A 140,866-nucleotide genomic window follows, 5' to 3' on the forward strand; every position below is an offset into this window, starting at 1 on the left:
AACTGTAATGTAAGTATCTGTGTATTGTTGAGTGTCAAGAGAATTTTGAATTTTTACTTATAGATAAATAGTGCCATGGTAAATATATTTATATATAAACCCTGTGCGCACCTTTGCATCAACATAACAAGTTTAAAAAATATAACTCATTCACTCATTTATTTTCTCAACACATTTGTTGAATAGCTACTCTGCAGCAGGTATTTTATTTTTATTTTTTAAAGATTTTATTTATTTGACAGACAAAGATCACAAGTAGGCAGAGAAGCAGGCAGAGAGAGTGAGTGAAGCAGGCTTCCCGCTGAGCAGAGAGCTCAATGCGGGACTCGATCCTAAGACTCTGGGATTATGACCTGAGCCAAACACAGAGGCTTAACCCACTGAGCCACCCAGGCGCCCCTGCAGCAGGTATATTATTTTTTTTTATTTTTTATTTTTTTAAAAGATTTTATTTATTAATTTGTCAGAGGGAGAGTGAGCGAGAGTGAGCACAGGCAGACAGAGTGGAAGGCAGAGTCAGAGGGAGAAGCAAGCTCCCTGCGGAGCAAGGAGCCCGATGTGGGACTCGATCCCAGGACGCTGGGATTATGACCTGAGCCAAACACAGAGGCTTAACCCACTGAGCCACCCAGGCGTCCCTGCAGCAGGTATTTTAAAGAAGAAGTTGTAATAAAGCCATTTCTCTCCAGGAGTTGTCTTTGGGGGAGGGGAAGCTCTATTCCACCTTAGGTTCTTTAGAATTAAGGAGCTGGTGGGTTAGTTCTAATGTAAGCATTCTCAGTTTGGTTGCTAAGATATGATTATTTCTCAACAGTTGGGTCGTATTCCCAGGAGACGTTACCTCTGTGTCATCTCAACCTCTTCCTTGTAGTGCTGCTGTTTGTCTGGTGTGTGTGGGAAGGACAGAAACAGGGACTGGAGCAGGGTCAGGCCTAAAAAGGAGGTGAGTCTGAACATGAGAAATGAAGTCGAACAGTGGCTGTATAAGGGTAGCAAAGGGTTGGGTTCAAGGGACCTTGAATAAGTAAAATCCTCTGTCTTGGCAGGGCTGTGGGTGGTGTGAGAGAGAAGTCAAAGATGACCAAGACTCAAGAACTGCACAGATTTAGGGATTAATTTAGGGAAGGAGAGAAGATAGTATATTCAATGTTGGATGTATTGAATTTAAATAGTATAAGAAATGAAGAAGTCTAAAATATTGAAATAAGGTTCTGCAACTCAACACCTGGAGAGATTTTTTTACTCGAAAAATAATAAGCATTTATCCTCTTTATTTTTCTAAAAAATAAAGTTTAAAGTGCACTGATTCTCTATATTCCTTCTAAGGAAAATAATGATATCAAACTCCATCCCTGCCCTTCAACCTCAGCCTGCTCATCTTTTGTGCTGTGCTAACGGTCTCATTCCATCAGGGCTTTAACTCCCTCGATTTAGTGGTGATTATTATATTTCACCGACAATACTCCCTTAAATTTACCACCTTCCCAGGCACCTACCAGAAAACAAACTACACATTCAAATTAGGAATATTTGAGGAGAGTTTAACAGATTTAAAGCAACTATTTCGGATGAGTATTTGTGAGTAAAGATTAAGAAACCCACAAGAGATAGTAAATATGCTGGAGCCAGTAACAGCCAGAGTTGAGGCACCCCTAGGTCTGAAGGGCTGTGGGGAGGGAGAAGTCATGAAAAGCTGAAAGGAGCGTTGTGCATACAGAGCTATCTTGAGAGAGGCAGTGACCTCAAGGTATGCACCCAGCCAAGAATCACACGGCCAGGAGGAACCAGAATATATACTGTGACCTGACCATCCTTTCTTTCTGCAGCTTCCTATCGGGGCTCCCCATTGGCAAAACCTAACTGCGAGCCATAGGACAAGGGGGTTTATTGGACCTCCAAAACATTTAACAGAATGAAGAAGAAGGTAGGGAGCATCTGGAGAGCCAACAGAAGATACTCAGGATACCAAGTGTTTTACTAATTCTGAGTACATGATTAATACATTTCTTGCATTCTTCTCCTCCTTTCCGGGTTTATTTCATTCCTTGCTGAAAGAAGGAAGATTATTAGTATTTATTTCAGTGGGGGCTTATGAATAATAAATTTCTTAGCTTATCTGGAATGTCTTCATTTTGCTCTCTTTTTTTAAAAAAAGGATTTTATTTATTTGACACTTAGAGAGAGATCACAAGTAGGCAGAGAGGCAAGCAGAGAGACGGGGGAAGCAGGCTCCCTGCGGAGCAGAGAACCCGATGCGGGACTCAATCCCAGGATCCTGAGATCATGACCTGAGCCAAAGACAGAGGCTTAACCCACTGAGCCACCCAGGGGCCCAAACTCTTACTCTTGAATGATGGAGCTGGGTATAAAGTTCTAGACGGATAGTTACTTTCTTTCAAAACTTGGAAGCTATTATTGCATTGTCTTCTCTACTCTTGCTGATGGCAAGTCTGCTGTTGGTCTGGTGGTCTTTTTCTTGCAGGTAATCTTTTTTTCTCTGAGTGATTTAAAGTTCTCTTGTTTTCTTTGGTCTTTTATTTTATTCCAGTGTATCTAGAAATGGATTGATTTTCTTTATCCTGTGAAAGACTTGGTGTGCTTTTCCAATCTGAGCATTCATGTTCGCTTGAATTCTGAAAGATCTGCAGCCCCTATCCCTTCATCTATGACCTTTTGCCCATTCACTGCATTCCTTTGGCATTCCCATTAAGCATATGTTGGAGGTTTTCATCCATGTCTCTAAATGTCTCTCTTTTATTTTCTTCTCCATGTGTCTGTGCTAGATTCTGGGTCACTTTTGCCAGTGTGTCCTCCAATTCACTGATTCATTCTTAGCAGCATCTAGTCTACTCTGAAACCTATTTATTGAGTTGTTCAATTTCTAATTTTTTTTTCTGTATTATCTTTTAAAAATATAGCTTCTTCTATTTTCAAGATTTTTTATTTGTATATTTGACAGAGAAAGACACCGTGAGAGAGGGAACACAAGCAGGGGGAGTGGGAGAGGGAGAAGCAGGCTTCCCACTGAGCAAGAGCCTGAAGTAGGGCTTGATCCCAGGACCCTGGAATCATGACCTGAGCTGAAGGAAGACGCTTAACAACTGAGCCACCCAGGTGCCCTAAAAATAGTATTTCTACATAAAATCCTATAGTATTTTTACATAAAATCCTATATTTTTCTTATAGTTCCTATTTTTTCTATTTTTAACTTAAAAAACATCTGTTTTGTTAAAGACACACAGTGAAGTGCATCAACAAGTATGTAGACCTCAATGATGTACCACAAAGCAAATATTTGTGTCACCACCATCCAGCTCTCCCTGTTGTGATCCTTCCTAGTCATTACTTCCTCTCAAGATAACCACTGATTTAAAAAATATTTACTTTTGATTTATAGTTGACATACAATGTTATATTAGTTTCAGGTGCAGAACAGAGTGATTTGACAATTTTATACATTATACAATGCTCACTCCAGTAAGTGTAGTTACCATCTGTCACCATACAGCATTATTACAATATTATTGACTATATTCTTTATGCTGTCTTTTCATTTCTGTGACTTGTTTATTTTAAAACTGGAAGTTTGTACCTCTCAATCCCCTTCACTATCCGTCCCCTACACCCTCTCCTCTAGCAACCACTGGTTTGCTCTCTGTATTTATGAGTATGTTTCTATTTGTTCATTTATTTTGTTTTTTAGATTCCACATATAAGTAAAAAACCATTTTTCATTTCTATTTTTAATTTTTTTTATAGATTTATTTATTTATTTGACAGACAGAGATCACAAGTAGGCAGAGAGGCAGGCAGAGGCAGTGGGGGGGCGGGGCAGGAAGCAGACTCCCCACTGAGCAGAGAGCCCGATGTGGGGGCTCGATCCCAGGACTCTGAGATCATGACCTGAGCTGAAGGCAGAGGCTTTAACCCACTGAGCCTCCCAGGCATCCCCCAAAAAACATTTTTTAAATAAAAATCATATTCTTGCTTTTCTTGAAACTTTTACTACTTAAGTTTGAATCCCCGAACACAGTAGTTCATATTTGCTTATTTTTGAGGGTTTTTAAAAAATAAATATAATCATGAAATATCTATTATTTCTGGCATCTTTCACTTATTTCATATTTGTTAGATTTATCCCTATTGTTGCAGGACATTATAGTTTGTTCATTTTCATTGCTATATAGTATTCCACAATATGACTATTGTATGAATAATAACAATTTCTCCATTATGGTGATATTGGACATAGGAGTTGCAGTTTAGGGCTGTTATGAATAATGACACTGTGAACATTCATGCACATGTCTATTATCATAAGTAAGCATGCATTCCATTAGGTGTTTACCTGGAAAAGGATCAAAGAGTAAGCGTATCTTAAGCATTCTGGTAGATAATACCAAGTTGTCTCCCAAAGCGGCTGTATTCTTTTATATCCCATTAGTATATGAAAATCCCCACTGTTCCACATCATTTCCACACTAGTTATTGTAAACCTTTTAAGTTTAAGCCTTTCTGGTGGGTGTGTTGCAATATACTTCTGTGGTTTTAATTTTTACTTCCCTAATTCCTAGTTAGATTGAGGCAAACCTTTAAATGTGTTTATGAGCCATTTGGATATACTCTTTTATAAATTCCTTTAAGTCTCTTACCCATTTTTCTTTGATTTGCAGGGGATTATTATATATTTTAGATATGGATACTTTGTTGATTTTATGGGTGATATATATCTTTTTGTACTCTGAGCTTTGCCATTTTTTACTCAAATAATGGTGTCTTTTGATAACTGGTGAATCTTGATTTCTCTCCTAACATTTTATTTTGAAAAAATACCAGACCTATAGAAAAGTTAAAAGAATAGTGCAGTGAGCGCCCATTATTCTTCAACCTACATTCTCCAATTTGCTAAACCTTTTGCCATGTTTGTGCTCATCTCATACTCTGTCTCTCTCAATCCATATACAGACGCATGCACATAGATCTGAAACATTCCAGAGTAAGTTCACACTTACATTATGGGCTTTAAGTGTTCCAGGAGAATTCTTATAACCTTATTATACTCAAGGAACATAATATTGATACAATATTATCATTATCACATAGCCTGTGGTCAAATTTCCCCAAGTGTCCTTGAAATTTTCTTTCTAGCTAAAATTTCCTTTCTAGCTATTCTTCAGCCCACCTAAGATCTGATCAAAGATGATCCATTGCGTTCTCCTTTCATCTAAGATAGCCCACCCACCATTTTCGTCTTTAGTGGTCATGTCGACTGTCCTATAATCTGGATTTGACTGATCACTTCCTCATTTTAGATTTAAATTAAACGTAGTGGGCGTAAATACTGCATGGGGAAGCATGTCTTCCATTGCATCATCAGGAAACATAAAATATCGGTCAGTTCTGTTATTGGTGATTTTACGCTTGATAGCTTGGTGAAGGGGGTATTCATCACATCTCTCTGTTGTAAAAGAGCTTTTCTCCTATTGTAACTTAATGCATAATATGTGTGGTGATGCTTCAGGCCATGTCAATATCATTGGTGCTTCTTGCCTGCAACAGTTATTTCATCTATAGTTGCAATTCTGTCATTCCTTCTCTTTTATTAGCTGGCATCTTTTAAAGTGGAATCCCTCCTCCCCCACTATAACTACCAAGCATTTATTAATTTATCTTATTATTTTTAAAAAAGATGTTATTTATTTATTTGAGAGAGAGTGATATAAGCCAGGGAGAGAGGCAGTGGGAGAGGGAGCAGCAGGCTTCCTGCCAAGCAGGAGCCTGACATGGGGCTCCATCCCAGGACCCTGGGATCATGACCTGAGCTGAAGGCAGACACTCAACTGAATGAGCAGCCCAGGTGTACCACTACCATTTTTAAGTTCCACTTTGGGGCCAGGGGTTCCTTTCTTTTTCTTCTTTATTTTTTATTCAGTGGATTTTAAATTATTATTGTCATTCTTTTTGATATTCAAAATGTTGCTCATTTGACCAATGGGAGACCCCTTTCATCTGGGTCTTCTGCCTTATTAGGGTATACCCATTGGGTTTTTGAGCACGTGTCTGTTTTTGGCACAAAAGTATAGGGACCTATCTTGTACTCTTTCTTTTTTTTTTTTTTTTAAGAATTTATTTATTTGACAGACAGAGATCACAAGTAGGCAGACAGGCAGGCAGAGAGACAGGAGGAAGCAGGCTCCCTGCTGAGCAGCGAGCCTGATGTGGGCTCCATCCCAGAACCCTGAGATCATGACCTGAGCCGAAGGCAGAGGCTTAACCCACTGAGCCACCCAGGCGCCCCTCTTGTACTCTTTCTATTTCATTTATGACCAGAAATCTGCCATTTCTTCAAGAAGACCTTTTTTTTTTTTTCCTTTTTTAAAAGAGTGGGTTATAGGGATGCCTGTGTGGCTCAGTCAGATGATCATCCAACTCTTTGTCCTGGCGCTCAGGTCATGATCCAGCCCCATATTACATCCGGCAATGATGAAACTCACCAGGACACTTAACTGGAGAATGGCTAATCTCAGTTTCGAATCAAGGCAATCTTGACGCCACCATCCCCCCACCCCAGAGCCCTCCAGCTTAAAAGTAACTTTTTTAAACTTAAATTGCAATGGTAGAATTAAACGTTTTAGCAATAAAATGTATCTGTAGGGAATTAAAGAATCATCTAATTAACTTTGTGATGGTAACAGAAATGTGGAGAAGAGTCAGAGAACTTGCATGGCTTGAAGCCTTATGTTTTTCTTGATTCTTAACTGAATGTTTTTAGATCCACCACCACTTCCCAAGCATCTGCAAAGAAGTGGCATGGATATTACATAGCCTGAGAAGAGTTTCAGAGATAATCACATTAGCAGGACAGACAAGACATTCTTAAGGAAGCAAAAGCTTCCATTTCATGGACACATAAGGCCTGGAGAGCCAAAGACATGGATGTAATGAGGGAAAGTAGTGTAAAATAATATAAGTATGATTTCAACATTAAAAAACAATGCCCATCTCCGCATTTGTGCTTGCACACACTCTCTCTCTCAAATAAATACATAAAATCTTTTTTTTAAAAAAAGAGCAGAGTGTAGGGGCGCCTGGTTGGCTCAGTGGGTTAAGCCGCTGTCTTCGGCTGGGGCATGATCTCGGGGTCCTGGGATCGAGTCCCGCATCGGGCTCTCTGCTCAGCTGGGAGCCTGCTTCCCTCTCTCTCTCTCTGCCTGCCTCTCCATCTACTTGTGATTTCTCTGTCAAATAAATAAATAAAATCTTAAAAAAAAAAAAGAGCAGAGTGTAAATGGTATGTTTCAGGTGTGCTCATTGGTTTTTGGGCATCTTCAATGGACAGAAATACTTTAAATCGCGAAGTCTTAATTTATTTAAAATTAATTAAAATTTAAACATCATGGGCTCCCATTCCATATTTGCATCTCCCTTCTTTCATGGTAACAATCCTGTTTGCTGAAAAACAGTATATTTACTACAACATACGCAATGGTTTCATAACTACCTCCCCAATAACACTACCAATAATAAACTCATTAGATAAATTTCAGGACTTCTTTGCAGGTCTTTTTATCCTTAGGAGATATCCCATTAAAGGCATACACTTAGAATATTATGTTTAAAAGTTACTTGAATAACTCTTCTTTATAGTTCCATAATCAGTTTCAAAGGTTTATTTATTTATTTGAGGGGGTCAGCCGAAGTGACAGAGGGAAAGGGGCAGAGAATCTCCAACAGACTCCATTGAGCATGGAGCCTGATATATATAAATATCATATCATATATAATATCATATATATGATATTATATTATTATAATATAATATTATATATATGATATTATATATGATATGATATATCACATATATCATATATATGATATTATATTATTATAATATATATAATATTATATATGATATATGTGATATATATGTGATTATATTATTATAATATATATATATAATATATATATTATAATATAATAATATAATATCATATATATGATATATGTGATATATCATATCATATATATTATATGATAATATAATATATATAATATATATCATATAATATATCATATATATTATATGATACATATAATAAAATATTATATATTTTATAATATTATATTATTATATTATATTATAAATATAATATGAATTTATATTATATATATTATAATATATAATATATATATTATAATATATATAATATAAATTTATATTATAAATATAATATAAATATATAATATAATATAATATAAATATAAATATATATATTATATTTATATATAATATAAATATAATATATTATATTAATATATTATATTATATTATTATTAAACATATTATAAATATATTATTATAATATAAATTAAATATATTTAAATATTAAATATAATATTATTAAATATATTATAAATATATTATTATTAAATATATATTATATCGATAGATATATATTATATATATCATATCTATCGATATGATATATCTATATCTATAGATATATATCATATCTATCGATATAATATATTTGATATATTATATATCATATATAATATATATATAATATGATATAATATATCATATTATATAATATATAATAAAATATATATTTTATAATATTATAATATATATTATAATATTTTATGTTGTGTAATATATAATATATTATATAACAATATTAATAATATTAATTTAATATTTGATTAATATTAATATGAATAATATTGATTTATAATATAACATTTTATGATATTAGTATTATATAATATAATATTAATATACTATTTTAAATATTATAATATTATGTAATATATAATATATAATAAAAATATATAAAATATAATATTATAATAAAACTATAACTTTTATAGTTTTTTAAATGTTTTTAAATATTTTTTATTTTTTAAGATTTTATTTATTCATTTGACAGAAACATCAAGTAGGCAGAGAGGCAGGCAGAGAGAGAGGGGGAAGCAGGCTCCCTGCTGAGCAGAGAGACCAATGTGGGGCTCCATCCCAGGTCCCTGAGATCATGACCTGAGCTGAAGGCAGAGGCTTAACCCACTGAGCCACCCAGTGCCCCTTGTATGTTTTTGTTTGTAGCATGGTATCCCCCTCTGATGAAATACCCGCCTGCAGCACGAGAGAAACAACTCCTCCAGTTCATGCTCTTTACTTCTTACAGAGATATTTATAGCTATGATACAGTCCTCAGAGATCACTGAGAGGAACCAGGAATGGGATACTTCAGGAAAGAACATTGAGGACATTATGGAGGTACTCCAAGCTGCTGATCAGGTGAGGACATCTCAGACATTTTACTGGCTCCAACGAGCACAGGACCATCTCCATCCAGGGAGCTGGTTGGGTACATACCTGTTGTGCCAGGAGAGTAGGAGAAATCTCCAGTTAGCAGAGCACTACTTGGTCCAGGCCATCATAGCTCCAGGTCTGAAACCCGTGTCCCTAGTCTGACCCATATTCCCTCCATCCCCTCAATCCCTGATCCAACTTTAACCCTCTTCCTGGATTCACTCCTCCTCTTCCTTTCTCTACCACGGCCCTTTATTCTCTTTATAATCTTTACCCTTCAACCTTCCTTTCTTCCTGAGTCCCCTCTCTCCTGTAGTTGTCAACAGACAATGTCTTTAAAACTCTCAAGTTGCTGAAAGTTAAAATCCTAAACAACAAGATGGTACCTCCACTATGCTAGAAGGTGACCGATATCTTCGTTGACTACCTGAGGACCATGGTGAGGAGCCTTTGCCTCTGGGCTGGGGACTTTGGGGGAAGAAAACAGCAGGTCTGAGCCCAGTAGTTCTTTCTGGTGGATGATGACACTTGGAAACCAACTGGGATCTGGGATGTGAGTGTCTCATTTCTAAACAGTTTGCTGGAGTCCGTACCCATACTCTGAGCATATCTCAGGGACCATGACCTAGACAGAATTGCAAGCTACAGCAGTGAAGCAAAGTGGTGAGGCAGGAGAAGGGAGACGGAAAGGGGGGAAGGATTTGGACTGTTGGGCTCCAAGTCTGACCTGGTTTTCAGACTGTGTCCTTAGTCAGCTTTGTTACTGCAGTTCAACTAATCATCTCACTGTCTTTCAAATCCACTTACCTGTGTGCCAGCCCACCTCTAGACTGAACGTTCATAATGTCTACCGGTCCATCTAACCACGTACTTTACATGCACATTTGTGACACTGTTTAATCTCGTTTCTTATTTTCTTGGTTACCTATGAATTATCTTTCTTCTGGTTTACCTGCCTTCCTTGGCATGCCTGTCTTCTGATCAAGATTCTTGACCTGCCAGAGATTTCCAAAGTTGCTTCCATAATCTACCCACCTTCCTGATGATTCCCTAGGTGCTGTAGGGGAATTTCTGCTCTAAAATCTTCAATCCCCACAACCTCCCTGCCCCCAACACAGAGACTTTGCAGATTTTTTGTCTATCTGTTCTTTACATGCTCTAGGAAGGTCTTGCCCTCCATCACTGGGATGGCATTTGTTGGATGGGGTGATAGTGGGGTTCTTGCCTTCTAGAAGGAAGAGAATCACTTATTGACCAAAGCCGATTCTTAGAAGTTACAGGAGGGGCACCTGGGTGGCTCAGTGGGTTAAAGCCTCTGCCTTCAGCTCAGGTCATGATCTCAGGGTCCTGGGATCGAGCCCCACATCGGGCTCTCTGCTCAGCAGGGAGCCTGCTTCCCCTGCCTCTCTCTGCCTGCTTGTGATCTCCGTCAAATAAATAAATAAAAATCTTCCAAAAAAAAAAAAAAGAAGAAGTTACGGGACTCATCTTGGGGATTAGCCTTTGAATAGTTAATCTTTCTTTTCCAGAAGCCGGAGGGAGAACTGGAGGAGCTGTGTACTACGGTCCTAATGGCTCTGGGGTTCCAGTCTCCAGGAATAGTCATCTTCAAGCTGTGGGACTGATGGCACAACACCTTGCCCCCAAACTGCCTCCTGACTGCAGTGGGGAGACTGATCCACCGCCAGGGTATAGCCTGAGTTAGTCTGAGAAGAGAACAGGGGCAGCAGGGGGTGGAGACATTGTATAGGCTCTAGATCAGCTTTATACTCCTGATTTCTCTCATTGGACATCTCCACTTATTTCAGTCATGGGTGTGTATGTGTAGGTGGGAGAAGAAACTAGGATCCCTACTGGGCTCCTGGGACCTCAGGAGGGAGTTTCTGGAGACCAAGAATGGCATGATAGGATGTATTAGGGCATGGGAGACCCACAGAGCTGGAAAGAAGACTCCAGGTGAAGAGAGAAGGCAGAATAGAAACCCCCATTCAGCAGTGGTGGGTAGGGGCAAGGAGAAAGCAAGGAGGGCTTTACTTAAGGGAACCTGCAGTGTTGAATTTGGTTAGAGTCTTGGAAGTTAATAGAGTAGGCAGGAGGAGGCAGAGACTCACCATTCAGTCTCTGCCCTAGTGGCTCGTGGTGATGGTGGTGGCTCGCTTACCCATTCTGCTCCCCTCTCTCTATCGCAAAGTGTGAAAAGGCAGTCAAGTCACAGGACTAGTGACCTTTTCTCCACCACTTGGAACTGGGGGAAAGAGAGTCTGGGGGGAGTAAGTTTGCCTTCTGAGCATTAGGCTCAAAATGACAAGGCATGACCCAGCCAGCACAGAGGACACAGCAACAGAAGCTGGAAACATGTCGCTTGATCTAATCAGGGCAAATGTCTTCACATCCATCTCAGACAGCATAGCTCTCTATTTCCTAAGGGTTTTTGTAAAGGAGTGTTCATGTGTAGCTTGTCCTAATAATTTGCATTTCTGTGCTATGCTAATATCCATGATCGAGCTTGATCCTCCCAGCATCCCTGCGCAGTGGTCACATCAGGAACTGGACTCCTATTTAACAGTTAAAGAAGCTGAAACTCGGGGCGCCTGCGTGGCTCAGTGGGTTGAGCCACTGCCTTCGGCTCAGGTCGTGATCTCAGGGTCCGGGATCGAGCCCCGCATTGGGCTCTCTGCTCAGCAGGGAGCCTGCTTCCTCCTCTCTCTCTCTCTCTCTGCCTGCCTCTCTGCCTGTGTGTGCTCTCTCTATGTCAAATAAATAAATAAAATCTTAAAAAAAAAAAAAAAAAAGAAGCTGAAACTCAGATAAATTAAGTAACTAGTTCAGGGTTCCCCAGACTCTGGAGGTAGAACTAGGATCAGAACCCGGGTATCCTGGCCTCCAGTCTATAAAGTTGGCCTTAGTGAAGGATGTTCCCCTCCCTGGGATAGGGATGTCTTTCTTGTACTTTCCCTCTTAGATGCAGCTTCATACATTGGGGTCACATGGGAATACATCCTGCGCCTTCTGAGGATGGCCCAAACAGAGGATGACATGTTGGCATTATGTCATGGTAAGGGTCAGGAGGGTCTGGGAAAGACACTGTTGGAATCAGGGAGGGAGGAAAGAAGGGCAAATAAAGAGGCTGGTCCCTCTAAGTAGGGATCCAAGAAGGCTGGGGAGGGCCAGGAAATGACTGAGAGCAGACCAGGTGTGAACAGCTGCTCTTCTGCATCAAACTTCTTGGCCTGGATGGGGCAAGGACCAAGCTTGATAGGGATGCTATGGACGTTGATACCCTCAACCACTTTTCCTTTCCGTGCTGGGTGTTCCAGGTGTGGTCACAAAGGAAAAATAGTTGGGGTCATGGTGAATGGGTTGGTGTTTCCCAGTATAGGACCCCAGAAACACTTTTAGGGTTGGAGATAAGAAGACTATGCCCAAATGTGTGTCTATTTCCCATTATGGGAAGGGAAAGGTGATGGGCAACTCATACTCCCTGCATTCCTCTCAGTGCTCAAAGGACTGGTCATCAGTGCCCGGAAACATGTGGGTTTGTCCACTACAGATGATGGACATCACAAAAGAGGCCGTGTCCTTCAAGGCTTATCTCACCCTCTGGCTTCTCTTCAATCATTGGTCCCTAAAGACCAGCAACAAGGTGGGATTTGGAGGTAGTGGGATTGAATGGATGGCTGCAGGAGTAAGTCTTGAGCCAAAGATGGGGCAGGGCCATGTCTGACTATTTAATGGTGGAAGGATAACTTAAATGGCTCTTCCAGAAGAGCAGGGTGACTTTCCTTGGGCTCTGCTTCCCATTCTCCAGAAAAGGGTATGTCAGAAAATGCCACTGTCCAGCTCCATATTTGTTAAATACACAATTAAGCAACTTAAATTTACTGATTACTGTTATTAGCCAGGCACTGTGCTAGGCCCAGGGGATACAAAGATGAAAAAGGAAAAGCCCCTAAGGGATTGTCTTGTCTTCATCCCTGAGCTGAGGCAAGTTTGTTGTGTCTCCTTGGGCACAGGTGACAGAGCAAGCTATGGTGATAATTGGTCACCTCTTCTTCCTCATGCCATCCTCCAAACTCAAGAACCAAGTGAACCGGTTAACCCGATGGTTTATGACTTTGGTATCTGCAAAAGTGACACCTTTCTACATTTCCCAGGTGATTGGAATGGGGTGAAAAGATAATTTAATTAGTTTTTGCTTTCCACATTTTTTTTCAAGATTTTATTTATTTACTTGACAGAGAGAAATCCCAAGTAGGCAGAGAGGCAGGCAGAGAGAGAGGGAGAAGCAGGCTCCCCACTGAGCAGAGATCCCAGGACCCTGGGATCATGACCCGAGCTGAAGGCAGAAGCTTAACTCACTGAGCCACCCAGGCGCCCCTGCTTTCCACATTTATTGAATAATTAATGCTAGGGTTGGCAAAGCATGGCCCACAGGCCAAATCCAGCCTGAAGCTTGTTTTTGTAAAATAAGGTTTTGTTGGAATTCCACTCTGCACATTTGTTGAATAGCCCTTTGAATCTCTCTGACTTTCCCATCTCTGACCTCTAGATTCAGACTTAAATGGCTCATGAGAGAGACCAAGCCCACCTGGATAATCTGTTTTAAGGTCAACTAATGTGGGACCTTAGTTACATCTGTGAAAATCCCTTCATATCAACATCTAGATTGCTGCTTGATTCAATAACTGGGAAAGAGGGCCTGAATTCTGGGAGCCATCACAGAATTCTGCCTACCTTAGAATTATTATACTAATGTTAAGTATTTTTAGGAGCAGAGGACAGAGTACTGGAACCAAAAATTTCTGATTGTTGTTTTAGTCCTTCCATTTCAGTGGCATTCCTCCAACCAAGTTCCATCCGACTTTTAATGGGTATTTCACAAAAATAGGCTGTGTTAATTGGCAAAATGGGTGGGAAATACTGAGTTAAAATTAGTATCTTAAATGTAGAATTTCCTTAGAGCCTTCAATACATAGGCTAGTCTTGTCCTCCAAAAAGTAAACACCAACATGGTGTTAGAGTTGCAGGAGATTTATTGGAGGAACATCTGTGAGGGGAAAATAGGGAGGGAGCCAGAGGAGGCTGGGAGCACTCAGATGATGATGTATGTCTGAACCTTGGCAAGGAGAAGGGAAAGGAGGAAGGAAAGGGAAGGAGGGAAAAAGTAAGGAAGGCCTTAGATGACAGTGAGGTTCTAAAAAAGTTTCAGTAAGGCCAACAGGGAGTCCCTGAACCAAAGCCACCCATCAGAAAAGTCCCATATCTTGAAGGAGTAGGTCTGCCTTAGTGGACTTGCCATATTCAGTCATTGGCTAGAAGAAACCTAAGGGACTCTGGCTTCAGTTTTAACACAGTGAGGATTTTAGAGCATGAAAGCTGGAGATATTGGTTAATTATGCACCTCAGAATAGGCATCTGAGAGGCCCATTTTTCAGGGTTGCTAAATATGCTAATGTACATTTGTGAATTTCCAAGATGAGAATTTTTTTTTTTTTTTAAGTGCAACACTCGTTAGCATCGAGTTTCCAGGGACTACGGTTTGCAGTCTACCATTACACCACCATCTCAAATGCACTTCCCTTGTCATAGAAAGTGATGAACTTTCTCACATAGCTACTCTAGTTTTGCCGATTAGTGGACCACCCACACAATCTCTTGTTTGATCTCCCTCCTGGCATGTGTCTGCATGTTGCCTAGGGTAGGGTCTGTGAATTTGGAACAAAGGTTTGCTCTATGTAATCAATTAGTCAGTTGGAGGACGAGATTTTTTCCCCAACTACTAGTCCGCAGATTGTTCATGTGTCGATTCCACCCCATTCCATCTTGACCGACAGTGGAAATGTTTTGACTACTCCCTTTTCCCCTCTCCTTCTTCCTCCTCTCTCACTCCAGGGCATAGTGATTGAGAATCAAGATATTTATCAGCCTATAATATAATTTTGGTTGGACATCAGCCAGCACTAACCAGCCCTAGTTAAGCAAACTGTCCCTAATGGGAATCCATCAGGTAGGGGAAGGAAAGGAGGAAATGTTGAATATTCAAAATCCGGTGGAGGGATTTCTGCTTCTGGTGAAGATGGAATAACTGGGGCAGATTTACTCTCTTGCCTGAAACAACTAAAAGCTAGACAAAGTATATGGAATAATTGTTTTTAAGACATTGGATAGGAGGCAACAAAGAACAGTGATTCCTGACAGTCAGGAAAAAAATGAGGTGAGCCCTCTTATTCTCCCAGCTAATTTTCTTAAGAGAGTTTCCAGGTTGTGGCATAGGGAAAGAAAACCCAGGAAGAGTCTAGTGGACTTCCTGAGGTGACAAGATGGCGGTGAAAATCCAGGGAGACCAATGCAGCTAGAGTTTACGGAGCAGAATATTAAACAGTCCATGAATATGAGGAAACTGTTTCAGGTGAGGAAAAGAACAAAGAATTGAGAGAACAGTAGCCAGAATTCACAGGGTGCCAGGAATAGACCTGTTCACACCAATCAGCTTGAAAACTTCATAACTCACAGGCATTGGGTAGAGAGCACTGAGAAGGTGTGGCAAAATTAAGAGCAGGCTGAATGCTGTTTTGGTCTAACATTTTATTTTATTATTATTTTTAAAAAATATGTCCTTGATTTTTAAAAAAAAGATTTTATTTATTTATTTGACAGAGAGAGATCACAAGCAGGCAGAGAGGCAGGCAGAGAGAGAGGAGGAAGCAGGCTCCCTGCTGAGCAGAGAGCCCGATGCGGGGCTCCATCCCAGGACCCTGAGATCATGACCTGAGCCGAAGGCAGTGGCTTAACTCACTGAGCCACGCAGGCACGCGGTCTAACACATTTTAAAAGCAAGACCCTCCCCCCACAATCAAACTATTTTCAAGTAACTGAATCCCAGAAGAAATTCAAGAATATAAGAATACAAAAATACCCAGCACTTAATAAGGTTAATTCACAATGAGTGGCGTTAAATAAAAAAATCACCAGACACACAAAGATGCAAGAAATTATGATGTATAATAGGGAGAAAAATCAATCAAAACTGACCCAGAACTCACAGAAATAGTAGACAAGGACACTAAAGCACGTATTATAACTGTATTCTGTAGGTTTGAAAGCTAGATTGGAAAAGATTGATTAACTTGAAGACATAGCAATAAAAACTATACAGAATGAAACAAAGATAAAAAGAAGTAGAAGGAGGAGGAGGAGGGAGAAAAGGAGGAGAAGAAGGAGAAAGAGGAAGCTTCAGTGAAATATGGACAAATTCAAGCAGCCTCATTTATGTTCAGTTGGAGTTCCACCAAAAAGGGGAAAGACAGAAAAATATTTGAAGAAATCGTGGTTGAGAATTTTCTAAATCTGAAGAAATTGATAAATTCACAGTTCCAAGGCACTAAGTGAACCCCAAACACAAGAAACATAAAACTACACCAAACCATATTATATTCAAATTTCTCAAAACCAGTGGAAAAGAGAAAATCTTAAATGCAGAAAGTAAAAAAAAAAATGAAACAATAAAAGCAACATGTTTCAAAGAGAGGAATAAAGATTCTAATTGGAAACAATGCAAGTGAAAACATAGTAAAATTCAAGGCACTAAAAGAAAAACACTATATCCTAGAATTCTGTGCTTAGTGGTAATTTCTTTCAGACTAAGAGAAAAAAACATTTTCACACATTAAAAAAGCTGAAAGAATTCATCACCAGTAGACCCATATTATAAGAAACGTTAAGAAATTACCATTAGAAATGGTAATTATCTGAACGAATATATATTTTTTTATTTAAAAATCTCTTTATAAGGTAACTTTTAACAAACATAACAACGTAGTGTGGAATTTGTTGTATGTAGAAGTAAAATAACAATAGCACGAAGTGTAGTATTAGTATACCTATACTTAGTGTACATAAAGTAGTATAATATCACTTGAAGATTGACTGGGATAAATTAAAAATGTGTGCTATAGGGACACCTGGGTGGCTCAGTCCTTTGAGTGCCAGCCTTTAGCTCAGGTCATGATCCCAGAGTCCTGGGATTGAGTCATGCATCAGGCTCCTTGCTCAGTGGGGAGACTGCTTTTCTCTCTTCCTGCTGCTCCCTTTGCTTGTACACACTGTCTCTCTCTCTGACGAATAAATAAATAAAATCTTTTTTAAAAATATGTGCTACAAACCCTGTATAGCAATCACTAAAATAACAAAGAGTTATGGCTAATAGGCCAACAAAGGATATCAAATGGAATTATAAAAAATATTCAATTGATTTGAAGGCAGAGAGAGGGACAGGAGAACAGATAATTAGGACTAGTAGGAAACAAATAGCAAGATGATAGATTTTAGCCTAACCATAATTAATAAATAAGTAAGTAAATAAATAGATAATCATATTATATATAAGTGGTCTAAATACCCCAATTAAAGGCAGAAATTGTCAGAGGGATTAAAAAAATAATACCCACCTATATCCTATATTTTTTATAGGAAATGCACTTCAGACATAAAGATACAAATAGATTAAGAGTAAAAGGATAAATAAAAATATTTAGGCATATCTTGGAGATATTACAGGTTTGGTTCTAGACTACTACAATAAAATGAATATTGCAGTAAAGCAAGTAAAATGAAATTTTTGGTTTCCCAGTGCATATAAAACTTACATTTACACTACACTGTAGTATAGCGTGCAATAACATTTATCTAAAATACAATATAAGTGCTTTAAAAAATACTTTATTTCTAAACGATAGCATCATTGGAGACCTTAGTGAGTTATAATCAGTTACAGCATATCACCATTGCAAAAGTAGTAACAGTGAAAAAATTTCAAATATTTTAAGAACTACCAAAATGTGACACAGAAACATAAAGTCAACAAATGCGGTTGGGAAAATGGTGTGGACAGACTTGCTCGATATAGGGTTGCAACAAACCCTAAATTTATTAAAAAAACAACAACAACAAAAAAAACAACTTTCCAAAGCATAATAAAGTAAAGCAATAAAACAAAGTATGGCTGTACCATGTTAACATTTATGGAAAAAAGCTGTTTCTGCAGTATTAATATCAGATAAAGTAGATTGCAGAGCAAAGAATATCATCAAGTATTAAAAAATGTCATTTCATAATGATGAAAGGGTCAATTATCAACAGTACCTAACAATTCTAAATGTTTATGTACCTGCTATTATGTGTCTGTTGTTATAACAGAGCTTTAAAACTATATAAAGCAAAAACTAATAGAACTGCAAGGAGAAACAGAAAAACCCATAATTACAATCAGATTTCAACATCCCTCTTTCAACAATTAATAGAACAAGTAGATGATCAGAAAGTACACAAGATCTGAGGACTATCAAACAACTCAACCCTATTAGCGCACAGATTAGAAAGGAAGTACAGTTGTCTTTATTCACAGGCAACATGATCATTTGCATAAAAATATGAAATACTTATGAATAAATCTGAATAAAAGGTAATACATGTACACTGGAAACTACTAATCATAGCTAGAGGAAATTAAAGAAGACTTAAGTAAGCAGAAACATGTGCAGTATTCAGGGGCCTCAAGATTCAATATTAATAAGTTATCAGTTCTTCCCAAGTTGATCTAGATTCATTGCAATCCTCTTTTTAAAAAATCTCATTTTTAAAAACATTTTTAAGAACATTTTCTCCTGTTTTCATCTAGAACTTTGATAATTTTTGGGTTTACATTTAAGTATGAGCCTTTTTTTTTTAAAGATATTATTTATTTGACAGACAGAGATCACAAGCAGGCAGAGAGGCAGGTGGAGAGAGAGGGGGAAGCAGGATCCCTGCTGAGCAGAGAGTCCGATGTGGGGCTCCATCCCAGGACCCTGAGATCATGAGGTGATCTCAGGTCTCTATTTTTTTTCTAGGACCCTGAGATCAGGTCACCATTTCAGGGTCCTAGGGTCGAACCTTATGTTGGACTCTCTGCTCAGCAGGGAGCCTGCTTCCTCCTCTCTCTCTGCCTGCCTCTCTGCCTACTTGTGATCTCTCTCTCTGTCAAATAAAATCTTAAAAAAAAAATCTCTACACCCAACATGATGCTTGCTTGTACTTACAACCCTGGGATCAAGAGTCTCACCTGTTCCACTGATTGATCCAGGTGGGTGCCCCAGATTCATTGCAAGTCTAACCAAAATCCTAGCAGCCTTGTGGTGCCTGGGTTGGTCAGTCAGTTCAGAGTCCCCATATTATGCTCCACACTGGGTGTGGAGCCTACTTTAAAAAAAAAAAAAAAAAAAAAAAAAAAAAAAAAAAAGAACCTAGCAGTCTTGCTTGTTTTCTTTCTGGTTTTATTTTTTTATTTATTTGAGAGAGAAAGAATGAGAGAGGGAGAGAGTCAGAGGGAGAAGCAGACTTCCCCACTGAGCTGGGAGCCTGATGTGGAGCCTGTGACTCCCGGATCATGACCTGAGCTGAAGGCAGTCACCCAACCAAGTGAGCTACCCAGGCCCCCCACGCAGGCTTTATTTAATAGGAATTGACAACCTGATTCTAAAACTCACATGGAAATGAAAAAGACCCAATACAGCCAAAACAGTTTAGAGAAAGAATGACAACTTATAAAACTACAACAGTGGAGACTGTAGTATTGGTATTAAGACAGATGAATGGATACATGGAACTGAATAGAGATTCCCGAAATAGACCTACATATTTACTGCCAAGTGATTTTTTTGGCAAAGGTGAAAAGGCAATTCTTTGGAGAAAAGATAGTCTTTTCAAATAAATGGCACTAGAACATTTGTATATCTATACACAAAAAGATAAACTTCAATCCATACCTCATACCATGTATAAAAATTAACTCAAAATGGCTCACACTTGGGGCACCTGGGTGGCTCAGTGGGTTAAACCTCTGCCTTTGGCTCAGGTCATGATCTCAGGGTTCTGGGATCGAGCCCCACATCGGGCTCTCTGCTCAGCAGGGAGCCTGCTTCTTCCTCCCTCTCTGCCTGCTTGTGATCTCTGTCAAATAAATAAATAAAATCTTTTTTAAAAAATGGCTCATACTTAAATGTAAGCCCTAAAATTATCAAAGTTCTAGATAGAACAGGAGAAATTAGTGTGCAGTTGGGGTAGGCAAAGATGTCTTAGCTACAAACCAGAAACATGATCCATTAAAGAACAAAACGAATAAAGTGGACTTCATCAAAGTGAGTAACTTCTGTTAGAATGAAAAGACAGGTCTCAGACTGGAAGAAAATATTTGCAAATCATACACACACCCAGAATATATGAAAAACACAAAACCCATTAAAAAAAATTTAAAAAGCAGACCAAAAAATTGAACAGCTGCTTCACCAAAGAAGATATGAGGATGACAAGACAGCCACCACGGGAATAGTTGCTCAACATTGCATAGATGTGAGGGACTTTAAAATCACCACGAGATGCCACTACACATCTGTCAGAATGTAAACTGGCAAACCACCTTGGAAAACAGTTTGGCAGTTTCTTAAAAAGGAAGTGAAGGTCTGTAATGACAGAAAGCAGACCAATGTTTGCCTGGGGAAAGGAAATGTGCTAGAAGGGGAAGGAAGGAGAAATTACAAAGACCTAAGAGGAAACCTCAGGTGTAGTGGGTATGTTCCTTACGTTAATTGTGGTGGTTTCCTGAGTGTATACATTTATCAAAACTTAATAAATTGAACACTTTATTTTTTAAAAATATTTAATTTATTTATTTGACACAGAGAGAGAGAGAGAGATCACAAGTAGGCAGAGAGGCAGGCAGAGTGGGAGGGGGAAGTATGCTCCCTGCTGAGCCGATAGGCTGATGAGGGGCTCTATCCCAGGACCCTGAGACCATGACCTGAGCTGAAGGCAGAGGCTTAACCCACTGAGCCTCCCAGGCACCCCTGGACACTTTAGATATATATCGTTTTTGGTATCAGATGTTAATAAACCTCTTTTCAGAAAATCAAATGGCATGTTTACACATGTGAAAACTAAGGTTATCTGTAGAACTCTTGTATATCAGTGATAAGAAGAATTCACAAAATAATAAGAAACCACAGGTAGGGGCACCTGGGTGGCTCAGTGGGTTAAGCCTCTGCCTTCGGCTCAGGTCATGATCTCAGGGTCCTAGGATCGAACCCCACGTCCGAGACTCTGCTCAGCAGGGAACCTGCTTCCCCCTCCCTCTCTGCCTGCCTCTCTGCCTACTTGTGATCTCTCTTTCTCTGTCAAATAAAATAAAAATAAAATCTTAAAAAAAAAAAAAAAAAGAAACCACCAGGCAGAGAGTAGAAATGTAGTCTTTTAGACTCAGTTTTCAGAACTTTGAAAGTCGTAGAACCATGGAATTAGTTCTTGCTTTGGCTCTGATTAATTTATCCTGCTCCCTTGAAGTCAGCCAATACTCGAAATGTTGACTTTTCTAAAGTTTTCTGTGGAGTAATGAGATTATTTGGAAGTAAGTGTAGTTTACTGGGTCAGGGGGAAGGGCAGGTCATGGCTGTATTTGGCTATGAAAGAATTAGACCCTGAACCTTTTTTGGAAGAATCCAAGAGGGCAGTGTGAAATCATGATGACTTGGCCCATCCTTGAAGAGAAGTTGTGAGGACAGAGGATTTCTGCAGAGGCTGTGGCAAGTCTGGGCTAACTTATGCTTACTCTGTCTTTATGCACACAGTGTATTTACCAACTTATTGATGCTCTGGCTCTTAGTGGCTGTGGAGGTATAAACCTGGAATCCCAGCTGGAAAATATTACAGAAATGCTGTTCAATCAGGTGAATGCTGTCAGGCTAGAAGCATCCTGGGCTTGCTTTTTCTCTCTTCTTTGGAGGTGATGGCTCCCACAGCCCATAAAGGCAGGTGTCTTTCACATGGGAACCTTAACCATACACATCTCAGGTTTCCCTGGAATAGATAAATTGTCTGGATTCTGGGCATAGACTCGAATATTCTCCATGAGATAAATTGGGTACGTTCTGTGTGTTCCTTGAAGGTCACAGAACTTTATTGCTCCCCCTAATCTCTTGCTAAAGGGCAAGAGGTTCAAAGCACCCCATCATGTCTGTGGGAAATGTCAGGGCTTCTGTGTTGCAGCCTAGAGTAAGAAGAAGGTAATTGAACATTTTGCAAATGGGTGTTACCTTCTGTATGTTTAATTTGCTTGCCACTGTCTTCTCTCTGGGGCTGGTAATGTGGATTCCTGGGTCTGTTTTCCTGTTCCCCTTTATGGCTAAGCTCCACACTTTTCCATGGTACCTTGGTTCCTCCATCCATACTCATGGCCCCTAATTTCAGTCCTCCTGGGTCTGATGGCCTTTGTCTCCCCACAGCTGAGTGAAACAGTCAAGGAGTCAGATCCTCACTCTGCATGGAACCATATCCTTACCCTGAAGGCTTTCTACATCCTCTGTAAGTTAACACATTTCCCTAACCCTAGGTATTTGTGTGGGTGGGCACTTAGAGTAATCTTCGTGTCTCCCTGGACCAGAGCAGGGACCTAGGTTCCCATTAGGGGCTTCCATCCTTCTAGAACAGATGCAAAATAATCCATGTGAGCTTTGCTTGAAATTCAAGGAATCTTGAGGGGCAAAGACGTTGCTCCACTCCCTTCACCTGAAGCTGGCTTCCCTTTCCCCTTCAATGAATCCCAGCTTAGAAGGGTGATCTTGTCATTACAACACTAGTGATCATGTGAGGCAAGCTGACCTATGGGAGGGCACATGGTGGGGCAGGGGAGGGACAGAGCCTAGCTCAAGGAAAGCATCTAGCTAGATGCCAATCCTCTTCCTTTTCTCCAGCCTAAAGGACCCTAATTTATCTGGTTCATGACATCATGGTTTGCTGTAAGCATGATTTACTTCTACTTACCACTCGCTAGGTAAACATACTCTTGATTCCCTTGTATTTGCCCCCTTCTGATAGCCAAGTTATACAATGATCAGGTGGTATTCTTAATACAAAAGACCATGAAAACCAGTGATCCAGCCAAGATAGTATCAGCCCTTCAAGTTTTCATGGATGTGTTCCCAGAAGGTGAGTGACCATTGGCCTAATCTTGGGGATCTTCTTTCCTATGAGAGTTCTTTTGTCTGGGAAACAGTCCCACGTATAGTTCAAGTCACAGTTTTAAACTTAATGTAAACTCAAAGTAAATTCAGTAGGTTTAAATCTTGGCTTCACTTCTTATTAGCTGTGTAAACGGGCAGATTGCTTTTAGTCTGTGCCTCTATTTCCTCACCTGAAAATGAAGGTAATGCTTCCTTTAGGATTTTTTCGTGAAGGTTAGATGAGAAAATGGATGTGAGGTACTTAGACTATTCCCCAATATGCAGTGAGTTTTGTAGTACTTTAGTCTGTGATTATGATCTTGGGGAACAAGCATCAACTCCAATCCAGCGTTTGCTAGACCTTTGCTCTGTGTCTAGCAGAATGCAAGGCACTGAAAACAGACACTCAAATAAGACATAGTCCCTGCTCTCAAAGAGTGTGGAGTGTGAAACAATGAAAGATAATACGTGAAAAGTTGTTCAAATGTGACCGTGGTTATTTGCAATAGGAATATAGAGAAGGGGTCAGTCGGGAGATGGGATGGGCTCTGGAGCAGGGAAGGAGATTGTAATGGTGAGTTAGGAGAGGGAATTTACATAAAGAAGAACAGTTGTCATAGTTTTAAAGGTGGTGGTGTATGGGGCAGTGGGGGTTGCGGGAACAGCTTGACTGGGGTCGTGGGCATTCGTAGGAGACTGAAAAGAGCTGGGGCTCCAAAGCCAGCTTGATGAAAATCCCTTTTTTTGTCATTCTTCAGTCTGGTTTGAAGCAGTGGGATGGTGGAGATAATCTTTGGGCACTCTATCTGGTCCTCGAAGACCAGGACAGTACCTGGAATTCCTCTCACCTGTTTTGTGCCTCCCAGTACGACAGAGGAGGCGGAAGGAGACTGATCCCCAGCTGCGTGTGTGTCTTTTCTCTAGTGCCCCAGACAGAGCAACTGAAGAATGAAGTGATGCATTCCATCATCATCATGATTCAGGACGATCTCAAACCAGTGAGCAGAAAGGCAGGACATTTGAGCTGGGAGTTGCTTTCTTGAGACCTTGAAGTTGTGTAAAATGGAGAGGGGAAGCTGTTCATGGATGAGAGAGGTAAGGCATCCCCTTACCAAGCCCGCCCTGGCCTCAGACTCTGCCCATGGGTTACATGTGAGCTCTTCGGAGCCTGAGAAGGATTTGAGAAGTGGACAGGTGGTTCCTACCTATTTTCTGAGCCTTGTCAATGGGGACACAGAGCTCTAAAGAATACTAATTCTTTTTTTTTTTAAAGATTTTATTTATTTATTTGACAGACAGAGATCACAAGTAGGCAGAGAGGTGGGCAGAGGGAGAGAGAGGAGGAAGCAGGCTCCCCGCGGAGCAGAGTCTGATGCGGGGCTCGATCCCAGGACCCTGGGATCATGACCCGAGCTAAAGGCAGAGGCTTTAACCCACTGAGCCACCCAGGCACGCTGCATACTAATTCTTCCCCCTAAATATTCAGTTTTCTTGGGGAAAGAAGACCTCAAACATCATATCTAGCATGGGGTCCATGGCACCATATTTTTAGCAACCTCTGCCAGGATTGGAGGCAGCAAATACTGCTCCCAGCTCTGAATTGGGACCAGGTGGACAACTATGGCACCATCCCTAAAAACCAAGTCCTAAATCTTCAGAAGGTTGATGGAGAGACTTGGATCTTGAGGGCTGGGCCCTCAGACTTGTGGGATTCATTTCTGGCTTTCCCTATGAAGGCCAGAACATGGGACTTCTCCTGGACTCTGATTTCTCCCTACCCAACTCTTCTGTCCATTACTTATGTAAGGCGTGGGCAAGCTCAGTGCTTACAGTTCTTCAGGAGAATGGTAAGAACTGAAATAGGCTAGAACTTCAGGGTCGAGTAGGGTTGTCTGTCATCACCTAGAGACCAGTGAAGAGTCACATTGGGCTTGAAGTTGGGAGATCTGAGTCCCTTGAAGTCTCCTGTCACAGGCTCTTGTCCTCTGTGTTCTTACCTGGAACATGAAGGGTCATACTGGTGTGCCTTCCTATCTTGTCACATGATAGGTGACGCTCCCCCCTCAAAACTACCCCCCGCAGGTACGGAAGGCCCTCCTGCACTTCATCGAGATGCTGGGCCGGCATGACTACTTGGCCATGCCTCAGGGGAATATCATCATCAACTATGTCATCAAGCTCAGCGAGTCTGCCTGCTCTGTGAGCAGGGGCCAGGCAGGGAGGGGACAGAGGGTGGCAGCAAGAGAAGGGCAGGTTCGGGAGCACGAGGGAAAGAAGAAGAGGGTATCGTTGGCACAGTGGGAAGGGGCTTGGGTGTCTAAAACTCTGAGCAGTGAGCCAGGGGAGGCCTTGAATCAGAAGACTCAGCTAGCATTGGTTTCAGATTTAAATCTTTTCCTATTCCAGAATGAAGAGGACATCCAACGAATGTGTTCCGAAATCCTACAGATGGTACAAGCAGCTAGGGTCAAAGAGGCTCCTTCATCTCCTCCTCTCCTGGTGCCCAGATACCCTGACCCCCAGATTGCATTCTCTCTGTCTCCCCCCTCCCCCGACTCCACCTAACCCCCTGTACTGTCCCTTCTACCCTCCCCCCTCTGTCTGTTCCCACTCGAGTGTCTGGGGCTCCTCTGAGGAGTGGCTCAGTGGAGCAGAGGGTCACTGGGTGGTAAACCTGGAGGCCTGAGCCTGGGTCTTGCTCAGCCAGTTTCTGGCTATAAAATCTCGAGTAAATTGCTCTCCAGGCTATAGTTTCTCCCATAAAAAAAGACGGGCAATTATCCACCCTGCCCGCTCTTAGCAGCCTCTAAGGATTCTTGGAGACTCTACGAGTTGTTGTGTGGGTCAGAGCTGAGTCAAGGGCCATGAGAAGCAAAGGACAGCTGTGATTTACTCTTCTTCCCAGACACCCCCCTCTCCCTCCCAGCAAGCTGTCTCCCCACGGCTAGCATGTCTTTTGCTCCCGGAATGCCCCCCTGTGAAGGCGATGACAAGTCACACAATTCCACATTTCAAGAAGCCCCTCTATTTAATCAAGTCCATCCTGTTGTAATTTTCATCAGGACCTTGGTTGTGTTTTACCAACATGTGGGGGGAAGGAGGAGAGGGAAGGGGGATTATCAGTGAGATGGAGGGGGCTGGGTATACAGGTCTCAAATGCCCCTCCTAGAAAGGAGGACAAAGCCATAGGGTTAGAGAACTTATGATTGGGACTGATTTGGAGCTTGACATCGAACCCCCTTGCCACCTCTTCTGCCAGGTGTCCTTGCCCAAACTGATCACCTTGGCATGCCAGCCCAGCAACACCTTGGCCTTCGTGCTGCTGAGTAAGATAGCCACAAACATGGCTCTGAAGGCCCGGTCCCTGGGCCAGGTTCCCTATCTAAGCAGCTTCCACCTCAGCCGTAAGTACACAGGTCGAGGAGACCGTGCAGAGGGGGCAGTTGTGAAACAGGCTGCCACAGGCAGGAGGGGAGGGTGGGAGAGAGACTGGGACTCTGGAGGGGTCCTGGGTGTGGGGAAAGGGCGCAGATCTGCTGGGAGGGCCACGAGAGCACAGCTGTGAGCCTGGGCCTGGACGGAGGGGAAGGCAAAGGGTTAAGGCAGCAGCTTGATTCCATTTGGCTCTTCACATGGATGAAAAGGGGATTCTTCTGGAAGAGAGGCAAGATCCACGCCCCCCACCCCCACCCCAACAGATCCTTTTTCCTCGTCTTGAAACACTGGAGTAGAGATGCACAAACTTTGTTGTTAATTACAAAGTAATGCATGCACAGACATTCCTGACCCTTAGTTCTTTGCCCCGACTCTGAGCCTCACTCTTTGCTCACCCGATCCCTGACCGCTACTTCCAGGGAGAGTCAGAGTCAGGGTGAGGCTATCTGTTTGGCACATTACTTGGGGTGTGCAGGAGTTTGTGTGTTTGGAAAATAAGCATTCTCTGTTAGGGTTTAAAAGGTGGAGAGGTAGCAAATGACTTTCCCAGTGTTGAGAGTCCTGATTATAATCAGTGTAAACAATAGACATTTAAAAGGTCGACCTAGGATTTTCAAATATGAAAGGCATGAAAATGTGTGCCTGGATAAGAACTTCTCAGGATAGTGGGAGATCCTTTCAAGGTATAAACTAATAGGACACACTCACGAGTGGTGACTGTTTACCATGCTTCCGCTGGACAATGCCTTTCTTCCCTAGTCTGTCTCTCTATTTGAATCATTTTATTGTGGTATAAGTGACATACAGTGTTCTGTATGGGGGCTCCTGGGTGGCTCACTCAGTTAAGTGTCTGCCTTTGTCACAGGTCATGATCTCAGGGTCCTGGGATCAAGCCCCGTGTCAGGTTCTTGGCTCAACAAGGAGGTAGCCTCTCCCTTTTCTTCTCTCTCTCTACTCTCCCCACTCAAATAAATAAATAAATAAAATCTTTTAAAAAAAACCTTTAAAAATATTAGTGATCTGACGATCTATACATTACTGTATGCTCACCATGGTAAGTGTTGTCACCCTCTGTCACCACAAGTGTCATCACAAGATTACTCATTACATTCCCTATTCTGTACTTCTCATCCCCATGACATTTATTTTATAATTGGAAGTTTGTATCTCTTACTCCCCTCTACCTGTCTTGCCCATCCCTCCCCTCTGACCACCATCTGTCTGTTCTCCATATTTATGGGGTTTTTTTGTTTCTATTTTTGTTTGTTCATGTGTTTAGTTTTGTAGATTCCACACATAAGTGAAATCATACGGTATTTGTCTGTCTTTGTCAAACTTCTACCTAGCATAACATTTTCGAGTTCCATCCAAGTTGTCATAAATGGCAAGATATTCTTTTTATAGCCAAGTAATATTCCTTGTATGTGTTTGTCTGTGTGTACAGACCACCTCTTCTGGAGCCATTCATCTATTGACGGACACTTGGGCTGCTTCCATGTCTTAGCTCTTGCAGTAAATAGACTGCAGTAAACAGAAGGGCACCTGTACCTTTCCAAATTAGTGTTTTTGCTTTCTTTCGGTAAATGCCCAGTGTGGAATTACTAGATTGTATGAGATTTCTATTTTTAGTTTTTTGAGGAAACTCCGTACTGCTTTCCACAGTGGCTGCATCAGTTTGTTTTCCCTGCAACAGTGCACAAGGGTTCCTTTTTCTCCATATTCTTGCCAATACTTTTTATTTTTGTCTTTGATGATAGCCATTCTGACAGGTAGAAGGTGTGTGTGTGTGTGTGTGTGTGTGTGTGTGTTTAATACTGAAAATGGTCTGTTTTTAGGGTAAGTCAGAATGTCACAACCCCCGGAGCAATATCACCAATAATCACTCTCCACTTTGCTTTTTCTCCTGCCCTGAAGAATGGGTGGTGGGCTGTTGGGTGGGAGAAGGGGCTGAAGGTTGGGCATCCTGGAGCTGATACTGACTCTGTCCTCTTTCTCTCTTTAATTTAGCTACCCAGTTCATCTCCCCACAGAAACTTCTGACCCATCTTGTGGTAAGTAATAAATGTAAGGATGAATACTGTCCATCCATCCCTCCATCTCTTCATTCCACAAATAGTTGAGTACTAGGTTATTCCAGGCATTGAGCTGGGCATGTAATAAGGGGTAGGGTCAAAGAGCATAGGGGCTTTGGAGAGAGATGATCAAACAGCTTGGAGCAGGGAATTGGGACCATAGTGCTGAGACCTGAAGTGAGGAAGTGGTGAGGCTGGGGAAGGCCTGACCTGTGTCCTACATGGCCTTATAGTGAGCTGTTCTCTGCTGATCTTGGGCAAGTCTGCATGCCTTTCCAGATCTCATTTTCTCAGCAAGAATGCTGTGAGAATGTTCTAGACATTATGAACACTTGGAAAGACAAGGTATAGAACTTCCCTTGAAGTGTTCACAGAATTAGTGGGAAAGACAAGCCCGGGAATAACCACCCAGAATGCAGTGTGATAGATGCTAGTAGAGGAACACGTAAGTTACGATGGGATCTTAGTAGAGCAAGGGGCAGACTTGGTCTCCAGGATTCAGAGAGGAGGCAACGTTTTGAGAGCACCATGCAGAACATGTAGGAGTTCACAGGTGGAAAAGAATAGGAAGGGTCCAAGCCTCAGCTCTACCATTCTATGAGTTAGTTCTGATTTTCTTCCTTCTCTTCCCTTCAATCCTTTCTCTGCCTCCTGCTTGCTTCTTTCGCTTCCCAGGTGTTTGCCCTGAAGTCCTATAGTGAACGGGAGCTTGGGATAAGCTCTCTAAGGCTACTACATGCCCCGCATCCTATCACCTCCTTGCACCCTGTTATCAACTCAAATTTGGGCCAGCTGTGCATGAAGGAGATCCCCCAGATGTTGCAGATTCTGGATGGTGAGCGGTTGGCTGCGAGGTGGGAGGAATGGAGCTGGGGCATTGGGGCAGAATCCAGAAGAGATGAAGTCCTGAGGTGCAGGATAGATCTTCCCTGGGGTGAGGAGAACCAGGACCAGTCTCTCTGTCTTTCTGAGATGCCGTTTGGGTAGGTCTGTTTGTTTGGACCATGTTCTGCACTGAGCAGATATGCAGCCCAGAGTTCTGTGCCTCCAGATTTCCCAGAACACTCTTTCTTGTGCTCAGAGGATCGGCAAAGAGTGTGGGCTTTGGAACCAGAGACCCAGGTTCGTATCCTTGCTCTAACATTTGCCAGCGGGGTATGCTTGACCTTTGAAAAGTCAAACATTTCCTGGAGCCTCTGTAAAGAAGGGGGAACAATTATCTTGTAGGATCACGATCCAAATTAAATGAGATGATGGGCAAAAACCCCTTGGAATGGTGTTCCAATGTTGGTTCTTTTTCCCTGGCTGGGGCCTTCTGGTCGGCAGGTTCCTATAACTCTCTTCTTTCCTAGATCACACTGAGAAGAATCTGGATCAGGAGGGGTGGGAGGACAGGCTGCTCCAGGTACGCACTCTAAGAGACATACCGTTCTCCACACTTGCCTTCCTTCCCCTCTTTAGGATCCTTAAGGAGAGGAGGCCCCAGACCCCCTGAGCTAGAGACATGATCAAGGGACCTCCCTGCTCAAGAGAACCTCTTTTGGAGGTTCTGAGAGGACTCCCGGCCTCTACATTGGAATCTTTGACTATATCCTAGACTTTATCTTACCTTCCACACCCTCAAAATTGTACTGTCAAGAGAGAGTATGGGAATGGGGCCCTAGCTTTGTGTCCTTGGGCAAGTAATTTAGCCTTTGCCAGCCTCAGCTCCTTCATCTGCAAAATGGAAATAACTTCCATCTCCCAGAATTAAATAGGATAATACAGGAAAAGGAGAGCCTTGCAAACTGTAAAGGGTTTCACACATAGAGTTGGCATTACCATCATTGTCCCTATATTGTTATTCTCCAGCCCTGACTAACCCCCCTATGTATTTCAGCTCTTCCCCATTTCTTGAGCTCTTTTTTCATATTCACAGACCATGCCCCCTTGTCTCTTGCTTCTTTCTGACCCACTTCCATGAGGCAGAAAAGCCCAGCCACTGCTCTGTGTGGTCCTCTTCTCCCTTTCTCTTAGTTTTCAAGTCAGTCGTTAGTGGCCATCAATGATGACAGCTGGCTGGAGCAACTCATCAAGGTTGTCTTGGAGAGGATAAATTATTTCAGCGATGGTGAGGAGAAGGTGTGTGTATGTGGGTGCGCATGCGCGCGCGCAGGCGGGCATATCAGGCAGCTGGTGGTAGTTGCAAGGAGGGAAGTGGGGGTGGGGGCTGGTGTGGAGGAGTTTGGTGGGGAAGGAATACAGAAATGTACATGAAGGACAGGACTTGTGGGAAAAGCCAGCCCATGTTTCTGGGCCCCGGGGAATGGAAGGATGGAGTGTACCAGGAGCTGGCGGTCACACAGAAACCGCAAAAATATCAATATCTTAACATTTGCTTAGTGTTTAAGATGTCTTGTTTTGTTTTCGTTTTTGTTTTTTAAGATTTTATTTATTTGTCAGAGAGAGAGAGAGAGCACAGGCAGGCAGAATGGCAGGCAGAGGCAGAGGGAGAAGCAGGCTCCCGGCTGAGCAAGGAGCCCGATGTGGGACTCGATCCCAGGGCGCCGGGATCATGACCTGAGCCAAAGGCAGCTGCCCATCCAACTGAGCCACCCAGGCATCCCCTGTTTAAGGTTTTATCAAGAACTTTGCCATCTGTTGTCTTAACTGAACCTCCCAGTCATTCAGAGGTCGAAGAATAGAGCTGGTAATTTGGTGCAGTGGAAAGATCATTGACCTACGGGTCAGATTGAAGCAAGTTAGTTCAAGTAATATTTGAGGTCATACTATGGATTCAGGAGTATATGTGATGTTGGGGTTGCAGAGTTGACTAGGGAAGGAGCTCCTTTGCTCACAGACCTCAAGGTCTGTTCTGGTGAAGGCCTCATTCCCATCCTGGCTTTTCCTGCACTCCTGGTGCAGTCTGGGTCAACTGTCTTAGCCTTTGTGAGATTTTAGTCACCTCACTTGGACAGTGGCAGAAATGACTTCTGATCACAGGAGAGTGGGTGAGGATAGACAAAGACACCTGTGCAGTTGCTTTGTAAAAGTCAAAAGACCAAGTAACAGACAACTCATTATCCTGACTCCCAGATGGAGAAACATAATCTAGAGGGATTTAGAGCCTTAAGCAATTTATTGGTAAAATTGGCAACTGAATCCAGGTTTCTTCATTTTTAATCTTGTTTTCCTGTCGCCAAGCAACATTTTATTTGGGCTTTGAGGGATCTCCAGGGAAGAGGCCTTATTTCCAAGACTGAATATTAGCTCTCTAATTATTAACAAATATTTATGAAGCACTTGCTATGTGCAAGGCTTTGTGGATAGAAGAATGAAGCAAGCAGGGATCCTGATCTTATTAATTAAGTTATTAAAAATATGTACAAATGCTTATGGCATAGCAGGCATGGACTATGCACAGGGTACTCACATAAAAGGCACAGACTCTGCCTTCAGGAAATCACTGCTTGAGTGAACAGAGGAGAGAGTGGATTATTATAAGTGCGGTAATTGTCGAGATTGGAATGTGCACTGTATGCTTGGGAGCAGAGGGGAGAGCTATTTTCTTGGCCCGATCGGGCTGGCCAGAAAAACTTTCTCAAAGGTGGTCTACCATCTTAGTTCACTTAGGACTGTCCTGGTTTTAGCTTTAAAAGTCCAGCATACTGGGGCGCCTGGGTGGCTCAGTGGGTTAAAGCGTCTGCCTTCGACTCAGATCATGATCTCAGGGTCCTGGGATCGAGCCTTCCATTGGGCTGTCTGCTCATCAGGGAACCTGCTTCCACCGTGCCCCCCATCTGCCTCTCTGTCTACTTGTGATCTCTGTCTGTCAAACAAATAAAATCTTAAAAAAAAAAAAAAAAAGAAGAAGAAGAAGCAGATGCAGAAGTCCAGCATACTAGGAAATGCCTCAGTACTGGGCAAACTGGGAAGATTTGTCACTCTACAGACAAATGATTAAGTCTGGGAAGATGAGTAATGTGCCAGCTAAGCAGAGAGCCAGGTGCCTCAGGTCAGGTTTCATAGAAGCAGAGCCCAAGGTGAGGGTCCTTGTCAAGTGATTTGGCAAGAAAGAAGCTGTGGTCAGGTAAAGAACGCAGGATAGAAGAGGAGAGGCCAAGAAAGGACGTGGGGAGATCTGGATGGAAACTACACTGTAGAGTCTATCCTGCTTAGAGACAAGTGAGAGGGGATGGCTTTTGTACCTCCCCACCCCTCCACCTCTCTGTCACCAGTGCCAGGCTTCTATGGTTGTTAAGGGGCAGGGATGGGAGAGAGAAGATTACAACTCTCAGGCGTCTCCAGACAAAGGGACCCAAAAAGACTGCAGGTGGGAACTGCTCACAATGGTGCCCACAGCCAGGGAAGGGAAGGAAACTTCGGCTCTGGATAAGGCTTGAAGAGCATCTGCTAGAGGAAGAAAAAGTGCCCGTCGAGACGAGAGGGGGTTCTAGGGCGAGAGCGGAAACGTTCCTTGAACATGTGGTATACCCTTTTTGTCTACTGCGTCAGGCACTCTGTAGGTACTGGAGTAGAGCAAACAACAAGACGTACACTGCTCCTGAGCTTTATTTATCACTGGAGATGAGAGGTTGGGGCGAGTTAAGAATTAACCAAACAAATGCATAAACAAGATGACTAGTGATTGTGATGAAGCCTTGAATGAAAGTATCAGGATGGTGAGCTTAGAGAGGATTTAGGAGGTCAAGGAAGGTTCACTGAGCCAGGATCAGAAAGATGAGAGTGAGACAGCATTTTGAAGAACCCAGGGAAGATTCCAGACAGGGGAAATGGGAAATATGGAAATCGTGAGGCAGGAAAGTGTTTGAGTGCATAAATATGGATATTACAAGGTAGACAGGGCAATGCACAGTAAGCAAGAGTCAAGGCTGCTAAAATTCAGAAGAGGGAGACAGAAAGACTACATAAAAATACTTTTTTTGATTATGCTATTTTGATTTTTAAATTATGCGAATTTAAGGAACTTTTTTAAAAAAAGATTTTATTTATTTATTTGACAGAGATCACAAGTAGGCAGAGAGGCAGGCAGAAAGAGAGAGGAAGAAGTAGGCTCCCCGCCAATCAGAGAGGCTGATGAGGGACTTGATCCCAGGACCTTGAGATCATGACCTGAGCCAAAGGCAGAGGCTTAGCCCATTGAGTCACCCAGGCGCCCGGAACTTTTTATTTTTAATTTTTTCAAGTGAAATCTTTGCTATTAAAATTTATTTATTTATTTGTTTGTTTTTAATTTATTTTTTCATTCAAGTATAACCAACAATGTTATATTAGTTTCAGATGTACAATATGGTAACTCAACAATTTTATACATTTCTTGGTACTCATCAAAGTAAGTGTACTCTTAAGTCCCCGTACCCACCTTCCCTCTGGCAACCACCAATTTATTCTCTGTTTAAGATTTTTTGTTGTTGTTGGCCTCTTTTTTTCTCTGTTTGTTTCATATCTGAAATTCCACATCTGAGTGAAATCGTGTCGTATTTGTCTTTTTCTATTTCACTTAGCATTGTACCCTCTAGATTGACCCATGTGGTTGCAAACAGCAAGACTTCATTCTTTTCATGACTGATAATATTCCATTCCACTTCTTTATCCATTCCTCTGTCAATGGACTGGGTTGGTTCCATTTCTTGGCTATTGTAAATAAATAATTCTGCAATAAACATCAGGGGCATATATCTTTTTGAATTAGTGTGTTCATTTTTTTTGAGTGAATACCCAGTAGTGAAATTGCTGGACTATGTGGTTAGTCTATCTTTAGTTTTTCGAGGAACATCTGTACTATTTTTCATAGTGGCTGTACCAGCTTACATTCCCACCAACAGGACACAGGTTTCCTTTTTCTCTCCATCTCCACAAACTCTTGTTATTTCTTGCATTTTTTATCTTTAGCCATTTTGACAGGTGTAAAATGATATGTCATTGTGGTTTTGATTTGCATTTTCCTGATAATTAATGATGTTGGGGATCTTTTCATGTGTCTACTAGCCATCTATACGTCCCCTTTGGAAAGATGTCTATTCAGGTCCTTTGACCATTTTTTAATTGGATTATTTGCTTTTTTTGGTGTCAAGTTGTACAAGTTTTTTTTTTAAATATATTTTGGATATTAGCTCCATATAAAATATAACATTAGCAAATATCTTCTCCCATTCAATAGGTTATATTTTTGTTTTGTTGGAGGTTTCCTTCACTGTGCAGAAGCTTTTTATTTTGGTGTAGTCCCAACAGTTTAATTTTGCTTTTGTTTCCCTTGCCTGAGGAGACTTAGCTAAAAAAAAAAAATGTTCCTATGGCTGAAGTCAAAGAAATTACTGCCTATGTTTTCTTTTAAGAATTTATGGTTCCAGGGTCACCTGGGTGGCTCAGTGGGTTAAGACCTCTGCCTTCGTCTCTGGTCATGGTCTCAGGGTCCTGGGATGGAGCCCTGCATCGAGCTCTCTGCTCAGCATGGAGCCTGATTCCTCCTCTCTCTGCCTGCGTCTTTGCCTACTTGTGATCTGTCTGTCAAATAAATAAAAATCTTGAAAAAAAAAAAGAATTTATGCATCAAATGGAGACATTTATGTCTTCAATCCACTTTGAGTTTAGTTTCGTGTATGGTGTAAGAAAGTGGTTTAGTTTCTTTTCTTTTCTTTTTTTTTTTTTTGCATGTGGCTATCCAGATTTTACAACAGAATTTGTTGAAAAGACTGTCTTTTTCCCATTATATATTCTTGCCTCCTTTGTCATAGATTAATTGACCCACCATAAAAAGCATGGGTTTGCTTATGGACTTTCTATTCTGTTACATTGATTTATGTGTCTGTTTTTGGCCAGTACCATACTGTTTTGATTACTACAGCTTTGTAATAAAGTTTGAAATCTGGGACTGTGATACCTCTAGCCTTGTTCTTCTTATTCAAGACTGCTTTGGCTATTTGGATTTTTTGTTTGTTTACTTTTTTGGTTTTTTTATTTGTCTGTTTTTTGTATTCCAGACAAATTTTAGGATTATTCTAGCTCTGTGAAAAATGTTGTTGGTATTTTGATGGGAGTTGCCTTAGTTTGTAGATTACTTTGGGTAATATGGACATTTTAACAATATTGATTGTTCCAATCCATGAGCATGGACTATCTTTCCATTTTTTAGTGTCATTTTTTAGTGTCATTTTAGTGTCATTTTTAGTACCTGACCCTGATCAAAGTCAGATGAAGGCATTATAAAAAAAGAAAACCACAGGCCAAGATCTCTGATGAACATAGATGCAAAGATGCTCGGCAAAATATTAACAACAGAATCCAAAATCATTCACCATAAACAAGTGGCATTTAATTCAGAGGGTGGTTCAGTATTCACAAATTCATCAACATGATAGATCACATTAACAAGAGAAAGGATAAAAACCATATGATCATCTCAATAGATGCAGACAAAGCATTTGACAAAGTACAATATCCATTCATGATAAAAACTCTCAGCTGAGTAAGTTTAGAGAGAACATACTTCAAAATAAGAAAATCCATACATGGGGGCGCCTGGGTGGCTCAGTTGGTTAAGCAACTGCTTTCAGCTCAGGTCACGGTCCTGGAGTCCCAGGATCGAGTCCTGCATCAGGCTCCCAGCTCCATGGGGAGTCTGCTTCTCCCTCTGACCTTCTCGCCTCTCATGCTCTCTCTCACTGTCTCTCTCTCAAATAAATAAATAAAATCTAAAAAAAAAAAAAAAAAAAGAAAATCCATACATGAAAAACCCAGAGCTAACACCATACTCAATAGTGAAAAACTTAGAGCTTTCCCCCTAAGATCAAAAAACAACGTAAGGGGGTCCTTTCTCACCACTTTTATTCAACATAGTAGTGGCAATCCTAGCCATAGCACTCAGACAAGAAAAAGAAAGAAAAGTCATTCAAGTTGGCAAGGAAGACATAAAACTTCCACTATTTGCAGATGACATGATGTTATATACAGAATATCCTAAAAACTCCATGAAACTGATAAATGAATTCAGTGAAGGATACAACAGTAATACACAGAAATCTGTTGCATTTCTTTACACTTAATGAAGCATCAGAAAGAGAAATTAAGAAGATAATCTCATTTACAATTGCACCAAAAATTGTAAAATACGTATAAATAAGCTTCACCAAGAAGGTGAAAGATCTGTACTCTGAAAATGGTAAAACATTGATGTAAGGAACGTTTTATTTCCTACCTGGAAATAGGAATTATATGGATCAGAGAAAGTTCCTAAAGGGATGATCTGTACCCTAAGGTGCTGAGAAATTAGAAATATAGCTTTTTCTTATCTCTAGCTTTAGCCCCTGCTGTTAGGGTTACTGTCTTATCCAGATGACCCCCAGAGAACAGGAGGGCCAGTGTGGAGGATAGGGCACTGGGGAAGATGCTGGTTGACCATTTCAAAACCAGTTTGGGTAATGGCTATTCCCCAAGCTACCCTAACTTCATTCCAAGCTATGCATGACCCTGCCCTTTCACCCCTCCTAGGATTTTCTGTATAAATTCTTTGGATTTACCTTGCGGACCTCAAGGAATATGAAACTGGTGAAGATGATGCTTTCCTCTATCCTACAAAGTGTCCATGAAGACCTGCAGGAGAGGGAGGTGAGGTGGAGGAACTGACAAAGGGGAAAGAAACATTTATCCTTTAAAAGGCAGGATGACAAAGTAGTTAAAAGCTGAGATCTGGCAAGCTAGAAAACCTGTTGGAATCCTAGGTCTGCCACTTTCTCACTGTGTGCCCTTGGGCAAGCTATTTACTATTATTATTTTATTTTCTGAATCATTTCAGGAAGTTGCAGTTATGCGCATTTACCCATTTTCAGGGTGTACTATGTAAAAATAATGTAATGATATTCTCTTACATAATCAAAGCACAGTGATCAAAATTAAGAAGTTAACATTGCTACAGTACTATTATCTACTGATCTGAAAATGGCCAATTGTCCTGCCCATGTTTTTTTTAGAGCAAAAGAAAGACATTTTTTTTCCTCTGGTCTGGGATCCAATTTAGAATCAATTTATCATTTAGCTTTAATATTTTTCAATTAGCAATAATCGCGCCTCGGATAAACCTCATTGGCTAGCTTTAATATTTTAAATCTGGAACCACTCCTCAACATTTACTTTTCATGATCTTGACATTTAAAAATGTATGGACCATTTGTTTTGAAGAATGTAGCTCATTTTTTGTTTGTCTCCTATTGCTTCATGATTAGGTTTAGATTATCTATTTCGTGTGGGAATACTATGGAATCTGTGTGTCATGGGGTGTTTTTCAGTATTAAAAATGTACAAGCTCCAAGAACAATGCCTGGGACACAAGCCCTCTCTAAGTGTTGCTTACTGGTAGAATTGGTGGCCATCCTCTCAAGCATCCCCTCTCCAAAGCCCCTTCCCCGCCAGATTCTCACAGAATTCTCACAGAAGCACCCATCACCATCATGACTATCATCAGTTATATTCCAAGCCCAAGGTTGGAACAGTGTCACTGAGGAGACAGACTTATATAGGAAGAAGAGAGCTGGCTACGCAGAATAGCCTTACTAAAGGCAACATGAGTGGTAACAGAGACATATAGTGGCTGATGTATGGGAGGGTGAGGACTTGGGCTAGTTGGGTCTAGATTAGGAGAAGGGAAGTGGGTATTTCTACTTGACATAATATTCCAAGACAAGAACTTTTGGGAGCATGTCTACAGAATAGTCAGTGATATAATGGGACTATACCAGGGAAGTACAAACGACATCTCTGCCAACACCTGGGGACAGATTGGATACAGAGGGTAATGATTAGGAGGGCAGAGGATGTTCAGGATAGTTCCCTGGTTTCTGGCATGCTCAGCTGGGAGGTGGTGTCCTTCACCGAGATCAGGAAAGGAAGACATAATGGGGAGGAAGATGACGCATTCAGATTTTGATGGGGAGACGTCAGGGTGCCCCTGGTAGGGAGCCAGGTGGAGATGCTCAGTATCCACCTACAGTATTTTTCACTTAGTTGTCCTTCCACTATATCCCACAAGACACATGCAGGAACTCCCTCCTTCCTCTCTCCCCAGCCTCTCTCACCTGCCCCTTTTGGTCAGTTACTGCTATTTCTTGTTCTCCTGAGTTAGAAATATTGGCATTATCTGTATGTCTTCTCTCTTTTCCATTTCCTCTGATTATCCATCCATCCTGTCGGTAACGTGCCTTGGTTTTGTTCTTCCCTCCTCAAAACCCTTCTCTGAATTGCTAGTGCATATAAATCTCTATTCTGCAGTGTTTGATTTGATACTCCTAAGGTTTTGCAAATCTGTGACTCTAATTTTTCACAGTCTGGGATAATTTGCTTCTTCCCGCCCCCAGGCATTAAGTACCAAACAAATCTCTACTGAATTCACAGATGAATTCATATACACAAGGACCCACTGTTCACAAACGTTATGCAGGGCATGGTTCTCCTCTGGTCCATGATACTCAGGAAAGGCTTTTCTGGATGTTGTCAGTTAGTATGAAAAATAAAAAAAATCAGACTCTTTAATTTTGACATACCCTGTGCCTCTTTATCTGTCTGTCTATCTATCTATCTAATCATCTATTTTCTGGAGGTTTTTTAAAAATATTATAAGTCTGATCTTTAATCCCCATCTCCTATTTCCCCCATTGCCTCACCAACCTCCGCTCTGGTCGTCATCAGTTTGTTCTCTGCATTTAAGAGTCTGTTTCTTGTAATTTGCTTCTTGAATTATTTCTTGAAAGGATGTTTGGTTCTCCATCTGGATTTTAAGTAGTTCAAGTCAGGGGAACCAATTTTCCTTCCATTTCTTTTCTTTCCCCTCTCTCTCCCTTCCTCTCTCTAAATCCCTTGGGAGAGCATAAAGGGTGCCTGGCTAACTCTTAGCTGTGGCACGAGGTTGAGGCTATCCCCATTCCAGGGCATTGCTACGGCACTGAGTATCGTGTCCATGAAGTATCTGAAGATAGTCCTGGACCAACTTCAAGAGTACAGTGCTATCCTCACGGACAAGGGCTCATCATTCATCCTCAAACTAATGAAGGTGATGGCATTCCTGGGAACTCTGCCAGCCTCCCACACAGAGCCTTCTGAAGCATCCCCATCACTCCAGACTTCCCACTTGAGGACTTGTGACTCACCTATAAATGCTTGTATTTCCCTCTGATCAACCGTGGGGAAGTTTCATCTTCTTCTCCCTTTCCTGTGCTCCCTTATGCTCATGCTTCAGGCCCTGGTATCACCAGAGGCACCACATTCCTCCCAGCTGTTCACCATTCCACAACCCCAGCTTCCCTTCTGGACCATCTAGCCAATCCATTCCTCTCTGAACCTCCATTTCCCCATCAGGCAAGGAGGTTAAGAGGAAGAGAAGGCAAGTTTCCCCGTTCCTCCTACATTGGCATGGGGAGGAAGATGACGCATTCAGATTTTGATGGGGAGACGTCAGGGTGCCCCTGGTAGGGAACCAGGTGGAGATGCTTAGTATCCACCTACAGTATTTTTCACTTAGTTGTCCTTCCACTTAGTTGTCTGATGTTACAGACCAACCCCCATTCCCTTTGCTGATGTTCTATCAGCAAAGGGAATGGGGGTTGGTCTGTAACATCATCTACTTAAGCTGTAGCAAGATTATTTTCGAGAGCAAGGGAGGCATCGTCACGCATTTGGACAACATCCTGGCTTTGGCGCTCCAACACTACTGCAACTGCATTGTTGAAAAGGTACTTCCTGTTTACTCTACTTCTCCAGTGTCCCCTCCCTGCCTTCTTTACCCTTCCCCTCCGAGAAAATGCCTGGCCTTGGATGGAACAAGGGGGGTGGGACTATTGCAGTTCCTTTAGGGGAGGTAAGAAGGAGTCCCTAAAGAATTTTCCTACCTCTTTCATTTGTCCAGAGAATGTGCCCCTAGGGTAGGAGAAGAAGCCTTTCCCAACTCCTGTTCATTTACCATCCAACTAGACATCCTTCAGGAGAACTTACTTGGTAAAAAGACAATAACTTGAGTGACAAGAAATCTAGCTAGGTTGGTCCTAACTTAAGAGTAAGTATGAAGTTCCAGAAAGAGGTTGGTAAGAGGGGTGGCCTCTTCCCCATAAAGAGGCCACAGGCTTTGCTTTCCTAAGCGGTCCTCAGAGGGAAGAGTCAAGATCTCAACCTAGAGAAAGCTATGGAAGCCTCAGCTTCTTGTCTCCCAGATTTTGTGTAGGTAGTTTTCCCTTAACCCAAGATCATTCCTACCTTGGAAACCCCTGAGCATACCGATTGATTCAGGATAAGAACTTGAAGCTGGAGTACCTGGGCCCCTTGAGCAAGCTAACAAACATCATTAGCAGCCAGTCTATGGCCTTTCAGTTCAAGTTCGTTCAGAAACTAGAAATTGTAACCTTCATGGTGGTAAGTATAACTCAGGAGGATGATGGTGGAAATGCACGGAGGAGGGAGAGTGGGTCCTCAGGGAAACCATGGGCAGCGCTCCTGGGCTTGGCCTGGAGGAGAAAAGTCCAGATTTTCTAGTGTCCTTTTCCTACTTTATTGTTCCTTTTCCTATCCTCAGGGTGGGTGTGAGTACTGTGGGGAAGGTATGCTTGGGAGTAGGAGAGAAGGCCTATCCTTCTGAGTTTTTGGAAGTCCCTGAAAATTCTAGGTTCTAGTTTCTTGTGAATACAGTGTGGGGTGAGAAGAGGCGGAAGGAGGCAAGAAAAATATGTTCATATCCTTTTGGTCTCTCTTCTTTGGGTGGGTGTATTACAGGAGTTAATCAGGGAGGAGCCATTGAATTCCATCTCCAGCTCCCTTAGGCTGAAGGCGATGAATATCATCACTGACTTCAGGTAATGGGTGTTCGAGCCACTCTGTCTTCATGCTTTGAGTAGATTTCAGTCCTTTATTCCCTAGTCTGTCCCCAGCTCATTTTCTGCTTCTGCTTCTAGTCACAGGGGGCCCCAGGCAGTAGTATACATCCACCGTACAATATCTGCCACCTCCTTTCACCAAGATTTTTTTGGATGGGATTTTGGAGCTCCTGGCAGAGACCACCTCTCTCATCTTCACAGGCATTTGCTGTTGCTTCTGGTTCAGGCTTTCTTCTGCTTTCAAGGCTGTTCCTGGCATTGATAAACTTTATTTAGTTTCCTTTTTCTTCTTTTGTTTCTTTTTCTTCTGGTAACTTCTTACTGCCACCTGTCCCTCTCTGAACCTTCCTCAGCTGTTATTCCTGGGCATTACTGTTTCATTACATTTTTACTACTTCCTCCTGGATCGTAGGAACCTCAGTCCCCTCACAGAGGTGGAAGAAAGAACAGATCTTCTCCGAACATGCTGTAAGAGTGTGCTCTGCCTGCCACCCACAGAAGTTTTGCTGAAGGAGGCATCCAGTTCCCAGGAGGCCAAAGACACTGTGGTGTCTCTTTGATGTTTGTCTCTTTGTAAGTTGTGTGGTTTGTTGTTGTTGTTGTTGTTTTATTGAGAGGATGAGAAATATAGATTTGGCAGTTACACATAAGGCTCTTCTACCTTCTTTGATAAAAATGTGATCATCTGAAGAGGTTACCAGGTCATATAGTCTGAATGTTCCTCATGATATGTACTTCTTTCTTGAGAGCACTCATTGATTACTGCTGTCATACTTTAAAATTCTGGCCCAGAAGAGGACACTCAAATCTAATTTTTAACTGTTATACAATTGAAACCAGTTTGAAAGGTTCAGACATGATTTTACTAAAGGCGCATGGATAAATACGTTTAGAGAATCCCAGGTGCAAGAGAGCTGAATCCATCTCCCACAGAGCCTCTAGGATTTCCTTGAGGGAAGGAAGAGCAATTCACTTTACTAATTTGCATTTGTATGTTTAATTCTTAGGAATTCTTTCATGTTCTCTGATTACTCCTTTATCTTGATTGGTTGTGCTTGTTTTATTGATGCCACAAACTCTTGATTTTTTTGAGGGTATTAGTAAGAATCTTTAAAAATAAAAGTTTCTATTTTCTGAATTAGGTTAGCTTTTTTGAGGGTCAGTTGGTCTGTTTGGGCCTCTTCTTCAGCTGTCTGGTGATCCTTCTTTGTCAGTTCATATTTATTTATATTATGAAGTTCGTATTTATTTATATTGTATTATTTATATTATGTACCATTCTCTGTATGGTACATATAGAGAAGGCTGAGGTGGGTTTCCTCTGGTTGTATTCCCATGAGGTCTTCCTCAGTGTAGGTATAGTTAGAGAGGGAAGGTATTTTGACAGGATTTGCCCATGTTTGGGGTAAGCTGGGAACTCCCAGTCCACTAGGACAAACTGAACATCAGGCAGACATTTGTGCTCTGCTGAAAACAACAGAAGAATTGGTTCAAGTTAATAGGAGGCAAATGGCACTTTAAATTTTAGGGGAAACTGTGGAGCAGAATTTCTCAAGGAAAAGCTTCCTGGGAGAGCTAGAGCACTGAGCTAAAGTTTAGAAGGAGGGATGGGGCTGACATCTCCGCAATTCTTTGAGTTCTCTCTTCTCCCCTCAAGATTTGTACAGGGAGACCCTGCAATCCCCTCTAAAGCTATTAGAGACACTTAATTTTGAGATGACTTCTTGGATGCAGTACTTCTTGGAGGTCAGTGAGAAGAAGCCCTTGAAATCAGTATATTGGTTTCCTAGGGCTGCCGTAACAAAGTATCACAACTGAGTGGCTTCAAACAACAGAAATCTATTCTCTAACAGCTGTAAAGGATGGAAGTCCAAAATCAAGGTAACAGCAGGGTTGCTTCCTACTGGAAGCTGTGAAGGAGCTTCTCTCCTAGACTCTGGTGATTCCTGGCAGCCCCTGGTGTCCCTTGGTTTATAGACATACCATTCTACATGTGAGTGAAATCGTGTGGTATTTGTCTTTGGCTGACTTATTTTCCTTAGTGTTATATGCCCTAGATCCTTCCATGTTGTTACAAATAGCAAATAGCCAATAGCAAAATTTCATTCTTTTTTATAGCTGAATAATATTTCACTGTGCATGTGTGCATGTGTTTGTGTGTGTGTGTATCTAACATTTTCTTTATCCATTCATCTATCAGTGGACACTTGGGCTGCTTCCATAATTTGGCTAGTATAAATAATGCTGCAATAAATATAGGGTGCATATAACCTTTCCAACTTGTGTTTTTGTATTTGGGGGGTATATACCCAGTATATATACCGGATCATAAGGTAGTTCTATTTTTCATTCTTTTGAGGAACCTTCATACTGTTTTCCAAGTGACTGCACCAGTCTGCATTCCCACCAACTGTCCTTGAGGGTTCCTTTTGCTCTACATCCTCACCAACACTTTGTTGTGTCTTATCTTTTTATTTTAGTTATTCTGACAGGTGTGAGGTGATATCTTATTATTGTTTTAATTTACATTTCCCTGATGATGAGTGATTTTAGCATCTTTTCATATTTCTTTTGGTCATATGCATGTTTTCTTTGGAGAAATGTCTGTTCATGTCTTTTCCTTTTTTTTTTTTTTTTTAAGATTTTATTTATTTATTTGACAGAGAGAGACAGCCAGAAAGGGAACACAGCAAGGGGAGCAACAGGCAGAGGGAGAAGCAGGCTCCCCACCAAACAGAGACTCTGATGTGGGGTTCAATCCCAGGACCCTGGGATCATGACCTGAGCATCATGACCTAAGGCAGATGCTTAATGACTGAGCCACCCAGGCACCCCTCTTTTAATTGAATTATTTGTTTTGTGTATGTCAAGTTGTATAGGTTCTTTATAAAATTTGGATACTAATCCTTTATGGAATATGTCATTTACATGTATCTTCTCCCATTCCACAGGTTGCCTTTTCCTTTTGTTGTCTCCTTTGCTGTGTGGAAGCTTGTTTTTTTGTTCTGTTTTGTTGATGTCACTCCAATATTTTAATTCTGCTTTTGATTCCCTTGCCTCAGGAGATATATAGAAAAATATTGTTATGGGTAATGTAAGAGACATTACTGCATGTGTTCTCTTCTAGGATTTTTATGGTTTCAGGTCTCACATTAGGTCCTTAATCCATTTTGAGTGTATTTTTCTATGTGGTGTAAGAAAGTGGTCCAGTTTCATTCTTTCACATGTAGCTGTCCAGTTTTCCCAATATCATTTGTTGAAGAGGCGATCTTTCCCCATTCGTATTCTTGCTTCCTTTGTAGAAGATTAACTGACTGTATGATCATGGACTTATTTTCGGGCTTTCTATTCTGTTCTGTTGATCTGTGTGTCTGTTTTTGTGCCAGAACCATACTGTCTTGATAACTAAAGCTTTGCAGCATAACTTGAAATCTGGTATTATAATACTTCAATCTTTTTCTTTTTAAAATTTGCTTTGGGTATTCATGATCTTTTGTGGTTCCATACAAATTTTAGGATCTTTCGTTTTAGTTTTATGAAAAATACTTGCATAAAATCTATAGATTGTTTTGGGTAGTATGATTGTTTTGGGTAGTATGGACATTTTAACAATATTGGTTTTTCCAATCCATGAGTATGGACTATCGTTCCATTTGTTTGTGTTATTTCAATTTCTTTCATCAGTGTTTTATAGTTTTCAGAGTACAGATCTTTCACCTCCTTGGTTAGGTTTATTTCTATTTTTTTATTATTTTTTGGTACAATTATCAATTAAGTTGTTTTCTTCTTAATTTCTCTTTCTGATGTTTCATTGTTAGTGTATAGAAATGCAACAGATTTCTGTACATTGATTTTGTATCCTGCAATCTTACTGAATGGATTTATCAGTTCTAGTAGGTTTTTTTGTTTTGTTTTGATTTTGGTAGAGTCTTTTGGTTTTTCTATATATAGTATCATGTCATCTGCAAATAGTGAAAGCTTTACTTCTTCCTTACCTTTTTGGATGCATTTTATTCTCTTTTCTAATCTGATTGCAGTGATTATGACTTCCAGTGGTATGTTGAATAAAAGTGCTTGTCTTATTCCTGACCTTAGGGGAAAAGCTCTCAGTTTTTCACTATTAAGTATGACGTTAGCTATGGGTTTTTCATATATGGTCTTTATTATATTGATGTATGTTCTCTCTAAACCTGCTTTGTGAAAGGTTTTTATCATGAGTCAATGTTGTACTTTGTCAGATGCTTTGTCTGCATCTGTTGAAATAATCATATGGTTTTTATCCTTCTTCTTATTGATGTGAAGTATCATGTTGATTAAGTTGCAAATATTGAACCACTCTTGCATCCCCAAAATAAATCCCACTTGATCATGGTGAATTATTTTTTTTAAGGTATTGTTGGATTCCATTTGCTAATATTTGTTGAGGATCTTTACATCTATGTTCAGTGACTTTGGCCTATAATTCTCTGTATTTGTAATGTCCTTCTTGGTTTTGGTATCAGGGTAGTGCTGACCTCAGGGAATCAATTTGGAAGTTTTCCTTCCTCTTCTATTTTTTAAAATAGTTTCTTTAAATATTTGGTAGGATTCACCTGTTAAGCCATTTGGTCATGGACTTTCATTTGTTGGGACTTTTTTTGGGGGGGGGGACTTTTTTTTGTTGTTTTTGTTTTTGTTTGTTTGTTTGTCTTTTCACAGAGTCAATATCATTGCTGGCCTTCAGTCTGTCCAAATTTTCTATTTCTTCATGATTCAGTTTTGGGAGGTTATATGTTTCTAGGAATTTACCCTTTTCTCCTAGGTTGTCCCAATTTGTTGGCATATAATTTTTCATAATGTTCTTTTACAGTCCTTTGTATTTCTGTGGTGTTGGTTGGTATTTCTCCTCTTTCATTTCTGATTTTGTTTATTTGAGTCCTCTCACTTAAAAATTTTTTGATGAGTCTGGTTAAAGGTTTATCAATTTTGTTAATCTTGTCAAAAGCTGGCACCTGGTTTCATTGATCTGTTCTACTATCTCTTATTTCTATTTCATTTATTTCTGCTCTAGTCTTTATTATTTCCTTCCCTATACTGGTTTGGGGTTTTTTTGTTCTTCTTTTTCAAACTTCTTTAGGTATGAGTTTACGTTGTTTGTTTATTTTAGATTTTTCTTGCTTCTTGGGGTAGGTCTGTATTGCTATAAATTTCCCTCTTAAAATAGCTTTTGCTGCATCCCAAAGATTTTGGACCATTGTGTTTTCATTTTCATTTGTTCCCCTGTGTTGTCTGATTTCTTCAATTTGTTGGTTGACCCTTTCATTGGGTCATACATAGTAGCATGTTATTTTTTTTTTAAGATTTTATTTATTTATTTGAGAGAGAGAGCAAGCACACAAGGAAGGCAAAAAGGAAGAAACAGGTTCCCTGCTGAGCAGGGAGCCCGAGGTGGGGCTCAATCCCAGGACCCTGGGATCATGACCTGAGCAGAAGGCAGATGCTTAGGCCAGCTAGGTGCCCCAGTAGCATCTTATTTAACCTCCATGTATTTGTGTTCTTTTTAGATTTTTTTTTTTTAACTGATTTCTAGTTTCACAGCGTTGTGGTCAGAAAAGATACATGGGGGATGCCTGGGTGGCTCAACTGGGCATCTGCCTTATCCTAGGGTTCTGGGATCAAGCCCCATGTCAGGCTCCCTGCTCAGCAGAGAGTCTGCTTCTCCTATTCCCTCTGCCCCTGCTACTGCTTGTGCACCCTCTCTCTTATCTTTCTCTTTCAGATAAATAAATAAAATCTTTAAGAAAAAAAAATAAAGATGCATGGTACGACTTCAGTCTTTTTTAATTTGTTGATTCTTGTTCTGTGGCCTAATGTTATCTATTCTAGGGAATGTTCCATGTGCACTTAAAAAGAGTGCATATTGTGCTGTATTAGGATGGAATGTTCTGAATAGATCTATTAAATCCATCTGGTCCAATATGTCATTCAAAGCCATTGTTTCCTGTTGATTTTGGGTTTGGATGATCTGTTCATTGATATAAGTGGGGTGTTAAAGTTCCCTACTACTATTGTATCTCTAGTGATTACTTCCTTTATATTTGTTATTGTTTTATGTATGTGGGTGCTGCCATGTTAGGTGCATAAATGTTTACAATTGTTATATCCTCTTGTTGGATTGTCCTCTTTATGATTATAAAAGGTCCTTCTTGGCCTCTTGTTACAGTCTTTGTTTTAAAGTCCATTTGTACAATGTAAGTATTGCTAGTCTAGCTTTCTTCTCACATCCATTTGCATGATAAATGTTTCTCCATCTCTTCACTTATAATCTGCATGTATCTTCAGGTCTGAAATGAGTCTCTTGTGGACAGCCTATAGGTGGGTCTTATTTTTTAACCGTTCTATCACCCTATGTCTTTGATTGGAGCATTTAGTTTATTTACATACAAAGTAATTATTGACTCTTACGTACTTACTATATTTTTATCACTTTTTAATGGTTGTTTTTGTAGTTCTTCTCTGTTCCTTTCTTCTCTCATAATAAGTTGGGTTTCTTTCATGATATACTTGTATTCTTCTCTCCTTATTTTTGCATGTCTATTATTGGTTTTTTATTTGTGTTTACCATTAGGTTTGTATATAAAATCTTCTGCATATAACAGTCTATTTTTTTTTAAGATTTATTTTATTTATTTATTTGACAGACAGAGATCATAAGTCCGCAAGAGGCAGGCAGAGAGAGAGGAGGAAGCAGGCTCCCCACAGAGCAGAGAGCCCGATGCGGGGCTCGATCCCAGGACCCTGGGATCATGACCTAAGCTGAAGGCAGTGGCTTAATCCACTGAGCCACCCAGGCGCCCCTATAACAGTCTATATTAAGTTGATGGTCACTTAAGTTTGAACTCCTCCATCCTTTTACTTTATGAGATCCTCGACTGAGTTTTACAGATATACTTTTTTATATATACTTTTTTTAAAAGATTTTATTTATTTATTTGACAGACAGAGATCACAAGTAGGCAGAGAGGCAGGCAGAGAGAGAGGAGGAAGCAGGCTCCCTGCTCAGCAGAGAGCCTGATGTGGGATTTGATCCCAGGACCCTGAGATCATGACCTGAGCTGAAGGCAGAGGCTTTAACCCACTGAGCCACGCAGGCACCCCCACATGTACTTATTTTTACTGCTTTTGTGTATCCTACTTTTCTTGCTATTATTTATGGTTTTTCCTTTCTACTCAAAGAGTTTCCTTTAACATTTCTCATAGAACTGATTTAGGGGCCATGAATTCCTTTAACACTTATTTGTCTGGGAAATTATCTCTCCTTCTAATCTGGATGGTAGCATTGCTAGATAGAGTATTCTTATTGGCTGCAGATTTTTTCCTTTCAGCATTTTTAAGTCTATCATGCCACTCACTCTCTTCTGGCCTGCAATGTTTCAGCTAAAAAGTCTGCTGAGAACCGTAAGGGATTTCCCTTGTATATAACTTTTCTATTGTTGTGTTTAAAATTCTCTCTTTATCACTACTTTTGCCATTTTAATTACTATGTTTCTTGGTGTGGACCTCCTTGGATTGATTTTGATTTTGTGCCTCCTAGATCTGGATTTCTGTTTCCTTCCTCAAATTGGTAAGTTTTCAGTTATTATTTATTCAGACGAATTTTCTGCCCCTTTTTCTCTCTCTTCTTCTGAGATCACTATAATGCAAATGTTATTATACTAGGTATTGTCACTGAGTTCCCTTAGTCTACTTTCATTTTGTATATTTTTTTTTCTTTCACCTCGTTATCTTGATTCTTTTCAATAGTGTGTCCTCCAGGTCACTGATTTGTTGTTCTGCTTCTTCTAGCCTGCTATTAATTCCATCTAGTGTATTTTTAATTTCATCTATTATATTATTCATCTCTAATTCATTCTTTTTTATTTCTTTGTTAAGAGTCTCACTGATGTCCTCCACTCTTTCATCAAATCTATCTTTAGGAACATTACTTTATTTTTATTAGTATCATTTTTTGAAAGGTTTTATTTGTTTTGTGACAGAGAGAGAAACAGTGAGAGAAGGAACACAAGCAGAGGGAGTGGGAGAGGAAGAAGCAGGCCTCCTACTGAGCAGGGAGCCCAATGTGGGGCTCAATCCCAGGACAAAGGCAGATGCCCAATGACTGAAACACCCAGGCAGGTGCTCCATGAGCATTACTTTAAATTCTCTATCAGACATATTACTTATCACCATTTCACTTTGGTCTCTTGCTGTGATTGTTCCTGTTCTTTCATTTGGGACATATTTCTCTGTCCCCTCCTTTTGTGTAACTTGCTATGTCTGTTTCTGTGAGTTAGGAAAGTCAGCTATGCCCCCTACTCTTGAAAGTGGTGGTCTTATGAATAAAAGGTCCTGCAGTGTTTTGCAGTGCCCTGTAGTCCCCTGTTCACCAGAATCTGGTGATAAATGTTTGGCACACATCACACATAGGAGATGCCTATGTGTGATGTGTGTACCTGTTTGTCGTGGCTGAGTTGCTTTTGCCTTCAATCCAGTCCTCTGCAATGGCAGATAGGTATTTGCCTGTTGTGGGTGGGGTTTGGCCCCTGTCTGGTTAGTACACCAGTCTGGCTCCACCTTGGCCTTGAACTGAATCAGACCAGGCATTTTTCAGACATGCAATAGCACCAAACTTCAAGGTACATTCCCTGTGTTGTCCCTAAGAAGTTTTCGTTGATGGGTAGGGCCTGTAGTCCCACCAGCTGCCTGCCTGCCACCCACAGCTGGGGCAACAGTTTGACTGGTGTGTGTGCTGATCTTTCCCTCTTCCCAGGGCTGAAGTCACTTTGGAGTAGTGCTGGCCCCTGTTGTAGCTGCTTGTACACTGCCAAGCTTGCGTCACTACTTTGGATGGGGTCAGGCCAAGAGTACATTGGAGGAGGTGGGTCTGAAATGTGCTCAGGGCAGGAAGTGCAGTGTTCACAGATTTTGTGAACTGGTCCTCTGGGGGAGGGGACCCACAGCACTGGGACTGGGGCAGGCGTGGCTGGAGATAATGGATCTGCAGACCCATTGGGGAGTGAGCAAAATGTGTGACTTTAGCAAGTGAGGTAGGTAGTGGTGCCTTACTGGTTTCCACAGACGGCTCTGTGTTTATTGGGATGGGGGGAGGCAGGGGAGAGAAATGGCACCTGTCCACTCCTTTGTTCCTGGAGAAATTTCCCAACAATCTCTGTCCCTCTAGGACCCACTCTGAGATTAGTAAACGCTCCCTCCCAAGTGTCCCAGGCATTTTTCAAACTGCTGCTTCTAGTTCCATCTCTGCAGGACTGTTTTTTGTGCTGTCCCTTTAAGAGCACCCTTCTAGCTCTCCCACAGGCAAGTCCTGCTGATGCTTAAAATTCCAGGTCTTAGGTCTGCTGGTTGTAAGAACTGAGGAAATTTGGCCTCTCTGGTTTTCAAACCCAAATGTTATGCGGTTTGCCTTCTCTGTGTGGGCTTCCTGGTGTGATAGTCTATTCCTTTCCCTCCTCTGTCCAGGAATCCCTTCCTCCAGTAGACAGTCCCCCAGGTCTGTTTAGCTCCCCACCATATGTCTCCTGTTCCTATCCTCTTTGATCTGGCTGTTCTTTACAGGTAGTTGTGGAGTAGTTCTGCCAGCCTTTGGGTCATTTTCAGGGTTATTTACAATGAAGTCAGTGTTATCTGATTGTATCTGTGAGATATAATCCAAAGATATCCACTTTCACCACATGTATTCAACATATTACTGGATGTCCTAGCCACAGCAATCAGACAAGAAAAATAAATAAAAGACATCCAAATTGGTAAGGAAGAAGTAAAGCTTTCACTATTTGCAGATGACACAATACTATATATAGAAAGCCCTGAAGATTTCATTTAAAAAAAAAAAACCTACAGAACAGATAAATGAATTCAGTAAAGTCTTAGGATGCACTAATATATAGAAATCTGTTGCATTATTATATACTAATAATGAAGTAGCAGGAAGAGAAATTAAGAAAACAATCTCATTTACAATTGCACCAAAAAAATGATAAAATAACTAGGAATCAACAAATGAAGTAAAAAGACTTGTACTCTGAAAACTATAAAACATGGAAGAAACTAATTTCATTTCTTAATGTCATTAAATATTCAGACATTCCAGTTGATTGGTTTTTCTCTTAATTCTCTTAATCTATAGATCGTCCTTCTATCATTTTTTCCTTGAAATTTATTTGTTGAAGAAACCTAGACATTTGTTCTCTGAATTTTCCACATTCTGGATTGTGCAGATTACATTCTTTAGGGGCCACATAACAAATTCCTCTGCCCAAATCTTTCCTATAAATTGCTAAATCTAGGATATGTTATATTCCGATTTTGATTATCAGACCTAGATCATGAATCTGATGAATTTTTGGCAAGATTACTTCAGAAGTAGTCTTGTCTTCTTTTAAGAGGCACATAATGTCTAGTTGTCTTCTGGTGGTATTCAGACTTTTTAAAAAGAATTAACATGTAATGTTTTATTTGTTTCAGGGGTACAGGTCTGTGTTTCATCAGTCTTATACAATTTACAGCACTCACCATAGCACATACCCTCTCCAATGTCCATCACTCAGTCACCCCATCCCTCCCACCCCCCTCCCCTCCAGTAACCCTCAATTTGTTTGCTGAGATTAAAAGTCTCTTATGGTTTGTTTCCCTCTCTGGTTTCATCTTGATTCAGTTTTTTTCCTCTCTTCCCCTATGATCCTCTGCCTTGTTTCTCAAATTCCACATATCAGTGACATCATAAGATAATTGTCTTTCCCTGATTGACTTATTTCGCTTAGCATCATACCCTCTAGTTCCATCCACATCTTTGCAAATGGCAAGATTTCAATTTTTGATGGCTGCATAATATTCCATTGTATATATACACCACATCTTCTTCATCCGTTCGTCTGTCAGTAGACATCTGGGCTCTTTCCATAGTTTGGCTATTGTGAACATTATTGCTATAAACATTTGGGTGCAGGTACCCCTTCAAATTACTGCATTTGTATCTTTGGGTAAATATTCAGTAGGTCATAGGATAGCTCTATTTTCCACTTTTTGAGGAACTGTTTTCCAGAGTGGCTGCACCAGCTTGCGTTCCCACCAACAGTGTAGGAGGGTTCCCCTTTCCCCTCATTCTCACAACATCTGTCATTTCCTGACTTGTTCATTTTAGCCATTCTGGCTGGTTTGATGTGGTATCTCATTGTGGTCCTGATTTGTATTTCCCTGATGCTGAGTGGTGTTGAGCACTTTTTCATGTGTCTGTTGGTCATTTGGATGTCTTCCTTGTGGAAATGTCTATTCATGTCTCTGCCCATTTCTTTTAAAAAAAAAATTTATAATTACTATTAATTTTCTTTTTTAAAATATTTTATTTATTTATTTGACAGACAGAGATCACAAGTAGGCAGAAAGACAGACAGAGAGGGAGGGGGAAGCAGGCTCCCTGCCGAGCAGAGAGGCCGATGCGGGGCTCAATCCCAGAACTCTAAGATCATGACCTGAGCTAAAGGTAGAGGTTTTAACCCACTGAGCCACTCAGGCACCCTCCTCTGCCCATTTATTGATCGGATTATTTGTTCTTTGGGCATTGAGTTTGCTAAGTTCTTTATAGATTTTGGACACTAGCCCTTTATCTGATATGTCATTTGCAAGTATCTTCTCCCATTCTATTGATTATCTATTGGTTATCTTTTGTCGACTGTTTCCTTTGCTGTGCAAAAGCTTTTTATACTGAAGAAGTCGCAATAGTTCACTTTTGTCCTTGCCTCCCTTGCCTTTGGTGATGTGTCTAGGAAGAAGTTGCTGCCGCTGAGGTCAAAGAGGTTGCTGCCTGTGTTCTCCTGAAGGATTTTGATGGATTCCTGTCTCACATTTAGGTGATTCATCCATGTTGAGTCTATTTTTGTATATGGTATAAGGAAAAGGTCCAGTTTCATTCTTCTGCACATGGCTATCCAATTTTCCCAACACCATTTGTTTAAGAGACTGTCTTTTCTCCATTGGATATTCTTTCATGCTTTGTTGAAGATGAGTTGACCATAGAGTTGAGGGTCCACTTCTGGGCTTTCTGTTCTGTTCCATTGATCTATTTGTCTGTTTCTGAAGCAGTACCATACTGTCTTGATGATAACAGCTTTCTAATAGAGCTTGAAGTCCAGGATTGTGATCCCACCAGCTTTGGTTTTCTTTTTCAACATCCCTTTGGCTATTCGGGGTCTTTTCTGGTTTTATATAAATTTTAAGATTATTTGTTCCATTCTTGTGAAAAAAAGTTGATGGTATTTTGATAGGGATTTCATTGAATGTGTAAATTGCTCTAGGTAGCATAGACATTTTAACAATATTGGTTCTTCCAATCCATGAACATGGAATGTTTTTCCATTTCTTTGTGTCTTCCTCAATTTCTTTCATGAGTATTCTGTAGTTTTCTGAGTACATATCCTTTTCCTCTTTGGTTAGATTTATTCCTAGGTATCTTATGGTTTGGGGTGCAATTGTAAATGGCATTGACTCCTTAATTTCTCTTTTTTCTGTCTTGATGGTATTGTATAGAAATGCAGCTAATTTCTGTGCATTGATTTTATATCCTGCCACTTTACTGAATTCCTATATGAATTTTAACAGTTTGGGGACTGAGTCTTTTTTTTTTTTAAAGATTTTATTTATTTATTTGACAGAGAGAGATCACAAGTAGGCATAGAGGCAGGCAGAGAGAGAGAGAGAGAGGAGGAAGCAGGCTCCCTGCTGAGCAGAGAGCCCCATGTGGGGCTCGATCCCAGGACCCCGGGATCATGACCTGAGCCGAAGGCAGATGCTTTAACCCACTGAGCCCCCAGGCACCCCAAAGATTTTACTAATTTATTAATTTATTTAACAGATAGATCAGAAGTAGGCAGAGAGAATGCAGAGAGGGGGGGGCTCTTTTGGGTTTTCCACATAAAGTATTGTAGCATTACTGTTCATTACTTTTGGTGATCACTGCTTTGATTCATTCATTCATTAGTGGCTGAAAATTGGGGATCTTCTTTTTAAAGAAAGACCTTGTTATTGAGATATAACTTGCTACAGTAAAGTGTAAAAATCTTGTGTGTATACTTAGATACATTTTTACATATGTATAAATATCATATCAGGATATAGGACATTTCCAATACCTCAAAAGGTTCCTCTTCCACTGAATAACCACTGATACTGATAATCAGTATTCTGACTTCTATCACATAGATTAATTTAGCTTGTTCTTAAACTTCACATACATAGAATTTTATAATATGTACTTTCTTGTGCCTATATTATTTCCCTTTAATATTTTATCTGTGAGACTCACCCATGTTGTTACATGTAGCATCAGATCATTTTTTATTTCTATGTAGTATTCTGTTGAATGAACATACCTCTACTTATTTTTGCAAAATGATGACATTGTAGTTCTTTCGCTCCTTACTCATTTTTATCAGGAATTCTTCTATAAAGAGAAATTGCCTTTATAAGTTATTTGTTTAGTTTGAGGTATAGCTCATCTAAGAAAGACAAGATAAATGCTGGATCATTTTTCTTTATCATTTATCAAAGTAATGAAGTAATTCCTAATATTCTCCAAGGATGACTACCAAGGGTTGTTTCTCTAGTATCATTTGAATTTAAAATGAATTTTGAAATGCTTCATATATTTTGATCAGTTACAACTATTATTCTTAATGATCCCATCTTTGGTCAATGAGAGCCTCTTCAGGTTGGCTCCTGAATCCCTTTAACATGACTTCCATAGTCTTCCATAGACTTGCTGTCCAATATAATATCTTGTATATTTCCTGTCTCAGTCCTGGAACAAACTGTTACTCCAAGGAGCAATGATTGCTCTTAGAGAAAAATGGCATTTAGAGATCACAATCTTTGTGCTGGGACATTTCGTCAGAGTCTGGCTATGAGGAAGACTTGCGGCCCTCCCACTAGAATTGCTTATATCTTCAGGAAGAATGTGTTTTCTTATCAATGCAGCATTAGTCTTCTCTTCCATTTGTTGTAGACTTTTCATCTGCTACTCTTCTTTTTCAATTATGAATTGCTGTTTGGTTAGACGCATCATTGCCAGATGGATTGCTGTAGGTGGACATATTAGTGCATCTTTGGATCAGTGGTATTTAGGGCCCATAATTTACCAATGGTGAGACACTTACAGATTGTGTTCCAAATAGAAATCATCCAAAATTATATTTCTTAAACATATTTATACATAATTCAGCCAGAAGTCTGTGAATACAGTGATTATTTTTTGTTATATTTGTTATTTATTTGTTATTTTTGTAATTTGTTATTACCAAGTTCCCTTTCCACTGAAGAATGGGAAAACTTTAGTAGGGGAGGCATTGGGGTATGTTGACCCATTAAAATGAATTACAGTCAATATTATTTCAGAGCCACTGCCTTCATTTGAAAGGAGATACTAATTGAAGATGTTTCTAGCACCTAGATAAGGCAAAATTGGGGGCTAGAAGAATGAAGCTTCTGGTGTCAAAGCCATATATAACCAGCCTATAAGCAAAAGAAATCCTATTCTCAAAAGTGTCGTCCTGATCCTTTGCAGAAGTTCAGGTTACATTTCTACCCTCTGGAACACAGCTGAACAGACCCCTCACCCCTCGTTTCATTCTCTTCTTCCTTTAGGTTCTGGACACATGGCTGAATTCCCAAAAGGACAATGAGAGGGAACGGGCCATGTGGTGTGCTGCCCGTATTCTTGGCTTCACTGCAAAAATGAAAACGCTGGAGTAAGTGTGAGCCTGCCCTGGAGTCTAGGCCTCATTCCTACCCTTACCTCAAACTTCATCACATATTACCTAGCCTCAAGTACTCATCCTGCCCTCCATTTCCTTGGCTCCACCCTCTATTTTCTTTTGTGCATCCTATTGTCTCTCTTTTCTCCCTTGGACTTTTTCCCTACTCACCAATTCGGTTCCATTCCACTGGGTTCAGTTTGATTCCATTCATCTCAACAAGCAGTCACTGAATACTCACCTTGTGCCAGGCACCATGCCAGGTGTTACAGTGGATGCATAGATGACCGAGATATTTATGCATCGTGGAGCTTTACGGTCCAACTGGGGAGAGAGGCATGCATAGAACAAACTTAAATAGAAGGCGATAATGATTGTAAAAACTCCAAATACAGTAGGAATAAAAGATCACAACACAAATGAAGTACAAGTGAAATGAAATCTTCCTAGAGGAGGGGACATTTGAGCTAGGCTCCAAGAATGAGTGCCGTGCCAAGAGGCAAAGAAGAGGGACAGTGTAAGGTCATTCCAAAACTATGACCCAACACACCTAAGTCCATTTCCATTAACCTCACCTAGTCTCACCTCTTCTATCTCTCATGCATCCCCTCTTCTTCTCTTCTTGCTTTGACTCGGCCAGAGAGAGTGGCTGGGGTAACCTGTGACTTCCAGCTCTCCTCCCCAGATGGACATCGAGTTCACTGGGCTGGGGAGTTTGGTAAGGCTGCTGGCCATGTGCTGCCAGGACCCAGTGGACAACATCTGCTTCCTGTCTGCAGAGGCTGTCTACAACCTCTACTGCATCCTCCTGCTGCAAAAGCGTAGGGAGAATCTCCTCTTTTCACTTCTGCTCCGGCCTCCCACCTCCGTTTGGTCATTCTCTCACATGCTGTCCTAGAAGAGTGAGAGCTAAGCAGTTCCCTGAGCATCTTCCTTCCAACGAGGAGCCTGCCCCTAGACCCCAGCATATTCCCTCCTGGGACAAAATAGCTACTAAGCAAACAGTTCTTTTGAATTAGTTTGTCCTCCTCTGGCTAAGCCCTATACCCTGACCCCCCCCCCCCCGTCTCTGCCCTGAGGCAGGCAACACAGGGGCTCCTTTGACACTGGCTCTCACTGTTCCTTGTGATCTTGCTGCCCATTTCTCTACCCCCTTCCCCACGGGCCGCACGTTACGCCAAGCTGACTCAGTTCAGTGGGTGGTTTGGGTTGGGCAGATGGGAAAGCGGGCAACCTGAGACACCTTCTGAGTGTCTGAGGGGTGGGGTCGGGTGTCTTTGTTTCAGAGATGGGAAGGAAAAAACAGGGCTTGTGGGAAGAAGAGGGCACGAGTGAAGTCTATAGCCCCAACGTGTTCTATAACAACACCTTTGAGATTGCCAAGGTGAGAGGGTGGTGCCAGAGACTGTGGGAAGAGCCTCAGCCTCTCATCTGCGTTAGTTAGGTTCTAGACCCCGAGGTGCAGAGGGGGGTGGTCCTTTCCAGCCCAACTTCCTTTCTATTCTTTTGCCGCCTGGCCTGTGAACTCTTGCCTTGGGGGATGTTTTCCGCTTGTTCCCACCACCCTCCCCTAAACATCCTGGACCCTAATGCGCCTTCCTTATCTGTTCTCCCCCAGAAGCATCTGCTTCATGCTAACAATGCTTTGTGAGTGATGTGTAGGTTCAGCCCCTGCCTCAAAGATCCCATCACTCTGATCCTGGTCTCAGCCCTTCTCTCCCAGCACTCTGCCCCTGGGGCCTCTGATCTGTGAGCCCCTCAGAGCAGCTGAGGTCAGTGTTCTCTCCCTCCCAGCCCCAAAGACTCTGTTCCCAGGAAAAGGGTCTTCTAGGTGCTAGGCAGACGGCACAGGCCTGGGACAAAGCACTCCAGGTTCCCAGGAGAGGCTCTCTCTACCAGTGCTAACAGGAAGGTGGGGCAGGCTATCTCCAGCAGGAGGCCCCAGGGCAGGTAGCCTGACACCACCCTGTTGCAGGCCTTTGCAGAGTACTTCACGCAGGTGCAGCTCACCACCCTGGTGCTGACGGCCATGGAGGGCCTGACCGACAGCAAGGTCAAGGTGTCTCTGGCGCGGCCCAGCTGATGAGCGTGGTCATGAAAGAGCGTGGCGGAGACATGATTAAGGTAGCGTGGGGCTGTGGTGGGAGCTCTGACCAGCACACCGGTCTGGGCTCTCCCCTGGCTCTGTCCCTAACCAGCCAAAGAGTCCTGGGCAGTCCCTCTCCCCTGGAGGCCTTGATTCACTCTCTTTTAAAATGTAGACTCGGGGGGTGCCTGGGTAGCTCAGTCGGCTAAGTGTCTGCCTTTGGCTCAAGTCATGGTTCCGGAGTTCTGGGATAGAGCCCCTGTCAGGCTCGCTGCTCAGCAGGGAGTCTGCTCGCTTTCTGCCTCTGCTGCTCCCTTGCTTGTACTCTCTCTTTCTCTCTCAAATAAACAAATAAAATCTAAAAAAAAAAAAAAAAAAGAAAAAGAAAACATAGGGTTGGGCTAGATTTTCTCTGGGATCCCCTGAGCTCTGACAGCTGCACTCCTGAGTACTTGGAACAGCTCTGCCTTCGATCTGGTGGGCTGGCTTATCAATTAACTACCACCACATGTGGGGGTATGAGCCCCGTGAGGCCTAGTGCCAGAGCACAAGAAAACGTTGTGGGGGGATTCACCCTGATTGCCTAGGGGTGTCAGGGGGCTTCAATTTCTGGGAAGGGTAAGGCTGCGGATTACAAACCAGTAAGCTCATGGAATGACTGAGCGTTGAGTAAAATTTCTTTCAGAATAACATATAGAAGTCCACATTTCCCACTCCACTGAAAAAATTTTTTAAATGAGGCCACATAGGGCAACTCTATGGGCAGCCAAGGTCCCTTTTATATGTGGCATGGGCTCTCCAGGCTTTCCTCTCTCTGAATCTCCTGACACCCATTGCCTTCACTCATTTATATGACTTGCCTGGTCTAGGTACCAGAAATGGAGGTGTGTCCTTGAAGTAGTAGAATAAAATGGACTTGCTGGAGACCCATATATCAGGAATCTGAGGGCCAAGTCAGAGTCCTGTGGTACACCCACCTCCAGTGCTAACTGCCCCTGCAGTTTCGTGGGTTGAAACTTGATCTCAGTGGGGAGACAAAGACCTGAAGTGTCCCCAGGGATTTTGCCTTCCTTCCTGGAGTCTCCTGTGTCTCCCAAGTAAGCTTGGAGCGACTCTCTGAACTCTGGGCTGTGGGCAGGCCTTCCATCATAGCAGGCCTCCATGAGCTTCTGGAGTTCTTTTGGTGACCCCTGCTGGTCTGGCCTCTGGCACCCTAGAACTCAGCCTTAAGAAGAGTATCACTGGCAGGATTACAAGGATGCCTTGGGTCTGGGAGTTGGTAGATAGGGAGGAGGCAGGTAGGCTCACTGAGACTCCTGTGGCTCCTCCCTATAGATCGAGGAAATCGTGGAGGGGATCCTGGACCGGCTCAACTCCCAGCTGGAGCTCAGCACAAAGGAGGAGGTTGTGCGGTGCATGTGCTTGCTGGCCAGCAACAACACCCAGAGTGTTGTGCTTTTGCTTCTCAGCAAGTCCCTGCCTTGGGATAGGTACCTCTCCCAGGGCTTGGGAATACATTCTCCAGCCCAGCAAACCCTCCCCTCCCTTACCCGAGCTCCACACAAAAATGACTTTTCCTCTGGGATGCTTTCCCTCTGACACCAACTGAACTTCATCTCTGTGTTCTCTGGCCAAGTCTAGACCCTGAGAACCAGCCCTTCATGGGCCCGAGACCAGACTAGCCCTAGGAGGTTGGTCACCAGGGCCCATGACATAGCTGTCCCCGGGTCCTGCAGAACCAGTCTGGCCCTATGGAAGGCATTTGGCACCCAGCGAGAGACCACGATCAGCGTCCTGCAGCTGCTCATAGGCATCCTGGAAAAAACCCACTCCAGAGAGGAGACCGAGGAGATGGCCTTCCAGCCTGTGGCGGTCAGCATGAGGGAAGGGGGGACTCAACGACTTACTGTTCTGGGACTTAGGGGCAGATCTGAAGGTCAAGGGCTGCAGGGTGGGAGCAGGTCTTAGAGGAGCATTCACTAATACTGTGCATTCGAGGGGCACCTGGGTGGCTCAGTCGGTTGAGCATCCCACTCTTGATTTCAGCTCAGGTCCTGGTTTCAGGGCTGTGGTATCCAGCTCCCTGTTGGGCTGCGTGTCCTGCGGGGAATCGGCTTGAGATTCTCTCTCTTCCACTCCCTCTGGCCCTCCTCCTGCTCATGCTTTCTCTCTGTCTCTAAAATAAATAGATAAACCTTTAAGGAAGTGCTATACTTTCGATTTGTACTTTACTTCCTTTTTCCGCTTGTATATCTAAGAACTGAGTGATGTAGAGAGAACGAGGATTGATCCCATTTTTGGACAAGGAAACTGATGTTTAGAGCTAAGCAGCTTTCTCTGTCTCCTGATTCTGGGGCTGGCACTCCTTTTTCCAGGGCCTGGGGGGTAGCACGAGGGTTGGAAGCAAAAGAGATTTGGTTGCCTGGAGTAGACAAAGTAGTCCCGACATCATTTTCGGCTAAAAAGTTCGAGTTGCTTCCCATTCTCTCTTTGATGTCAGGGGAGTGAAGAGAAAGCAGGCTGCCTGTGTGCAATCTCATTTCCCTAAGGAAGTGTGGTGGGCTTTCAGTCCCTGAGGGCTTCTTACAAGCCTGAGTCAGAGTGACTGTGCCATTTGGGCAGTGATGGGGAGGGCAGGGTGGGACTCAGTGTATGGGGCCATGGTACCATCTTACATCTTCCTCTGCTGTCTCCCAGGTGACATGTGTCCTGTGTGAGATGCTCTCAGGGTCCCTATGCCAGGAGGCCGTCCAGGAGCTCTATCCCTGGCTCTTGATGGCTATATTATGTCATCTCTGCTGGGTGATTGAGCAAAATGTCCCCCAGAAGATGGTGGTCTATAGCAAGGAGGGGGCCCAGGCAGCAAGAGCAAGCCGTTTGACCCCACGAGGTAAGCCTAACCCCCTCATGATGGATGGCTGGGACTAGCCAGTTCCAGAGGGCCCTGGGCAACCCGTGTGCTAGAATATTCTCACATATATTCAAGCTTCTCATTTCTCTTGTTGTATGCACACTTCAGCTGACTCACTGGACATATCATGTCCCTGTTTGTAACTGCACAGGAAGAGAGTCAACTAGATGGTGGGCGGCAGGGCAAGCCCATATCTAGGTCATTCTCTCCATGTGGTTGGGGCCACTCGAATCTCTTTGACCTCTGGCTTGGCTTTGTTACTAGTTCTGTTGTCTTGCACAAGTCAACGAGCGGGATTCCATTTTCTCATCTCGAAAATGGGGGTTTGGGGCGCCTGGGTGGCTCAGTGGGTTAAAGCCTCTGCCTCCGGCTCGGGTCATGATCTCAGGGTACTGGGATCAAGCCCCACATCAGGCTGTCTGCTCAGCAGGGAGCCTGCTTCCTCCTCTCTCTGCCTGCCTCTCTGCCTACTTGTGATCTCTCTCTCTGTCAAACGAATAAATAAAATCTTTAAAAAAAAAAAAAAAGAAAAGAAAAAGAAAATGGGGGTTGACTCTTAAATGTGTGGTTATCACACTTTTTAAAAAATTTTTATTAAACCTCAGGATATTCTACTCAAATGGAATCTATGTTAAATGAAAACAAATAGACCCAATAAGCAGAGATTTTCTGATGAGATGGGTGTGGAGGTAAATCTATATCCTAACTCCATTCTGTGCCCTTGGAGAGCAGAAGTGGAAAACCAAAGCACTGAGATCTCTCTATAGTTTTTTTTGTAGGACTCTGTGGTTGGATGAGGGCCAAAGCTGAAGGAGTGGATGGGGAGTCAGAGATGGATTTCACAAGAACCATGGATTTTTGTCAGCAGGAGAGCAGAACACAGCAACCAGAACGGAAACTGTCTCCTGACTTCCCAGCACAGGATACAAATGAAGGCATAATGCCTTGTCCACCCTTTTGTCCCTTTCTTTTCTTCACCAATGGTCATGACCTTCAGTTGTGCCCTGGAGGTCGTGAAGTTGGTGTTCTTGGCTGCTGCATATGATGGAGTGGTGACCTATGCAAATCAGCATCACTGCTGGGACCTTCTGTTCTGCCCCAGGTTTTTACAACATGGGGATCATGGACCTGACAAGGTGAGGCTATTTCCCCAGTGACCCTGGCACCACTCTAGTCTCCTGACCCCAAGATCCCGAGTCCCAGCCTTCAGCTGTCCCTTCCCCACCTCCCAGCCCTCTGGTCTCCTGATTCCTCAGCCCTCACAGTCTTCCCTATTCATGCCCACTGGTCCCTTGCTACCTCCCTGCCCCCCAGCAACTGCTGGCTTCCTGTGTCCCACCCCAGCGGCATTGTGAAGACCTGTGAGCCTGCCGTCCTGCACCGGGTCCTCAACCTTGTCAGGAACTACCTCTATAGCTCCAGCTACCATCGGAAGATCCTGGCCAGGACTTTCTATGCACAGGTGAAGCCTGGGGAAGGGCCCACAGCCTGGGCCATTCATTTCCTGGGCTGAGGAGTACTTAACCGAAATGTTAAATAAGTAGTCCCCGAAAGAGGACTTAGGACAGAATAAGACTGAGCCATTTAAAGTGAGATTTCCTTCTCTGGCACTTCAGGTGCCTGGTTAAAGGAGGCAAGAAAGCCTGAGGAGGGAGCCAGTAGCTCAGCCTCCAGAATGATCTGTGGATCCTAGCATCTGACTCAAGATTCAAACTTTACCAGCATTATCCTCCCTCCTTATCTTAGTCTCCAGCCCATTTGTACAGATCTGCCATTGCTCTCAACCGGACATACTCCTTACCTGAGTGGGGTACCGAGGGAGGACTGAGGTGGGTGCAGGGTATCATGAATCTTTCGCCATCCATAGCAGTTGTCTCCTCATACCCACAGCTCCTCTGGCACCGGTCAGTGGCTCAGACTCTGGGACAAGACTTGCTGAGCAATCTGATCAAGTGGGTCAAAGACCCCAACCTCATTATGAAAGAAGTCGGGCTTCGTGGAATCAGTAACCTGGCACTGTACCCAGGACAAGTAAGAGTGGGGAGGACCAAATGGGAGTCAAGTTTGAGTCCTTGAAGTACTTAATTTACCTCCCTGGGGTCTCTTAGTGACCTTGGGGTTAGCATGTTCCCCAACCTCTCATCCTAGGGCAGCACAACATCTGGCCTGTAGACTTACATAGACTGGTCATTGGGCCTCCCAAACCCCATGAACACTGGCCTTCTACTTCCTGGGCACATCCAGCCCCCGGATTGCCCATGTCTGTTTCTCTTCAACACCCATCTGTTTTCTCAAAACCCTGTTCCCAGAGGGTTGCACGATTCCCAGGGTGAGTGATCTCTGCCTTCTTCCAAACAGTCAGAATCGCTGAAGAGCCAGATTCCATTTTTGCGAGACTTGCAGAAGAATGAAGCACGAGTAACAGTGCAAGCAGTCAAGAGCCTACGGAACATCATCTGTCATGGGAAGGGAGAGGACACGAAGGTGGTTTTTTGCAGCATCTCCAAGCAACTTCGTCCACTCATCAATGACGTATGGGCCTAAATCCCTAGGATCATTTGGGAACGTATGGGCTGGGCTGAAAAGGAATCCTGGAAACTGAGTCAAGGGCACTGGGCAGGGCTGTGGAGCAGTGGTGGAAGGCTGAGGTCATGGAAGGGCAGCCAGAAGGAGACTTGGCTACTGGAAGCCGTGTATAAGATTGCCCCCAATGCATTCCCTATTACAGCCCCAGACACACTCATCTACCTATTCTTCCACCAGGAACCACTGGAGGGAAAAAAATGACATGCTGCTGTGAAACTGGTTCTGGAGTAAAGAGTGGGGAGACAACTCACAGCTCTACCTCTTTCCAGACAACACAGGAGCCCCAGAAGGCTAGCAGCCTTGTGGAAAGGACCCAAAGGTTCAGGAATCTGAACTGCCCAGAGCAATACCACCTTGTGTCTTGGTCTCCCTACAGATGGCAGAATTTTAGAGCCAAAATAGACTTGACAACAGACATGCATGTTTTCAATGCCCCTATTCTGGCATCTTCCATTTTTGAATTTGGGATCTGAATTAGTTTTATATGGGTCTCTTATCTTCTGTGAGCCTGGACATTCCATGATGGCAGGGACGATGTCTGATTCATCTAGTTTTTTATTTTTTAAAAAAGATTTTATATATTTATTTGAGGTGAGGGGGGTCGGAGGGAGAGAGAAAGAATCTCAAGCAGACACCCCTCTGAGAGTGGAGCCGGATGCCAGAGTCTATCTCACAGCCCTGAGATCATGACCTGGGCCGAAACCAAGAGTCAGATGCTTACCTGACTGAGCTGCCCAGGCAACACCTGATTCATCCATTTTTACATGTTTTAAAGTTCACCATGTATACTTAACAAAGCCTGAAGATAATATCTTTATCTTCCACCCAAACAATTAAAGGACCTTAGAATGATTTAACTCTGGGGTGCCTGGGTGGCTTCATCCACTAAGTGTCCAGCTCTTGTCTTCAGCTCCAGTCACTGTGGGATCATGCCCTGTGTCAGGCTCTCTGCTCAATGGGTGTCTGCTTGAGATTCTCTCTCTCCCTCTCCCCTGACTCTTCCCCCCATTTCACATGCTCTCTCTAGCTCTTTAAAATAAATAAATGATTCTTTTTAAAATTTTTATTATTATTATTATTTTAATTTATTTATTTCACAGAGAGAGAGAAGTCACAAGTAGGCAGAGAGGCAGCAGAGAGAGAGGGGGATCTCTCCCCTCTGAGCAGAGAGCCCGATTTGGGCCTTGATCCCAGGACCCTGAGATCATGATCCAAGCCGAAGGCAGAGTCTTAACCCACTGAGCCACCCAGACCCTCCTGATTTTTTTTAAAAAAGAATGATTTAACTCTAATGATACCCTCCCATATCATAGACTAACATTGTCTAGGATTTTAGTTCCACAGTCTTTTTTTTTTAAGTTTGTTTATTTATTTGTTTGTTTATTTATTTATTTATTCATTTGACAGAGATCACAAGTAGGCAGAGAGCAGGGGGAGGTGGGAACAGGCTCCCTGGTGAGCAGAGAAGCCGATGTAGGGCTCAATCCCAGGACCCTGGGATCATGACCTGAACCAAAGGCAGAGGCTTTAACCCACTGAGCCACCCAGGCACCCCATTTCCACAGTCTTTTAAAATCCCCAGATTTGGGCTTTGTGTCATTACCAGCATCATCATTATTGTCTTATACAGTCAATATTTATTTTGATTTATAAACATGGACAAACGTCTTTGCCGTCCTTTTCTTCTCCCAGCTCTCTTCCCTTCTGGATACATTTTTTCCTTCTTCCTTTGTATTTTCTTTCTCAAGGCTCTGTTAATCGGAAACACTCTCAGTCTTTGTCTGGAAATGTCTTTATTTTGCCTCACAAGTGTCTTTAGCTTTAAGTAGTTTAGTAGGTGCTGGCGTGGACTACTTTGGGTTTACCCTGGTTGGGGTTCTCTGAGTTTCTTGACATCTCTGTTTATGTTTTTCACCAAACTTGGAAGGTTTTCAGCCATTATTTCTTCCAAGTTTTTTTCAGCACTATACTTTTTCTTCTCCTTTTAGAAATCTGATACACAGATGTTTAGGCTTTTTGTTATTCACCCATAGGTCCCAGGGTTTTATGCATTTTCAATCACTTTTTCGTTTTTTGTTCAGACTGGATACTTTTTATTGCTCTGCCTTCAAGTTCACTGATTCTTTCCTGTGACACTGTTTTGTCAATGAATGTACCCCGTCTTGTATTTCTCAGTTCTCAAGTTTCTTTTTGATATATTCTGTTTCTTTGCTGAAAATTTTTATTTCTGTATTTATTTCAAGAGAGCCCATTGTTGCTTTTTTGGAGTATTTTGTATAGTAACTGCTTTTTGTCTTTGCATGCTGAGTAATTTTGGATTGTATCATGGACACTATGAGTATTAGGTATATGACTCTGGGTGTCACCTAAATCCTATGAAGAATGTTGATATATTTTTTTTAAAGATTTTATTTATTTATTTGACAGAGAGAGATCACAAGTAGGCAGAGAGGCAGGCAGAGAGAGAGAGAGAAGGAAGCAGGCTCCCTGCCGAGCAGAGAGCCCGATGCGGGACTCGATCCCAGGACCCTGAGATCATGACCTGAGCTGAAGGCAGTGGCTTAACCCACTGAGCCACCCAGGCACCCAAGAATGTTGATATTAATTGCATTAGTAACAATTGACCTGTTTAACTTCGGGCTGCAAGTTCTGACTAGCCTTCTCTGTGTGTGGACTGTGATTGCAATGTCAGTCTTGAATTCTTAGTCTTTGCCATTCTGAGTTTGAGCCACCCACTGGCCAGCCTGAGATCTGAACCATTGTCTCTGCTGTAGTTCAGTTTTCAAAGTTGGTGGTATGTGTTTTAGGGTCAGATATGCATGGAGTGAGCACAGGAGTTCATAAACAACTTTAGAGGGTCACTTTCTCTGGCTTCTCCCTCTCCGTTGCTTTCCTGGTTTTACTGTTCTTTGGGGTTCACTTTTTCCAGTTGTCTTGCAAAAAAGCTGGTGCTTTAGTTACTCTGCAATGTCAGGCACTTCTGTGACTGTGCCCACAACTGGGCCAAGTGGCATGAGGGCAGAGGAAATAGAGCAATGGGGTTTGTCCATCCTCTTGGGACCTCAGCTCCTTGAAATGAAGAGTAAGAGTTTTGGCTTCTGTAGACTCCCCAGGGTATTCTTTTGGAACTGTGATATGAGAGAATAGAGGGAAGAAAAAAGAAATGAGGTATTTCTCCACTTTCTTTCTTTCTTTTTTTTTTTTAAAAAGACTTATTTGAGAGAGAGCGAGCATATGAGTGTGAGCACAAGTTGGGGGAGGGGCAGAAGGAGAATCAGTCTCTCCACTGAGCAGGAAGCCCAATAAGACTTCTCTTGGAGCTGTCTGTCTGTCCATGGTGCTTGCTTCTCAGCTTCTGGTTGCCTTGTAAGACAAGCAGGGGAGATCTGTGTGATCCGGGTTACTGAGACCAGTGGCGCCTGCCTGCCCCCACAGTAGCTGAGGGTCAGCAACCTCTTTGTCTTTGGCCTCTGGGGATCTTACTTTCTTAAAGCTCGGCTATGCATTGAAAAAGGATTTTGTATATTTTATCTAGCATTCAAAGTTATTTATAGTGGGAAAGTTGTCAGGTTATCTTTTCTTCCATACTGCTAGAATGGAAAGTCAATTTATGGTCTAATCAAGAAATAGTAAAATGTCATCTACACAATGCTAACCTGGCTGAATGAAAAGAAGATATTAATCTTCTGGGTTCCTGGTTCTGCTTTACCACTCACCTACTCATAGGAACTTACTTAAGCAAATCTTAGTAGTTTTATCATCTATAAATTTTCTTCTACTATTTTCTTAGTGTATCCTCTTTTCTCTCTTCTTTCTGTTCTATTCTTTGGAATGCCTTTAGATTTATTCTCTGTATTTCTTCATTTTTATTTTCTATTTCCCATTCTTTGTCTACCTTGGAACAATTTCTGGGCTGATTCTCCTCTTACTTTAGCTGTGGCTATTCTGCTACTCAACCCACCTATTGAATTTTTAGGGTTTTGTTTTTTTTTTTTTTTTGCTGTTGCTTGTTTGTGGGTTTTTGTTTTTTGTTTTTTTTAATGACACAGGTTCTCTTTTTTTTCTTCTGGTTGATGGTGTGATATCTGAATAGCTATTACATTATTCTATAGGGACAGTGCCTTACCTCTACCTGTATTTATTTATTTACTTATTTATCTATAATTTCAAAATTTGGATTTTCAACCATTTTAAAATGTGTCCTCAGTAACTTCTTTTTAATTAATTAATTAATTGATTTTATTAGCGTATAATGTATTGTTTTCCCCAGGGGTACAAGTCTGTGAATCATCAGGTTTATACACTTCACAGCATTCACCATAGCACATAACCTCCCCAATGTCCATAACCCCACCACCACCCCAGCAACGCTCAGTTTGTTTTGTGAGATTGAGAGTCTCTTATGGTTTCTCTCCCTCCCCGGTCACTTCTTGTTTCATTTTTTCCCTCCCTACCTCCCACAACCCTCTGCCCTGCCTCTCAAATTCCTCATATCAGAGAGATTATATGATAATTATCTTTCTCTGATTGACTTATTTCACTCAGCATAATACCCCCTAGTTCCATCCACGTCATTGCAAATGGCAAGATTTCTGTGAGTTTTGATGGCTGCATAGTATTCCATTGTGAGTGTGTGTGTGTGTGTGTGTGTGTGTGTATACACACACACACTATATATATTATATATATAATATATATATACACTGTATATACACACTATATACACACACACTATATAAATGTATATATATATATATATTTATATTTATATATCACACCTTCTTTATTCATTCATCTGTTGATGGGCATCTAGGTTCTTTCCACAGTCTGGCTACTGTGAACATTGCTGCTATAAACATTTGGGTGCATGTGCCCATTTGGATCATTACACTTGTATCTTTAGGGTAAATACCCAGTAGTGCAATTGACGGGTTGTAGGGTAGCTCTATTTTCAACTTTCTGACTTGGTAACTTTTTTTTTACATAATCTTCCCGAGGATTCAATTATACTTTCTCTAAAGTCTTGTTTGGATTATATTACTAATTGCTCCCTTGGATGTTGCGGGGTGGCGGTGGGGGTCTTTAGTTTCTCTCATGGTGCTGAATTTCCTAAACATTTGGTGAGTCTTGGTAGAGTTCTGGAAATTTTGCACTACTGACTCTTGGCCAGCCCTCTGTGAAAGTAATGCCTATTACTGCAATCTGACTTCAGTAACTGTGGGGAAGCGGCCAGAGCTATGTGGACAGCTGGATGTGCCAATAGTCAATATTTTGACTATAGGGCTCCCTGCTCTTTCTGGGTATTGCCAGAAACCCAGGGCACCATCCAATCTCTCTGGTTTAGAGAGCATGCTCCCTGCTGTGTTGGGGGGATACCTTCCTCTGCTGCTTGCTATTCAGTAAGGAGGACCCTGGGAGGGCGAGTGCACGGAGAAGGTGGAAGGAAAGTGTATGCCGGAGCTACGGCACTCCGAGTGACCACCCTGTCAGTTGCCCAGCCTCCCCTTCTGCTCCTGGTGTTCACAGCTGTTAGGCTTGGAACGTTCCCAGAACACACCCGCCTCCTCCAGCAGTCTGTTCTTGCCCACACTTCAGGCTGTGGTTTCAACTTTAATTCCAATCCTGTCTGCTGTTTGTCTTTCAGGGATATTCTAGTTCTCTGTAGGGGTATCCCTTCTACTATTTCAGATCCATAACAGATTAAAAAAAAAAAATAACTGTATCTCTACTATTACTTTCAGGGATTTGGAGCAGGGAGGGATAACTGAAGTGATAATCGTTGATCTTGAGCTGATCTGCCCATTGATACTTTTTAGTTAATGTACTAACTTTGAATCATCTCTCTGTTTGGCTGTTATGTTCACTGGGCAAAAAATGTGTGCCTCCAGTTTGTTAAAATGTCCGCTTCCCAAATCCTACAATTTCAGCGGCTGATTGTCCCAACATGTCTCTGTTATTTGACACTACGCCTAGCTCATGACAGCTACTCAGTAAACGTTTGTTCAATTAGTATATAATACACTCTGGTTTCTTAAAGATTTTATTTATTTATTTGACAGAGAGAGGAAACACGAGCAGGGGGAGTGGGAGAGGGAGAAGCAAGCTTCCCACTGAGCAGGAAGTCTGATGTGGGGCTTGATCCCAGGATGCTGGGATCATGACCTGACCCAAAGGCAGCTGTTATCACCTGAGCCACCCAGGTGCCCCTATATAATACACTCTTGAAAGCGTCTAATTTAGCTGTTCATGATCATTGACAATTAATACAAACCAATATAGATTAAGCAAGTTTATTCATAGCATAACTAGGATAACTGTATGTATTTTTTTTTAAAGATTTTATTTATTTATTTGACAGAGAGAAATCACAAGTAGATGGAGAGGAAGGCAGAGAGAGAGGGAAGCAGGCTCCCTGCTGAGCAGAGAGCCCGATATGGGACTCAATCCCAGGACCCTGAGATCATGACCCGAGCCGAAGGCAGAGGCTTAACCCACTGAACCACCCAGGCGCCCAACTGTATGTATTTTTAAAATACATAGATTTTAAAGCTAAATCCCTAGGAACAGATTAAGTTACAAGCTGTAGATACGGTCCAGGGCAGAGCTGAAACTATGGTCGTGGTTTCCGTAGTTCTGGGCCTTAACAGAGGGACTTGTTAGCTCTGCGGCGCTAATGAGATACACAAACCACGATGCCTTTACATTATGTAATGTGACGCCATCCATGTAGTTTGGACATAGGAGTGCGATGTGGGAGTATGGAAACCAGGCCAGGCGGGGCTAGAAGGAAACCACAGCCGCCTTAGCTCCATGTCACTCTGTAGTTGCAGGAGAGGGACCAGGTGAAGATCTCGGCCACCTCTGCCCTGGGCTACATGTTGCGTCACATTTACAAATTCAAGCCTGGACTCTCCACCAGAAGAGAGATCTACAGTTTCCTAGTCCCGCTGCTGCTTAGCTTTCAGGATAACAACCCTGAGGTAGTCAAGGTATTGATGACCTCGGTCCCCCAAATCAGCGTGATTCATTTCTCTTTCTGGTAGAGCATCACCTTGGGCTCTTTTCATGAGCCCAGCCTTGGCTGTACATTATACACCCACCACTTTGGTGTCGTCCTCCAGGCTAGCTCTGAGCACTTTCCCCCGCACCGTATCCTGATACGGTTCTCCTCCCTGAAGCTGTTTATGTCCCATGTCGTGCCCAAGGTCCCGTATCTCACCTGATCCCAGCTTCAAACCCTCACCCAAGCCCTTGGGGGCTAGCTTCATGGTCTTCCCCTTAGCCTCATGGCCTGGCTCTGTAGAGCCATAGGAAGGAGGCTTCGGGAATTCTGTTCCCTCCATCCTGTAGGCCTGCGGAGGGGCCCTAAGTGGACCACTGTGATCGGCTGGTCATCACTCACCCAGATAGTCAAGCATGCCACCCTCAGCGATCACATCCAGGTGTTGGAAGAGAAATGCAAGTACCTGGTGAGTGTCTCTGAGAAACCAGTCCCACTGTACTCATGTTAGGGCCTCAAAGGCAGGCTGAGAGGCTAAATTTGGGAGGGCTGACAGAAGATACATTCTTTCTGTTCTTTGATTCTCATTCTTTATCATCAGCAAACTCTTGGAATGCACATGGATTGGGCCAGTCCCTCGTTCTTCATATCCGATTCTCTTAGCAGTAGCCCAGTCTCTGCCTTCAGCGGTGAGGAAGGTCAAGGGAGGAGAGCAGAATGCAATGGAACAGAGGTTTTCTGGTTACAGCTGGTAGGAAAAAATGGTGGCAGGAGTCACTGAGGCTTTACATCGGTCATGGCATTAAGGGTCTGTGGCTCCTATGATGCTGAGGATAGGGCAGGATCAGGAATCCTGGTGGAAAAGTAAATATTTAAGGGCTAAGCAAGTAGGTTAGGAACCACCATTAATAATTTTAATACTATGGATTTTGATGCTTATTACCTTCCACAGGTAGAGCACTTTAGAGTTCACAAAGCAGTTCTATATCCATTATCCCATTTCCATTATGTGAAAGAGGTTGGACAGGTTTTATTTCAGAAAACTGAAGCCAGTGTCAGGGCCAGGATTCAATCCTGGGTCTCCTGGTTCCACATCTGTTGTTTCTTCCCTTACCATGTAGGTATGAAGGAGCAAAATTCTCTCTGTGACCTTTCTGCTAAGTCTGCCTTGTTGCTGGGGTGTGGGTGTCTGAGGCTATAGGTTCAAGCACCTTCCACTGGGTAAAGACAGAACAGTGGGGACTGTGGACAGGGTGAGAGGATTAGGAGCATTCCCAGGGCTCCTCACCCCCAGCTCCTGGTCAGCACCACCCCCTCTTTGGCCTCACAGGTGAGCACAAGCAAAACCCAGCTGGTGAGGGACTTACTGTCCCAGAGCTTTGACTTCCTGAAGAGCCCTCAGTCCTTCCTAAGGGCAGCTGCCATCAACTTAATAGGTAAGATGCTTCCTCCTGGCAACCCTTCCCTCTTCAATAGGGGAGCCCTCCTTAACCTTCTTCAAGGACTGAGCCAAAAACATGGTACTGTGAACTGGGTCACCTCCTTCCTTAGCTCTGATGTAATTAGAGAGGTTGTCCTGGGGCCAGGCTCAAGAGTCCCTGTTAGGCCAGAAGAGGAAGAGAAGGCTATGTGCCTTTGCCCCACTCTGGGTAAGTCCACCCCAGCTGTCTGCACTTTGCAGCGTTCAGAAGGGAACCGTATTCATTTGAAAGGGGGGAAACTATTGCTTCCATGGGAATCCTGTGCATTTTAAAACAAAAATTTTTAGATTTTAAAACAAAAATATTTTTCTTTTAAACTAGGGTAGTAGTACAGTATGTGTTGATGTGTTGATGTTAGATGTTGATGTAAAAGATTCAGGTTGGCAAAAAAGATGAAATTAAATAATGCCAGAGGGGTGCCTGGGTGGCTCAGTGGGTTAAGCCGCTGCCTTCGGCTCAGGTCATGATCTCAGGGTCCTGGGATCGAGTCCCGCATCGGGCTCTCTGCTCAGCAGGGAGCCTGCTTCCTTCTCTCTCTCTCTGTCTGCCTCTCAGTGTACTTGTGATTTCTCTCTGTCAAATAAATAAATAAAATAAAATAAAATAAAATAAAAAATAATGCCAGAAATTCTAAGCATTTGGATTTAACCACTGTTAACATTCTAGAATTTCTACACACACGTACACTCACACACATACAGCCATTTTAAAAACATGAAGTTTGGTATACTGTTGCTTTCCTTTGCTAGGTCACAAATACATGCCCTTACGTGCCCTCCAGCATTGCTTTTCACCACTGTGTAATATTAATTCCACTATGGGTGGATTTCGGGATTATTTAACCTGTGTTTATTTTTGAATATTGAGACTGTGCCATTTTTTTTTTTTTAAAGTAGGCTACCTCGGGACACCTGGGTAGCTCAGTTGGTTAAGCAGCTGCCTTCGGCTCAGGTCATGATCCCAGCGTCCTGGGATCGAGTCCCACATCGGGCTCCTTGCTCGGCAGGGAGCCTGCTTCTCCCTCTGCCTCTGCCTGCCATTCTGTCTGCCTGTGCTCGCTTGCTCTCTGACAAATCAATAAAATCTTTAAAAAAAAAAAAAATAAAGTAGGCTACCTCATCTTTTGTTTTTATAAACAGGGATAAAATCTCTACCTGCCATCATGATTATTTTAAGATAAATTTCTTAACTAGAATTGCTGTAAAATTTTAAGGATTTTGGTGCTTCAGCTGCCCTCTAAAAAGTTTGAGTCATGAGACCCCTGGGTGGCAAAGTTGGTTGAGGATCCAACTCTTGGTTTGGGCTCATATCTGATCTCTGGGTTGTGAGATTGAGCCCCATGTCGGGCTCCATGCTCAGTACAGAATCTGCTTGCTTGTCTTTCTCCGTCTCCCTCTGCCTCTCTCCCCTATGCTCTCTCTTTCAAAATAAATATAATAAATCTTTTTTTAAAAAGTGAATCATTTTCCATTGTTAACCAGTACTATATGCAAGTATCCATTTTGTGGATATTTGCCAACTCTCGGTGATAGTTTAAAAATCATTACCGATTTGATAGGCGAAAAGAGTTGTTGTTTGGATTAATATATTTTTTTTTTTATCAGAAGTGAGGTGAGGGACGCCTGGGTGGCTCAGTTGGTAAAGCCTCTGCCTTCGGCTCAGGTCGTGATCCCAGAGTCCTGGGATCGAGTCCCGCATTGGGCTCCTTGCTCAGCAGGGAGCCTGCTTCTCCCTCTGCCTCTGCCTGCCATTCTGTCTGCCTGTGCTCGCTCTCTCTCCCTCTTCTCTCTGATAAATAAATAAAATCTTTAAAAAAAAAATCCTTTAAAAAAAGAAGTGAGGTGAAATATTTTTTTCCTACATTTATTGGAAAAGCACATTTTATTTTTGCAAATTAATTGCCTCATGCCTTTTGTCCATTTTTCTGTTGGTGTGTGAACCCTATGGAGTTTGACGTCCTGGGTTCATGCCCTACTTGTCACCTGCCAACAACAGTTTTCTGGGTCACCGCTTCTCTGAGGGTTGTTCAACTAGAACACTGACATGTAGGTTACAAGGCATCTCATAGAAACGTTTTTTGCTAGAACTGGTTTACAAGCTTCTGTGTTTGGGACCAAGGGGTAAGGGTGGCCCAAAGATCCAGGAATCCTGGAATGACTTTGCATCTGTCCTATCTTTAGGATTAACAACTAAGAAGCTAAACATGACTCAAATAGATGATGATGATGTGGAGGTCATACAGAATGGCGAGTCTGAGCCTTATCCCTGAGATCTGGGTGACATGAGGCAAAAGGGCAGGACAGAAAGTGGGGGAAAGAATTCCTTAAGGACCTATTTTGTTACTTCAAATAAAGTATATTTTTACTACTATAAATGTTATATATAAAAGTAAAAAATCGGGCACCTTCCTTGCTCATTTGGAGGAACGTGTAACTCTTGATCTTGGGGTTTTGAGTTCAACCCCCATGTTGGGTGTAGAGATCACTTAAAAAAACAAAATCTTGAAGGGTGCCTCAGTGGCTCAGTGGGTTAAGCCTCTGCCTTTGGCTCAGGTCATGATCTCAGGGTCCTGGGATTGAGCCCCACAATGGGCTCTCTGCTCAGCGGGGAGCCTGCCTCCCTCCACCCCTCTCTCTGCCTGCATTTCTGCCTCCTTGTGTTCTCTGCCTGTCAAATAAATAAATAAATAAATAATATTTTAAAAAATAAATAAAATAAAACCTTGAAAGACTAAATTTTAAACAGTAGAAAATGGGACTAAGAGGAAGAAAATGAGTTATCTATTATCATGCTAGTTAGAGAAAAACACAGCTTACAAAAATGTTCTAGTCACTCAACATTTATCATGTGTTGTCCGCTGCTACCTATAATGGTATTCATGTCCCCTGAAGAACTTGCAGTTTTGTGTTCTCTCTTATTGCAGTAAAATATTTTTAAATTTGTTTATATTTATAGAAAAAGTACATGAATATAGTCTGTGCAAAAAAAGTAGAAACATTATTGATAAAGTTTTTGTTTTTAGAGTAAAGTTCTATTCACCCCCAAGTCTGGTTCCTCTCCCCAATTCCCCCTGTCTGTTTGCTCTAGTCTTGTATTCTTTTGCTGTACACATAGAATATATGTTATGTAATATATAATTTGTGATATTTATCATATGGATAGATATATAGATATAGATACACGGTTTTTGCAACTTGCTTTTTTCCCCACTCCGTATGTCGGTACATACAGATCTGCTACAATCTTGGTAGATCATTATTTAAATCATCTCCAATTTTTTGCTATTCAAAAACTGCTACGTGAGGATTCTTATGTATGTCTCTTTGTATGTAAGGATATAAGTGTAAGTATTTCTTTAGGTGAGTTAGCCAAAAAGTAGACTTTTAAAAAACATTTAAAATTTAAATTCAATTTAATTAATGCATGGTGTATTATTAGTTTCAGGGGTAGAATTTAGTGATTCATCAGTTGCACCTGGTACTCATTCCATCAAGGGGCCTCCTTAATGCCCATCGCCTAGTTACCCCATTCCCCACCCCGCACCCCTCCAGCAACCCTCGGTTTGTTTCCCAGAGTTAAGAGTCTCTTCTGGTTTGTTTCCCTCTTTGTTTTTGTCTTATTTTATTTTTCCTTCCCTTCCCCTCTGTTCATCTGTTTTGTTTCTTCAATCCCACACAGGAGTGAAATCATATGGTATCTGTCCAGAAAGTAGACTCCTCATCATGCACTTTGAGCTTAACAGGGTTTAAAGTGAAACATTTTAACTTTCTCTCCAGTATTAACATGAATTCTGATGCCCACCCCTCTCACTTTACAGGTTTTTGTTAGTGAATATTTCAATTCTCTTTTTTAAACCCACAATTTAGATACTGTGATTATTGTTGTTACTTTATACAAACAATGTAGATTTACCTGCGATGTCATATGCTCCCCATTCCTTGTTGTATCTCTGACCATCCTTCTTTTTTTTTTTTTTTTTCATCCTGAAAGTCTCTTTAGTGTGGGTATCTTCCTATTATGCTCTCTTGGTTTTTGTTCCTTTGTAATGACTTTTTCTTAAGCCTATTCTTGCAAGGTAGCTTTATTAGTCACACAATTCTTTTTTTTTTTTTTTTTTTTAGATCTTATATGTATTTTTAGAGTAATCTGTACACCCAAGGTAGGACTCAAACCCACAACCCCAAGATCAAGAGTCACATGTTCCCCTGAGTGAGCCAGCAGGGGCCCCTACTAGTGACATAATTCTAGACCACAATTTCTTTCTGAGCACTTCGAAGATACCATGCTACTGTCTTCTAGTTCTCTTTGTTGCTAAAAGGAAGCCTGCTATTATTCTAATTTTTGTTCCATTGCAGGTAATCTAGCCCTTTTTGCTGGCTGTTTTAAGATTTTTCATTTGTAGCATTCGTTAGAAGTCTAGAATATCGGGCGCCTGGGTGGGTCAGTTGGTTAAGCAGCTGTCTTTGGCTCAGGTCAGGGTTGGAGCCCCGATTGGGTTGGGGTCTCTGCTCGGCAGGAAGTCTGCTTCTCCCTCTTCTGCTCCCCCTGCTTGTGTTCCCTCTTGCTGTGTCTCTCTGTCAAATAAAGAAATAAAATCTTTAAAAAAATAAATAAAAATAAAAGTCTAGAAAATAGTATAATAACCCCCCTGCCCCCCAGATTCAACAAGGATCAACTAATGGTTACCTTATTTTCTCTATTTCTTTACCTGCACCCCTCCCTGCCAGATTATTCTGAACCAAACTTCAGACTTCATATTATTCATCTATAAAAATTTAGTATGCATTTATAAATGCTACTCCTTTTAATATTAAAACTCCTTTAATATTAAAACTGAGCCAGCACCTGGCTGGCTCAGTTAGTAGAGCATGAACTCTTGATCTCAGGATTGTGAGTTCCAGCCCCACAGTGGATGGCGAGACTACTTTCAAGAAATAAAATTTAAAAAAAAATTAAATTATAACATTAAAAGTGTTTTAATAATAGACATGTTTTGGAGTACAAGGCAAATGATGCATGAATTTTTAAGATAAAAGAGAGCCTAAGGATTTGTAGACTATATGGCACTTGAGGTAACTCATCTAGACCCCTGAGGTTGTCCATTCACTCTCGTCTGCCTCTGAAGTTAGGGGTCCCTCAGAGAAGCATTTCCTCCTCTTGAACTATAACCCTCCTCATTTCTGAGGCTGAGTCATTTGTCCAAGGTCACAGAAGTGAATTACTGGGCGAGCCAGAACTAGACTTGCCACTTCAGGGGTCTTTGCACTAACTCATGCTCACTCCGTTGTCCTTTAATTTGACCAAAGTCCTGAGAAAAAGGGAATGGGAATCGGGGGTGTGGCAGAAGAAGATCTGGTGTTCCCAGTGTATATCAGAAGAGAAATTTTGCTTCCCCTTCAGAATTCTTTGGTCCTTCAAAGAGCCGAACAGCCACACCTATGTTTGTTATTCTTGGTAATTCTGCCCTTGCTCTCAATTAACTGAGTTTCTTAATTATTGAAAACCTACCGTATACCAGGCACTCTCCTAAAGCACTGGGATACCCACCACCCCCACCCCTTCCAGCGGGGGAGGGAAAGGGCTCTAACCAAGTACATATATGTAAGCAGGCACTATGGAGAAAGTAAGGCAAGGCCAATGGTTGGGGGTCGGAGGGCAGGGCAGGGGTGCCCCTCTGAGAAGGGGCATGGGAGCAGAGACCTGGATGCAGTGAGGGCTTGAACCAGCTGATTATCTGAGACGAGACAAGAGCACTCAGCAGTTCAAGGAAGAACAAGAAGTCAATGTGATTGGCATGGAGTGAACCAAAGGAAGAGGAGGATAACGACTCAGAGGATCACAGTGGGGCCAGGATCCTACTGGGCTTTTCAGCTGTGGTGAAGATTGAGGATTTTGCTGTGGGTGGTAAGGGTACTTGGTGAAACAGAGCTCATCACTTCTCTAAAGGGTGGTGGCAGGAAGGGTTTGGGGTGTCTGAGATAGGTGCTAGATAGGTGACTCATTCCAGTGCCCAATAGAAATGATGTTTGAGTTATTTGTTGTTTACCATCTCCACACAGTTTGCTTCCTTTGATAGAGAGATATGATGGAGAGAATGTTGGCTTTTATCGCCCTGCCGGTGGGTGCCTGTGCTTTTGGGCAAAAGAGCGGGCGTGTATGTCAGAATGCCCAAGCTCCAGCTTCGCTGTTGGGGCCATTCTGGTCCTGCACGTGCTTGTCTTCAGGCACTTACCCTCTGGTTGGAGCCCACTTCATTTCCTGGCACCCGCTTCAAGCTAAAAAGCTGGATACGCTGCCTTTGAAGGAATGGTGGCGTCATACTTCAAAGGAAATGCCCAGCAGACACCTGGAGATGGACACATTCTTGTTTCCTTTATGCTTTGTTACAGTTTTTTATCTTGAAAAGAAAAAGAGGTGAATGACTTTAAAGGGTCCTTTCTTCCAAGTCAGTGTGTAATGACGAGCACGGGCTCCAGTGTCAGCCAGCCCGGTCTGAAATACTAGCTCTCTCCGCAATGAGCTGTGTGAACTTGGGCACGTCACTGCCTCTGCGCTTCAGTTTCTTTGTCTGTAAAATGGGCATAACAGTGCTGGCCTTAAACATTGTTTAAGTATCGAATACAATGGGTGTGTTCCCACCAACAAATGTTGAGTTGACCCAGCTTCGGGGCCAAGATGGGCAAGGTGCTGGCAGTGGCAGGTAGGGAGGGCACCTGGCGCTCTGGTCAGGGGAGAATGAATTTGTTAGCTGCTGCTGATTGTAGCTGTGCTCTCTCCAGTCCTCTAGTGACTAGGTAGTAGCCTCTGTCCCTTTGGGCTTCTAATCCTGGCTTCTGACCCTGACATTTTGTACCTGTTCTGCCTTCTCATTTTTTCCAACAAGTCTCTACAGGGTAAGGAACCCCTGTTCCCAGCAACCAGAGAATTTCAGCAAAAGTATTCTAGAACGAAAACCCTAGGCTCCTCAGTGTATCAGAGAATTCACCTTGCCTTCCTCATCCCACCCAGCCTCCAAGAAAGACTGCCTACCTTACCTAGACAGGAGGACTTTTTCCCAAGGAAGGTAATTCTAGTTACATTTATATCCGTATCCAGTGCCTAACAAGCCTTGTGGTCAAGAAATAGTTCTTCGTGGGATTTCCATATTCACTGCGTAGCCAAAGCCAGGTGCTTTCTCCTGTTATCAGTATAAATGAGATCAGCATGGAACTGTAGACTTTGATGGGCTTGAAGGCCCTTTTGAGCCAAGGTTCTTCCTTTTCTCTTCATCCTTTGGATGTCAAGCAATTTAACAGCCTCTGTTCCCACCAGAATCTCAGCCCCTGGCTGCCATTCCCTAATCCGATGGCTTGAACAACCCCTACACGCCCTGCTTCTCTATACTTCTCTACATAGCAGCCAGATTCTCTTTGAAATGTGTACACTGAATCATGTCACCCCTGGGCTTAAATCCCTTCAGTAGCTTTCCACTGCTCTTTGGGTCAAAGTCTGGTCCTTTATGCTTGGCCTCAAGGCCCTGATTGAGCCGGCTTCTGACTCTCTCTCCACCCTGAGCCTTTAACACCTCCCCTCTCATGAGAAGCTGTAGCCCCACTGGTTACTTTTTACACTGTGAGTAGGTGACCCCCTCTCTGACCTTTGGGAATGCTTCTGCCCAAGCTCTTCTCGTGGCTTCTTACCTCTTAGCTCACATGTCTCCTCAGAGAGCAATTCCCTGACAGGCCTAAGGAGGTCTTTCCTGGTTGTTCATTCTCATTACTCTGTTAAATGTCCTTCTTTGTACTTCATTTGTGTTTCCTTGTTTGTTTGTTTGTTTTCTTAAAGATTTTATTTAATTTGACAGAAAGAAAGAGATCACAAGTAGGCAGAGAGGCAGGTAGAGGGAGAGGAGGAAGAAGGCTCCCTGCCAAGCAGAGAACCGGATGCGGGGCTCAGTCCCAGGACCCTGAGATCGTGACCTGAACTGAAGGCAGAGGCTTAACCCACTGAGCCACCCAGGGTCCCTCCTTGTTTGTTTTGTCTTTCCTCCACTGCAATGTCAAGTTCTCGAGGGTGGGGAAACTTTCTTGGTCACCACTGCAACCCTAGCACCTAGCAAGTACTCCATAACCACGGTCGAATGAATTAATGGTTATGGTTTCTAACAGTGAAAAACTGCAAACAACCTCATTATTCACTAATAGAGGGTTCATCACAGAGATTATGATAGGATCATGTGACTGGATAGCACCTTCTATAGAGGAATATTTTATGGGACGAAAAAATGGAAATCTTATTTTTGTAAAAAGAAGTATCTATATTTGGTATTAAAAAAAAACTACCACAGGTGCATCTGGCTGGCTCAGTCAGTAGAGCATGAGACTCTTGATCTCGGGGCTGTGAGTTCAAGCCCCATGTTGGGCACAGAGATGACTTAAAAATATATATACTGCAAGGATTGGTATGAAAATATTAATAGTATTATCTCAGGGGGACAGCTAAGTGATTTTTCTCTCATTCCTTTTGGAATGATTTTTATGTAAACAGTTTTCTAGAGTAAAACAAGTATTACTTTAACGGTGACAAAAGTTATTCTAAATGAAGTTATATAAGAATATCCTGGTATGTGGGGTGGAAAATAATGGGGTTTGGATAGGTAGCCCTTGGAGATCAAGAGTCTGAGTTGACCTCCTTTCTGGTTTCAGCTGTTGGAAGTCTGAGGAATGATCCTGTGGAGTCTGTGCAGTCTTTGGTCAATACAACTCTGAAAAAAATTGATGAATATGTTAACCCCGGGTTTGTCGCTACTTCCAGGTTGAGCCAACTGAGTAATAACATCTTCAAGGTCACAGGCATGAAAACCCCAAAAAGAAAGAAGCGGCTATTTAAGAGTGTCAAATGGGAAAGAGATGACAATCAGAAAATCTGGAAGTGGCTTCAAAGCCCTCTGAATCCACTGCGCAAGCGGTCCAATAGGAGGGTGAAAAATAGTCCAGTCATAATAGGCAATTCAGAGATCACACATCCCGACGTCTGGAAGTCCACCTGCAGAGGCCGGGGCCGCCTAAACTAAGTTGCTCCAACTGCTCTGGAACTAAAGCCTTTTCCATTTGTTTGTCCAGATGTCAGGACTTTGCCTCCCAGTAGCTCTCCGACCATAGTCCCACCAGATGGGCTACTTTAGGATTACACCCAAGGAGGCACTTTTGATCTTAGAAGACACAGTGTGTTTCTGGTCCTTTGTCTCCCTTGGGGATTTCTGGCCACCAGCATATTCATTTGTCAATAAAACTTATTTGCTCATCCTAAGACAAGATGATGTTCATCTTGGTTTTGGGGGGCTGAGGAGAAACTCAAGTGACAGGGACGGCTCTGGAACTATCTCCTTCAACCTTCAGGTAAAGTTTTGAATGATAAGAGGGAGGCAGAATTGGGTGCCAGAACAGTGTGGCCCCTAGTGTCCAATCTCTTTTTTTCTCCCCCCGCCACACACACTGGATGAAATCCCCAGGCCTGACACATTATGTTCAGATTTCAGGTTGGAGAAGAAAAAGGCAGACTGTGGGTGTGAACACTGGAGTGGCAATAACTCCAGCCTGATCTCTCTCACTGAAGAAAGTGCATTTGGATTGTGATGGATAACATTCTTGGTGGGATAACTTTGAGTCCATTCTAATTAAAAAAAAAAAAGTTTAAATATTCATTTATTTATTTGAGAGAGAGAGAGGGGGAAGGAGCAGAGGGAGGGGGAGAAGGAGAGGGAGAGAGAATCCTGAAGTAGACTCTCTGCTGAGCAAGGACCCTGGTGCAGAGCTCAATCCCATGTCCCAGGGATGTGACCCAAGTGGAAATCAAGAGTCAGGCGCTCAACCGACTGAGCTACTCAGGTGCCCTGAGGGCAATAATTTTTTTTTCCCCCCAAGAGCCCTGACATTTAGGCTATGGGAACTCCATTTTGAAAAGTTTGAAAGATATGGAAAGAGGGTGGCTCAATTGGTTAAGACTCTGACTCTTGATCTTAGCCCAGGTCTTGATCTCAGGGTCATGAGTTCAGGCCCCACCCTGGGTTCCACACTGGGCATGGAGCCTACTTAAAAACATAATAGGTTTGGGGTGGGGGGAAAGGTATGGAAAGACCAAAGAACTAGTTCCCACTTTGGTCAAACTGATTAATTTGACTTTGAAGTTAACTTTGAAGCTAACCATGATCAGGATGGTTTTGATTGCTTCTAAATTTTATGAACTTTTATATAAAATCCTTCTAAAACTGTTTTCCTCATATTTAAAAATGAGAATGTTTGAACTCACTTTATAGGCTTTATGGAATGAAATGAAATAGCCATGTACTTGGTACATGGCTTAATAAATGGCTCTCATTATTACCTGTGTATGACAGTTAATTTTGTGTCATGGTGGATGGGCCACAGTGCCCACATAGTTGGTTAAACTTTATTCTGGATGTTTCTATAGGGATGCCTTTGGATGAGATTAACATTGCAATTATAAATAAGTAGATCAGATTGCCCTCTATAATGTGGGTGGGCCTCATCCAATCAGTTGAAGACATGAATGGAATGAAAAAACTGACATCCTGAGAGCAAGAAGAATTCTGCCAGCAGATGACCTTTGGACTTGAACTGCAACATGAGCTCTTCCCTGTGTCTCCAGTCTGATGGTCCAACCTGCAGATTTTGGACTTGCTGACCTCCATAATCGGCAATTCCTTAAATCAATCTTTTTCTCCCTTACCCTTTCTATACACACACACACACACACACACACACACACACTATTGGTTCTGTTTCTCTGGAGAATCTTGACTAATACAGTAGGTATAAGGCTGCTTTCTCTGAGTCAACAGAGAAGTGTCATTTCTTTGGGATGACAAAGGGGGGAGTTGGTGGGCATTGGTAGGAAAGCTGAATTTTAAAGGAGAAACACTACTGTGACCCAGCTTCCAAACCAAAGCACTGAGACTTTCAGTGCTTTGTATATTGGCATTTGCTCCACTGGCCTTCAGCCTAGCTGTATGCTCCATCTTTGACTTTCTGACTTTCTCTTTAATTTCTTTCAAATGTGGACTTCTCAGGATACCCCCAACCTTGTCATGACCTCTAATTCTTATCACTGCTCCCTGGCTGTACATTCTGTACGAAGATAGCTGCCCTCTCCAGATCCAGGTTTTCGTAGGGCCCCTAGTCTTGTATTTGGGGAGGGCCTTGACCAAATCAGGCTACCCAGCTGAAGAAGTGGTCAACGGCAGGGGGAGAAGTTACATGCTCACTTGGTCCGATGTCAGCATCCTGTCTTCCTTTGCACAGTTCCCCTCCTCCTGCCTTCTAGCATGCATCCCTCCCTTGTTCCCCTTCTCCTCTCCAGCTCCTTGAAATGGACGCAGTACTTCTGCTCCTCCAACCTCTTCATTATTTAGGCTCTTCTTAAACCATACTAAGTGATTTTGTTCCAACTACTGTACCAACTCTCCTGCTTAAGTTACCAGGGGAATTTTTTTCTAGTTATTATTCTCCCTGACCTTGCCATATGCATTATTTTTTTTAATTTTTTTAATATTTTTTAATATTTTATTTATTTGTCAGAGAGAGAGCGAGCGAGCACAGGCAGGCAGAGTCAGAGGGAGAAGCAGGCTCCCTGCGGAGCAAGGAGCCTGATGTGGGACTCGATCCCAGGACGCTGGGATCATGACCTGAGCCGAAGGCAGCTGCTCAACCAGCTGAACCACCCAGGCGTCCCCATATGCAGTATTTTTTATCATTTTCTCTTTTGCTCTCATGAGGACCCTAATTTGCCCTCTGCTGCTCTAATGAGTCAATTCCTCACTTCCTTTCCCTGGTTGGGGTCATTTCTTGAAGGTCATTCCTTGTTTTTATCCTCTTTTGTTTTTTTAATTGTGTTAAAATATACATGATGTAAGATTAACTCTATTAACCATTTTTAAGCGTACAGCTTAGTGTTAACTGCATTTACTTTGTTGTGCAACTGATGTCCAGAATCCCTTCCTCTCACAACACTGAAACACCCTGCCCATTAAACAACAGTTCCCAGTTTCCCATTCAACTCAACCCTTAGTAACTTCCGTTCTACTTTCTGTCTCTATGAATTTGACTACTCTGGGTACCTCATGTAAGTAGAATCCTACAGTATTTGTCTTTTTGTGACTGGCTTATTTTTGACCAAATATTTGGTCAAACATTTTCTGGATGTTTCTATGAAGATTTTTTAAAAATAGATTTTATTTATTTATTTAGTTGAGAGAGAGCGTGTGCAAGAGATGGGAGGAGTAGAGGGGGAAGAAGAGGGAGGGGAAAAGACTCTTAAGCAAACTCCACACAGAGCCTGACTTGGGGTTCGATCTCACAACCTTGAGATCATTAGCTGAGCTGAGACCAAGAGTCGGATATTTAACTGACTGAGCCACCTAGGTGCACCATGAAGGTGGTTTGCAATGACATTGGATTGGTGGATTGACATTGCAATGCATGGACTCTGAGTAGAACAGATTATGCTCCCTAATGTGGGTCAGCGGCATTTAATCAGGTGAAGGTCCTTTAACAGAACAAGGGGAGATTCTTCAGAGCAAGAAGAGATTGTACCAGCCCACAGCCTTTGAACTTGAAATGCTCCCCTTCCCTGAGTCTCCAGCCTGCCTGCTGGCTTACCTCATCAGATTTTGGCCTTGCCAAACCTCCACTATGTGAGCCAATTCTTTAAGATAAACCTCTCTCTCTCTCTACATCCTATTGAACCTGTCTTTCTGGATAACCCCGTCATGTCCTCGTTCACCCATGTTGAAACATATGTCACAATATCCTTTCATTCAAAGGCTGGAAAATATTCTGTTTTATGTAAATATCCCATTTTGTTCATTCATTCATCTGTTGATGGACACTTGGGTCCCTTCCACCTTTCGGCTATTGTGAATAACGTGCCCACAAACGTGTGTACAAACACCTACTCAGGTCCCTGTGTTCACTGCTTTTGGGTGGATACCCAGAAGTGGAATTGCTGGATCATATGGTAATTCTGTATCTAATTGTCTCGGAAACCATCATACTGTTCGGTAGTAGCTACACCATTTTCTTTCCCACCAGCAGTGTATAAGGTTCCAATTTCTCCACATCCTTACTAACCCTCATTATTTTCTGTATGTCCTCGAAGTAGCCATCCCAGTGGGTATAAGGTGGTATCTCATTGCAGTTTTGGCTGCATTTCCCTAGTGATAAGTGATGTCAGTGACGCTGAGCAACTTTTCATGGGCTTGTTGGCTATTTGGGCCATGCGAATAGCTTTGTTCAGAGAAATGTCTATTCAGACACTTGGCCCATTCTTTAATTGGGCTGGTTTTGTTGTTGCTGCTGTTGAGTTGTAGGAGACCTTTACGTATTCTAAATATTAGCCTTTTATCAGATGTAGGATTTGCGGGTATTTTCTCCCATTCATTAAGAGGCTTTTTCACTGTTGATTGTGTCTTTTGATGCAGAGAAGTTTTAAAGTTTATTGTTGTCCAATTTATCCATTTTACCTTTGTTACATTTATGCGTTTGGAATCCTATCCAAGAAATCATTGCCAAATCCAAATCCCCTATGTTTTCTTCTAAGAGTTTTATACTTTTAGTTTTTACATTTAAATCATTTTAGATTAATCTTTTTTTTTTTTTTAAGTGGACTCCATCCCCACCATGGAGCCCAATGTGGGGCTTGAACTTGTGACCCTGAGATCAAGACCTGAGCTGAGATCAATAACTCAACTGACTGAGCCACCCAGGTGCCCCAGGTTAATTTTTTATTTGGTATAAGGTAAGGGTCTGACTTCATTTTTTGCATGTCTCCCTCTTTTTATTTATTTATTTATTAAGATTTTTTTTTTAATGTATTTATTTGACAGAGAGAGATCACAAGTAGATGGAGAGGCAGAGAGAGAGAGAGAGAGAGAGAGAGGAGGAGGAAGCAGGCTCCCTGCTGAGCAGAGAGCCCGATGTGGGACTTGATCCCAGGACCCTGAGACCATGACCTGAGCCGAAGGCAGCGGCTTTAACCCACTGAGCCACCCAGGCGCCCGCATGTCTCCCTCTTTTTAAAAATTGTTCACATCTTCAGAAATTTTATCACTCATCATGGCTTTAATTCTTTTACCCAGAGGTGATCAAATTCATATACCCAGCCTCTGCCTTTTTCCGGAACTCTAGTCCTCCATTTTCAAATACCACTGAAGACCTCATAGAAACATTGCGGAGGGAGGCAGCCTGTAAATTCAGTCTGACAAATGAGATTGACCTATTTTGTTTTTAAAAATATTTCATTTATGAGTGCCTGGGTAGCTCAGTGGGTTAAAGCCTCTGTCTTCAGCTCAGGTCATGATCTCAGGGTCCTGGGATTGAGCCCCACATTGGGCTCCTTGCTCAGCGGGGAGCCTGCTTCCCCACCCCTCTCTGCCTGCTTCTCTGCCTACTTGTGATCTCTGTCAAATAAATAAAATCTTTAAAAAAAAATAAAAATATTTCATTTATTTATTTGTCAGAAAGAGAGCAAGTGAGCACACATGCAGGGAGAGCGGCAGGCAGAGGGAGAAGCAGGCTCCGCACTGAGCAAGGAGCCCGATGTGGGGCTCAATCCCAGGACCCTGGGATCATGGCCTAAGCTGAAAGCAGATGCTTAGCAACTGAGCCACCCCGGTATCCCTGAGACCAACCTATTATATGAGGAAATAGAATGTATCCTATGCCCACTAGAGTGTGGCTTAGTGAGGAAAAGTTATATACCTAGATATATACCAGACCTAGTACTCAAAGACACCAGGGCTTGGAGAAGTATTACTAGAGTGCATCCTGCACTGTGTACCAGGGAATGGCACATGGAGTTGGGGTGGGGGGATGGGACCAATCTGCTCTCTGGAGGTTCTCTCTCTCTCTTTTTTGTAAGTAGCCTCCACACCCGCTATGGAGCCCAGCATGGGGCTTGAACTCGCAACCCTGAGGTCAAGACCTGAGCTGAAATCAAGACTCAGTGACTTCATGGATTGAGCCACCACGGTGCCCCTGGAGGTTTTCTCTGATATGACAGGTGCATTTCATGGAGCTTCCTATTGCCTAGGTGGTGATGTTTCACTCGGATTCCTATGATTTCCTTGTTCTGATTCTATGCTTACCAAGCAATCTTCCAGTTCACATTGGCTTCCCAAATAGGAAGACATGAATTTTTTTTTTTCCCTCACTGGAAGTGGCTCCTTTATAAATGAGTCCAATGACAGAGATGTAAATTTAGTGATTGTGCATTTGTATGATATGAACTTTCTGAGTTTACTAAGAGAATTCAGCTTCTGGACTGAGGCTTTGTTGGTATCCATTGAATGAATGAATAGGACCACCAGGCTTTACCCTGGAAAAAGTTGCGTTTGAGAGGCCCTGGTCCTGCTTGTAACATGGCATGTAACTCATGTGTATCCCATCAAGCTGCATAACTTCAGATATCTCAAAGGTAGAATATCCCTATCCCCCTTCAAAGTGCATTATTCCTCCTGACCTCATTTCTGCTCTTGCAATGGCCAAAGGCCTAAATCTCAAAATGTGATTCACAGCTAGAACCCAGCTTTACTTATTATTAAATTTTATTTATTTTTGTTAGATTTATGTTACAGCTCTATCTAAAGGGGATCTAAGAAAACTTATAATAAAAGCATTTTATATTTTATAAATAAAAACATAATAAAACCAAACCCAATTCATATTAGTGTTAATCTTTGTTGAGCTTTTATAACATGGGATGCCTGGAGCTAAGCTCTCAATGTTACCAAGATGATCTCATTTATCTCAGAAGACTCCTGGAAGGTTGGTCTTGCTATTATCTCCATTATATAACTGAGAAAACTGAGGCCCAGAGGCCTTAAACAGCTTGCCAGAGTCACCGAGATTGTTAACTGTGGATCTGAACCCAGATGGTCTGACTACTACAGCATGTACTTAAAATGATCAAGAAGTAATAAGGAAAAAAAAATAAGTATCTAAAAACACTGGCCAATGGAGGGACAGCTGGGTGGCTCAGTCAGTTGTCTCTGATTTTTTGTTTCAGCTCAGGTCATGATTTCAGGAGTCCTGAGATCAAGCCTGCATCAGGCTGGGTGCTCAGCAGGGAGTCTGCTTGAGATTCTGTCTCCCTTTGCGCCTCCCCCTACTTGGATGGGTGGACATGTGAGCTTGTGCGCGCGCTCTCTCTCTCTCAAATAAATCAATAAATCTTAAAAAAAATAAAAAACACTGGCCAATGAAAAACTAAAACAACGCACATTTAGTTTTGAGATTATTAGCAAAGTCAAAGAGGAACATATAATGGGCTTAAGGAGCTCTTGATGCAGAAAACATATGTCGGAGGCAGGCCCCTGGCCAGGGCGGCCTCCGCCATTAAAAGATGGCACCTGGCTAGTTGCCAGTTTAGGATTGCCCCGTGAGACTAAGCAGAACACCCAAAGAGGAAGTAAACAGTATTGGTTGCTAGCGAAGTTGTTCGTTTAGGTGCACAGCCTGATTCGCTCCCTCCTGTACCCTGCTCGCTGATTGGTCATGTAAGCGTATATAAGTGTGTAGACTTGTGGGAATAAGGAGAGAGAAGATGCATCCAAACCAGGGTTCTTGTCGTCCTTGCGGGCCGAGGGCGATAAATGGCGCCGGCACCCGGGAACTAAAAAAAGGAATCTTGCAAGGTAATCCGCAGGAAAGCGGGGAGTAAAGGTCCGCAGGTAAGCGGGGACATTAGCCACATTCAAAAGTGGGAATTCCACGGTAAAGCGGGGAGTAAAAATAGAAAAACCTTGCAAGGGAGAAGTCCGCAGGTATGCGGGGTAAAACCACGACAAAGGTGGTGGGAAACTTGTACAAGACCGCAACAAGAAGCCGGGGGGCCTTAGAGCCGGGATTAATTTGTACAAGTCCGCAATAAGAAGCGGGGCGGCCTTAGAGCCGGGATTAATTTGTACAAGTCCGCAATAAGAAGCGGGGCGGCCTTAGAGCCGGAATTTAGCAGCGAGTCTTTAACGTCTGCGTCTGTTATCTGTGTGTTCATAATGGGATCTGAAGTATCTAAAGTGCGTTGGAAGGGTCTTTAGAAGACCTGCTGAAAGCCAATGGAACTCCACTAAAAGCAAAAACTGCCCCGGCCTTTTTGAATACAGTGGAAAAGGCGGCTCCATGGTTCCTAGATGAAGGCTTGCTAAACATACCTCAATGGGACCATTTAGGGGAGGATTTGAAGAAACAGGATGCTTTAACTCTTCGCCTCAAATTTAACATAACAAAAGCACAGGCACGGGACATAGTAGTCTCCTGCAGAAATTGCGTGATCTTACCACTACCTGCCCCATCCTTGGGGGTTAATCCTAAGGGTTTGTTACCTAATCATATATGGCATATGGATGTCATATATGTTTCAGAATTTGGAAAGTTAAGATATGTTCATGTCTGTAGATACCTGCTCTGGACTAATTTTTGCCTCAGTGCATACTGGGGAAAAAATCCAGAGATGTTATCACCCATTGCCTACAGGCTTTCGTGGCATGGGGAAAGCCATGCCAATTAAAGACAGATAATGGTCTAGCCTACACCTCACAACCCTTTAAAGCCTTCCTACAACAACCTGACATTCACTTGATACATGGAATACCCTATAACCCACAAGGATAAGGTGTTGTGGAGCGCGCGCATCTTACAATAAAAAATGCGCTTTATAAACAAAAAGGGGGAATAGGGGACACCTTCAGGTCCCCTAAAGATAAGCTCGACCCCATTCTCTTTATTTTGAATTTTTTAACGTTGGACAAAATGGGTAAATCAGCTGCAGACAGACAGGCAAGTGATGCTGCTCCTTCCCTTAAGCCTTTAGTACTTTGGATGGACATCCTCACAGGAAAGTGGAATGGACCAGATCCAGTGTTAGTATGGAGCAGGGGGTCTGTATGTGTTTTTCCAGAGGAAAAGGAGGCTCCAGTTTGGATCCCAGAGCGGCTGGTGCATGCAGCCTTGCCTCCGAACACCAGTCATGATGCTGAAGATGCTGATGATAACTCTGGGGATGCTATACTTCCTGTGGCAGACTCAAGCCAGAGAGCTGTGAGCAGTGGTTAAAGCATGGCTATGTCCTTTACCAGTGACTAACTCTTCTCTCATCTTCCCTCCTCTCCCTTTGATGCATGGCAGGTCTGTAACTTGCTATGAGCATGTACTGATATCTCAGCAGTGTCCATGTTAAATGGTGGCAAATTCCTCAACTGTTCTTATAAACAAAATGACTCTAGTACCTTTGAGACAACAGTTAATGTGTCTTGTCCCAATAATATTACTTATCAGCCCACTCCCATATGCGTCTGGCCACCGTTCCTTTTCCTCATAACAAATGCTAGCGAGCTGAATGATTGCACTAAGAATTGTTATCTTTCCCAGTGCTGGAATTGTTATCTTTCCCTTCAAGCTGGCTGTGATTATGCGTATCCCTACCCATGTTCCTATCCCAGTTTCCATTCCAGAGGACAAGTTACAGGTGGTGCTATCCAGAAAGAAGAAAGATTTTGGTATCACAGCCGCCATTGTAACAGCATTGGCTATATCTACAGCAGCTGCCACGGCAGCAGCAGTCTCGCTTGCTGCAACTATACCCACTGCTGAAGCTGTGAACACCCTTGCAGAAGGAACGGCGGCTGCCCTTCAAACACAGACTCAGATCAATGCACATCTGCAAGCAGGAATCCTGATAGTCAACCAGAGAGTGGATTTGGTTCAAGAACAAGTGGACATATGGGGGGCCCTATTGGGACTGGGATGTATAGCACCCTTCCCGGCAATTTGTGTAACTCCCATAGCCTATACTAATATGAGTGACTTACAGAATGTCTCCTGACAGCTCTCCCAATACTTACAGGGGAATTAGTCCGCAGAATTCCAAAACTATACTCAGCACCTGCTACTAGGAATAACAAGGATAAATAATACCAGAGTTGAGCTTGCAACCCTCCCAGAGATAATCAAAACATTGCAAGATGTGTTAACCTTTACGAAACAATGGGCTAGCATAATTGGTCTGATGACAATCCTTGTAGTGAGCTTGATTCTGCTAGTAAGGAAACTGCAAATTTGGAGGCGACAGCAACCTAGGCAACAGCAAGCCATGGTGCAGGCCTTGTTAGCCATCGAGGCTGGAACATCCCCCCAAGTGTGGCTAAGTATGCTGGATCGGTAGTCAACGACGGGTAAGATTGGTGGGGGAAATATACCAACCTAAGACAGGACGCAGATCATTGATATCTGCCGTCTGATGACGGGTAAGGATATTCCCCGCCACTGACAACCTAAGACAGGCACGATCCCTGCCATAAAAGAAAAAAGGGGGAGATGTCGGAGGCAGGCCCCTGGCCAGGGCGGCCTCCGCCATTAAAAGATGGTGCCTGGCTAGTTGCCAGGTTAGGATTGCCTCATGAGACTAAGCAGAACGCCCAAAGAGGAAGTAAACAGTATTGGTTGCTAGCGAAGTTGTTCGTTTAGGTGCACAGCCTGATTCGCTCCCTCCTGTACCCTGCTCGCTGATTGGTCATGTAAGCGTATATAAGTGTGTAGACTTGCGGAAATAAGGAGAGAGAAGATGCATCCAAACCAGGGTTCTTGTCGTCCTTGCGGGCCGAGGGCGATAAACATAGGCAAAAGGAAATATAAATACAATTAAATTTCCTTCTAACTTGCTGCCCATTGACAAATATTTGAGACAGGCAGAAATTAACACTCCTGCACAACCCCCAACTCTTAATGTTAATGCCTTGCTAGAGAGGAAAACTACCTTAGCTTGACAATAGCTAGGCCTCCAGGATCCTAAATCTTCATTAATCTTCTTTAACATAATGAAAATCCTTTTAGAGACTTCCTTTGTCTCTACCCCTTCCCCCCACACCAATTTAAAAGTATACAATCCATCACTCCTCATAACCCCAGTGCAGCTTTTCTCTGCACCAGTCCTGGTCCCTGTGCTTTAAAAAACCCACCTTTTTTTGCACCAAAACCATCTCAAGAATTTTTCCGTGACCGTTTGCTCCTGGACCCCATCAAATCACAATAGCTCTCACTGTTGAGTTATAGAAAGTACATTTGTACATATTTTTTTTTCTCCCTGGCCTTGAGTTTAGGGAGGAGTTTGTTAAGGTCTTTGAGCTAATTCAATGAATGACATTATCTGAGGCTGTTTAATAAGAAATGCAGAAGTGGACCACATAGGTCTAACAGTTTTGATTTTGCCCTCAGGACAAAGCCCAAGGTCTAATGTTAGGGGTGTGTATTTTATAGATGATCCATGGGGTGGGGATGAGGGGAGGATAGAGGGTGACCTGCAGGTTTATAGCCTCATAGTAACTGCCTCCATCCTCTCATTTCTATTGCTGCCACCCTTGGAAGTGCAGATCCCTATTGCATGGTCAGGTTTATTGCACAACCTGGCTTGTGTGCTTGCTTCTGGTCTCTTTCCCTTCCAAAACACCATTTGAGATAGGGAAACTGAAGGACTTGATTAAGAAATCTACTTTCTGCGTCTTCTCTGGCTTCTATCTTTGCTAGGACCAGCACGCAAGTAGGGTAAAGGCCTAAAGTATAAGGTAAAGTATACCCTCGCCTCATAGTGCAAATAATGTAGGTCCTCCTTTGGAAGAGACAGGAAGTTTATCACTTCTTTAGAGTAATTAACATCTAAGGAAGGAGCAGGTGCACTTGACCGAAATAAGTCATCCTATGTGTGTTCCAGACCATGAGCCCTAGATATCTTGACACCAAGATCCCCTGCCTCCAAGGAATAACAGCTGGGCCCTCATCTTTGTTTTAACTGGTTCCTGGATGCCTGAGAGAATGCTTACCCCAGACCCCAAACAGACAAGACCCTCTCTTTTCCTGAGTCTCCCAGACACTCTGTATCTGCACTCTTTTAATATCTCCAATAAACTTGGCTTTCACCTCCTCTTGGGCTCACATTTGATTACTATCCTATGCGCAGCCAGGGGCCCTCCTGGCTGGTCCAGCAGGATCCCCCTCTGAGTCCTGGGATCTAGTCTGTTGGCAACACTTCCACATTGCTTCCGGCTTAATATTTCCAAGACATTGCTTTTTCAATTTTGTCCCTCCATTCAAAAATATTTCAGTGACTTGCAAATTGCTTACAGTATGTTATAAAGGAGACGACAGGTCCAAAATGTTGTCACTTAGGCCAAATCAGTAAACCAAGAATCAATATCTAATCTAGTTGCAGTTTGAACCCCTAAGAATTTAACCTTTAACCAATCAGTCAACAATGAGCAGGAAATTTACTGATATATCCCTTCCACTCCCTTTGAGGTTGGGGTAGGGGTCAACCTTGCCTAAACAATTCATTCCTCCCTAACAAATTCCTTTCTTCCTTTTAAATGCCTTCTTTTTCTTCAAAAACCTTACTTTTGTTTAAATCAGTGGAGCTCCTCTTGGCTTCCTAGATGGAATGAGTGAATTGTTTAAAAAAGCCAATTAGATCTTCAAATTTACTTATTTGAATTTTGTTTTGTTTTTTACAAGTATGAAGTCTAAATGTATCACCTTGCTATTTAAAGTTTTCTGCAACCAGACCCTGACTTACCTTGATGAGTCTTATCCTCTCCAATTCCTTCAATGGTGCTTCTTAAATCAGAGGCTTCAATTCCCTAGGAGTGTGTGTGTGTGTCTAGAGACAGAGGGAGTTTTGAAGCAATAGGGCCAAAACCTAGTGAGCATTATCTCTTAAGAGTCAAGTTTACCAGATGACAGTTACTCTAAAAAAATTTTCTTTTTTCTAAAACATGCTATAGAGTACAATATTACATCAACTTTAAAGCTAAAAGCAGGGCATCAGAGACCTTTTTGGGATTTTGGTGGGCCACATCTCAATAACCCATTACTTTCTTAGTAACTTCGAACTACCCCCAGTCACTAGTAGTCAGAAGTACTCAAAAATAACTGACACCGGAATTGATGTGGGAAACGAAGAAGGAAAATTATTAAGTTTCCTTACTACCTATGGCCCATTGACAAGTCCTTGAAACAGAAGAATGACATTTCTCTAGGGACTCAACTGCCTCCATATTGACACTTTGCTAAGGGCAAAGACAATCCTAGCCATCCCCCACCACCAAATCCTGTAAGCCTTCTTTAATATATAAAAATTCCTTTGGAAACTTCCTTTATCTCTAACCCCCCCCCCCCAGATACATGTTGGCCATCATCCCCCAAGCATATGGCCCACCAATATGCAACTAAAGGGGTTCATGACTAAGGTTTTTTTTTTTTTTTTTAAGATTTTATTTATTTATTTGACAGATCACAAGTAGGCAGAGAGGCACGCAGAGAAAGAGGGGGAAGCAGGCTCCCCGCCAAGCAGAGAGCCCAATGTGGGGCTCGATCCCAGGACCCTGGGATCATGACCTGAGTCGAAGGCAGATGCTTTAACCCACTGAGCCACCCAGGTGACCCCTAAGGTTTTGCTAGACAGTAATAAATGACTTTTTCCCAACAATAGCCAGCCCCCTCAAGGTCCTGGAAACCTCGCTTTCAATTATCCCTAGTCCCGTTCCAGCTTAAAAGAATATAATGGGCCACTCCTCAGGACTCCATTGAAGCTCTTTCTGCCCCCAGGTCCTGTCCCTATGCTTTAATAAAATCACCACCTTTTTGCACCAAAGATGTCTCAGTAATTCTTTCTTGGCGTGGGCTTCGAACCCAAATGTTCTTTCCGACATCAGAATCACCTTTTATAAACTCCCACTTTTATGCAGTTTTTAACTTTTATGATTTTATGCAGTTTTTAACACTCGTTCCTCTTCCTGAAAGCCTTGTCTTCAAATTTTAGCAAACTATCCCTAACATCCCTTGATCCTGCTGGGAAATCACACCAATTACCTATGTCATTCCGCAGAAGCACTTAGTATAAAATGTCTCCTTTATCATTTCTTAGGATCATTCTGTGATATTGTGGTAATAAATATGTATTTGGTATTTGTCCCCATTCCTAGCACAGAACTCCTAAGATCCTTGGAATTTACTGAGATAGATGGAGGTGTGTTATGTTAATGTAGTGATTTTTGGAAGGCCCCTAGGTAACCAAAGGATGGAGCTTGGTTGCCAGGGGAACCAACCAGGACATTAAAAGGTTGGAACTTTAGTCCCACCCTCAGACCTCCTGGGAAGGGAGAAGGCCTGGAGATAAAAATATTCAATCACCAATGGCAATGATTTAATCAATCGTGCCTGCATAATGAAACTTCAGTAAAACCCCAGAAGTAGTGGGTTCAGAGATCTTCTGTTAGTGAATGCATGCAGGTCCTGGGAGAGTGGTACTGATGAAGTTCTAGAACCTAGGTGAGGTTTGGTGGGCTGAGGTCCGGAGCCGATGACCAAGAAAGAATTCTTGAGACATCTTTGGTGCAAAATGGTGGTTTATTAAAGCACGGGGACAGGACCCGTGGGCAGGAAGAGCTGCTGCTGCCCCGGGTTGTGAGGGGTGGTTGGTTATATACGCAGGAGTTGGGAAGGTGAGGACAAAGGGGTATTCAGAAGGGCTATTGGGGCAAAGAATACTATCAGGATATTGAAGGCTTAGTTACTATCAAGTAAAGACAATTGGAAGTCTGGTGGAATGTTACATTCCTGCTATCAAGCATCCTTGTTAATGAGATTTAGGTTTAGAAGAAATTTAACTTTATTTACTTTTCCTTCTACCTCCACCTCCTTCGGTTTTTATGGAGGGGAGGGTGACATTAGGCTTGAGAAACTGAGTTCTGTGTCTTTGGAATTTGGGCTATTGATAAGGTAACTTCTTTGTTTGTAAATCTCAAGGACATTTGCAAACCAAGGGAGACTCCTGTCTTGTAGGATTGTGATCTTAGCAAGTTAACTATTTATCATTTTATGGCAGTCAGGGGTGCCTGAGGAATGCTACACCTATGGAGGGGAGCGGATGGAAGGGGGGGGTTGCAAGGCGCCAGCTCTTGCTTTGTCTTCAGCCAGCCTCCTGCTCCCTCATCAGTACTGATGAGGGAGCAGGAGGCTGGCTGAAGACAAAGCAAAAGCTGGCACCTCGCACCCCCTCTCCACCCGCTCCCCTCGGTAACGTGTGTGACATTCCTCAGGCACCCCTGACTGCCAAATGCGAGAAACAAATATTTAACTTGCAGAGATCACAATCCTGCAAGACAAGAGTCTCCCTTGGTTTACAAATGTCCTAGATCTACAAACAAAGAAGTTACCTTATCAATAGCACAATTTCCAGAGGCAAATAACTCAGTTCCTCAAGCCCTAAATAAAGTTAAATTTCTTTAAACCCAAATCTCAATAACAAAGACGCTTGATAGCAGAAATGTGAATGGCTTGCCAAAAGACAACATTGATCAAGCCGCGAGGCCTCCGGTTTCCCCCGCACCTTGTAGGGCCTCTTTAACATATGAAAGTTCCGTTGAAACCTCCCTTCCCGTCACCTTCCCCCAACCGCAAAGTACATAACTTGCCATCTCTCACAACCCGGGGCAGCAGCTGTTCCTGTCCCCGAGCTTTAGTAAACCACCATTTTGCACCAAAGACATTTCAAGAATTCTTTCTTGGTCATCGGCTCCAGACTTCAGCCCACCAAACCTCACCCAGGTTCTAGAACTTCATCAGTACTACTAGATAAGGCATGGAAGATTCCCACATAACCTTGCCCTATGCGTCTGTTTCATCTGGGTTTTATAATAAACTGGTGACCTAGTACGCAAATGTTTCCCTGACACTCTACAGCAAATCAATCTGACTGGGGGTAGGGTGGGGTCCTGGGAACCTCCCATCATCTATAGCCCAGTGGGTCAGAGGCATAGGTAACAATCCAGACCTGCAATTGGTGTCTGACGTGGGGGCAGGAGCAGTCTTGTAGGACTGAACCCTTAACCCATAGGATCTAATGCTATCTCCAGATAGTATCACTGGACATACTTTCAGAAAGTTGATAGGGATCAGGTGTAGTTTTATTTCCCAGACTAAACAAAGGAGAATCCAATTCCAGAGATGTGAAGGTGACATGTTTGTTTTCCTACCTAGAAGCTCCTGATAGCCAGTCTGGTGCTTTTCTAGATTTCCTTTTCTTCCCTTCAGGGTAGTGCCTGGCACTCGGTGGGAACAATAACCTACACTCTCCTAGAGTGCTTTAATCGACACGATTTCAGGATATCCAAGACCATGCACAACCCTGTCGAGGTGACCAAGGCAGATGCCGTCCATTTTAGAGGTAAAATAACTTGAGGTTCATTTGTAAGGCCTGACAAGAGCCGGGACCAGAATACGGGTTTTCTGATTCTTGGTTACAGCACGTCGTCCTTCGGGTGTTCGATCAATACTGGCCAATTTGATCGAGTCAAGCAACTGTTGAGCTCAGTACATTTGGTGCCAGTCAGTGGAAGATCACTAAAACATCCTGCATCTGGCAGGAGGGCAAAGGGAGAAAGCCCAGAATCCTGACCCCAGCCTCTAGGGTGCTGTCATGACAACCGTTTCCGGCGCCAGTGGGGAAAAAAACAAAAATTCCCGCTGAATGCGCTGTGCAGGTGCCTACGTACAAAAGGCGAGTCAGCCCACCCGCCCTTCCGAGTTCCGGACTGCGCAGGCGCACTAGCGTGGGGGCGTGGCGACGCAGCACGCTCCTCCCCGGCGCCCACGCTGACGGAGGTGCGCGGCGATTTGAAATTCCGGGACCTTCTGCTCCGGCTCGTCGTCCGCCAGGCTTCAGCGAAGCAGTCCCGCCGGCGAAGAAGGTGAGTGCGGTGCCGCGTGAGGATGAAGCGAAGTGAGAGGATAGACGGTAGACGCCAGTGGAAGCGCAGACACCGCGGGCGGTTGTGCAGAGGGGCTGGGCGAGCAGGGAGCGGGAAAATTCGGTTCTGGAGCCCAAGGGGTGGGACCAAAATGTGATTGGCAGGCTAGGAGCCAGTGCGAGGGGAAAGGGCGGACTAATGAGGGCGGGACCTGCAGTGGCTGTGGAGCTGTGCTTGGGCTTGAGAACGCTACCGCGCGTGGGGGGCTTCAGTTTAGCCCGGCTGTGCTAAGGCACTTGTCATCAATTGCCTTATTTAGTGATCACCACAACGCTATAAGTGAGTGTTGTTACCTGTTTCTCTTTTACAGATGAGCAGACTGAGGCTTAGGGATATTAACATGAGCTGGGATCCCGGACTTGGCCCCTGGAGCCCAGCTCCCATAATGTTGAAAGCTGTGCTTTACTGCCCGTCAGGGAATCGAGGTGAAGTAGGGGGTCAGTCTAGAGGACTGGGATGAATGGATTGACCAGAATGTTGGAGGAGGTGCCCTGAATGTGGAAATAAATATTAATATGTAGCAGGTTCTTAGATATAGTGAGAGCCTCGAGGGTGGAGCTGGGAGGGGGACAGAAGGCTCCAGCAAGGTGGCCCAGGTTGTGGCCCGGGTTTGGAGCGCTGCTGTTGTGCTCTGAGTTGGCAGCAGGTGTGGAGAAGCTTTTCTTCTTCTGGGCTGTGTTGTTTCCCAGGTGTGTGAACTTAAAGTGTTTTAGGAACATAACCAAACAATCGTCGCTGGCTTCAAGTTCTCTTGGGCTACCATAACAAAGTACCTTAGACTGGGGGCTTAACAGAGTTTGGTTTTCTCACGGTTGCAGAGTCTGGGAAGTCTAAGGTGCTGGCGTATTTGGTTCCTTGTGAGAGCCGTGTTCCTGACTTGCATGCAGACAGCCCACTTCCTCATCTCACATGGTGTGGAAAGAGTCCTCTTTCCCCTTCTTCTAAGGCCACCCGTCCTTATAAGGGTTAGGACCCCACTCTTTTTTTCTTTTTTTTAATTTTGTTTATTTATTTGACAGAGTGAGAGAGAGCACAAGCAGGCAGAGCAGCAGGCGGAGGGAGAGGGAGAAGCAGGCACCCCTCCAAGCAAGGAGCCCGACATGGGGCTCGATCCCAGGACCCTGGGATCATGACCTGAGCCGAAGGCAGTTGCCCAACCAACTGAGCCACCCAGGCACCCCAGGACCCCACTGTTAATGATTTTGTTTCACCTCAGTTTCCTACTAAAAGCCCTATCTTCAAATACAGTCTATACTGTGCTGCTAACTCAGAGCACAACAGCAGTCCTCCAGGACCTGGCCTACAACCTGCTCATTCTCCCTTGCTGGAGCCTTCCTCCCAGCTCTGTCCTTGGGACTCTCACATATTTATACAGTATATACATGAATACACGTGAATTTGGGGGGACCCAATTCATTCTGTAGCAATAGTTTATACACAAATAATGAGTGATAATTGAGAACTTAAGAAAATGAGCTTTCAGAACTAACATACCTGAGATACTTTCATGTATTTTATCTGCTTTAATAAGTATCTGGTATATGCCTTAGCACTCTTGGGGAATTCTCGGGAGAACTTGTACCTGGGGTCGTGGTTGTCCACCACACAACCACCCTGAAGAGGTGAGAAAAACTCCCATCAAATGTCCTTAATAGCACTCAGTCAATCTATTATTCAAGCCTTTATGCAAACGCTTCTTTAACTTGTGATTTAGCCTGTGCTGCTTCTGGAATAATGAGATCCATAATTACCACCCACAGGGAAGTGAAATAATAATTACTTTTCCTCTGTATTGTTTCATGTTGTCATTCTGATGTTTAGTAACCAAGTCTTTCTTTTTAGTCAGCTTGCCCTGGTGGAAGGAAGAGGGATGAACTGCGAATCCCAGGGGCTTGGAGGTCTGGCAGATGGGGGTTCAAGTCTTGGGTTCAAGCACTTGCTGAGTGACTGGGCAGGTCTCAACCTATCTGAGTCTCTGTGTTTTCATTTATAAAATAGAGTAATGAAAATATCACACAGGGTTGCTGTGAAGTTCTATGAAAGCAGTTTGAAACCATTAAAGAATGGGCCCTTGGACTAGATATTTTAGTTGTGGAACCTCCTCTGCCCACACCTCTGAAGAACAGAAACCTCTACTTAACAGCCACCATGTCAAGCTGGCTGTTCATTCCATCAGAATTTATCTGACTGCCTGCTAGGTGCCACAGTACCTATTCTGGTGCAGGGGGGCAGGGAAGAACCAGACTGACAGGGTTCCTCCTTTTATGCCACGTTTATTCTGGTAGGAAAGGATTATAAATAAAAGAAGTGCAGCTAGTGCTAAGAGCTATGAAGAAATTAAATAGAGGGTAATGAGAGAAAAGCGTGACTTCAAGCAGGGTGGTGTATGTGTGTTTGGGTAGGGAGTGGTATTTGACCTGGATTGGGTGGCCAAATAGAGGGGGAGTCTTCTCCGAGAAGGCAGAGTCCTAAACGTCTATCATTTCCCAGACAGTGGTGGAAAGGGGTGGGAAGCAGCAAGTACGATTAGATCAAGCTGGGAACCTCACCAGTCTGTAGGCTGACCAGTGATCTAGTTTAAAAGGACAGGCAATGCTGATGAGATTTTTCCCTTGGGATTTTAGAACTAAAAAGAGTGAAAAGAATATCCCCTTCTGAAGCTCAAAGGTAGAGGGTGCTGAAGAGGCCCTGTGCCAGTCCAAGTCTAGGGTAGGCAGAAGCTATGAGTAAGCGGAGGAGGTCAGTGAGTGGCTCCATCTGGCGTGTGCCTGAGCTGCAGAAGGGCAGTCTGGGTAAGTATTACTTGCTAGAGAGGTTCTTGGAGCTCTCTTAGGATCTGGATTCCTTGTAATTCTAGTCTGCAAGAAATCCCACTCTGCAGTGGCTTCTGTTGTAGGTTTTTGCAGGTTTTGCATAATTTCTCAATATGTGTATTTTTATTAGATCTCCCTTCTGCCTCTGCTGGTTATCTCTTTCCATATGAATGTGACTAAAAGAGACCCATATGGACTTTGGTGTGGATTCCTGGGTTTTCTCTTAACTCTGCCTTTGAGAATTACTTAGTGTCTGGAAGCACGAGTACCCGACAACTGTGTTCTTACAGTGTTGTACAAGTTAACCAGGGTAATAATAGTAAAAAGGCCTGTGCAGTGTTTAATGCATATTAGGTGATCAAAATTTGTTAGATACCTTCCTCTTTTCTTCCTGTTTTTTTTTTTTTTCTTCTTTTTTTAACTATATGCCTCCCTCTCAGTATTAAGTGGTCTTAGTTTGTAAGAGTCACCCTTGTAGTTCTTTGACCTCTGTCCTGTTAGGTGCTCCTAAACTATAACCAGAAGAGTGTCATGGCTATTACCTTTCCTTTCATAAATGTACTGTGACACTCACTGGTCTTATTGAAGCCAGTCATGTAGCCAATTGTAGGTGGATTTCAGACCAATTAGTACTTGTACTTAGAAGAGATAGGCCTTCCAAATAGTTTGGAGTAGTGGCTTCTAAAGAGAGTGTGGGAACCAGAATGGAAGGGTCAGTCCTCCACATGGTGATGAAAGGAAGAAAGGGTTGTAGTAGCTGGCTGGCTCAGTGGGTAGAGCATGTGACTCTTGATCTCAGCGTCATGAATTCAAGCCCCATGTTGCATGGAGCCTAATTAAAATAAAGATTAAAAAAAAATCGAAAGGAAGAAGAGGTATGCAGAAGCTATCTTGGAGAAATTTGGTTCAGAAGAGGGGAATAAAGATCAAACATGGAGCTGAGAAGTTCTTAGACCTTGGCCTGGCAAGGAAAGAAACGCTGTGGTCTTCAGGTAGGAAAGATGACATTAGGGTTTGAAGCTGATGGCCAAGAAAGAATTCTTGAGACATCTTTGGTGCAAAAAGTGATTTTATTAAAGCACAGGGACAGGACCTGTGGGCAGAAAGAGCTGCAGTGGGGTCATGAGGAGTGGCCCACTATATAATTTCAAGCTGGGAGGGGACTAGTGATAATGTAAGTCTCTAAGGCATTTTGGAAGCAAGGTTTCCAGGATCTTGAGAGGGCTAACTGTTGTTGGAAAAGGTCATTTATTACTGTCTAATAAAACCTTAGTCATGAGCCCCTTTAGATGTATATCAGTGGGCCATATGCTTGGAGGATGATTGCCAACACATATCTTGGGGTGTTTAGAGATAAAAGAAGTTTCCAAAGGAATTTTTTTTTTTTTAAAGATTTTATTTATTTATTTGACAGAGAGAGATCACAAGCAGGCAGAGAGAGAGAGAGGAGGAAGCAGGCTCCCTGCTGAGCAGAGAGCCCGATGCGGGACTCGATCCCAGGACCCTGAGATCATGACCTGAGCCGAAGGCAGCGGCTTAACCCACTGAGCCACCCAGGCGCCCCAAGGAATTTTTTTTTAAAAAGATTTATTTATTTGTCAGAGAGAGAGAGCGCGCGCACACAAGCCGCAGAGTGTCAGGCAGAGGTGAAGAGAGAAGCAGGCTCCCTGCCAAGCCAGAAGATGTGGGACTCGATCCCAGGACCTTGGGATCATGACCTGAGCCAAAGACAGTGGCTTAACCGACTGAGCCACTCAGGCGTCCCTCCAGAGGAATTTTTATATGTTGAAGTGGACTTACATGGGAGGGGCAGTGGGGTAGTCAGGCTAGGATCACCTTTTGCCCTTAGCAAAGTATGAACATTGAGGCAGTGAGTCCCTAGAGAATGTCACTCTCCCTGTTTCAGGGACTTGTCAGTGGGCTGTAGGTAGTAAGGAAATTTAGTAAGTTTTCTTTTGCCTTTGTTTTACACATCAGTCTCAGTGTTGGGGAGCTCTGGAATTCCAGCCAGGACTTAGTCCTCGTCAGCAGAGCTCTCCCAGTCTGCAACCTGACAGGAAGCGCTTATTTATTGAGGCTGGGAAGGCTTTAGGAGGCAGCTCTGATATATTCTGGAAATGGAGGTCAGGGCAAACTGAAGATTCCTTTGAGATACGGATGTATGCATGTACCTGTTCCACATAAAGAACCATACTAGTGATCCTCTGCCCGTGTGTCATAATTTTACAGATCTTGGCAGCAGGAGTACGTGCGACAGCTTTGCCCAGCGAAGGCTATCCTGCGGACATGTGCACAACCATTTTGCACTGGTAGTCGGGAGCAACATCCCTGACCTCCAGGGCACAGTCCTCGAGACAAGGTCTCCACGCCTCTCCTGGAGGCATTAGGGTGTCCAAGAAGCATAGGAATCCCAGGTAAGATGGCAGAGTGGTTTCTGTTTCGGGGCTCTGCTGGGCTGTGTTCTGCATAGCCATTCTTGACAAATGTCACTCTATGGGTTGCCCGAGCTGGGTATGACTTCATGAGGACATGCACCAAGGGGAGAACATGGTCTCTGTTTGCAAAAAAGCCTACAGCCTGAGGAGAGATTCCGTAACTAGTACTGAGACTGCTCTTAGGAACTGCTCTAGATTTCAAGCCCTTTTTTTTCCCCCCCTTAGGACCATGGCTAATAAAACCCAGGAGGTTGGTGGCATCCATTTCCCTTTTCCCTTCACACCGTATTCCATCCAGAAAGACTTCATGGCAGAGCTGTATCGGGTGTTGGAGGCTGGCAAGATTGGAGTATTTGAGAGTCCGACCGGCACTGTGAGTATGAATCATCAGGAAGGTTCCGAGAGACCCTGATTATGACACCGTAGAAGCCCCCTAGCATGCTTGTTAATCTAGGCAGAAATTTTCATGGTTTGAAGTTGGGCAGAGTTGTTCCCTAGGTTTATCTTTCTGAGTAACAGTCACTTCCACTATTTAAGATTAAATGCAGCCCCAGGGTTTGGGAACAATTAGGCTGAAGACGAAGGAGAATGTGAATGCCTATAGGAACCAAGACCTATAGCCCCCAAGCTTTCCAAATTGCTTTGGGCACACAAGTGCTTTGATGTTGAGAAACGGATTACCTTGGCTTTTTCACAGGTTAAACATACTGGTTTAGTCTTCAGGAACTAGGTTACCCAGTGCTGGAGAGATCCAGTCAGAGGCCTGTGAGCTTTTCCTTCCAGGAATGGAATGACAGAGGGATTTATCCAAGGGTGGCCAGGAAGAGCATTAGAGCTATAGCGAGCAGTCCCTGCCTCTCCTTTAGAAAGTACTGTGTGATAGTGAGCGTTGATGGGAAGGTCCCCCAGCCAGGCTGCAACCTCCTGGAGGTCCTCCATGTCCCTGTCATCCCGTGGAGCTTGGCAAGTTCCGTCCACAGGAGGCTCTCAGGCTCGTGCAGCAGGCCTGCTTCCCCACCAGTCCCCTGAGATGGCTTTTAGTATCAGCAGTGACTTCCTCATTAGTAGATTTGGGTGTTTTGAGTCCTTATTTGACCTCTCTGCAATAGTTGTGTCATTGAACATATTCCTCTCCTTTGTTTAAAGTCATATGAAAAATCTAATAAAGAATAATGCATGCATGTCATTTAAAAAGTTAAATTTATCAAACTTGGTTCTTTGGACAGGTACTTCGAATTCTTTTAACTGGTTCCTAAGAAATATACTTGCATAGCATATCTGAAATTGTAAGCTTGGCTATTTCTTGATTTATTCTAGTCATTGTGCCTTCCTCTTGTGATAGCTAAGATGTAGCTCTGTAACTTTCCTTTCCCTCCTGTGCCCCATCCTCCCGATGTAGCTTAGAAAATTTTAGCCTCTGCTAAGTCAGGATGCTCTGATTATGGGTTTTCTTCTGGAATAATTTTTGTTTTCCCAGAGTTGATAATTGCCTTTTAAAATTTGTCTAGTTTTTAATACACCTGCATCACTTTCTCACACCATCCAGGGGCTTCTCCGTATGCTAGTCCATCCTTAAAATTATAGCTTACTCAGGCTGTTCAGGTGCCATAACAAAATACCACAGACTGGGCGCTAAGAGGACAGAAATTTATTTCGCAGTTAGGGAGGCTGGCAAGTGCAAGGTTTGGGCAGCTTCTGGCTTCTGGTGGGGACTCCTCCTTCTTGTAGGGGTCCCCCTTCCTACTGTGTCTTCACATGGGGGAGAGATCTTTGGTGTTTCTCCTCCTTTTATTGGGACATCAGTTTTATTAGATCAGGGCTCTGTTCTTAGGACCTCATTTAACTGTAATCCCCTCCCTGAAGGCCCTTTCTCCAGTACAGTCCCATGGGGGTTAGGGTTTCAACATACGAATTTGTGGAGGGACACAGTTCAGTTTGTAGTAGTTACGCCATTCTACCCTGGAGACTTTCTTCTCTATGTTCTTCTAAGATCTACTTCACAACTATTATACTAGGAATTTCCTTTCTCTCCTTGAAATAAAGAAAAACCAACTTTATATTGATATAAAATGAAACATGCCTCTTTTAAATCCCCAAGTCAGTAAGTAATGACAGATGTAAACCCCCATATAACCACAACCGCAGTGAAGATGGAAACGTTTTCATCAGCCCAGGGTTTGTTGTACCCTTGGCTGCTGTTCTTCCCCTTGCACATCCGCTTCGCAGCCCGTGATCACCTCCTGTCTCTGCAGATGCATTCTGTCTTTGTAAAGTTTCATGGGAACGGAATCCTACTGTAAGTCCTGTCTGGTGACTGGCTTCTTATACTGGCTGAGTATATATTTTGGGGATTCATCCCTGTTGTGTGTATTCTTTTCTGGGTTGGATTTTCTGTTTTCTGGATTCCATGTCTTCTTGGTTCACTTTTGTTTTGGAAGAGAACGTTCCTGAAGGGTCGCATGGAGGGGTAAGATTTTGAGACTTAGCTGGTCTGCAAATGTGTCCATGTGCCTTTTCACTTGCTCGATAGCGATTGGTTGGTTGGGTGTATAATTCTTTTTTTTTTTTTTAAGATTTTATTTATCAGAGAGAGAGGGGGAGAGAGCGAGCACAGGCAGACAGAATGGCAGGCAGAGGCAGAGGGAGAAGCAGGCTCCCTGCTGAGCAAGGAGCCCGATGTGGGACTCGATCCCAGGACGCTGGGATCATGACCTGAGCCAAAGGCAGCTGCTTAACCAACTGAGCCACCCAGGCGTCCCGGGTGTATAATTCTAGCGGCAGAGTGCTTTTCCCTCCCAGTTGCTCCCTCCACCCTCTGGTTTCCATTGTTGCTACTGGGAAGTCCAGTGCGGCCTGCACCTCCGTCCTTGGTGTCCTGGTCCACCCACCCCGCCCTCGAGTTTCAGGATATCCTGTGTCCTTTGTATTCTGAAACGTTGTGGTGGTGGTTTGGAAGAGTGCTGTCAGTTCTTTGTTTTGGCCTCTTGATGGGCACTTCGCAACAGGAAGCTTCTCTTTTTCCATCCTCAGATGTTTTTACACATTCGATAAGCTTCCTGGTACTCCCGTGCTTTGAGTTTGGACCTTCTGGTTAATCCTGTTACTATGTTGTCTTCTAATTGCCTGTCTCGTTGGGCATACTGGTTTGTTTTTGTTTTGTTTTGCTTTGAATTCCACTTCTTCAAGATTCCTTTGACTTTGTTGTCCAGTCTTTCTCTTCAGTTTATTTCTGTTATTCTGTCTTTAATATTTAGGACCTTGTTCTTATTCTCTGCTTCTTAAAAATAGCATCCTGTTCTAGTGTCCCTGAAATAGTAATATCTTTCTGAGGATATCAATTAAAGTGCATTTTTGAGTTTTTTCCACCCTGTATCACCTCATCGTCCATCCTCCTCCTTCCTCCAGTTTGGGTTCTGTGCTTTGTTGAGAGGCTTTCCTCAAACGTCTGGTGACCCTTGGCTGTCTCCTGTTGGTGTTCAAGAAAAAGCCACCACAGGGCTGGCTGACAGGCTGGCTGTGGGCTGATGGGCTAGCCTCTCTGTTGGGGCATCTAGTGATTAGCGTCTGTGTGATGTCGCTCAAGCCATCCAGTTTTTCCAGAGTAGGCTCCTTTAAACCCTTGCCTTCTGGTCCCAGCCTGATGGCCAGTATTCTTGAGGGTGTCTTGGGGAAGTGGCTTTAGGTGCATGGTCTTTCACTGTGTGTCCCGATTTGGTTTTGACCCTCTTCCCACCCTTCACGCAACCCACCATCTCCAGAGCCCTCCTGGCTCAGCCCCTCCAGAGGGTACACGTCCTGTCTCCTGCAGGGTGGGGACGTCCCTGGCAGTTTCGGGGCTTCTGAGCACGACTATCAGGGAATCTCCGCAGGCACTCAGGCTTAGCATCCTTTACTCCTCTCAGTTCCGGTTGTCTGCTTTCCATCTCTCCTAAAACCCGTTACTTTCCCTTCTTCCGCTTTCTTTGTTTTGGTGGGTTTTAAGCCTCTTTTATTCCTTTGGTGTAATCTTAGCATGTTTCAGAAAAGAACACAGAAGAGCATGTGTTCATTCTGTCCTGTCTAACCTGAAGGCTCAGTTCCCCATCTCCGCGCTCTGCCAGTTCCATGTAACCTGTTCCTCTGCTCAGCCCTTTCTTGTAGATGTTCTTGGTTCCAGGGCCTCCTGTCCTTGTGACTTCAGTTACTGTCCCATTCTGACACTGTCTAAATCACGCCTGTAGTAAGCTCTTCTCCCCATCATTGGCACCCCACTGCCCACCGGCGTGCCATACTGTTACATACAGTGCCTCACCTCTGCCTCGGTGGCTGAGCTCCCTGCTTAGCTCTAGATGCTGCTGCTTCCCTTGTCCGTGTCCCCTTTATAGCTTTTCATCAGGCCCCCACATTGTGCTGACCTCTCCACCGGGATGGAGCCCATGCTTCACAGGGAAATGTGACGCCCCATGGCCATGGTTCGTGTGTTAAGTTTGTGCCTGTGGGCATTTTCTAGAGAACTCTGTTTCCCAGCATCAAGCCCAGTGCTCGCTACAGTGTGGGTGTTTAGAATGCATGAATGTACTTGGCGGAAACTTTAGAACTGTGATATCTTGGATGGTACCCCATGAAATAACATTGTTCAAAGCTAGGTATGTTGTGAGTACTTTATTAAATTTATTTCCTAACATGAGCATTTGGTCATGTATCCTTTTAGCATTTTCCAATTTAAAATTTTGTTGTCTTACTAGAGGATATAGAATTGCAGGCCTCAGTTCTCCTTTCTCTTTGTGATAGAGTGTGCCCGCAGTGGTTGTGGGAAGGTAACTCTGACATTCCTTTAAGGAAGGTCCTCAGCTCCCTTTTTAGGGGAGGGTGCTGGCTCTTTGACCAGCTGTCTGACCCTGGCCACTGTTACAGGGGGTGGCTCTCGTGACCCTAGCTTGCTGATGGCTAAAGCCAGTGGCTCTCCATTTTACTGGCAATACAGAATGGCTGCTCTCCAGCTGCTGCTGGGGAGAGCTGTTTAGAAGGCTTTCCCATTCTGTATTCATCAAAAGCTGAGAGAAATGGTATATATGGGCTTTTCCAAAGATACGTCATCCATTCATTCTTCAGAAGTGCTGTTCTATCATAGGGCCTTTTAAGAATTTCATGAAATAGGGAACGCTTGGGTGGCTCAGTCGGTTAAGTGCCTTCCTTTGGCTCAGGTTATGATCCTGGGGTCCTGGGATCGAGTCCTGCATCGGGCTACCTGCTCAGCGGGGAGCCTGCTTCTCCCTCTCCTGCTCCCCCTGCCTGTGTGCGTTCTCTCTCTCTCTCTGACAAATAAATAAAATCTTCATGGGATTTTATTTCAAGTTCCCTTCAAGGGAACTTCATGAAATGGGTTCTTATTCAAGGTCACAATAATTTATTACTTAACAAAAGCCAAAAAAAAAAAAAAAGAGAGAGTAACAGAAGCTAGCTTTTTTATGTACCAGGTGTTGTTCTAGTCCTGGTGTAGGTATTAGCTGTTAGGAGTATGAACGTAATGCTTAAGGCAATTCTGAGGAAGGTACTGTCTGTCTGTCTCTCTCTCTCTCTCTCTGTCTCTGTCAAATACACACACATATACATTGCCTCCTTTTTTATCTTATTTAACTGTTCCCATTTTTGCCTCTGTGGAGCACACAAGCCTAGGGAGGTTAGCCTCAGGTCACAGAGCTGGTGAGTGGAAGAGCCAGTGTTCAGCCAGGCAGCCTGAAGTCTGAAGCTGTAGTTACTGTGCTCCACTCTATCCCCAACCCTACACACTGTGCATTTTACCTACGGTTCGTTCAAGCCCATATTAGGTTCAGGACCCCTCTGGATGCTCTGAGACCCCCTTGGGTTAAGCAGGCTCGGATAGTTGACTGCCTGACCAGAGTGTGTTGGCTCCTGCAGAGGCTCGCCCGAACTGAACTGCCCTTTGGACCCCAGAAGCAGCAGCTTTAGGGAAGGAGCCCATGCGGCAGCCTCCCGGAAGTTAGTGCTCCCACTGCCCTGACAGAGCTCCGCAGGCTGGGGGCTTAACCCACAGAAGCATTCTCTCCCACAGCTCCAGAGGCCAGAAGTGCAGATGAGGGAGTCCGCAGGGAGGGTTTTGAGAGCAGACTGTTCCCGCCCTCTCCTCAGTCTGTCCGAGGCCAGCCTTCCCTGTGTCTCACCTTGTTGCCTTCCCTCTGGGCTTCTCGCCCTCTGGGCTTGCTGTGGTGGCCCAATTTCCCCATTGTGTTAAGGACACCAGTCTTAGTGGATCAGGGCCCTCCTCTTTCTTAACTGCTTGCATGTGCGGTAACCCTTTTTCCAAATAAAGTCACGTTCTGAGACATAAGGTTAGGACTTAACATATGAATTTGTGGGGGACACAATTCAACCCACAGGAGGGCCTATAGGGAATATTCTAGTCTTCAAATTAAGAATTGTGTTCTCCAGAGCAATTAGTTTGCTTTAAAATTTTTTTGAAGACTGGATCTCATGGGACTGATCCTGTTCTGTCTGCACATGGCTGTATTAAAGCATAGAGCCAAATGTGGCTCCCCGTTGCGAGTATATAGGATTTCAAGCTATGTGTTTTTGGCCTTAATTCTTTTTTGGGACTTTATCTAATTCCTCAGCTTCTAATTATGTTAACTTGCAGTACTTATATGTAACCTGATAAGCCACGTTAAATTATCTTGGGAATAGTGAGCTATATAATTAAGCCAGGAACTTTATTTTTATTTTTTTTTCTTATCTTTTCTGGCTGTCCTTTTGCTAAATCCCTTCCTGTCCTTTCTCAGGTTGGTCTTAGAGTGCTTTCTAATATTTAAAGTTAGACCTTCCTTGAAGGCTTTATTAAAATGAGAAATGTTATTTGGAAAACTTTGGTTTTTGTTCTTATTTTTGAAGACTTTTTTTCTTCTTGTAGGGAAAATCTTTAAGTCTTATTTGTGGGGCTCTTTCCTGGCTCCGTGACTTTGAGCAGAGAAAACATCAGGAAGAGGCACGTCTCCTTGAAACTGGAACTGTCCCCTTGAGTGATGGGAAGGAGCAGCCCCTGACTCTCTCATCCTCCTGCAAAGAGACCCCAGACACCCCGAGGCCTGCAGGAGAGCCTGACTGGGTGACTCAGTTTGTGCAGAAGAAAGAAGAAAGGGACCTGGTGGACCGTCTGAAGGTGAGCTGTGGGGTGATAGGAGCTGGGAGCCGTCCAGGAAACAGGGCTTGGCTGGTGATTTGGGGTTGATTCTGGGGGTAGCATGTCCTTTGCCTTTGCAGTGCCTCCTTGAGTCAGTGGTGCTGCACCTGTGCTGTCTTTTCAAAGCTGATGTCAACAGGCCTTTTCTAGATGGGGTGGACGGTTCCCTTCATTACCCAACCAGGGAAGGAGCCTCACCGTTGCCCTTGGCAACACGGTTCTGCGGCTGCAGACTCCTTTAAGGGAATGAATTTGATTGAGAGGATGTGGCTTTGGGACGAAGTGTGTGGACCTCCCATACTGAGGGTCAGGGATGCTGCTGCCCCTCTGGAGTGTTGCCCACGGAAGGGAGAACCGCTCTGCCCAGGACTTTTTAAGAAGGGCATGGTTGGGGACTTCGGCAGGGGTTTTCTTTCTGGCTGTTTCACCCTCTAGGAGGAACATGTCAGGAGGAAGAAGCGAGAGGAGCGCCTGCGGCAGATTCGGCACAGTGCGCAGCTCAAGTATGCAGCCAAGCGTGTGGTGAGCGACCTCTGCGGGGGTGGCGGGGACAGTGCGTGGGTGCTGTTGCTTCCCTGGGTGAGTGGCCAGGGCCGACCCCCACCCCCCTAGCTGAGTTCTCATCCCCCAGTAGCTGCAGCTTGAGCTGAGGTGTTGATACCTTAGACACCGGGAGGAGAGCGAGGCCTGTGGTAGTGACGTGTGTGTCATCCTCAGTGGTAGCTGCCCGGAGGCCGTTTGGTCTGGGGGGCGGGGGTCCAGTCCTGAGATTTGTTTCTCTTTCCTGCTTGGCGATGCTCCTCGGCAGAGACAAGAGGAAGAAGAGATGGAGCGTCTCCTCTGCCTCAGCAGGGAGATGCTAGCGGCGGGAGCAGAGGCCGAGCCTCAGGAGCCACTGGTGTCTGGGGAGGAGGAGCTGGTCCTCGCCGAGTATGAGAGTGATGAGGAGAAGGGAGCAGCTCGTGGGTGAGACGACGCTTCTCCTTCACCCACTGCCCCTGCCTGCGTTGCCATGGGAGCTCCCACGGGGGCGGCTCCTGTGCCCAAAGAGAGGCAGGTGGTTTTGCCCCTCACAAGGTGTTCGAAGGGATGGCGTGCCAGCCCCCTGCCCCAGCTCTCATCCAGGCTTCTCTGGAGCACTCAGAAGGCTGGAGACGGTGCCCTTGCATCTGCTGGCGCTGGCTCTGTGCGTCTGAGCTCCGTTGCCCTCACCAGGTTTGCGTCTCCCTGTCACACCCAGCGGGGGCTGTGCCCTAGCCGAAGCCACAGGGCTGGGGACAGAGCAGTGGGCCTTGGAACCAGCTGGGCCGGCTCTAGTCATGTGCTCCTTGCTCCCAGACGACACCGTGGGAGCTTTAGGATGTAAACCATCAACGTATCCTTAGCCTAAGCTGTTGTCTCCACTGTCCGGTTTCTGTCTGAGTTTCTGATTTATGAGTAGTAAGCTGCTGGGTGGAGTAGAAGACCCTGAAGATGACAGCTGCCTCTTGTCGGGGCCTCCTCTTTCATTCACAGTTCAGTTGCACAGATGCCCTTTGAGGGCCAGCTCTAGGTGCAGCATGGTCCCTGATGCCAAGTCTGCCGGATGTGCCCCGTACCCTGGGCAAGCTTGCATGTGGTTGGAGCTGGGGGGGTGGGACAAACACACAGATGGTAACGGCGCAGAATGAGCGCATTTGCCCAGGAGGAAAATAAAACCGGGGGCAGTAGGTGGAGTGTGGGGTTGCTCCTCTGGGTGAAGCCAGGAGAGGCCGCCGAGGACGTGAGGAAGGGTGAGAAGGAGCCGTGGGAAGACCTGGAGGACAGGGCTAGTCAGAGGTTTGCTGGTGCCCTGGTCTGGAAAGGGGAGCAGGTTTGGTGGGTTGAGGGACACACAGAAGGTCCAGCGGCTAAAAGCAAATGAGGTAGAGTAGAGGCAGCTGTCAGTTTGTGTGGGCCTCGGAGTTCCACCGAGGACGCTGGGTGTCTTTCTCCATGTTGCGGGGCTGTGGGCCATTACAAGTGGGGGGAGCGACCTGTTAAGAGTTTGGGCGTTGAGGTCATTTTGACATCATTTTGACATCATGCCCCAAGGCATGAGTGCCCCTAGAGGTCATTCCTCTTGGGCTCCCAGCTTGGAAGGGAGGTTTCCTGCTTCTCTAAAGGTGAGACCAGGTCCCATGTGTCCCACGTTGTCATTGACGCTGTGGTGACCGAGTCAGTGTAGAGTGTAACTCCACGGGTGATGGAGAAAACCTTCACAGCTGGGCTGCAGTACACCATCTGACTTGACCCGAGGATGCTCCTCGTCCCGGCTGCCCTGACTTCCTTCTTTCCCCCTCAGCTTTATTGAGCTACAGTCAGGATAGAACACTGTGTGAGTTGAAGTTGTGTACCATGAGGGTTTGATAGGCGTCTGTATTGCAAAGGGACCACTGTGATGAGGTCACTTAATTCATTACCTCACATACGTAGTATTTCGTGCTGTTTTGGCACCTCTCAAATAATACGGTGTTGGTTTTTTTTTTTTTCCTTCAGCTAAGACAGCAGAAGAGATGATTTATTGTACACGTGTTACATTCAGCCACAAATGAAAACAGTTAGTCCCGAAAAGTCACAGGTCCAGGGCAAAGGGCCAAAAGAGTCGGTTTTGGTATGAACAAGGTGGGTCTCTCAAAGGTGGTAGCTGCGATCAGACGGCGATGGATGGTCTAGATCCATTGAATCAAGCTCTAGAGAGTAGGCATGCAGCCCAACAATTGGTAACAGCGTCCCTGCCCTCTGGCTTTCCATATTTCTGCTTCTGTGGCTCCACCGGTGCACAAGCTAGCGGTTTACTTGGACCTCTGCCTCATCTTTCTTCTTTTACGCTTCAGCCTGCGCATTCGCTTCTTCCTCCACTTGGCTCTCATGGTGCAGAGGTTTCCAAGAAGATGGCGCTAAGGCCGAGAGAGCGGCGGTGGCCCGCCTCCAGCTATTTAACCAATACGTTGTTGTTAACATGGTCACTTATTAATTAATAAAACTTACTAATTAAAATAATTTTATTACTTATTAATCACTTATTAATGATCATACCCTTTGGCTACCTTCACCCACTCCTGAGCCCCTACCAATCTACTTTCTACTTCTAGGATGGGTGTTTTTTTTTTTTTTTTAATTCCGCACATGAGATGACCCAGAATTTGTCCTTCTCGGACTTATGTCACTTAACCACAATGCCCTCAGAGTTCATCTGGATTGTCACAGCTGGCAGAATTGCCCGCCTTTTTATGGCTGTTTTACTGTGTGTGCGACGTGTTCTTCATGCATTCTTCGGTCCGAGTATGCTTCGGTGGTTTTCATTAGTTGCTGCTGTGAACAGGGAGGTGCAGGGATCTTGAGATACGGATTTTGTTTCCTTCGGGTATATACCTGGAAGTGGACTTGCCTAATCATATGCTACTTAATATTTTTAATTTGGGGGGAACATCCATGCTGTTTTCCAGAGTGGCAATTTACGTTCCTGCCCACAGGACACAGGGTTCCCTTTTTTCCACGTTCTTGGCAACACTTACCTTTTCTTCTTTTCTTTTTTAAAGATTTTATTTATTTGAGAGTACACACGTGCGCTTTTGTGCACCTGTGTGCACCAGCATGGTGTGGGGAAGGGAGAAGCAGGCTCCCTGTGCCTGCTGAACAGGGAGCCCAGCATGGGGCTCCATCCCAGGATCCTGAGATCGCAACCTGAGTAGAAGGACCTGAGCGGAAGGTAGCTGCTTAGCTGACTGAGCCACCCAGGCACCCTGGCCAACACTTAATCTTTTTGATCATAGCCATTCTATCAGGTGTGAAGTAATAGCTCATTGTGGTTGTTTTTTTTTAATAAAGATTTTATTTATTTGACAGCACAAGTAGGCAGAGCGAGAGGGGGAAGCAGGCTTCCTACTGAGCAGGGAGCCCGATGCAGAACTCCAACCCAGGACCGGGAGATTGTGACCTAAGCTGAAAGCTGAGCCACCCAGGCGCCCCACTCATTGTGGTTTTGATTTGCATTTCCTTGGGGGATCAGCATCTTTTCACGGACCGGTTGACCATTTGTAGGACTTGGAAAAAATGTCTGTTCCGTTCCTCTGCTTGTTGTTCGTCAGATCATTTCGTTTTTGCTGTTGAGTTTTAGGAGTTCCTTATATATTTTGGTTATAAGCCCCTTATCATCAGATAGGTGGTTTGCAAATATTTTCTCCCATTTTTTGGTTCCTGTTCTATTTTGTTGATTGTTTCTTTTGCCGTAGCAAAAGCTTTTTATTTTGACATAGTCCCACTTGTTTATTCTTGCTTTGTTTATACTTTTGATGTCATAGCGAAAGAAATCACTGTGAAGACCAGTCATAAAGCTTTTTTCTGTGTGTTTTCTTCTAGGAGTTTTAGGCCTCACATTTAAGTCTTTAATCCCTTTTGAGTTTTAAGTGGTGTAGGATAGGGATTGCGTTTCATTCTTTTGCATGTGACTCTTCCGTTTCTTCAGCACATACTGAAGAGAAGGTCTTTTCCTCATTGAGTATTCTTGGCTCCCTTGTCAAATACTACTTTACTGTATATGCATGGGTTTATTTCTGGGTTCTGTTCCACGAGTCTTATGTGTTTGTTTTTATGCCAGTACCTTCCTGCCTTGATTATTCTACTGTTTTTTTTTTATTTATTTATTTGACAGAGAGAGATCACAAGTGGGCAGAGAGGCAGGCAGAGAGAGAGGAAGGGAAGCAGGCCCCCTGCTGAGCAGGGAGCCTGATGTGGGACTCGATCCCAGGACCCTGAGATCATGACCGGAGCGGCCTAACCCACTGAGCCACCCAGGTGTCCCTATTCTACTGTTTTTGTGCCAGTGCTGTACTCTTGATAATCGTACTGTTGAAAATCAGAACATGTGATGCTTCCAGCTTTGTTCTTCTTTCTCAAGATTGCTTTGGCTATTTGGGGTCTTTTGTGGTTGCATATGATTTTTAGGATCTTTGTTTTCCTATGTTTGTTAAAAATATTGTTGGACTCTTGATATAGGATGGCGCTGAATCTATAAATGGATTTCAGTAGTGTGGACATTTCAGCAGCATGAATTCTTCTGACTTGCAAACATGGGACAGTCTGTCGTTCGTGTCTTCTTCAGGTTCTTTCACTGAAGTCTTGTAGCTGTGAGTGTGTAAGTGTTTACCTCCTGAGTATTTTATTGTCTTTGATGCCATTGTAAACTAGACTGTTTTCTTTATTTCTGTCTCAGATAGTTTATTGTTAGCATGCAGAAATGAAATTGATTTTTGTGTGTTGATTTTGTACCTTGCAACTTCACTGAATTTGCAATTTAGTTCTAACATTTTTTTGGTGCTATCTTCAGGCTTTTCCTGTGTATGATCATGTCATTTGCTAACAGGTAGTTTTACTTCTTCCTTCCCAGTTTGGATGCTTTTTCTTCCTTTTTCTTGACTGATGGGTCTGGCTAGGACTTCCACTGTATTGCAGAGAAGAGGTAAAAGTAAGCACCTTCATCTTAGTCTTGTCTTAGTGGGAAAGCTTTCACTGCTGAGTAGTGTTATCTGTGGGCTTGTCACAGATAGCCTTTGTCGAGGGACGTTCCTTCTGTACCTCATACAGCAAAGTTTTTATCATGACTGGGTGTTGGATTTTGTCGTTTGTTTTTTCTGTGTTACTGAGATGATCATGTGACTTTTGTCTATCATTCTGTTGACTGATGTGTCACATTTACTGATTTGCATATGTTGAGCCATTCTTGTCTTTCAGGCAGGAGCTCCGCTTGATCATGGGGCATGATCGTTTTTGTGTGCTATTTAACTCAGTTTGCTAACATTTTGTTGGGAGTGTTTGCCTCTGTCTTTATCGGAGATATAGTGGCTTGTATATCTTACGTAGTGTCATTATCTGGCTTTGGTGTTGGGGTAATACTGGCCCCATAAAATGAGTTTGGGAGTGTTCCTTCTCTTCTGTGTTTTGGAAGAGTTGGAGAAGGGTTACCATCATTTCTTTAAATATTGAAATCATCATCAGTCTGGCCAGTTAAATTATCTGGCCCTGCGCTTTTCTTTGTTGGTGCTAGAGGCCTGCCCTTAGCACAGATTTCAGGACTTGGATTAGAACCAAAACTTCTGACCCTGCCCAGGGCTGAGATGGTCAGACCTCTTTAGGCATTTCACCTCGGGGAGATAGGAAGTGCTTTGCAAACCCTTTGCCACCTGCCTCCGAGATTACTTGCCTGCTCCTGGACTTCTCCTCGAGAGCCGCCCCCCGGGGACAAGAGAAAGGACTTGAGTGGAGTTTGTGAATATTAGAGTAACAAAGTGCAACTACCCAGGGCTTTGGCCTGAGCCCTTAATCCTGCAGATTAACTCCTGCAGCTTCCATGCCTTGCTATTTGGAGAGGGAGGAGGACCCTCTCTGAGAACACAACCAGTTTTTTGTTTTGTTTTGTTTAAGATTTTATTTATTGAGGCACCTGGGTGGCTCAGTCAGCAGACACCTTTGGCTCAGGTCATGATCCCAGGGTCCTGGGTTGGAGTTCTGGTCGGGCTCCCTGCTTAGCAGGAAGCCTGCTTCTCCCTCTCCCACTCCCCCCTGCTTGTGTTCCCTCTCTCGCTGTGTTTCCCTCTGTCAAATAAATAAAATCTTAAAAAAAAAAAAAAAAGATTTTATTTATTTATTTGACAGAGTGAGTGAGAGTGAGAGCACAGACAGGGGGCGCAGCAGAGGGATAGGGAAAAGCAGACTCCCCACTGAGCAAGGGAGCCTGAGGTGGGGCTCAGTTCCAAGACCCTGGAATCATGACCCAAGCCGAAGGCAGACATTTAACTGACTGAGCCACCCAGGTGCCCCAACCAGTTCTGAACTTAAAATTTCTGCTCTTCCTTTCTTCACACATCCTGCTTCTTATCTAGATCCTGTTGAGTTTGCTTACCTTGTGCTACATGATTTAAATCAAAGCCTGTCAGACAAAGGGTTCTGAACAATTATTTATTGACTGGAAAGGCAACCCTATAAATAACTCCTTTTCTAATTGCCCATGGGAATTAGCATTTTTGCTTAAGAAAAAAAAAATTCCCAGGTGAACAAAAAGAATCCCAGTGATGGCCCTGTAGGGGGATTGTGTCTGTAAAAGATTTTGTTTGGTGGAGAGCCTAGACTAATAATGTCAGCTAACCATTCCGCCTCGTAATGCAGACTTGACCTCCCTCCCAGTCCCTCAGTGCATGTGGGCTCTTCCTTCATTGCTGGGAGGGGTGAGGTGCCAAGGAGAGAAGAGGTTTGTCTGGTTCTGGGCAAGAGTATCTTTTTTCAGTCAGTTGTGGCTTCCCTCAGGAAATGTGCTTGGAGTTCCTGCCGTGTGCCAAGGCCAGGGTGAGTCCCCTGGCCCTCTCAGAAGCAAGACACCCCAGAGTCTTGCCTGCGGACATGAGTCTAGAGAGGTGGACAGACCCAGAATAAGTGCCTTGGAAGGAGATGGGTGTTGCAAAGAAGAGGTGCAGGGGCCACAGCAGTGTGGCGAGTGAGGGGCTGGCCGAACCTCTTGGGGAGGTGGAGGAAGGCAGCCGTGTTTATGTGGGCATCTCAAGGTTGACACAGTTGGCTAGGTAAAAGAGGAAGTGAGGGGTGAGCGCCTACCAGGCAGAGAGAACAGCGTGTCCGAGGCTGCGAGTGGTTAAGTGCACAGTTCTGCGGGGACTGAGAGAACTCCAGTTCGCTGGAGGCGTGCACAGTAAGGACGGAGTAGCCTTTGATGACGGACAGAGTCGGACAGCGAATGGAGGTTTTGGGAATACTGTGCCCCTTTCTCCTTTCCCTCGTGAGTGCCGGGGGGAGGATCGGGCTGGTATTAGCGCGGTGCATCTCTCTGACCCAGTGGGCAATCAAGCAGGCACTTGTTTTGGTGGAACTTTGTTGCTGGGATGTGTCTTGTCTGTCTCTGGCTCAGCTCAGCTCTGCTGGCCTCCGACGACAGGGACGGAATGTGGCTTAGGTCCAGGGCTCGTTGTGGGCATGCAGTAGGTGCTCACTCAAGTGTGTCTTCAGGTGACCTGAGTTCTCTGAGTTTCTGTGTTCTTTTCTCTCAGAGTGGACGAGGATGAGGATGACCCAGAGGAAGAACATGTAACTAAGGTAAGACATTGTGTCGTGGGTATTCTGGGCTTGGTCCTGAGTCCAGGGCTCTGTGTCTGCTCTTGGCTTCTTCTCGCTCTGTCATCAACAAAGAGCCTCCAGTCTCCTGACTCTGGGGCTCCCCAGATCCAGACCTCGGTGTTGGGGTGCTCACTTGGCAGGCCCATGGACCGGTGGTGTCTGTCTGGAGGTGTTAGGGGGTAAGGGCAGGCCTGAGCAAGAGCACCCTGCCCTTTGGCTCCCTCTTCTCTTGTCTGTGTTTCCGTTGGCATGGAGCGCTGGGAGGTATGTAGGGTTCAGACATCTGTCATGATTAAAAACATTTGGTTTCATTTGTGTAAGACTTTGGTTTTCTCTGTTAAAAGTAGATATTTTCTCCCTGTTTCTCATCTCTTCTCGCTCTTAGGCTTGGAGGAGCATAGAGCACAGCTCAGCTCCCCTTGTCCTACTGCGAGCCTGACCCCCCAGCCTTTAGGGAGGAGTGTGTGGACAGCCCACCCCCGACACGCTCACCAGAATCTGTTCTTTCCCACTGGGGAACCACAGCTCAGGGAGGCAGCCTGTCCTGAGATGACCAAGCCCTGTGAAGTGGCCGGATTCATGGCTGAGCAGGACTGATGGGAGGAACTCCATGTTGTGGGTGTTCTTGTAAACTTCTGGAGCTGAGTGGGGGAGGTGGGGATTGCCTGGGCCCCGCGTTAGTGAGATCTGCTGTGGGACAGAGTCCCATTGCTTTAGGTTTGTGTGTGTGTGGCCACTGTCCCCAGTTTCTCAGCCTACTGGGCCGTGCATTCCTTGATGTGCAGAGAATGGAGATCTTGTAGTCTGGTTTCTGAAATCCCCTGCTCCTCCACGGAGCAGATTTACTACTGCAGTCGGACACACTCCCAGCTGGCTCAGTTTGTGCACGAGGTACGGAGGAGCCCCTTTGGCAAGGACACCCGGCTCGTCACCCTCGGCTCTCGGCAGGTACATGCAGTCTTTGCGTCTTGACCTGGGTGCCATCCCGCTCCCTTTCCTGGGCCTTCATCTTCCTCTTCCAGGCATGGAAGGATGGTGCGCCCAGGCCCAGGGCTTGCCGTGCAGTGGGAGGATCGGCCTCTTCTGGTTCCTGGCAGGGTGCTGGACAGGCCCCAGAGGGTTGCTGTATATCATGTCGTGACTGCTGTGGCTCTCTCTTTGCCTCTGTCTTCTAGAATCTTTGTATAAATGATGATGTGAAGACCCTGGGTTCTGCACAGCTCATCAATGACCGCTGCATGGAGATGCAGAGAAGCAAATACGGTAGCCCCCATCACTAGAGCCGTGCACGGACCCTGGGGTGGTCGTGTAGCCTGGGGCAGTACTGAGAAGTGGTGGGGAGTGGGCTGGAAGTGGACCCGGGACGCGGGAGATAGTGTCTTATAGATTCTTTTTTTTTTTTAAGATTTTATTTATTTACTTGACAGAGAGAAATCACAAGTAGATGGAGAGGGAGGCAGAGAGAGAGAGAGAGGGAAGCAGGCTCCCTGCTGAGCAGAGAGCCCAATGCGGGCCTCGATCCCAGGACCCTGAGATCATGACCTGAGCCGAAGGCAGTGGCTTAACCCACTGAACCACCCAGGCGCCCGGGAGATAGTGTCTTAAGTGGCAGTGACAGTGGAGCTTGCAGCTGGGTCTTTCCTTAAGGTCGTCTCCTTGGGAAAGGCATTTTGCTTTTTGGGTCAGTGTCTAGTCCAGAACCCTCGCTCTAAGATGGTTTTATTGGCTTTTTCTAGAGAACATAAAATTAAATGCCCAAATGGTGAGACCTTCCTAAATAGTAGTGGGAAGGGTCATGGACTTGGGTCTTGACATTTTAGACCCAGTGCTGGCCCCGTCGACTGGTGTCATTCCTTGTGCCTCTGCCCCCTCAGAGAGGAACAGAGCTGAGGAAGAGAAGCCCAAGAGGAGAAGGCAGGAGCACCGGGCCGCATGCCCCTTCTATGGCTACGAGCAGCTGCAGCTCCTCCGAGACCAGGTCCTGGTGGGGGTGAAGGACATTGAGCAGTTGGTGGCACTGGGGAAGGAGGCTCGGGCCTGTCCCTATTACGGGAGCCGGTTTGCCATTCCAGCAGCCCAGGTAAAGACCTTGGAGGGTCGGACAGTAACTCTTGGCTCCATCTGTGGGCTCTGCCACAAGGGATTTCCTCATTCCTCTTAATTTGGGAGGATGTACCTGGCTGTGGATGGATGACCACACAGCACCCAGGAGCCAGTGCGTGGGAGTGGGGGTGTCCTGTGGCTCTAGGTTGCAGGAACAGATGGCCTTACTGGGGACAGCAGATAAGAACTGATAAGGGTGTGCAGTCCTAAAGAAACCAGAGTCCGGGGGCACCGGGCAGCAGGAAGCTGAGAAGATGCAGTCAGGGTGCTGCAGACAGAAATGTGTTTCCAAATAGCCTTTCAGACCAACCATCCTGACATAGGCACCTGCCTGTCGGTGTGGGAGAAGGCTGTCTTCTTTCGACTCGCCATGTTGAGGCTCATCTTTACACTGCCCATTTGGATGGGCATTTGCGTCTGCCCATTTGACAGATCCAAAATATTGTTATTTGGTATGGTTTTACTGTCTTCTTGCCACTGTTTCATTCAAGTGACTTTTGGAAATAGAGTTTCATTTGTGGAGAATTCCATACAAGCAAAAAAAGATTAGGTAGCTTTTCAGAGATACAGGGAACAATGTTAGTAATGATTTTACAGCAGCTAAATGCTCGTTAGTATACTACTCTGAACTGTGTTGCGTAAGTGCTCAGAGGGAAATTCTAGAACCTTCTCAGCCTCCACCATTGTTGCATGATTTCCTGGGGTCTGTCTGCTGTGTCACAAGATCAGTGCCATAGATACGTGTGTGCAAATATAAGGTGCCCTGAGATTTTCGTGATCTTGACTTTTTGAGATAGCTGTCACCTCATTTTTGCTTTGTAGTATCCCACAGAAAACGCTAAGGCAGGTATTATCCATATGTACACATGAGGACACAGGCCCAGAAAGGCTAAGTGATTTACCTGTTTTCTCACAGGAGGTGGGTAATGGTGCCAGATTAAAGCTGGGCCTTAAGTTACCAGTTTTCTAGAGTTTCACTTTATCAATATTCTTTTAACTGGGAAATCGGTCTCATGAGTAGCACCGAAAAATTTACAGAGTTCTTATTTTTGTTGCCCCGACCTCTGACCCTTGGCCCTCATTTGAGATAGAGTTTATTAAGTCCATTTTTCCCATGAAGAAACTAAGGCTCAGAAAGGTTAAATGACTTTCGCAAGTCACACAGCTAAGAAATCACAGCCCTGGGACCAGAGTGCAGGGCTACCTTCTAGTACACCAGGGGTGTTCACAGTGTTTTGAGGAACCTCGGGTGCCTCAGGGGTATTGATAAGGCTGGGCAGGGGTTCCACACTCCTCTCTGCTCCCCCTCTCCCCACCCCCACTTTTGGTTCAGTCAGAATCAGACTGGCTAAAACGATTTGCATCAGACAATTAGAGTAGGCGGGGAACACTTGCCAAAGCAAGGAGTACCCCCCCACCCCCAACCTCCCCCAGCACTGCTCAGGCGGCCGCTCTTCCCCCCCCCCAGCTCGTGGTGCTGCCCTACCAGATGCTGCTGCACGCGGCCACCCGCCAGGCTGCGGGCATCCGGCTACAGGGCCAGGTGGTGCTCATCGACGAGGCACACAACCTGATCGACACCATCACGGGCATCCACAGTGCAGAGGTCAGCGGTTCTCAGGTGGGTCAGCCTCTCCTGTCTTGGGCCAGGGCCTGCCATGGGGCAGAGGGATGTGGAGGGACGTGGATCATTTTTCTCTAAGCCCTGGAATTGGTCTGGAGGTGGCTTGGGAGAGGGTGCCTTGAGTCGGGGCAGTGGACTCGTCGGGGGCTAACTGGCTTTTCAGCAGATAGTAGAACTATGGGGGACCCAGCTAAGGGGAAGTGGTTCATGTCCTTGCTCTTCACTGTCCTAGGTCAGTCATCCTGAGTCCCTCCAGCCCAGGTGCTAGTATCCTATTCTCTGTAAGCCAGGATGATACGGCAAAGGAAGCAGGGGTCCTCACGTAGTTCGGCATTGTTAGCCTTGCTTTGAGGGATGCTCAGGGTTTCCGAGGGCCACTGTTGATTACCTCTTCTCTGCCATGGCCCGTGTGCAGTATCATGAATTTTCACACTGCCTCCGCATGGGCTGTTGTTCCCAGTTAACACTGAGAACTCAGATTCGGGGGGCTTTAAGCAGTGTGCCGAAAATCACACAGCTCAGGAGTGTGGAGTTGGAACTTGACCACTGGTTTCTGACCCTGAAGCTCATGTGGTATTCCTACCACCCCCCTTTTTTTTTATTATTTTATTAGCACATGTGCATGGGGTGGGGGATGGGGTAGGAGGAGCAGAGGGAGTGGGAGAAGCAGGCTTCCTGCTGAGCGGGGAGCCTGATGCTGGACTCAATCCCAGGACCCTGAGATTGTGACCTGAGTGAAGTTAAACACTTAACTGAGTGAGTCACCCACGTGCCTCCCACCACTTCTACTGACCTTAGGCCAGGGTTGACCTTAGGCCAGAGTGTAATGGCTACCTCGAACCACTTCTCTGCTTAGTGGAAAATACATCTTTGCCCAAAGTAGTAAAAACTAACAGGGAGATTCATTACCTGAAAGAGTTAGTCAGCCTCTTGCTGTTTTCACTGACCTAAAGTGGATACTGCAGCAGAACTTCCCTTCCTTGACCTCTCAGCTCCCAGCAGCCTCAAGGCCTTTGGTCTCTACCCAGGCCCACTCCCTTTACTGCTTCCCATGTGGCATGGCTGGCATTTTCTAGGCATAATCTTAAGATAGAGCCTGGCCTGCCCTCACGCCCATTCTCTGTTCTCTCCAGCTCTGCCAGGCCCATTCCCAGTTGCTCCAGTATATGGAACGATATGGGTAAGACACTGCCTTCTGAGGGGAAGGGAAAGTCCTGCTCAGTCTCAGAGAAAGCACTGGGGTCTCCACCTCTGGCCTGGGCCCAGCGCCAGGGAGACCCTGTTCCCCTCCTGTTCACGATGGTGTGTATCCCACACAGGTCGAGCATGCTCAGGATGCCACAGCTGGCTACAAGGCCTTGGGCCACGGCGAGCCTTCTCTTTTGGGGGTGTATTTGTTGCTCGTGGCCTGCTTTTGGAAGACACTAGACAGAAAGGCCTGAGTTTGAGGCACTTGGAAGGGAAGTTGCTTGTGGAGTACTACCACTTGATGTCCATTCGTGTCTCCTCAGGAAGCGTCTGAAGGCCAAGAACTTGATGTACATCAAACAGATCCTGTATCTGTTGGAGAAGTTTGCGACTGTGTTGGGTGGTAAGGAGCCCTGTGCCCTCCCTGACCCCTGGCCTGCTAAGGTTGTGTGGTCCGTTCCCTGGATGCCAGTCAGGACACCTGGGTTTTCTGCATCCCCAAGAATTATCTTCGCCATTGGTGGAGAAGATTCTTCTCTCTTACAGCTTAGTTGAATTGTCTAGCCTTAGATCTTTTTTTAGATTCCTAGTTTATTTCCCCCTGTTCTGATTCCTTTTTATTTTGCCAGACCCTACTCGGTCCCAGGTAGTAATAACAGCGTAGTATAATGGGACCGTGTGAAGTCACTTTGGAGCATACCTTTGAGGAAAGCACGGAACACAGGCGAGCTCACCCTTGTGGACAGCTAAGTAAACTAGAGCTCAGAGCAGGGGTGTGAACTGTCTCTGCTTCGTGATCCTAATGGCGGGACTCTTGTGGCTCCAGGTCCATGTGGCTCTCACGATTCTGTGTCACCTGCCTTTTCTTTTGTTGCATGGCTGTCTACCTGAAGGCTTACATACAAGCTGAGTTCTAGGAAGCCAGGGGACCATTTTGTTGGAGGGATTTTGCCTAGCGCTGGTGCTCTTCCCTTCCATCTCTACTTTGCCCCTGGGCAGCTCCTTGGGTCTGCCTAAAGTAGGGTGGTCACTTGGTCCCAGCCTCTCTGGAGGAGGTGTGAAAAGAATGAAACCCACAAGGCTTTGGGCTCCATGTGCAAACACGGGTCAGATTCTGAGGCTACCTTGAGCCTCCTGTCTTCTCAGCAGGTTTTTGGGTGCTTATACATGGCAGAAAAATCTGTTAATTACGAATGCTCTTATTTAAGGAGTCCAGTGTTCAGTGTGAGGAGCTGGGGGTTAGAGAGTCACCATCCTGACCAGCTTGAATTCTCTATTTTAGGGAACATTAAGCAAAATCCCAACACACAGAGCCTTTCACAGACAGGTAAGAGGACTGCCTTCAGAGGCCCAGAGCTGCTCTGAGCCAGTTCTGAGCTCACGTCTGGGACCACGTCTGGTCTTCCCCTCTTCCGAGGAAGGATTTCAAGGCCCTTTGTTTACCCCTAAGGGACAGAGCTGAAGACCATCAATGACTTCCTCTTTGAGAGCCAGATTGACAACATCAACCTGTTCAAGGTAGAGATTTTCATCCTTTTGTGTCCAATTTGCTTATATTGCTCACCATCTGTGAGCAGAACGCTGTGTGAAGATGAAGGAATAAAAAGTAAATTCCAAATTCCTAATGTCAGGCAGTCTAGAAGTCTGAGGATCTACAGCATAGGTGTTTGTAATCACTTAACCCTGAAGGCATTGCATCAGCAAGAAAAAAGTAATCTCTAACCCAGGGTTGAAGGGTCCTAGGGACTAGGGAGAAAAGGTGCCTTTCATTGTCCCAAATAAGCACAAACAGAAATTCCCAGGTCCTTTGCCTTGTTCCATCTTTCTTCGGGCACAGTCTCTGCCCTGCCTTCGGGAGCATGATCCTGCTGTTGGGTTGAGGTGGCTGTGAACTGCCTCCCCTCCGCCCCCTAAGGCCTTGGACTTGTGTGCAGCCTCTGGTGGGAGCTCGCTCCAGGCCTGCTGTGCAGGATCCCACCGCCATTGCTCGACTCACGACTCAGGGATTCTAAGTTACTGACAATACAGCGCACTTACTGCGTTCACGGCAGGGCACCAGGTTTTGTGACTCCAGGGTAGGATGTACCATCATTGCTCAGAAGCAGAGGGACCCGAGGCTGGGAGAGGTCACCCCCGGAGGGACAGGCATAGGTCACACACAAGTGAGCAGATGGTACCTGGCGTGTTAGCCCCCCTGCCTGGACTCCAGACCCTTTGCTTTCCCTCCGGCCTTCCCATTTGTCTTCACACACACCCAACTTACCCGTTTTGGTCCCCGTCACTGCCATGACCCCATCAGACAGGCTGTCAGTCTAGCCCTTTTTGACTCCTTTCTTCTCCCTTTGGGTCCTGCATCTAAATGGTCACCGGCTCCCAGAGCCAGAAATAGCTCTTGAACTTCTGGAGCCTTTCCATTCCCATGGCTGCCACATCAGGAGAGGCTCTTTTCTTCTTGCCTTCTCCCTGCTCTCCCTGCTCGCATTCCCTCTCCCTTCTGCTCTCTTTCCCACACTATGGTCTAGTGGAGCTCCGCTGAAAGATAGCACCCTTTTTAGAAATCTTCAAAGGCTTCAACTCGCTGTCTTCCTTTCCAGGCTACACATAGTGTACGCACCAGACACGCCTGAACAAACCCAAGCTTTACCTCCTTCGTGCCTTTGCTCCTACAGGGTTTTTTTTTTTTTGCTCTTACAGGTTTTTTAAGACTTAATCTTTCAAGGTTAAGCTTAGGTGCTGTCACATTGAAGGAGATTAGGGGACCTTTCTAGAGGGTTGGAGCCATGCACACACGTGTGAGGGGACTGCCTGCACGAGGCTTCCACCATGCTGTGTGGGGGTGGTAGGAGAGGCAGGACCTCAGAGGAGGGTGACCCACTTGGCCAACAAGGAGGCTGTGGGCTCTGGGGCGGGGGGAGGGCAAGCAGGGAGTCCTGCTTCCCTGGGGTTGGGGAAGCTGGTGGTTTCTTTTTTCCAGCAAATGGTGGCCAGATACCTGCAGTAGGCTTTCTTTCACAGGTGCGGCGCTACTGTGAGAGGAGCATGATCAGCAGAAAGGTGTGCCCTCCCCTTCCCAGGTCTGGCTAGAGTCTGCAGCACCCTAGTGCTGCCCCCTGCCTTTCAGAGTCACTTTTGCTCCCTTCCTGTTGCATGGCTCGCTGGGTGGGGGGTGGGGGTGCTAGAGGCCTCATGGCAGGTGGGGGTAGGGGACAAGGTGCGGGCTGTCTGGGGTACGGCAGAACCTGCCTCCATCCAGAGCTCTCACTGCTGCACCCTTATTCCTCCCTGTGTTCTCTTACTCCGTCCCAGCTCTTCGGCTTCACAGAAAGGTATGGCGCAGTCCTCACACCCTCCAGGGAGCAGCCCAGACTGGCTGGGTTCCAGCACTTCCTGCAGACCCTGCAGCCCACAGTGACCGAGAGTGAGTTAGGAGGCGGGAGATTGGGCTGCACGCGGGGGACAGGAACGTCCATCCCTCGTGCCTGGACTCTACTCTTGGGAAGAATGGCTTTAGGCTTGCCGCAGGGGGCCCTCCCACCGCCTCTGTGGTCACAGACCCTCTTCCTTTTGCTCTGTACAGCTCCTGTGAGCCCTGTGGAGGAGGGCGAGGCCAGGCTGCCACGGCCAGCTTCCCCGCTGATGCACATCGAATCCTTCTTAGCAGCCCTCACCACTGCCAACCAGGATGGCAGGGTCATCCTGAGCCGCCAAGGTAATCCCAAGGAAGAGCCGGCGTGGGCCGCCAAGCCAGAGCATGGAGACTCGTGACGCCTCCTGGGCGAGGATCAGGAAGCGGGTGCTGGTGACTGGTCTGCTGGCCTGTGGTGAGGGGGGTGCGAGGCACTAGGACAATGGGGCACCTTGGGCCAGGCTGCGAGGGAGGCCGTGTGGCCTGGTGGTTGTGGTTAGGTGGTTTGAGTCTGGATTCCCTCACCTCCAAGCTTTATTTCATTGTCTCTCTGAAGATCAATGTACAAGGGTAGATGTCTCTACCACAGGGTTATCCTGGAGATTAAATGGGACCTCATCAAAGAGCAAAGTGATATCCCTGTGGTTCCTGCATAGACATGACCATAGACACAACCGAGCTCCCTTCTGCCTCAGACTCATGGAAGTCTTTGTTGGGCCTGCAGCCCACCCCCCTGCCCCACAGAGCTGTCTTTCTTTTTTTCAGGAAGTCTTTGTCAGAGTAGCCTCAAATTCTTGCTCCTGAATCCAGCCGTACACTTTGCCCAGGTGGTGAAGGAATGCCGGGCCTTGGTCATCGCTGGGGGCACTATGCAGCCGGTAAGGGAACCAGAGCCCGCCTCTTGTGCCCAGGTGCTGGGATGGGACAGCTGCACTGTCAGCCCTCTTCCTATCCAGTGGGCCCCCAAACCAGAAGGGGGTCAGCTTGAGCAGGCTGAGCAGTGCCCACCAGGTGGCATTGCTGTACGGTCTCAGGCCTGGGCCTTTACCCCGGGGCCATGGGTGGGCGAGGGTGTAAGGGCACTGCTGCGCATTTGGTGCTTCTGGAGCCACAGGACCACATTTCTCCCAGAGACAGCTGTTCTGGAATCGCAGGCCTCCATCCAGTGCCTAAGTGCCGTGCCTTTCTTGGACCCACCAGGGATACCACCTTCCCTCTCTTACAAATTCACACACACACACACACACACATGTATTTTGCTTTCATTGTAGAAAGCAGAGACCAGCAAAAGCAGGGGGAAAAAAAAGATAATTCCACCAGCAAAAGATTTGTTTTAGTGTATATCATTATAGTAGTCTTTGTGTGTAATTTTTACAAATACACATACATGTTTTAAAAACAAAAATCTCCATCTCTACATGCGGTTGCTACGATTCAGATTTCTCAGCCAGCAACAGAATGTCATAAACATTTTTCCTTGTCAGTAGTGTGCATTTATCCCACCACACTCCGGCTCTACTCTGTTATGTGAATATGTTATATTTTGTAGAACCACTCTTCTTTTGTTAGGTATTTGGGTGATTTCCAGTTTTTCTCTGTTTTAAGCAACATGAAGGCACAGAGAACCACATCTCTGCACAGCGGTTCTGTCCCCAGGGTATGTGTGGCGCGGGATTGAGCCAGTGGAAGGGTCCTCAGTGCCCGCACACTCTGGTCCCTCTCCTCTGCCACTGGAACCACTCCTGCCACTTTGTTAGTTTTCCATTTTTCTTGTGTATAGACTCAGATTTTTGTCAACAAATTAAAATCATCTCTAGTCCTTGTTGCTTTTGATGCTCAGGTGCTTCAGGCTCGGCCCCTCAGAGCCCCCACATGCTGCCCTTGGTCCTTGACAAGGCCCTTATTGGCCTTGGGATGCTTTCTTGCTTTTTGGCACAACAGAATGCAGAATGTCCGGGGCCACCTTTCTTTGCCCCAGATCTGGAATCCTTCATTTCTCCAAGTAACCTGGCTTCCTTATTTGGGGATTGGTATGTGGAAACCAGCGTCCGGGTGCGGAGGGTGTTGGTCGTGCTCCTGGATTGTAATTGCTTTTCTGTAGACAGACTGGGGAAGATAGAGCTTTAAAAAATCACGAGTATTTCTAAATGAAAATCCATGAATTTGTTTGACCTTACACTGTATATCTTTTTTCTTGAGCTGAACATTTGGTTTTTTAAGATGTTTGTTCTATCTTATTACTTACTTGCACTCTTACTTACTTACTTACTTACTACTTACTTGCACAGGAGACCTCAAATACTTTCCTATACTACGGATAGTCTAACAGTAAACTAGTGATTGAAATTTAATTTCTTTGCGTTTATTTTTGCTCTGAGAGTGTACCCACTAAGGATGTCTGCTCACTAAGGATTTGAAGTCACTGGAATTCAGGCTCCTTGTGTGCTTCTGTTGTGACTGTGACAAAGGGTCCTCTTTACTGCCGTCTGTTTTCAGTTTTAGCGTTTGCTTTTTAATTTTTTAATTTTTGATTTAATATGTTTTTAAAATATGTAAACACCTATATGGTTCAGAAGTCGAAACTGTCTGGAAGGTGCCTTCAGAAAGTTCCACTTTTGCGCGTCTGCTGGCTGCTGTCTGTGCTCAGAGGCAGTCACTTTTACGACTACGGGTCTGTCCTTGCCTGCTTTCATTGCATTTCTCTGCAGAACTGAGCAAATACATGTACTCACTTCTCTCTCTCCCTGTTCTTCTGTCAGTGGCTGTGGCGCCAGTGTTGTGGCGCTCACGCCGTTTGGTAGCCGTTGCGGGTGTGTGTCTTGCCTGCCAGCGGGCGCTCTACCCTGCAAGAGTGTGGTGAGCGCATGCGCTGTGCTCTCCCAAAGGGCAGTTGTACGCTCAGAGATCACATGCAGGAGTATCCCTGCGCAGGTGTTGGCTTGTGGAGCTGTACCTTCAGGGGGCACTGCCAGGCTAAAAAGTAAAAAATACATCCAGCTTACAAAATACTGTCCAGGAAACATGGAGGGGTCACGCCTTAGGATTCTTGCCAATTCAGTAGGTGAAAATCCAGAGTGCTTTAAAATTACAAACGTGTATGTCTGCCCCACCCCTCCAACCCCCAGAGGTCCTTCTCCGGTAGTTGAGGCTGGGACCTGGACGTGTGGATTTTGTCTTGAATTCCCACAGGTGCTCTCGGTTGCCTAGTCAGGGGTGAGAAGCACTGTGCCCAGCTCACCAGATTTCCCGTGCTGTTCCTACAGGCTCACTGAAACTATCCAACACTGGGTTATTGTTACTTATTTATTTATTTTTGCCCATTTATTATCTGCTTACCTTTTACCTCTTTTTTCCTGTTCTTATGTACATACTGTGCCAGGCCAGACTTTTGTCTTCCCCAAAGTGCGGCGCGCTCGCTCTCCCTCCCTGCCAGGGCCCCCTGCCTGCTCAGGCCTGCGGTCCCCGGTCCTCTCAGGGATCACAGAGCCCTACTGTTGTGGTCTGCAGGTGTCTGACTTCCGGGAGCAGCTGCTGGCCTGTGCTGGGGTGGAAGCTGAGCGAGTGGTGGAGTTTTCCTGTGGTGAGAATCCCTGTCCAGGGTGGAATGGGCCACGGGCCACTCTCCGGCCCCTTGTCGTCATGGTTTGACCCTGTGCTCTCATCCGGCCCCAGGGACTGAGGAGCCTGTGAGATGGGAGCTCAGTCCTTTGCCAGCTCTCGCGTGGGCTCACATCTCTCTGCTCCCGCACGGTGGCCTCCACCACCGTGGGGAGGTCTGAGTACCACCCACTTGTGCTGCGGGAGCAGGCGCGTGGGCGAGTGTGGGAACTGCTCTTCCTGGCATGGAGACCGGGATGGGGAACACGCTTTCCAGGCCCTGCCTTACGGACTCGTCAGCCCCTTGTTTTCAGCCCCTCCCTGGGGTCTCTGCAGGTCATGTGATCCCACCAGACAATATCTTGCCCCTGGTCATCTGCAGCGGCCCCTCCAGCCAGCAGCTGGAGTTCACATACCAGAAGAGAGAGCTGCCACAGATGGTTAGTACCAGCCCGCTCACCTTACCAGCGCCTTCGCCAGGGCAGGAGAGAGATTTCTGGGGTGCTGGGCACCCTGGCCTGCACTTTTAGTGTTCAGGTGTTAGGGAGATTAGTGCTGGGGTCTTCCACACGGAGGCGGCCCAGGCTGGATAGTGTCCCATCTGCATGCTCCTTGGGAGGTCTGAGCTCCCCCATCCCCTCACCGCTTCGACCATTAAATAATGTTTTCTTAGAGCCTTGGGCCATTCCTTCAGGATGAACCTGAGGAAAATCTGCTTGTTTCCTTTGGTTCTTTTGCCATTTGGTTTTATCGCTCCCTGCCCTGTGCAGGAACATGGGGCTTGCGGCCTGTCATGAGAGGCACACATGGGGTTTTCAGTGTCCGATTTGTTGTAGTGGAACTTGTCCCCAGTGGCCCGTAGGCATCGGGAGTTGAGCAGGGAGGCTTCGAATGCTAGCCAGTTTTAGCTCCGGTGCGTTAGCATCGTGATGTGTGTGGGAGGGGGGCGAGGGAGGGAGCGCTTCCGGCCACAGGTCTCCCCCATGACTGCAGTCACACTTGGATCTCTGTATGTGGTTTTGAGTCTCAAAGTCGGGAAGTGCTGTTTGGATATGGCCTCGGGAATGACTCCAGGGAGGGCTGTCTGTCTTCCTTCCTTAGATGGAGGAGACTGGTCGCATTCTCTGTAACCTGTGCACTGTGGTCCCTGGAGGGGTGGTCTGTTTCTTCCCCTCCTATGAGTACCAACGCCAGGTCTATGCCCACTGGGATAAGAGTGGGCTGCTCGCCCGCCTGGCTGTCAGGAAAAAGGTGAGTGACTTCTCAGCTAGAACTCCCACTTATTAGGACAGTGGCACCCAGAGTTCCTGCTAGGATTTCTCATGCATGTCAGAGAACTGTCTGGACTTCGGCTGGCTCCTTACTCCCCCCACTTGGAACCCCTGATCACCTCTGGAGGATTTCCCTAGAACCCTTTGACTCTGGGGGCCTCTCCAGATCCCAGTTTGGAAAACATAAAGGCCACGAGCAGACCTGGGGCCCATGCATTCTGAAACTCTTTCCTGGGAGACATTGTTTTCCTTCAGATATTTCAGGAACCCAAGAAAGCAAACCAGGTGGAACAGGTGCTGGCGGAGTATTCCAGGTGCATTAAGGTGAGAAGTGTAACTCTGAGGCCTTGGGTCCAGAGAACAGCCGGCAGCATTTTGGGTGGCCTTCAAGCTTTGGCTGTACAACCTGGACTGGTATTTCCTGCAGTGTTGTGACCAGGCGGGAGGCACGGTGACAGGTGCTCTGCTCCTCTCTGTGGTTGGAGGAAAGATGAGTGAAGGTATTAACTTCTCTGACAACCTTGGCCGGTAAGTTGTGGGCCTCTCATCTCTGGGCTCTGCTGTGTTCACCCTTCACTCCACGAATGGCCAGGTCCCTGCCTGCAAGCTGATGCCAGCAGGAGTCTGCACCCTGGGCTGGCTGCTTAGGTCACTCAGCTCTGTGGGGAGGTAACTTTGGCCCTTTAGCTCCAGGTGGAAATTAGGCAGAGCATAGTTTTGTGGGGACTCCATTCATGTGTCCTGCACTGGGTCTCTTGGCCAAGCACACCTGTTCCTGGTGTGGAGGGAGGTAGAGGCAGCAAGCACAGCTTGAGGGGGGTGAGAGAGCGCTGGATGTAGCAGTTGATGACAGGAGGGTGAGGCCTGGCCCTTGGCAAACACACTGGGGGCCTGACTGCCCCTGCGCCACAGCCTCGTGTTCCTCGGCCCTAGGTGTGTGGTTATGGTAGGCATGCCCTACCCAAACATCAGGTCACCAGAGCTGCAGGAGAAGATGGCCTACCTGGACCAGACCCTAGTGAGTATCTCCAGTGTCCCGAGGCTGGGAGGCACGGCTTGGGAGGAGGTGCTGTTGCCCCTGGGGCTGCAATATTGGGGCTGCAGTGCTGTGCCTTCCCCACTGCCCCCCGATGTGTGCCCGTGTCACCTGTCAGCTCCAGGGCGTGGACGCACCCTTTACCTTCTGGAGCCACTCTGCCAATCTCCTCTGTGGCAGCTGCTGCTGGCCTCGTGCCCGTGATGCCTGCTGCTCTTTCTTCCACACTGAGCGGTGTCATTTTCTCAGAACACTGAGTGGGGGGCGGGGGGAGGCAAGAAAATGCTGACAGGTGCTGTCCTCTGCCCTCCCCAGCCCAGAGGCCCAGGTCAGCCACCACCAGGGAAGGCTTTGGTGGAGAATCTGTGTATGAAGGCTGTCAACCAATCTATAGGTAGGCCTGGGACTGTTCCTGGCTCTTGGGATGCCTGGCAGGAGAATGGGGTGACAGGAAGGAGGGAACACGATAGAAATACACTGTGGGGGAGGCTAGTTTAGCGGAGAGCCCAACCTCTGTCCCCACCTAGGCAGGGCCATTAGGCACCAGAAGGATTTTGCCAGCATAGTGCTTCTGGATCAGCGGTATGCCCGCCCACCTATCCTGGGAAAGCTGCCAGCCTGGATCCGAGACCGTGTAGAGGTCAAAGCCACCTTTGGTCCTGCCTTTGCTGCTATGAGGAAGGTCAGTCCTGCCTTTCCCTCTCTCTGAGAGCCCCCCACCCCTGAGATCTCGTGCCTCACTGCTTTTCCCTGTCTCCCCAGTTTCATCGTGAGAAGTCTGTCCCTTCCTGATGGATGGCCCACCACTGCCCAGATGCCAGCTTCTTCCTTCCAGCTGCTCACATGAAATGTTTGCCTCATGCCTGCTTTGTGGGGATTCAGGCTAAGAAGGTGAAGCCCAGCTGGAGACCAGACCAGCCCCTTTCTTGAATCAGTGGGCTGCCAGGACTAGGCACAGGTGGAAAAGCCAGTAAGAGAACATCAGGTCGATCCTGAAGAAACCGTGGGTCCTGGCCATCCTGGGACCCATCCCAGGGCAGTCTGGCTCCCTGGAATTGAATGTCCATTCACCATGGTCCAGAGTCCAGCTCTCTGCCCTGCTTTGCGGCCAGTCTTCCACTGCAGCATCTCTGTCCTCCCTTTGGTGTCCATTCTCTCACAGGTGAGGTGGAACATGCCCTCTAGGCTTTCCCTTTTCTGGCTACAATTTGTTGTTCTAGACCTTCACCTTCTTTTCAAAACCAAGAACATTCCCCACTTCCAGCCCCAGGTCCCTGGAGTCCATAGGGCTCCTTCTGCCCAGGGCCCTCTGACCACCTCAATCCTACCACCTTTCTCAGTGTTACGAAGAACTGGGAAGAGCCCTGTGCCGATTCCCCCACCTGCTAGTCTCTCTCTTCCCCAACCAGTGCTGGCCCCTAACCTGTCCCACCACATGTCTAGCTCCCTTGGCCTGGCTCCATGTCCTCCTCCCACGTCAGTGACACCTCCGAGAGACATTTTTCCCTGTGTGAAAATCTCCTTCCCTCCATCCGCAACAGCCAGCCCTGTTGACAGCACCTCTCTGCTGTTCCTGAGCCCAGGGGTAGAGGGAGGACAGGTGCCAGCTCAGAGGAGACGCTCGGCCCCTGCACAGCCAGGGTTCCTTAAGTAAAAGCGCGTTCTTGGCTTTATGCTCGGTTCCCGTGTGACACTGCTTTATTGATGCACGTACTCACTTCAGTCTGTGGCTGGAGGAGAGCACAAGGGCTCCCCGCTCCCAGCCACTTGGCCTCAGAAGCTGGCTACCTCACTCCTTGAAGAAGGTCCAGGTGCAGGTCTGGGACAGTCCTCCATGGTCCCTTTTCCTCCATGGGCAGCAGGGGTCGAGAGACCCACAGGCCAGGCATCTCATCCTGGTTGTGTCCATGTGAGGGTGAGACCTAAATCTGGGTCTCGGTGGGGAAGGAGTGAGCCTCTAGGATTCCCAGTCGTCCTCATCCTCTTCTCCAGGTGGCTGCTGTGGGGGAGGCAGAGGTGGGATGGAGTCTGACATTCGGGCAAAGGCTCCTCCTGGCCCCTCGCTGGCCCCTGTCGCGGGTCCTTTCCCAGAGATACCTGGGAGGGCAGAGATGGAGGTTGAGGGAGTTAGTTTGGGACACCGGTTCACCCAAGCCACTGGAGACTTAAAAAGCAGAAGAAAAAAGCAGAATGTGCAGGATACAAAACATCCTGAGATTCGCAGCCCAGGGAAGGCAGCCAGGCTCCGTTGTCCTACCTTTACGCCGCATGACCAGCTTGTTAAAGAGATCCGACATCAGGTCCCCACCTTGGCTTGTGGCTCTCACTGTAGCAGGAAGAAGTCCCAGGTCAAGAAGGATGAGGGGACCAAGGAAAAATCTGCCCCTGAGGTGATCTTCTCAGGGCTGGTCCTCTTTTCTGCTCACTCTCCACACCTGCCAGCCCCGCCCCCCAGCCACAGCATCACTGCCAGGTCCCAGAGCTGCAGGCGGTCACTGGAGCCAGCATCGGAGTACTATTAAACTGGCAGAGCTGCCCTGTGAGACAAAGTGGGCAAGGAGGAGGGGCCCCACAGTACAGGCAAGGAAACTGGCCCAGAGAGGTTGTTGGGCAGTTTGCCTGAAGTCACAGCACAAATCTCAGAAATCTAGCTCGAGCTCAAGCTCAGGACTCAAAGGCACTGCGGCTTTGGCCCCGGGTGTTCTTTTCTTTTAAAACTTTATTTATGTGACAGCCAGAGAGCACAAGCAGAGGGAATGGCAGAGGGAGAGGGAAAAGCAAGCTCTGCACTAGGGAGAGAACCTGATGCGGGGCTTGATTCCAGCATCCTGGATCATGACCTGAGCCGAAGGCAGATGCTTAACTATCTGAGCCCCCCAGGCGCCTCAGGGCCTGAATGTTCTGAATGTGCTACACTCAGGATGCAGGGCATGGAACTTGCGGCCTCGAGAGGCTTGGAGAAGCAGGACTGCGCTATCCCTCCAGGTCTGCAGTCCCTACAGCAACTCAGGTTCCCAACCATGTCCTAAGACAGCTCCTGGCAGAATCTGAGCTGGGGGAGGCTTTGGCTCCTGAGTTTAGAGAGGAAGGTTCTAAGCGGGCTACAAAACCAGGAAGGAACCCACAGCTTAGGCAGGAAGGGTGGGAATGTTAGGGACGGCTGCCCAGGGCTTCCCACAGACTGCCTGGGGAAAGCATGGGGCAGGTGAGCTGGGTGCTGCTCCTCTGACCTCTTGGGAGTCTGGTGGGGGCTACAGGGGACAGCAGGGTGGGAGCAGCTCTCAGTAAAGAGCCCCCCTACCAGAGCGGGCTGAGGATCCTCTCACCTTGCTCCTGCTCCTTCTGTTTCTTCTTCTCCAGCTTGCGCTCCTTGACACTGCGGAGCTTGGCCTTGCCGATGCCCCCAGCCTGGCGGATGGACTCCAGCAGAGTGGCCCGGCCACTGGAGGGGTCCACCACTTCCTTGGGAGCTCCCTGGACTGCAGCTTGTGGGGGGGGCAGGGTGTGAGGAAGAGGGCTCCTCAGGCAGGCCATGCTGCAGGACAGCCTTGCCCAGCCTGAGGTTCTGGGGGTCCAGGGACTTCCCCTTGAGCCTGGCTGTGGGTCTTTCCTTTTGAAGAGGAAGCCAGTGAGTGAGTCTGAGCTCTGGGAGACTGTGTGCAGCCTGGATGCTGTTTGCATCTGCTTGAGCTCAGCCAGTCCTATGTCCAGGTACCCCTGGTCCCTCTCCTAATGCCACCTAGTTTAGGGGCCACTGCAGAGGTGGACTGTGGGAATCTACTGATGGAGACAGTGTCTGAACTTGACACATGAGCCAACATGGGGTTTCTGTGCCACCTTTGGGTGCTGGAGATAGCTGGGGAGATGTCCTGCTAAAACTGAAATCCTGCCATTTACATATAGGAGTACTTTGTTGCTGAAGCCTTCTACTGTTTCCAGTAGCTGCCCCTTTCCCACTGGTGTAATTGGAAATGGGGGACAACGGCTCTACCTGTCCACGTCCAGGATCCCTCTATTCTGGAGATAAGAATTCTGGGGGGCTACGGAGTTTGAAAGCCACTATTTCATGAACCCAGGGGAACAAGATTTTGAAAACAACTATTCTGAAGGTCTAGAATTTATGGTCCTATAAACCTACAGGAAACTCTCCCGGGATCCAGAAATTCGAGGCATCCTCAAAGAGCACACACCCCCTCGCCCTGACCCTCCACATACCCCAGTGCTGCTCTTACCTAAAGGAGTCATGCCACCACTGCTGTCCTCTTCCCTGGCACCTTGGACCGGGGAGGCCATGGGCTGTGGCAGGGGTGGGGGAGCGTTGACCAGCACAGCCGGAGCTGGGGGAGGCGGTGGTGGTGGTGGCGGTGGGGGGGGTGCTGTTAGCACCCCATCCTCTGGGTCTGAAAGAGAAGTGTGGGAAAGTGTGAGGTGCCCAGGAATGCAAGTGGCCAAGTAAGGGGGTTCTTGCCCAACTGCTGCTCTCTGCTCACCTGGCTTGAAAGTCTCGGCCACCTCTGTGTGGAAGGTGGGCAGCTCTGGAATGGTGCCAGGGGCGGAGGGGGCGATGCCGGGGCCCAGGTCAGCGCTGTACATGAGGTCATCGGCGATGCCTGGCAGGTCAGGCAGGTAGGACGGCACGTCGATCTCAGGCACTTGGCCCAGGTCAGGCACATAGAAGTAGTTTTCTGGAACCTGCAGGATTAGGTGGGGGCACAAGCGGGGGCTTGGGGCTTGGGCCCTGCAGTTAGACCCTGGGGCAGTCAGCAGGGCCTAGTGCATACCCATGGACGGCAGGGTGGGAGCAGGGGCTCAACAGACCGCTCACCTAGAGGACGCCGCCAGGCTTTCTTGTCCCCCCTCCCCGGCGGGCAGCATGGGCTCTACCTGCTGCTCCAGTTGCTCCCTCTTGCTGATGGACAAAGGGGCATCGAACAGCTTCTCCTCGGTTTCTGCCCCCAACATCACGTGGGTCTTTGTTACAGCACCAGCCAAGGGGTCCAGAAAGACATACTTTTTGTACCTACAGAGGTGGAAGGGATGTCGGGCAGCCCATGGTCAGCTCGAGGCCCAGGGTCCTGACCCAGCTTTCCTACTTCATCCAGGCCAGTTAGTCTATATTGTGGACGCCAACACCTCAAAAGAGCAATCAGACTGCTGGGGCCCCCACAAAGCCAGGCCAGGCCACCCAGCCACCCTCCCAGGGCCCCGCTGTGTGCCGTACAGGTTCTCAGTAGTGTTGAACAGCAGCAAGGAGCTGACGGAGCTGATGTTGCTGGGAAGGCCCCCAAGCCCCTCCTCGGCCTCATCCTCAGGCTCAGGCTTGGTGTTCACACACACAGGGAAGTATTTCAGCTTCTCCTGGCAGGGGCAATAGCGCAAGGTTGGTGGGCTTCGGGACTGGGCCAAAGTGACCACCCATCCCAGTCCTAGTCCTCTCGGGGAATAGAGCCCTCAGTTCCTCCCCAACACCCAGGACCACCTCTGATCACCCCCTGTAAGTGTGTGAGCCCCTCAGACCTGCAGAGCCCACTCGTCCAGGGGGCGGTGCTTGCTCTGGATCCTGTGGCGGGGGCGTCTCTGTAGGCCAGGGTCCTGGGCACCCGTGAAGATGGACCCGTACTCCTGTAGGCGCTCTGGAGCTGGGTACTTGGCACTGGAGAACACCTGGGGACACAGGGAGTCCGAGATGCTCCAGAAAGTCTGGGGGGGGTGGCAATTTGAACTAGAAAGCTTGAGGTGTGGCTGGGTAAGGCGGGCAGAGACCTAGGAAACTTCAGGAGCATAGGGAGGGAACAGGGATGGGATTTCTGGGACTGCCTGCCAGCCAGGGGGACTCGGGGTCACATGGTCTACCTTGATTGCCTTCTTGCTGCCCTTGATCTTCTCAATCTTGGCCTGGGCCAAGGAGACTCTCTCCCCAATGGCCTGCAGCTGCCTCCGGCTGAGCTCTACTCGCTGAGAGATTCTGCCATGGGGGTAAAAAAAGAAACTCAGCAGCTGAGGGCTGCTCCCCAAGCCCCTGTAGTCTCCTGCACCCCTGCTTCTATCTGCAGACTGCAAAGGCAAGGGCTTCCATAGGGTCCCTTAAAATACAGTGTTACCTGCTTGTCACAGCTGACCTTTAACTGTCCAGGTGATAGATCGGCATAGATCTCTACTCTGAAGGGTCTAGATGAACTCTACTGAGTTCTTGGAGCTCTGGGTACGAATGGGCAATCACCCTGGCCCCAGGGTGGTGCCTGGACTTGCCATCTGTCATGGACAGGGCCCCTGTCTCCAGGAATTTACAGCCTCAAGCAGGGGCAAGCGGAGAGAAAACAGTCATGATTCCTGTACAAAACTGCCTATTTCCAGATGAGACTTGAGCTCCCAAGGAGGAGGGAGGGTGGGCAAAGCTGGGTCTAAATCAAGTCCCAGACCCACTCATGTGGAACTGCCCTGACAAACAATAAACGGTTCCTGTGGATAAAGTCCTCACCATGGTTCCTGTGTGTGGTCAGAGCTCGCTCAGAGGCTTCCACCCACCATTCCTGGCGCATCGGGCTCCAGGGACTCCAAGGCCCTGAACAGGCCAAACATGTTCCCGTGTGGCCTCTGCACCGAATGGAGTGCCAACCCTGCAGACAGCCCCGGGACTGGCTTCTTTGCTTCACCGAGCACACTCCTCACTGAAGACTTCCTGACCACTGCCTCTATAAATGTGCACCTGTCACTTTCCAATCCCCCCTTTCATGGGGAGCCACTTGACATACATCTATCGCCTATCTGCTCTCCAAGGGGGAGACGGCTGGGCTTTGTTCCCTACTGTCTTCCCAGCACCGACACCTGGAGAGCTCCATGAGTGACTAACACCCATGCGCCCTCAACGCAGATGCTCAGGAGCCTCACTTTCGCTGTCCCTGTTCCTGAGCAACGGCCAGGTTCTTCTCCCTGCGGAGTGGACTGGGTGAACAGGGGCCAGGGTATCCTCCTCCCAGCTGCTCCGCCACCTGCAAAAACACCAGTTCCTGCCCATGACCTCCACGCCTCACATTCAGAGAGGGTGCGTGTCGGCACCCACCTGGCCAGAGGGAGCATACAGGTGAGAAAGGCAGGACTGCCAGCGCCAGTTTACCGGGAAAGAGCAGAGGCCACAGCGATGGCAGGGGGGGCCCCCACGGTCTCTGGGGTCACAGAACACCAGGATTTCTTTAAAGGTTTCTTTAAAGGTCAAGGCCCTGGACCCATCTTCCTAAATCAAACCCCACCAACTCTAGAGGATTCTGGCCCCCCAGAGAACCTGCCGGATCAGCCAATTTCACAGCCCAGGGGTCTTGGCTCCCTGCAGTCTCCCTGCTTATTCCTGGCCCCTTATGTACAGGGGCTCACTGAGGCAGGGGGCTGGGGTACAAGCAGGCATGCAAAGCTGCTTAGTCTTCTCTGACAGACTGGGCTGAGTGGGTGGCGAAGGAGACAGAGGACTGAGGGCAGAGCTGCCTTCCAGTGAGAGGACGAAGAACCACCAGACTTGCATGAGCTCCATCTCTTCTGACAGGAAGAAGGATTTGTGTCTGCTGAGAAAGCGTACTTGTGCGCAAGTCACCTCCTCCAGCTCCCAGCCCAGCCATCCTGCCCAGGGTGCGGAAGCCACCTCAGTGGTTATATGACAGCTCAGCCTGAAGTCCACATGGAGAGTGGGAGGGACAGCAG

General features: G+C 45.1%; 4 protein-coding genes across 8 annotated transcripts in view; 3 read left to right on the forward strand and 1 right to left on the reverse strand.

Moving 5' to 3' along the window:
- Positions 1-819: 819 nt before the first annotated feature.
- LOC101694497 (maestro heat-like repeat-containing protein family member 1) lies at positions 820-62,937 on the forward strand. Of its 3 annotated transcripts, XM_045071700.1 has the most exons (29): positions 820-943; positions 1,827-1,924; positions 9,189-9,301; positions 10,846-11,005; positions 12,279-12,371; positions 12,813-12,959; positions 13,330-13,470; positions 22,627-22,705; positions 23,219-23,329; positions 24,268-24,438; positions 25,426-25,542; positions 25,750-25,794; positions 26,603-26,747; positions 28,786-28,829; positions 29,526-29,685; positions 30,203-30,255; positions 30,867-30,971; positions 37,338-37,454; positions 39,766-40,567; positions 40,741-41,677; positions 42,111-42,271; positions 56,369-56,472; positions 57,765-57,862; positions 58,454-58,602; positions 59,900-60,054; positions 60,301-60,436; positions 61,262-61,454; positions 62,243-62,611; positions 62,820-62,937. In XM_045071700.1, exons 10-19 carry the CDS (start codon positions 24,406-24,408, stop codon positions 40,009-40,011), a joined length of 1,065 nt encoding a protein of 354 aa, XP_044927635.1. In that variant the 5' UTR covers positions 820-943; positions 1,827-1,924; positions 9,189-9,301; positions 10,846-11,005; positions 12,279-12,371; positions 12,813-12,959; positions 13,330-13,470; positions 22,627-22,705; positions 23,219-23,329; positions 24,268-24,405; the 3' UTR covers positions 40,012-40,567; positions 40,741-41,677; positions 42,111-42,271; positions 56,369-56,472; positions 57,765-57,862; positions 58,454-58,602; positions 59,900-60,054; positions 60,301-60,436; positions 61,262-61,454; positions 62,243-62,611; positions 62,820-62,937. The 3 variants fall into 3 exon arrangements, with proteins under 3 accessions (XP_044927635.1, XP_044927633.1, XP_044927634.1); XM_045071698.1 differs by having other exon boundaries at positions 39,766-41,677; XM_045071699.1 differs by having other exon boundaries at positions 39,766-41,677; positions 62,255-62,611.
- Positions 62,938-71,347: 8,410 nt separating this feature from the next.
- On the forward strand, positions 71,348-81,830 carry LOC101691027. The gene is made up of 3 exons (XM_045071883.1): positions 71,348-71,530; positions 72,392-72,497; positions 81,227-81,830. Exons 1-3 carry the CDS (start codon positions 71,348-71,350, stop codon positions 81,592-81,594), a joined length of 657 nt encoding a protein of 218 aa, XP_044927818.1. The 3' UTR covers positions 81,595-81,830.
- A 16,378-nt stretch (positions 81,831-98,208) lies between these two features.
- Positions 98,209-134,850, forward strand: DDX11 (DEAD/H-box helicase 11). Of its 2 annotated transcripts, none has more exons than XM_004773692.3 (28): positions 98,209-98,331; positions 103,434-103,618; positions 103,865-104,012; positions 110,544-110,792; positions 111,249-111,335; positions 111,622-111,779; positions 118,886-118,931; positions 119,793-119,900; positions 120,128-120,215; positions 120,827-121,032; positions 122,524-122,676; positions 123,813-123,859; positions 124,191-124,270; positions 125,150-125,194; positions 125,318-125,385; positions 126,883-126,921; positions 127,174-127,285; positions 127,445-127,576; positions 128,039-128,151; positions 130,781-130,853; positions 131,207-131,310; positions 131,972-132,121; positions 132,397-132,465; positions 132,569-132,669; positions 133,054-133,159; positions 133,493-133,571; positions 133,705-133,859; positions 133,940-134,850. In XM_004773692.3, the coding sequence occupies exons 3-28, from the start codon at positions 103,869-103,871 to the stop codon at positions 133,967-133,969; spliced, it is 2,742 nt and encodes a 913-aa protein (XP_004773749.1). In that variant the 5' UTR covers positions 98,209-98,331; positions 103,434-103,618; positions 103,865-103,868; the 3' UTR covers positions 133,970-134,850. The 2 variants fall into 2 exon arrangements, with proteins under 2 accessions (XP_004773749.1, XP_012901889.1); XM_013046435.2 differs by having other exon boundaries at positions 133,075-133,159.
- Positions 134,851-134,853: 3 nt separating this feature from the next.
- The window catches only part of WASHC1 (WASH complex subunit 1), a 14,795-nt gene continuing 8,782 nt past the window's right edge, over positions 134,854-140,866 (reverse strand). For both annotated transcript variants that reach the window (XM_045071541.1, XM_004773691.3), the window contains exons 3-11: positions 139,031-139,142; positions 138,695-138,841; positions 138,399-138,535; positions 138,062-138,197; positions 137,668-137,869; positions 137,410-137,577; positions 136,504-136,662; positions 135,435-135,503; positions 134,854-135,274 (exon numbers count right to left, since the gene is read on the reverse strand). In XM_045071541.1, coding sequence (XP_044927476.1) covers positions 135,135-135,274; positions 135,435-135,503; positions 136,504-136,662; positions 137,410-137,577; positions 137,668-137,869; positions 138,062-138,197; positions 138,399-138,535; positions 138,695-138,841; positions 139,031-139,142 — 1,270 coding nt within the window. In that variant the 3' untranslated portion in view covers positions 134,854-135,134. The remainder of the gene's footprint in view (positions 135,275-135,434; positions 135,504-136,503; positions 136,663-137,409; positions 137,578-137,667; positions 137,870-138,061; positions 138,198-138,398; positions 138,536-138,694; positions 138,842-139,030; positions 139,143-140,866) is intronic.

The sequence above is a fragment of the Mustela putorius genome, unplaced genomic scaffold, assembly GCF_011764305.1.
Source record: "Mustela putorius furo isolate JIRA1106 unplaced genomic scaffold, ASM1176430v1.1 tig00003988_pilon_pilon_pilon, whole genome shotgun sequence".
Taxonomy (NCBI): domain Eukaryota; kingdom Metazoa; phylum Chordata; class Mammalia; order Carnivora; family Mustelidae; genus Mustela; species Mustela putorius.

Excerpts from the sequence above, each read along its gene's own strand:
- LOC101694497 (XM_045071698.1), top strand. The coding sequence starts at position 24,406 with ATGGAGAGGGGAAGCTGTTCATGGATGAGAGAG. Across the intron at positions 24,439-25,425 it reads GCTGTTCATGGATGAGAGAG|GTACGGAAGGCCCTCCTGCA; the intron begins GTAAGGCATCCC and ends TACCCCCCGCAG. Across the intron at positions 26,748-28,785 it reads AAGCAGCTTCCACCTCAGCC|CTACCCAGTTCATCTCCCCA; the intron begins GTAAGTACACAG and ends TCTTTAATTTAG.
- LOC101691027 (XM_045071883.1), top strand. The coding sequence starts at position 71,348 with ATGGCCTGGCTCTGTAGAGCCATAGGAAGGAGGCTTCGGGAATTCTGT. Across the intron at positions 71,531-72,391 it reads AAGAGAAATGCAAGTACCTG|GTGAGCACAAGCAAAACCCA; the intron begins GTGAGTGTCTCT and ends TTGGCCTCACAG. Across the intron at positions 72,498-81,226 it reads AGCTGCCATCAACTTAATAG|CTGTTGGAAGTCTGAGGAAT; the intron begins GTAAGATGCTTC and ends TTCTGGTTTCAG.
- DDX11 (XM_004773692.3), top strand. The coding sequence starts at position 103,869 with ATGGCTAATAAAACCCAGGAGGTTGGTGGCATCCATTTCCCTTTTCCC. Across the intron at positions 111,336-111,621 it reads AGTATGCAGCCAAGCGTGTG|AGACAAGAGGAAGAAGAGAT; the intron begins GTGAGCGACCTC and ends GCTCCTCGGCAG. Across the intron at positions 120,216-120,826 it reads GATGCAGAGAAGCAAATACG|AGAGGAACAGAGCTGAGGAA; the intron begins GTAGCCCCCATC and ends CTGCCCCCTCAG.